At 38.9% G+C, this 123591-nt stretch overlaps 2 protein-coding genes across 3 annotated transcripts in view; both read right to left on the bottom strand.

Moving 5' to 3' along the window:
• Positions 1 to 1942: 1942 nt before the first annotated feature.
• Positions 1943 to 98050, bottom strand: sept12 (septin 12). 2 transcript variants are annotated; one of them, XM_041778624.1, is made up of 11 exons: positions 97862 to 98050; positions 71512 to 73056; positions 20740 to 21147; positions 13685 to 13813; positions 12159 to 12240; positions 11156 to 11293; positions 10142 to 10259; positions 9842 to 9937; positions 5725 to 5821; positions 4009 to 4060; positions 1943 to 2559 (listed from the first exon to the last, which is right to left on the bottom strand). In XM_041778624.1, exons 1-11 carry the CDS (start codon positions 97914 to 97916, stop codon positions 2394 to 2396), a joined length of 2886 nt encoding a protein of 961 aa, XP_041634558.1. In that variant the 5' UTR covers positions 97917 to 98050; the 3' UTR covers positions 1943 to 2393. The 2 variants fall into 2 exon arrangements, with proteins under 2 accessions (XP_041634558.1, XP_041634559.1); XM_041778625.1 differs by lacking the exons at positions 71512 to 73056; positions 97862 to 98050 and adding an exon at positions 61861 to 61891.
• Positions 98051 to 112045: 13995 nt separating this feature from the next.
• The window catches only part of LOC121503847 (all-trans-retinol 13,14-reductase-like), a 16328-nt gene continuing 4782 nt past the window's right edge, over positions 112046 to 123591 (bottom strand). Inside the window, exons 5-12 of the mRNA XM_041778414.1 lie at positions 120980 to 121175; positions 120701 to 120898; positions 120212 to 120331; positions 116556 to 116694; positions 114607 to 114716; positions 113110 to 113276; positions 112290 to 112449; positions 112046 to 112197 (exon numbers count right to left, since the gene is read on the bottom strand). Of these exons, the coding sequence (XP_041634348.1) occupies positions 112046 to 112197; positions 112290 to 112449; positions 113110 to 113276; positions 114607 to 114716; positions 116556 to 116694; positions 120212 to 120331; positions 120701 to 120898; positions 120980 to 121175 (1242 nt within the window). The remainder of the gene's footprint in view (positions 112198 to 112289; positions 112450 to 113109; positions 113277 to 114606; positions 114717 to 116555; positions 116695 to 120211; positions 120332 to 120700; positions 120899 to 120979; positions 121176 to 123591) is intronic.

Below are 123591 nucleotides of genomic sequence, written 5' to 3'. Positions count from 1 at the left end.
GACACTGTAATCCAAATCCAATAAAAAGTTATTTTATTTTCATTTCAAATTGTAGATAATTGATGTATTCCATTGACAAAATTTATGGATCAGGTAGTTGAGTGATGACTTGAAAGAGTGAAAAAATAAAAATTTCATTTCATTTCTTTAACTTCAAATTAAAAATTAAGTCAGGTGAAGTCTGGAAAGTCTGTTCAGTTATGCTCAGGATTAATTTTTCACAGTGTTTGAATTCTTACAGTAATTTATGAATAACATTTTTACACAGCGACACATGGTCTACTCCCAATTCTAAGCATTTGCCATCAAAAAGTTATCTTTTGTTTTAAAATTACAAACAGCCAATTGGAAAGGTAAATTCATACAGTTATAAACCTGCCACTAACATGCAATAACTTCACTACAGCTGAAGTAATCACTTCACCAGTATCTCAAATAGCTGTGTAATTTTGCCAGGCACCAGATGACTAATTGCTTGAGCCAATGTTTCATGACCTTTCAACCATTCCAAGCCAGGTGCAAGAACAAGCAATAAAGGTAATATTTGGTTTTAATATTTCTGTATCTAAGCTACCGTGGATGTATAAACCTGTCTGACTCTGTTGCACACTAAAATTGTTAATCAATGCTTTACACTTTCAATAAAGATAAAAACCAAATGCAATTGTCATTTAGTATGATTGCTGAACTAAGGCACAAATAGTCAAATTCTGTTATTGCTATTTGATTGTTTTTTGTTTGTTTGTTTTTTTTTTTTTTTACATGAACTCTATTTCCATCGTCTTTGTGTCCCCTGGGAATAACTGCTGTGGAGTACAATGTACAGCAGAAAACAGCCTATGTATACCTTGGTCAAATAAATGCTGTTTAAATTGTGTGATTTAAAATAAATAACTGGCAAATAAGGATTTCTAAGTAAATACACAGCAAACTTTACTGTATGTATAGAAAGGGACTTAATGTCAGTAGATACTACTCTGTAAAAGTGCCATCCAAAACACTTTGGTGCTTACATCAGAAAAAAGAGAGGAAAACAGCACAAGCCCAAAAACAAAGTACACTGAGCTGACTGAGCATTCTAGAGAGCAAAGGTGTAAGGATATCTTAAGTGTGAATTTATACTTTAAGAGATTTTCGCAGGAACTATTCCCAAGCTAAAAGTCTCAGTGGTACTGCTTCACGGCAGTTGCACCATGCTTTACACAGTACACTTCAACATCATACATAGATGGATCAAGGCACATTTTGTTGGTTGTCAGACATTTAACAAACAGCTTAAATGTATATGATTACCCCCATTGGATTAATTCTCAATATGTTGTTTGGGTGCAATGGTTTATTCCACCTTGACATCACTGTAAAGTTAGCGAGAGAAGAACCTGGGATGAGGAGGCAGGTACTTCAATTACTTAACCACTAAACTGCACTATTAGTTATTCTAAATGGCCAGAAAGCAATGTGATATCCCTTTCTCACCATGTATGAAAGCTTTGTAGCTTAACAAAAGGGATACATGTCTTATACACAAAAATTGAATGTAAACATTTGTTTATATAAAAAAAAGAAAAAAACAGCCCACTGTGAGATAACCAAAGCTACATCTGTGAAAAGGACAAATATCCCATAAAACTGAAACATTAGGAATGGAAAACAGTATCTGTCAAGGTTCTCCCTAATCTGGGTTACATAATTCCCACTTTAAGATAAAAGGTAGCTGGACTTGCTGATGTTCTTGGGAAGGCGCTAAACTGACTGGAAGATTGGCAGCTAACATCTATCAGTACATCAAAAAGCATTTCCATTTTATTTACCTAGGCGTGTAAATGGGAGATTTACTGCTGCTTGGTGTCCATTTCCTAATGTTCTATGATTTCAAAATTATCTTATAAGTAAAAGTAACATGAGACCCCCCCCCCCCCCCCCCAAAGTTAGTGGACTCCCATACAAAGTAAATTAAAAAGTTCAAAGATACCCATACACTCTATTTTATATTGCAGGTAATCTTGTGATGAGAGCACCATAGATTAAGTCAAACAGTTTCTGTTTTTCCATTGCTGATGTTTGATGATATGTCTGAACTGCCATATACTGTACTTTCAACCATTTATTTAGTGGATACTAAGAGGCCTGGATACTGCGGGCCAACAAATGATTTTGCATAATCTCTTTGTGTCAAATTGTGTTGCATGTTCTCTCCTGCCCTTCATATCTGTTTCATGCAGTTTCGTCCATTAAAAAAACAAGGAAAATAGATTATATTTTCTAAAAATCATTCCTTTTTCATACAAGTATAGGAGTAGTTTATTTCCACCCTCAACTGATTTTAAATGAATAAGAAGCATTTGCTATTATCCTTTAGGTGACATTTGACTGATAGCTGGTTAATGGAAGGATCAGAGATGGCTCTCTGATTCAAATTTTTCCCCAGTTCCATTTCCCAACAGCCAGGTGGACAGTCCCAGTTCACTGAAGGCCATGTTGCTCTGGTTCAGCCGTTGGACACGATAGGTCTCATAGTGAATATTGTGCGTCACATCTTTTAGGTCCTGCAGATGAGATCTTTGCAAAGAAAACAGAATTCATGCAAAGTTGATTGATGTCCCATGTCAGTATTCTTGGCTGCAAGTTTTAGAAACTGTTTGGATGTATTACAGAATGGACAATGCAGACTTCGCAAAACACTTGCAATAGAGTTAATAACAATAATAATAAGAAGAAGGATAAGAAAATCATGAGAATAAGAAAGTAAACAATGTTCATAAAGCACTTTTCAGCAACAAGCTACAAAATGTTTATGGTTAGAGCCCAGCTGAGCTAGAAAAGAAGTGGTTTAGAAATCAGAAGCGTTTTCTATCAAATAAGATTTGCCACTCTCAAAGAAAATGCCCTTACACCCCTTACAGATGCAAATTATATATTTAAGCAATGTTAAAATGGGTAAAAAGAGTATGATGAATATAACTATATAAATCGTACTCGTACTCATACTCTATTAAGCTTGATGAAAATAATCAGTTACCTAACCTAACTTTAAACAGTTTTAATGAGAAAAAAACTTAAAGGACTGAAGTGACTTGGAAACTGCTATAATAAGTGTTACTGATAAGGCACATTTTAAAGAAATTAACAAAAAATCAAGTCATTCTACATGTAACATCCTGCAGCCTAACAAGAGCAGCACACTCTTGTAGTTCAAAGAGTTTTTATATTGCGATGAGAGCAAGCACTATCAAGGTTCTCTCCTGAAAATCATGATCCTAGTCTATGTTTGAGGACTGACACACCTTTTCCACACCTATGGCTGCTATTGTCTTTGAAACCCAGAATCAGGATTTGCTCTTTGCCTTGAATCTACCTATAGTTATCCTGCTATGCACCTAAACTGCTTAAAGATTCTGTGTAAATCTTCTCTGTTCTTTCAAATATTTCAGATCTTCTTTCTTCTTTTGTGACTTTCTGTATGGTGTGTCTGTCCTTGATCCTTCTGTTGAGTGCTGCAGATACTGTATCTCTGACTCTGGAACGCGAATCTGCTCTCATAACACTAAAAGCTCCATGTAAAAAAAACTGCTTCTTAAATGAACATCTTTACCATTATCACAATTTTTTACTATTAAAGATAAAAAGGACATCCATGTTTTGTTTTGTTTTTACATGAATTTCTCAGCAGATAGCCATGCCTTTATGTTTTAATTACTTCAAGCTCAGAAACTCTGAATTTTCTTAAGAAATTTCAATCACTTGCCCTTAAATTGCATGGAAATACATGTTTTTACTCATAATGGCTTCATACTCCTCCTTTTGACACCACTGAATTTTAGCACCATGATTATAGTAAAACACTCTGGATTAGTTGAAATCTCAAAAATGTATCTGGTTATGTCTTAAACCACTGTTGCTGATCTTATACGACAAATCTGTCTAATGAATTTCAATGGCCTACTAAATTACTTAAAACTCAACCTTTTTAAAAATAAGAAATAACTGTAGCAGTACATTAAAACTTACCTGATAAGTAGATCTCTCAGGTTAGAAAACTCACAGTGTGCAACATTTTCAACTGTGGACAGAAGAAAAGATTGGTTCCATGAGTGCACACAAAATGGAAATCAATAAAAAGCGCAAATACATTGCTGGTAAGGCAGACATCATTCTGGGTGCACTCATTAGAGGATATTTTAAAAATTTACCACAGACTTGTTCTCTTTCAATGCAAATAAGCCGTGGCGCAAATAACATCTATTTCACACAGGTCAGCACTAATTGCCAAAAGGGATAAAAGAGTTGCAAGTGTATGCTGGTTTCTCCACTTGTAAATACAATGATTATCTATGAAAATAAAGTAGTAGTAGACATGACTTTTGAACTTTTGAGTAAAATACATGTTAAAACAAACAATGTTATTAGTCATATATATCATGTGCAATTGCCATGTGTACCTCCCATCTCCTGCAAAAAGCAATACAAACTTTTGTCTAAAAATACATTCCAACTGAATGTGACTAGCAGTATTTAAAATCTCATGTTTTATTTTAAGTATGCCCTAAAATCAGACATCATTAAAGCTGTAAATAATTCAGTTCATAAAAACAATTTGCAACTGTACTTACACCTTTTTTGGTGTACATGGAGGAAGTTCATTGATATGTGACAAGACATTTTGTCCTTGTACTGCAACTATTGACACATGATACAATTACTTAAATTTAATATTAATATAGATTAATTTTTCTCGCCTATGACTGACTTCCAAATATTTCACCTGTGTATTCTGACTGCATTTTCCTCTTTCTTTTCAGTCTCTGTGGAGTCCCACAGATAATTATGTTACGTGCAAAGAAGATGCTGATGTGTTAGCTCCAGCAAATGACAAGTGCAAATTATTTTGTGGACCTGGTGTTAAAATAGAGCAAATATAGGATAATAATTCTGCTCTAACCTTGGTGGGTGCAATGTATTCCTTGTGAATTTGACCCCATGTGTCCAAACGAGAGCAATACAAACAGAAAAAAAATATACAGTACACTTTGTATTTCCTCAGGCTTGTCCCTTTCTAACAGTTTGACTTATCTTTTTAAAATTAGTTATGTTTAATAGCTGTTCCAAACAAAATTACAAAAATGTCAGTTCAGAAAGACTGAATTCAGCCCATGTTAAAAAAGCAGGGATGCACAGATGCATCGGTTCAATGTCACTATTATTGATATTGGTTGGTTTACAACTTCAGCCACTGGCAAAATTATGTGGCATGAGAAGATGTCAGTTATTAATGCTTATCTGCTGTCTCCAGTCAATTTTAAGGTGGCATCTGGTACAGCTCGCTGGTAGTTGGTGACTAGTTTTAATTACCTCCGCCAAGGAGGTTATGTGATTGGCAGGGTTTGTTAGTTAGTTAGTTAGTTAGTTTGTTAGCAACATAACTCAAAAAGTACTGGACATATTCTGGTGAAATTTTCAGGAAATGGATCCAGGAATTTGTTACTATTGGGAGACAAGGCTAATGGCAGAGGTCTGCGCTCTCTGAGTGCTTTTCTAGTTATTCCTGTATTTCTTGTAATTATTTCTTTTCCAAAACAGATGTCATAATAATTCTGGTTCATGCTTCATTCTTTGTGTGAAACCAACTCAATTTTATCTGGATAGATCAGTATGATAACAGTGTTCTTTTAGGGGATTAAAAAAAATGTAAATTAACTGCTTCATACAGAGCACTTGATGCCTCACCTTCAATTATTCCCCACTTTGTTTTACGACCCAGCACCTTTTTTCCATTCACCTGGTGCTCCTTGTCTGTCCCCACCACAGCAAAAGGAATGCTATCCTGGATGTAGGAAACATGTCAGGTTAGATAGATTAATTTATCAGAAGCAGTGTTCTCTGTTGTATTAAGACTATCAGAGACAATCAGCTCTCCATTTGTACAAGAAATGCCCCACCCAACAGATAACACAACGGGAAACCAGGACAACACTGTCATATAATTAAACCAACAGCTTAGTTAGTTTGTTTGTAAGTTTGTTAGCAATATAGCTCAAAATGTACTGGATGTATTTTGGTGACATTTTCAGGAAATGTCAGCAAATGGAATATTACCCTGATACTATCCCTAACAGGATAGTATCAGGGTAATATTCTCAGTTCAGAAGGCCAGATCAAAGCTACAATAATTTTAGGATTAACTGTTTATATGCAAGTTTGATAACATTATGGGATAGTAAAGCATAAAAAATATGTTACTTTCTTAATAATAAATTGTTAATAATAAATTACGCTTGGGGATTTTTGTAACACACTCTGTCATAAACAGAACATATTCATACATTCTGGAAATGTATAATTCTTGCTGTATACCACTAGATGGCACAATTTTCCTGTTAAAGGCTATGCATGAAAGCATGTTTTTGTTGGTAAAACAACTATAAAAATGTTGTACTAATAGTTTTTTCAGTGTTTACATGAAATACTCTGTAAACCAGAATTAAATTTAAATTTTTGACATTGGTCAACAATCAAGTTACATAATGCAATAATTTAAGCAATTCTGAAGAGCAAAGACATTTAACAAAACACAAAAGCATTTAAATACATGAAAAAAAGTGAAGAATAACATGTGAAACACAAAAACATTTTTATGTTGTGCTCTGATTAGCCTGTAATGAATGTGTCAGACAGTGCCTTCATTAAACAGCCTCTGAGATTTTTTTGAAAGTTTCAGCCCTTACCAACACTGTGGGCCCAGTCAAATAGTTCTTTTTGTTCAGGAAGGTTCCAAAACAATAGAATCAAAGAAAGAATGGATGGGTAGAGGATAAAACAAAAGCAATAAGAACTTATCACATCATTCATCTAGTCATACTGACTATGAAGAGAGTTCAGATAAGGAGATATTAAACCTTTCAGCTGTTCTAGATGTTTAGTCACATCCTGAAGATATAGAAGTCTATAAAACCTTACTGTTTTCATGTTTATTGTGAAGGTTTTCATGTTTTATTCACTGCACTGAATGCAGAGAATGCCCTGAGTGACAGATTCACAATTTGTAGAATATCAACATTAAGTAGTAGTTTTTATACAGTTAACTTACGTTATACACTGCCTGGCCAAAAAAAAAGTTGCCACCAAAAAAAGGTCAAACCCACTAATATTTCATTGGACCACCTTTAGCTTTGATTACAGCACGCATTCGCTGTGGCATTGTTTCGACAAGCTTCTGCAATGTCACAAGATTTATTTCCATCCAGTGTTGCATAAATTTTTCACCAAGATCTTGTATTGATGATGGGAGAGTCTGACCACTGCGCAAAGCATTCTCCAGCACATCCCAAAGATTCTCAATAGGGTTAAGGTATGGACTCTGTGGTGGCCAATCCATGTGTGAAAATGATGTCTCATGCTCCCTGAACCACTCTTCACAATTTGAGCACGATGAATCCTTGCATTGTCATCTTGGAATATGCCCGTGCCATTAGGGAAGAAAAAATCCATTGATGGAATAATCTGGTCATTCAGTATGTTCAGGTAGTCAGCTGACCTCATTCTTTGGGCACATAATGTTGCTGAACCTAGACCTGACCAACTGCAGCAACCTCAGATCATAGCACTGCCCCCACAGGCTTGTACAGTAGGCACTAGGCATGATGGGTGCATCACTTCACCTGCCTCTCTTCTTACCCTGATGCGCCCATCACTCTAGAACAGGGTAAATCTGGACTCATCAGACCACATGACCTTTTTCCATTCCTCCAGAGTCCAATCTTTATGCTCCGTAGCAAACTGAAGCCTTTTTTTCCGGTTTTCCGGATGTTAGTCTTAAACAGACTAACATCTTTTCCACGACCACAGGATGTCTTTCGACATGGTTGTTTAAGAAATGAGAAGTTACTCAGTGCATCAGCTGGGGTTAAATAACTTGTTGCCAGCTAAAAGATAATCGCCCACGCAGTAATTATCCAATAGAAGGCTCGTACCTATTTGCTTAGTTAAATCCAAGTGGCGACTCTTTTTTTTTGGCCAGGCAGTGTATCTGTATCATCTGCCGAAGGACAGTGCAGCCAGATTCCCTTGTCACTACTGTTCTCCTTTCCTGTCCTCTTTCCTTGACCCTCGGGGTTAAGGAAAAGTGGAAAGGAAAGGACTTAAGGAGTACTTATTTGGACTCTTGGGAAGGATCCTGTCTATTGGCTGTTGCCCAGATGGATGATAAACAGATCCCATGCAATGGATATATGTGAAAGTCTATGTGGCATGTCAGGTTGGAGGTATTTTTATATGTCATGGACTGTTCTTTGTGTGTCATGAAATGTTTCTGTATTTCACAAAATATTTTTGTGTATATGTGTGTTTTGTATATATCTATCTGTTGTGTTTGATTGCATGCTTTCGTTCCTTGACTGGTTCTTCTGCTTTACAATTTTTTTTCATCAGATATTTTTGTATGTCATAAATTTTTTTTGTTTCATAAAATGAAGCATGAAGTATCAGAAATGATGAGATGGGATGAAAACTTTTGCTTGAGGTACAAAAGTATGATATCATTTATGACAATCTTTTGACACAGCAACAGGATTAGACGGGATCTATGTTTATCCTGTGAGCCAAGAAAGCAATTAACTTAAGCTGTAAGTATATTTACCTCCGCCAAGGAGGTTATGTGATTGGGTGGGTTTGTTCGTTTGTTAGTTTGTTCATTTGTTTGTTAGCAACATAACTCAAAAAGTCATGGACAGATTTTCATGAAATCCTCAGGAAATGTCAGAAATGGCATAAGGAGAAGCCAATGCATTTTGGGACTGATCCGGATCACCGTCTGGATCCAGGAATTTTTCAAAGGAATCTGTATTATTGGGAGATAGGGTGAATGGTGGAGGTCTGCGCTGTTACCACTTTACACCAGGAGATGGCGGATGAGTAACTTACTCAAAGTTTTGGAGTTTACAGAGTTTGAAAGATGCACACCCGGACAAGGAGACGAGTCAGAGCATAACAGAGAGAAAGACATCGAATTGTAGTGAGAATACTCACAATGCTGGGAGGAATAGAGGAATATTCACCCTCTGCCATGACTTCCACACATGGAGAAGCCAATGCTTTGCCTCACCGTGTCTCCACCCCACCGGGGAGGGAGTTATTGGCAAATTAGATTTTGGGAGTCCATCACTGTCTGGATCCAGGAATGTTTTGAAGGATTCATTACTATTGGGAGATAGGGCTGATGGCGGAGGTCTGCGCTCTCTAAGTGCTTTTCTAGTTACTAATGTTTTTTGACTGGAATTTCTGGCTGTATTCTGTAATTCATGTGTAAAAGGCACTGATTGAATAAATATCTATGGGCTATGCAGCTGATGGCACTCGTAAAGGCATTTATGTATAAGATTTAGAACAAATCCCAAACCCTGCTGCATAAAAGCATGTGAGTTTGTGATAGTCCGTGTGTGTAAGTGTTGTAGACAGAACACACGCTAAAATGAGTGGAGGAGAGATTGGAAACACACAGAAACAACCACAGCTTCAGCTCCCAAAACTAGGAACTATAAGGAGTGCCTGAACACTCCTTATAAAGTAAACACACCCCAGGGCACTAATGGGGATGCTAGTTAATTTGCTATTCAAACCTTACTAAGCAAAAAATAGACGACTGTGTAAGATGGAATACAGGACAGACCTTCGGCATCAAGGTACTTAAATAAGACCCTTTTGTAAAGTTTTGATAAAACTTTGTGTGACTGTTCACTATGTCAGCTGTTACTTTTACTTTTATTTAACTATAGCGTTTATGAAGACAAATATAGACAAAAAGAGTTCAGTTTCTGCTGTAACTTAATAGAAACACAAGAAATGTTACCCTGATCCTGTCATTGAGGATACGTTCCTCTGGATCTGCATCATACTCTTTCAGGGGGTAAACACAAATTCCATTGGTTGTCAAATCTTGCCTTATCTGTTGGATGATCAAAGGATAAAACACAGGTCAAACAAGTCAAAACTAAATGCTGAGGCGGAAATATGGGACCTGAAAATATGTATGATGTCAGGTACTAAAATGAGACTTACTCAAGTATATAGATTTTTCATAAGAATAACATGTGCAGGAGAGGTTAGGGTTTTAAAGATTCAAGTCGAGTATGTAAGTGTCCTCCATTACCCTCTCTTTGAAATCCAATCTCTCCTCAATGGTGAGTGTATCAGCTTTGGCAATGACAGGTACGATGCTCACTATGTTCCCCAATCTCTTCATGAATTCAACGTCGATTGGGCGTAACCTGGAAAAAAAGGCAGGCGTTTGGTCAGCGAAGTATTGTTAACCATGTTTGCTTTATATATATATATATATATATATATATATATATATATATATATATATATTTATATATAAAGAATCAAAGGAGTAACAGATCAGATACAAGTAAATAGATAATTCACTCTTAATAAGGTGAAGAGTAAAATATATAAGGCAATGTATTATACATACATAAAGGTATGTATGTACTCAATTACAAACAGGATTATACAGTAATTATACCTGTATTGCATTTCTACTCATATAATTGATATATGCATTATATACAGTGCTTAACAAATTTATTAGACCACCTGTCATATTTGTCTCAAAGACCATCCAGCAACATGAAGTGCTTTAATGCGGACTCTTTCATTTTCAGTGAGCTGTCCACGTTTTACCATTTTGAACAGGAATGAGGGATTTCAAACTGAATTCAGCCAAATTTGAGCTAGCTCACTGGGCTTCTCTGACAAGTCAGAAATTAATCAAGCATAACATTCAACCACTAAAACTATTTTTTTTCTGTTCAGGAATGCAAATAATTATAATTTGACAATCAAGAAATATTAATGTGCTTTACTATTTTTTCAGTTTTTTTGCAAATCAGTACATTTGAAAATTCATGGATAACAATAATCATTATATTTTAGCATTAAAAATATCATTTTGGTTAGAGAGCTTCTACATATTGGTGTATTAACCATTGCAGAAACATAAAAAATGATTTTGGTAATTACCAATGCGGTTAATTCAGGGCAGCTGTGGCATAAACTTTACTTTGGTTAGGGTTAGGGTGGTCTAATAAATTTGTTAAGCACTGTATATATTTTACATATCTGACAGACAGCACTAATGCAATACCTTCTTTGAACTGACCTGTGTCCAGTGGCAGGGAGAAAGTAGATACAGCAGTGGACTCTGCTGTCTGGTATTCTCCTTTTACGGTTGACATTCAGCTCCTCAATCAGGTATTTCTCATACTGCTCATTAACATACTTCACTATGGGCTCCCAACTGGAATTTGAAGCAGCAGAGAAGTGTCAGTAAAGGATAGAAGATTCTGTCTGTTTAGTTTTCATCTTGACATTTTTCTACAGTGTTTGAGACTTTGGTTTGTAATGTTTATTCTGTACAGCAATATGGTAAACACTCAGTGGTACACCAGATTGCAGTTATTCAGTGGTATAGATGTGAGTCTGTTGCTATACAAGTCCATTTACAGTTTATGACTGAATCAAGGTATACCACAATGGGCATTTGTATATTTTTTTTCAAACCAGAATTGATAAATGACCTTAAAAGTTAATGTGGAATCATAAGGGATTATTCATCAGTTCATTATTGTTTCAATCATGATCTTATTCCCCACAGGTTGAACATAGTTTCATCCAATACAGTTATATTGGAGTTGAAGTGTAACTTATGTATTTGATATTATTTCCACTGGTCAACCAGTCATAGTACAGGACAACATCTGTTCAGCTATAATGGTAATGTGCAGATGATGGTGAGAGTATATTGTTAGCTACAGAATCAAAGCACATCCTGGCATACAGACTATGTAACGACTATGTGTCTGTAACAAAGTACTGTAACGTTGGTACCAAGAGAGTCACAGAAACTGAGTGGTGACTATACTGGTTTTGACTTCAAAGTCTTCAACTTGACATCAAAAACATACTTTCAGATGTGAACAATTAGACCTGGACACAGATATGTAGGACACAGGCAACACCTGAAACCTCTCACTTATTACTCTCCTAATTGGAGAGACTGCTATTGGTAATTGCAAGTGAAGCATTGACATCAGTAGAAGTTGTGGTACAAAAACAACAAACAAGGAAAAGTCTTTTCCTGTATCTATTGCCCTTTTACTTACCAGTGATCATTGTTGATATAATCTCCAAATCCTGGAGTATCAATCACTGTCAATTTCATCTTCACACCCTTCTCCTCAATCACTAGAAAAAAAGGATAAAGTAGTTACAAAGGTGTCTTTGCAACAGCTGAACTACTTTACTGTTTCTGCACAATCAAGAAAGTCTTTTTAGTTTCTCATATCTTTAACCAGTATGAAGCATTGTGACATTATGACCACTGATTGAATTTTCCATTTCTATGTGAAATTTGTTTTGTATTTAGCTAATTTGGCTATGGTTCTTCATTATCAATTTTCATTGTAGCCCTTTTTCAAGTCGATTGATTACATTTTTAAAGTGAATAGTGTCAAATGCTGCTCTGAGATCTAAAAGAAGGAGGACTACAATATTTTTGTCATCTAAAAATCATTACAATTTCACATAACTTTTAGCAGGGCAGTCTCTGTGCTGTGGTTTCTCATAGCTGGATTGAAGTGGGTCTAAAATTCTGTTGTAGGTTAAAAGAGCAAGTAATTGAGTAAAAACAATTTTCTGTAAAATTTTACTCAGAAGGGTAGATTACAAATTGTTCTTTAATTATTTAACTCAAAGGAATCTAGATATTTTTAAGAGGTCCCCTGGTGGAAGTTTTAAAATGGAGGATGCCTGAACTAAGAGAGGGATCAATGATCCTTCAGATCTAACAGGGGAGGCTACTGCAGCAGGACTGAAACAGCACATTCTGGAACTATAAAGACGCCCCTTCACTTTTTTCAGTTATCTTATCAAATTTATTAATAAAAACAAACAAACAAACAAACTGAAATATCACATTGAGAAACCTATCTTGTTGATATGTCTACACCTTGACTGTCCACCTGTGGTAAATTAAATTGATTGGACAAACACCTCCCTATAGAATGTATGTCAATGCATATCAGAGGAAAAACCAAGTCATGAGGTCAAAGGTGCTGAATGCAGCGCTCAGAGCTTTGTTTGCAAGGCACAGATTTGGGGGAGGCTATAAAAAATTCTGTTTTTCTGAAGGTCTGCAAGAGTGCAGTGGCCTCCATAATCCTCAAATGGAACATCTTCCTGGTTGAACATCTGGCACAACCAGGACTCTCCCAAGAACCCGTCGCCGGCCAAACTGAGCAATCAGGGGAGAGGGGCTCTAGTTAGAGAGGAGACCAAGAGCTCTATGGTCACCTTGACTGAACTCCTGTGAAGAGCACTGTCAAAGTTCCAGAAGGACAACCATCACTGAAGCCCTCCACTGATCTGGGCTTATGTGCAACATAGCAAAATGTAGACGAGTGTTTTACATTTTTTGGGCAACCCTAAGAGCATAGGCACATCATATCGATATCCATACAAAATAGCCTTTTGAAAACATGTTACAGCAGCTTCAACTGTTGTATAATGGTATGTATGGGTGAACCAATCCCCACAGCACAACTAGACATGCGGTAAAGCACACCTGTGAAACCAACTTAATTATTACATAAACACAAACCTACACATACACACAAACATATGGACTCACCATGGCTGACTGAATGTAGTTTTACAGTTTTTGAGATCTGTTCCTCATAGTTGGGTGTGCAAGACTTCCGGCTGACTTTGGATTTGAACAAAGTGTTGACCAGTGTGGATTTTCCCAAACCACTTTGTCCTAAAGATAAATGAAACTTGCTTCAGCATTCAGAATTTAAAAGAGATCTTTTTTTTGCATTTTTTTCATGATCTAAAAGTTACCATTTTCAACATTTAAAGTATCAAATTTATTATAATACATCAAGATGGACACAATAATTTCTCCAAATAACCCTAGGTGAAGAGTAAAGATTTACAAATATCAGATTTAAGCAAACTGAACAAATTCAGCAACTGAAAGCTGCATGGAGAACATTTGTATTAATGGAAAAGACAAGTAACACAATCCAAACCATATTAGAATGTCTTTAAGTACACACTCAGACAAACTTGATGGTACCTTTCTGTCAAAGAAAGAAAAACTGAAATAACCTGAAACTGACAAAAGTCATAGTCAGTAAAAAGTTACTGAAAATTAATTAATGAAAATCAGACATTGCGTTTGAATTGTGGTTCAACAGAGTCATTTTTTTAAACACACTAATTAAAATTAGACAAAAATGACAGTACCCTCAACTCAATATTTTGTTGCATAGGAATTTTTCCCAATCCTCACAGGCAAACTGCTCCAACTCTCTCAGGTTTGAGGGGTGCTTTCTCCAGACTGCTTGTTTCAGCTCCTTCCACTGATGTTCAATGGCTTTAGATCAGGGCTCTTAGAAGACCACTTCAGTGTTTTGTTCTTAGCCATTCTTGGGGTTTTTAGTTTTATGTTTTGGATCATTATCCTGTTGAAGGACCCATGACCTGAAAATAAGACCATGCTCTCTGACACTGGGCAGCACACTCCTGAAATGTAGTTTTTGTTTTATTAAAAACTAAGGTCGGGAACCAAGACCACGCCTCTCATGTAATCCAATTTCCGTCCTACTCCTATTTAACCAACCGTCTTCCGTTCCCTCTCCCCTTTCTTCTGTGTTCACATCGACTACGGCAGAGACACGCTTACCTTCTCATGGCAGAATTGCAGATTTCGGCCTCAGACGACGACCTCTTCGGGGAACATCTGCACGGATCGGCGACCGAGCTCTCCCAAACTCCTGCTTCCCAACCCTTCAAGCAGCCTCGAGTGCGATCCACCATCCACATTCCCCAGGGTTTCAGAGCTTCCTCCACAGATGACTCCAACATCATCAGACCCTCTCCTCCCGTCAATACAAGGGGAAGACCCAGACAGTGTTAACGGGACGATGTCCGGGGTTCCAGACGCTCCCCTTCTCCAACGCCGAGAGCCGGGCGTACGAGCCGCAGACGCGAGTCGCCTCCCTCCTGCCGTCGTGCAGAGCGCACACGAACTCCAAACATCTCTGAGTGGACGGTCGCTCACCTCAGACACACCCTCAGCCAAAAGAACATCCCATTCCACCGCTCAGACAACAAAATAAAACTGTTCCAACTGCTCACCGCGTCTCAACAACAACCCACCTCTCCACCATGCTCTTCCAGAGCGCTTCCGGGTTCCAGGACGCAAGCCCGAGGCAGCCGCGATGACGTCACCACGCACACTACCAACGAGGACGCCAGGCGGGCTGCGCCCTCTGCTGGAGACCCAGAGCCTTCTTCTAACTTTCAAGCCGCTCAAACCTCTGAACCTCTTCCTTCCTTCACTCTTCCTCCCCAGCTACCTCAATCTACCCTTCCACAAACTTCCCTTCATCCCAACATCCTCCCTTGCCTTCTTCATCCTTTCTTGCCCCCCCTGGGCCTCTTACAACTTTAACTGGGCTTCCCAATGCCCAAACCTCCCTTGCCTTTGCAACAGGAGCTGCCTCCTCCAACCCCTCAGCTCCCCCTTTGCTTCCTTTTCCACCTTCCCTTCCCCCTCCCTCCTTTCTTGCTTACACTTTCAATGTTAATTATCCCGCCAATAACTCCTTTTCTCTCTCCACAGCATTTCAGCCCACTGGAGCAACCAATACTTCACACCCTCTTCCAATGAACAACTTCACCCTAGCCACTGCCCTTCCTCCAGTTTGTTCAGTCACTTCCTCTCGACCATCACCCGTTTCACTCACACTGAGGCAGCAGATTCTCACCGGTAACTATATCGACCTCGCACTTCTTCTTCACCCCTCCACCACTAACCCTCACATTAAGTGTTAACTCCATTTGGACCTCTCACCCTTAAAGACCCTCTTCCCTCCAAATCAAAAGCACTTACCGCAGTGGAGTTCGCCTATTCATTTGGTCTTTATAAGGATGTCATTTGTTCTGCCTTCCCAGATCGTAGATCCGAACTCGATGACAACATGTCCATCACTTCTGGACCTAGCATTACGTTTTGGGGGTAGCGCTTTTTACACTTATCACACACTTTTCGCCTCTCAGGCCGCCGGCCGCCTACAGCAGTACAACCAAAGCACTTACTGGGGAACCCTTGATCATGAGTTATACTGTCGTGTTTTTGCTGCCACATCATCCCTTAACTGCCACCTCTGTGGTGCCCCTTCACACCCGCCACTTGTTGAACAGTCATCTCTTCTCTTCCTTTAAATTCCCCTACCATCAACCAAGCACCTTCCTTCAATCCCAGACTTTCTTCCAAAGCTCCACCACCATCCATCATACCAAAACCCACCAACTCCAAGACTGCCTTCATCGGTCCTATCGAAAAAGGAGTGGACAAGAGAGGAAGACCACTTATTTTCCAAGGGGGAAGAATGATATGCAACAATTTCAATGAACTAGGCTGCAACTCATCCAGCTGCCGCCTCCTTCACACCTGTTCCTCCTGTGGCGGGGCCCATTCCAGACCAACATGCCCCCATAATCCTACAAAACTCAATCCATGTGAGTACATTAACACCCCCATTAATATCCACAATCTTGAACTAGCCTTACAAAACCACCCTGATCGTTCATTCGTCAAGTACCTCATGATTGGCCTCACACACGATTTCCATCCAGGACTCCACATAACTCCAGATTCCTCCTTCATCTGTGAAAATCTGCAATCGGCCATGGCTGAGTCTAACACAGTAGACGAACTACTTAAGAAGGAAGTCAAAGAAAAATTCATGATTAGCCCATTTTCCCATCCCCCCTTCCCCACCTTCAGAATAAGCCCCATCGGCGTAGCCACTCAAAAATATTCAGGAAAAAAGAGACTCATAATCAACCTTTCATCTTCTCACGGCTCCCCCATCCCCAGCATCAACAGTTTAATACCAAGTCTTGACTTCTTCATGCATTATTCCACCATTGATCATACCATCTCCCTCATCCGCCTTGCTGGTCTAGGAGCCTGGCTGTCTAAAGCAGACATTACCAGTGCCTTCAAAGTGCTTCCCATTCACCCTGACTTCTGGCACCTCTTTGGAGTGAGATGGAAGGGAGTTTACTAATTTGCCGTTCGTCTGACTTTTGGGTGCAAAAGCAGCCCAAAAATCTTTGATTCCCTTTCAGAAGCTCTGTGCTGGATTCTCATAAACAAGCACCAACTCCCCTACGTCATTCACCTCCTTGATGACTTTCTTACCGTTACACCACCTTCCTCTCCTCCTTTTCATGGCCTTAACGTGCTCTCCTCCTCCTTCAAAGAACTGGGAGTCCCACTTTCACCTGAGAAAACTCAAGGCCCCAGCACTTCCCTAGAGTTCCTAGGCATCACTCTTGACTCAGTCTCATTTCAGGCTTCTCTGCCCTTAGAGAAAATCCACAGAATTTCCTTACTGATCTCAAACTTCACCCTGGCTAACAGATGCACCAAACGCCAGCTCCTCTCTCTACTAGGCCATCTCAACTATGCCATTCACATCACTCCCCAAGGTCGATCTTTCTTATCGCATCTCCTTGCCATTGCAGCAACCATCCCATCCCTACATGGTCACATCTCACTTGACAAATCCTGCAAAATGGAACTTAAACTTTGGCAGCAGTTCCATTCATCTTGGAACGGAACCTCCCTTCTTCTATGACAACTACATCTCAAAGCCTGAGGACATTCAACTCTTCACTGATGCAGCTCCCTCCATCGGCTTTGGCAGCTACTTTAACGGCAAGTGGTTTTCCGCCGAATGGCCCCCAGAGTTCTCGGCCTTCACCTCATCTTCCACAATCCATGAAACGTACCCGGTCATCATCGCAGTCATCCTTTGGGGGCAACAGTGGTCAAAAAAGACCATAGCCATCTATTCAGATAACCAAGCAGTAGTTGACATCATCAACAAGGGAAGGTCTCACAGTCTTGAGATCATGCAGTTCATGCGAAAACTTACTCTGATTTCCATCCAACACCAATTCATCTTGAAAGCCTTCCACATTCCTGGCCACTGTAACGCCATTGCTGATTCTCTGTCTCGTTTCTCATTTCAGAAATTCAAGCTATTAGCTCCAGACTCGGATCCTTACCCCACGCCAATCCCTCTGTTTTCGGACACTATCTTCAACTGAACCCTCAAATGGAACATTTGGTTAACATGTCACAAGATGCTATTATCAACAGCATTGCCCCAAAATTGCTCTCATCCTACTTCACCGGATGGAACTGCTTCAAGACTCTTCGCTAAATCTTCCATTTCCTTCCCTAGACGTTCTGACATTCTCTGGCTTTATCTCTTATGCCCATTCCATCCGAAACATCAAAGCAACTACAATCAAAATCTATCTAAATGGCATCAACTTCTTCATCAAACTAGCCACAGGATCACCCTGCACAGCTCTGTCCCACACACACATCGGCATGCTTATCAAAGGCCTTCGCAAGACAGAGCCCCGTCCTGAAGCCAGAAGACTTCCTCTTACTTCCAATCTCCGATCATACTCTTAGATCTGGTTATACATCTCCTGCCATAGACAGAACTCTAGAAGCAATGCTCCTCCTAGCATTCTTCGGCTTCCTGCGCTGCTCAGAGTTCACTACCTCTTCCATAAACTTTAACTCTTCTCATCACTTGTCTTTCACCTCAAACACAGCAAGACAGACCAATCCGGACACCCTCAACCTATATACATCTTCCAACAAGATTCATACCTGAGCCCATTTGAACCCATCCGCGATTACATCAACTCAAGGCTAAACCCTCATACTTCACCCAGCGAACCCCTCTTCACATCCGAGACAGGTCAAGTAGCCACCTGTTTCTGGTTTCATCACCATCTAAGTCAAATCCTCTCCAAATCTGGAATACCCCCAAACCTGTACTCTGGTCACTCATTGCGAATCAGAGCCGCCTCTACAGCATCTAAACAAGGCATACCAGACCACATCATCAAAATACTGGGTCGCTGGTCCTCCTCAGCCTACCTCATCTACATCCGGAACAACCTAAGCGACTTAAGAAATGCACATGCACTCATGTCATCTCGGGGTCCTTCTTGGGGCTCTTATCCATAGAGCACGAAGAGACGGACCCCCACACCGAGTCTCCAACCTGCTGAAACCTGAAGACTCCATAAATCCCTCCATCAAACCATCCCTCTGTCCTTTCCCTCACTTTCCTTTCGCTGCCGCTCGGCCTCATCCCACGACCTTTTCCCCCTCTTTAAGCCCTCTATCCTCTTCCTTCACTTCCTTTTTGCTGCCGTTCGGCCTCAACCCACGACCTCCTCCCCACCTTTTTTCTTTTCCATCCATCAATTCATTCCTACAATTTGATTACTAAATAAACCTTTAAAATGCGTTCCTGCCTAAGTGGTCTTTGTTAGTGAATGCCTTAATAGTCTTGAGACCTGGGGCGGATTTAAGACACCCTGTTCCAGATGCAGCAAGGCAGCCCCAGAGCATAACCGAGCCTCCTCCATGTTTCAAAGTAGGTACAGTGTTCTTATCCTTGTATGCTTCATTTTTGCATCTGTGGACATATCACAATGTGGTTGTGATGTGAGCAAAATAAACTAGTGAAATGTTCTTGTTTTGTCCATATGCTGCCTTTCTGGAAACTTTTGAACAACATATAACTGATGTGACTTGCCAAAAAGCTCCAGTTTTGTCTCATCTGCCCAAAGGGCATTCCTGCAAAAGATTTGTGGATTGTCAATTTGCATTTTGGCAAATTCTAATCTGGCTTTTTTATGATTTGCTTTTGACAGTGGAGTCCTACTCGGTCGTCTTCCATTAAGTCCACTTTGGCTCAAACAGTGACGGATGTCCCATGGATCTTAAACTTCTTAATAATATATGCAGCTGTAGTCACAGGAACATCAGGCTGATTGGAGATGGCCTTATAGCCTTAACCTTTAACATGCTTGTCTATAATTTTCTTTATAATCTCCTCTCTCATTTGTTTTCCGTGGTCCATGTTCAGTGTGGTACACATCGTGATACCAAACAGTACAGGAAGACTGACTGATTACAAGTTTGAAGACACCTGTGATACTAATTACACAATACCCCCTAGTTGTCCCAATGGTCTCTGTAGCATCACTTCTGTGTGGCCACACATTATGTCCAGGTTCCCCTTGACTGGGACATAACAATAAGCAATGTCTGATTTTCATTAGTTAGTTTTCAGTATTTTTTTTATTTAATATAAATTTGATCAGTTTCAAGTTATCTCAGTTACCATCGTCTTTCTTTAACAGAGGGGTATCAACAATTTTGTCCAAGTGTGTGTCTGCATGTGTGTATGTACCTGCACACACCCACACATATGTGGTTGTGCTTCATATATGCATGTGTTGGTATGTGTGTGTGTGTTTGTGTCTTTTTTTTGGGGGGGGGGGGGGGGGTAGCTGAAGATAGTTTCAACTTTAATAACCTCTTCCGCCTTTAAAAACCATACTTCCTCTTTTATAATGAAAAGGAACTGTTGGGATCTATAGCTGATGGCTATCAGGAAAGCCTTTGTCACAGGTGAAACTGAAAACTTGATAACAAAAACACAGACATGCTGTGAGACTACTGCACCAATTTAGCTCAGACCTAGCATTAACAAATATAATTTAAAAAAGTTGGGATAAATTATTAGCTTGCCACTGTCCAGTGTTGATGTGTGTGAAACTCACCAACCACCATAATGTTGAACTCAAAGCCCGTTTTCATGGTCTTGTTCCTCATTTGGTCTAGTACTGCTTCGATTCCAATGTAGCCAAACAGGTCACTGCCACTGATAAAGCTCATCTGCAAGCTTTGTTCAGATTGACAGAGCTCCACCTGTACATCAGTTTTGGGCTCATTTTCTTTCTTCATCTGTCCTTCCTCCATTCCCTTCTCCCTCCTCTTCTCATCCATCTCTGTATGGAGCTCATTACAGATTTTTCCCCTTTCTGTCATGGAGTTCTCAGTATTCATGCTTCCTGCTTGTCCTTGAATCTTGCCTATACCTTCTTTTTCTTGTCCCATGATGCCTTCTTCCCTCTCATGGCTCTCCTCCATTGGGATGATCAAGTCTGTCTCTACCTCTCCTGATGCTTCTGTCAGTAAAAAAAAAGAAGAAAGATCATAGAAAGGTTTAGATATAAAGCCTCCTTTATATGGCAAATGAATGAGTTAATCAGCCATGAGCACTCATCTTCATTGGAACGTCATTTATGAGACAGCATCTGTCTGTTAACAATTGTTGTTTGGTGGTAGTTGCATTTATTAAAAGAAAAACACGAAAAACTTAATTGTTGACCTGTGTTACTTAAGGACGGATTATCAAAAAACATTTTGGCATCTTGTCCCTCAACTTCCAAATGTGCATGCTTCCTCACACTTGCTGGTTGGTACAACTTCCCTGTCTCCCCCCTCTCTCTCTTAGAAAATGTTTAAAAGATATCAAAGAAGCATTAAAATGTATTATTACACAGAGGACACAACAATATGGTGTGAAGCAATGTTCTGTACACTGAAATTTGGTCAACTGTAGGCAAAAGAAAATTGTTTTCTTTCATTATGTATCCTATTTTACATGTGTAATCCTATTCTACATGCACTATGGACACTGAGCGTTATGGATATTGACCAGTCTGCATTACTGTAATATCTGCCGGCTTGATGGTTGGTGGATTTGAAGACACCTGTGATGCTAAGTACATGACACACCTAAGTTGACCCTATAGTCAGATTATTTTCAGTTCTCTTCATTTTTTCTGACTTGCCACCCATGGGAGGCAGAACAAAATTTCCCCCATCACAATACCATCAAAACCAAACCCCGTTTTGTGATTCTGCCACTGAACTTCAATATAACATTGTGTGCTTATAATAAAACAAACAAAGATGGTAAAAATAGCATATATCATCACAAAAAACCCTTTCAGATTAACTTTATCAATCCATTTTTTTTGACATTTGTAACTAGAAAAACACTCAGAGATCGTAGACCTCCGCCATTAGCCCTATCTCCCAATAGTACAGAATCCTTTAAAAATTCCTGGATCCAGATGGTGATGCGGATCACTCCCAAAATCTAATCAGTTCTTCCTTTTGCCATTTTTGCCATTTCCTGAAAATTTCATCAAAATCCGTTAATAACTTTTTTAGTAATGTTGATAACAAACAAACCAACAAACAAACGAATAAACTCTTCCCATCACATAACCTCCTTGGCGGAGGTAACAGGACTGTGTCAAGGTTGTTTAGTAACTTACAGTTTTTAATTTCTGGTAGTTCCAAGTGTCTCCCATAATGTTTTGTCTTTTACTTTCCTTGTGTTTTTGCATTAATTATAGTGCATGTGCAAGTTCAGACTTTTGTGTTTCCTGCTTTTTTTGTTGTTTTCTTGTGTTTATGACTTTAACTTCCTTTGTATAGTTATTGATAATTATTTCCAAGTTTAGCCCTCAGCTAAACAAATAAAACCCTTCTGTTTCATTTGTGCTGTTACCTGCCTTGGGCCCCTTGTGGGTTCCTGTATAATTTTCCCTCAGTTCTAGTGTTTCCTGTTTGATATTGTCATTTCAATCTCCTTGTGTGAGAAGTTTATAGTAAAGTGCTAGTTTAAAGTATTCAACGGAGTATTTGTTCATTCTTCCCTCCCTGTTTTCTTGTGTGTTTCACTGTTGTTTTCTGGTTGAGTTTCCTGTTTGATTTTATAATCCTTGTCTCTTGTATTTCATTTCCTGTTCAATATCCTGGTGTTTATGGAGCCAGGATGATGAATTTAAAAATTGGCACTGAAAATAAAATTTGTCACCTAAAAAAAAAAAAAAATTGAAAAATGAAATAAGATGAATTGGCATTGAAACACTCATTGTGTGGAAAAGATTGGATGGCATCAAAACACTGAAAAAAATAAACAAAACATGGTATTTAAAAATCATATTCATTTGATTTTATTTTTTGAATATTATTTTTTCATTTTTTGATCTTTTTTAATTCTCAATGTGTCGCTCCCTTTTTCAATGACAGACTCCATTTTTCAAGGATTTTTTTTAGATGACGTTTCCTTTTTCGATGACGTTTCTTTTTTTGTTTGATTCCTGATTTACAGTTGCGTATCTCTGGCACTCTTTTGGCGTTGGGGAGGGGGGTCTAAAGGGGAGGGGACAAGGATGACCATATTTGCATCTCATTTGCATACTGAGGATACAGCGGCAATCGGCAGACACTGTTCAGCAGTAGTCCACCTTGACCATACGTGACAACAACAAGTTTACCTGGAGCTTATACACCAAAGTAAGTTGGGTTCTTTCTTCCATCATTTATTTAGAAAGTTGAATGTCTTAAATTTAACATTTAAATGATGTTAGGCTGGTTTTGCATCATTCAGGTGGCTCATCTGCATTAGTTAGCAAGCTAGTCTGTGGCTACTGGTGTGTCATATTAACTGGTGACAGTCGGAGCATCTTGGATGCTCGGGGGGCGCAGCTTCCAGTGATTCTTGTTTACCCTCTAAATGGCATTAAAATGCAATAACATCACTTCCTGCTCCATTGTAAGACTTTACTGTTGTCCGTAGATGCATTAAGGCAGTGAGGAAGGTGTTTGTGTACTTACAAACTAAGTTTTAAGCTGTAGAAATGGGAAAGAAAATACAGGTGACAGTGCAGGTGCCTGTTTAAAACAAAGCAAATGGAGGAGACATGCAGAGGAAAAACTTCTCATTCTAAGTGGACTGGCCATTGTCCAGTATAATTGTGGATAGGAATCTGATGGATATGGGAATGTTTATACTTGCACACAGTCTGTTAGGGCACATCCCGTCTGAGGGATGCGTTTAAATAAGACTAGTAAGTAAAGTAGACAGATGTGCTCACTGTGTTAACCTGTGACAGCCTTGTTAGCTCGTTTTAGTCTGTCCATTCTCTTAAAAACAAACAAACAAAAAAAAAACCCCATCAAATTAAACATGTTCAGTCTACATACTAGCACTTTGCGGGGGTTGAAGAGTTTGAGTAGTATAGGCTACAGGGAAATTAATAAAATATACGTAATCTATTTTGATGATGGCATGTTAAATATGCTATATCTGATTCCTCAATAAGAAAAAAAACACCTGAAAATGTTGCTTTTCCGTGCTATTAAAGTGTAGTTTATTGTAGCGACATTAGAAATATTGCAGCTGAAAAGAGCACTTTTCTCCAAGTCATCCTGATTACTTCCCGTAATGTTATTCACCCCCTAAAAATCAGTGGGCTATTAATCCCAAATGGCCTCATTCAGACCGCTGTCAGCTGTGGTGGTGGTCAGATTAACCCGTGACCTAATGTTTCAACCCTGTACCCCCCACCCAAACCAAAAGATTGCCAGAGAAACAAAACCATAAATCAGGAATCAAACAAAAGAAGAAACGTCATCGAACAAGAAATACATCATCAGAAAAAAGGAGCTACACATTTAGAATAAAAAAAGATTAGAAATGAAAATAATAAAAAAAAAAAAAATAAAATAAAATCAAAAGAAATAATATGATTTTTAAGTGCCATGTTTTGTTTATTTTTTCAGTGTTTTGATGCCATCAAATCTTTTTAACACAATGAGTGTTTCAGTGCCAATTCATCTTATTTCATTTTCAATTTTTTTTTTTTTTTTCAGTGACAAATTTAATTTTCAATGCCAATTTTTAAAGTCATCATCCTGGCTCCATAGGTGTTTGCCTCCACTGGGATTGTGCAATAAGGCTCTCACTCTGGCTTTTATATGGTTTGGGTCTCTGGCATGAGTCTTTTCCTTGACTCATAGTCCATCCCACCAGAGACTCATGGAGAGACCAGAGGAATCGAAGCAGAGGACTGAAGCCAAAAGACCGATGTTTAATGGCCCAAGAGACGTCCTTCCCTCTGCAGTGTCACGTGAATTGACGTCAGTTTATAATGACAGTGCCGGCTGATCATCAATCAACTGTCAGGAAGCATAAACGGCTGATTGTGTCTGCGTACTTTTATTTTAACCAAATATCCACATTTATTGTGTTTGGTCTCAGTGTGGGATCACAAACACCTGAACATGGAGAGAAACCTGCAATCTATCAAAAAACATGCAGACTCTTTCTACCAGCAAATGCTTTATTATAAATCATTTATTAGCCTAATTATTCAATGTGAAGACTAATCATCAAACCTGACGCTCACTAACGATCAGACTGATAGAAACTTCATTGACCCTGCGATGATGTAAAACGTGTTTCTTACTGACAGACAGACTGCTGCTGTCTGACTTTAATTCTCTTGATAATATAATAAACAGAAATAACTGACTACTAAAGGAATGATTTATCTCAGATTCTTTTGATTTTATAAGCTTTCAACATGTTTTCTGTTTGCTTGTGAATCAGAAAGCAAATCAAATATTAAACTCCATACAGATTCACTCTTTAATATTTTTTTTAATTAAATTTACTCTCAATATTTCACTATAAATACTTATTTCGAACACTTTTTAAATCCCAGCCAATCAGTTATTGAGTCTTTTACAACTGCTGGTTTCTGTTCTGTCAAGAGTTTGTTGAGTCTGTTTATTGTCTTTTATAAACTCGATTTCTCCTGTATTATTTATCTCTGCCGTTGCTATGAAGTTGCACTGACGTCCTCTGTGTGACAGTGATATCCAATAAGGGGCATGTCTTTGAACAAGAAGAGTTCCGGAAAGCCTGCTCTCATGTATTTCTGCTCATCGGTCTTCATATCTCAGTCCTCAGTCTTCAGACCAGCTAAAGGTCTTCGAGACAGTCCTTAAGATGGCGGTTCAGGAACTACTTCCAGTTTTACCGAAGACCGAGGACTGATAAATGAGTGACATGGGATCCGCTGTAAGTGTCCCTTGTGCTTGACTGTCCTATTCTCAGCTGCGTCTAATTATCCTTTTGTGTATTTAGTCTCTGTACATCTGCCCTCTCTGTGTCAGACCTTCAAATGTCTCTGTCTGTGTTTGATTAAGGTTTCCCTGCATTTTCCTGTAGTTTAGATTTCAATGTTTTCCTGTGGATTTAGCTTTTGATAGCTGAGGTAGGTATGTCTGGCAAAACTTCACCAACTTCCAAGGTGCATGGAGGATGAAGGAAACAGAGATCTCCAGCAACACTTGTAGTTGAAAACAATTTTATTAGAGTGATGCCTTTCAGTTTGTGGCCTTCATCAGGGTCATGAAGAAACACATGGCAAACAGCATTTAAATAGAGTAGGATGAGATGAAAACAAAAACTGAAAAAAATTCAAAAGTACATAAATGTAACAAATCACATACATCCACATGTATATATACCAGCCAATAGTGGCAACACCACATGAAACACAGTATAAAATTATTAATAGATTACATGTAACTCCTGAAATATGGAGTAAATGTGCCAATTCATGCTCTGCAATTTGTAGGAAATGTCAAAAAAGAAGTAGGTTCTTATTATCATCTAATATGGTCATGTCCAGTCATAACAACTTTCTGGTCCTCTGTTCATAAAAAGATTGAAAAATATCTTTACATCAGAATAGGAATGGATCCAAAACTGTACATCCTTGGTGTTAACTCCAGGTCTGATCAAAAAGGAAAATTGCTCAGTGTCATGTTGAATGCAGCACGCCTTTCAGTTCTTCGTCTGGCTTGATGTACACCCTCCATCATTACCAGTTTGCTATGATAAACTATTATCAGTGCTTCTGTATGAGAGGTCAAATGTACTACAAGGAAGCCTTGATGAATTTATAAAAGAGCGGTCCCCCTTAATGTGTTCTTTGATAATGAGTGGTCAGCAGTTACATGTATTGGAGTAGACTGAGCACAATATGCTCAATTATCATTTGTTTGTTATCTATTCCCTTTTGTATATTCACTCAATAACTTATTGTCCCCCATATTGTATGTTGTCACTTGTCTTCTGTGTTATGTGTTATTTGTCTTATGTTATTTTGAGTGTTAAAAACTTAAATAAAAAGTAACAAAAAAAGAGTGACAACACCAATGGGTAAGTTAAATGGTCAGGTGGCTTCTACCCAATAACTATTAATAGAGAGGCAAAGGGAGTTTCTAACATACATATTGAGCGCCACCAGACAGGTTAGTCACCTAGGGAGGAATAACCTCTGGGTGGAGTGAGAGGACATGTTGGAATGATTTAAAAATGCTATCTGTAGAGAAATTAAAAGATCATGGAAAGAGATTAACAAAAACACAAGCAAAAGATGTCATAAAAAGGTTAAAATACAGAAGGATAAACAGTCATTTACAAAGGTGACAAGATATAGAGATACTGTCAAAACAATTCATAATAAAATATGCAAGTAAGCTTTTAAGTAAAAAATCCAAAATGCCTCTCTCTTTTTTTTCTAATATAATTACCTCTGCCAAGGAGGTTATGTGATCGGGTGTGTTTGTTAGTTAGTTAGTTTGTTAGTTTGTTTGTTAGAAACATAACTCAAAAAGTTATGGACAGATTTTAATGACATTTTCAGGAAATGTCAGAAATGGCATAAGGAAGAACTGTAAAGAACTTTGGAGTGATACGGATCACCGTCTGGATCCAGGAATTTTTTAAAAGATTCTTTACTATTGGGAGATAGAGCTAATAGCAGAGGTCTGTGCTGTTACCACTTTACACCAGGAGATGGCAGACATAAGTAACTTCAATCCCAGCAGCATTTTGTGTGTGTTTCTATTCAAAGTTTTGGAGTGTATAGAGATTGAAAGACGCATGCCTGGTTAAGGAGACGAGTCGGAGCGTAACAGAGAGAAAGACAGCAAATTGTAGCGAGAATCCACTCTGAGTTCCTCCAACAGCTCCAAAATGGCAAGGCCGCATAGGCGATATGTTTTAATGACTGTTTCCTCATTCATTCCAAAAATGTTCACACAAGGATGAAAAATGCATTTTCTGCATTTTCTTTCATCATTTCAATGTCTCCTTCTTGCCACAATAACCACAGCCATGTGTTCGCAATTACGCATACAAACCATTTGCACCTCCTTTTCAGATGTGTTAAATATAGAAGCAGTTTCTATGAGCAAAATTGCTTTCAGGTTTAATAAATTGCTTTGCATGTGTTGAAATAATATAACCTGCCTGGCCAAAAAAAAGTCGCCACCAAAAAAAGGTCACATACTCTAATATTTTGTTGGACTGCCTTTAACTTTGATTACAGCACACATTTGCTGTGGTATTGTTTCGATAAGCTTCTGCAATATCACAAGATTTATTTCCAACCAGTGTTGCATTAATTTTTCACCAAGATCTTGTTTTGATGATGGGAGAGTCTGACCACTGCACAAAGCCTTCTCCAGCACATTGCGACACAGTGCGACTTATAGTCCAGAAAATATGGTACATGTTTTCTTTGCTTGATGCATGCCAATGATTTGACCCTTCTTAAACAGACTAACATCTTTTCCACGACCACAGGATGTGTCTTTCAACATGGTTGTTAAAGAAATGAGAAGTTATTCATTCCATCAGCTGGGGTTAAGTAACTTGTTGCTAGCTGAAAGATAATCGCCCATGCAGTAATTATCCAGTAGGAGGCTCGTACCTATTTGCTTAGTTAAATCCAGGTGCCGACTTTTTTTTTTGGCCAGGCAGTGCATTTACATTCTCTCCTCCCAGCACACGCACAATTGCGTGTAAACGCCCCATACTGTCTATTCATTGCGGCAAAAGTACTAACTGGATGCAGACGCGCTATTTTGCACCTTTGAAAGACGCAACCCTTAGTGCATGCTGTTTGTAAATCAGTTTGTACATTTTTTTGAGTGAGTTTGCACATGTTTTTATACACGTAAACCTTTAGTAGATCTGGCCCCTTGATCCAGCCCAAATAAGCAGTAGCTTGGCGTTGTGGCAGGGCTCCCTTACGGATGTTTTGCTCATGGTGTCTCTCTCGCTTTGACAAGTAAAGGTTGTCCCCCACCAGTGTATCGCTTGCGGTTTATGGGCAAACGCGCTAGCTGAAATGATAAGCATGGTTGGCAGAACAAAATGAAGAATGGAGAAAGGAGCGGTTCCCTTTCCGGCGAGTGCTTGCGGCTCAGCTAACATACTTAATGAAGTGCTACTATTCTGGGATGAAACTGCTCCAAACCTGATAGCCCATTTCCAGAGTCCATGTTGGGTGCAGACAATGTGAGATGAGACAGATGCCCCTCTCCCTCTTATGTTCAGTGATTTTAGGCGCCCTTACCAGCGTACTGCTCGTGGTAAGTGGGCTCACGCGCTCAGGGGCTCTTGCTGTTCCAGCCCGGCTGGCGTATTGCCCGCGGTTCATGGGCTAATGAGCTTGTTGTGGCTATCCAGTGTTGAACAGCGGAGAAGGAATAAAGATAACAGCAGATCCCCTACCTGCTTTTTGCTCACGGCCCTTGAGCAAACACATCGGCATAAAAAACAAACTGTTAAAGTCAATGTTGCCCGCAGACTGTGTCAGCTGCAGTGGGAGTCTCTGTTCCTTCTGATCACTGTAATTAAGTTCCTTCACCAGTGTATTATTCACATCAGTGAATTAACATTAATGTTAACTTTGTGGAATTCCTCTCATATGCAAATTGTCCAAAAGGTGACAGCAGGTACGCTGCTCCTGTCTAGCCAAGATAAGCTGTCTACAGCCAGTGGCTCTGTCCCGGAGTCCGTGCTGAGTGCAGATTGTGTTGGTATAAGCACGTAACCCTCTCACACACAAAATTCACCTTTTCACGAAGAAATAAGCATGAGAGTGAGACAATTCATGCAGTATGTAAAAACACCGCTTACACAGTACATCAGCTGGTAGCTGAAAGTGTTTTACTTCCTGACTGATTCTCAGCTGGAGAAGAGCCCCCCCCAACCTGTATGGAAAGCGCTATAATTCTGGTTTGGATCACAGCGTTTCTTTGCCTAGGAGGAGTGTTGTCACCTTTTTGCAGTAAAGGATGGAATTGGATATTGTTCTTCTCAGGATCTAGACCCACAGGATCTGAATTCAAAGTGGATGTGGTGGCACACCCTGTAGCAGCACATCCTAATTCAGGGACATGGTATGCCAGGCAGATTCTTCGCCATTGGCCACATGTAAGAGACAATGACATGTCCCATGGGTAGCAACTACTGGCCAGCTAGCACCTTCAAGTATGATCTAGCTTACAGTTCATAAAGGCCACTGGTAGGGCATCCAGGGCAAGATATTGCCTTCCCCAGGACCAAGGGTCCACAGGGTCTGGATTCAAGGTGGATGCAGTGGCAACCCCTGTAGCAGGACAGGTGCCCCTTCTACCCGATTCTAAAGACATATTATGCCAGAGTCTTCTTCAATGTCAACATGTAGACACAATCAAGCGTTCCGCGGGCAGCAACGAACTGGCTTGCAATGCTAAGTGTGAGGTCACTGGTAGGGCAACCAGGACTAGATATTGCTCTCTCCAGGGCTAGTGGCCCACAGGACCTAGTTTCAAGGTAGATGTGGCTATTTCCCGAGCAGCAGTGGAGGTACCCCTACTAACTGATTCAGATGCTTGGTTTGCTGGCAGTGGTCAAAGCACACAGTGGTCTACATCTCATCCTACTCTGGGGTCAGAGAAGAAGATGAAGAGGAGGAAGAGGATGTTGAGGTCAGAAATATCTTTCCTCTACAGATCATGGTGTGTACAGTGAGCAATGGCCGTTGGCTAGCACCTTATTGGTAGGCTAACAGTGGAATCTGTCAGTGGAATATGTTAGAGGGCCCCAGTATGCCCCAGTATGCCTGGGGCCCTCTGGGATGGAGACATCAAATGGCTATGTCTGCTGCAGGTCTGCCAGATGGGTTGGGTGTGGTCCTCTGACCTGCTCTGGTACTCCTACCCAGCTCCTCTCTGAATTCCCTCCATCCCAGTTGGTCAAGCTCCATCCTCCTCCAGTCCATAAAGCAAAAGTTCAGCTGGTGTTAAAATCAAACTAGATTAAGTCAGAAATCCTGGGTGTGCTGATCTCGTTTTAAAATAGGCTGCAGCCCAAAGTTTTACAAACATGTTCAACAACCACAGAGCGATGTAAGTTGTGTACTTAAAATCAGGTCCAGATAAAAGTTAGGAAACTTGATTTTTGGCCAGATATCAGTATCCACAGACTAGGAAACTGTCTGGATCTCTGTCCAGTCCAAATATCCCAGATTAATGCAGATATTAGTCTTTTTGCCTCCCGTTGTTGCTGCTCTTCACAGGGCAGACTTTCATGTTTTACAGCCTGCAGACGAGCGACTGTGTTGTGCTCTGATGTGATGTCAGTGCAGGCCCCTATTGTTGTGTGTGTAGCTCCACCTTTTTGGGATGGATAGGTAAGATTGGCACCCCTACGGAAGGGTGCTGAAAAGTGGGACAGTACGTGTCTGTTTTTTTGGGACTCTTTCCCCCTTAGCTCTATGGAAACGCAAAAAATGCGTGCCGTTCCACAACAAACTGAGCCGGGCTGCTTGGTGGAAATAACCTAATGGTGCTCTTGTCCACCCTCCACCCTCCTAACCATATTAAAGCAGCACTACGTAACTTTCACTTTTTGTGTAGTTTTGCGGCGCCGATGGACAAAAGCGGTAGTGCTTTACCAGAAGGAACACTCAATTACCCATGAGCACCAGCGCGTACTGCTGTAAAGATCCTGATCTCCCGGTCGGGTGCATTTGTTTTGGAAGTGAATGAAAGAAGACGGGACTTACTTTCAAAACTACTCGTCTGTGTTTAGCGGCTGTTTGCAGGATGGATAGTGAAGAGGTAATGTATTTATTTTTGGCTAAATGACGATGTTGAAAATCACTAAGTTCAACTTTGTTTTATAACCGTGAAGTCACCCCCGCCTCCCTTCCTTTTTCAGCGAGATAGTGAATAAACTGATGACAGGATGGCCCTTAGTAATACGAAAAGACACATTACAAACTCAAGAGTACCGTATATAGATGGTAAGCAATCAACATATACTCACAAGTCCAACAATAACAGGGCCAAATCAGCATCAACCGGACATCCTTCCTCGTCTTTCAGCTCACGCCAGCGAGTGAACACCGGGCCAATGTTTATTCTTGTCCGGGCATTTATCTTGTTACTCTCCCGCTTTCTTTTTTGGTCTCCTCTGATAAAACTTCTCTTTTCTTTGGGTTTTTCGCTGCTTTTGCCATGATAACAACTCTACGTTTAGCTTTTGCCTCGACTTCCGTCTTTTCAACGAATCGGGAAGGAGGGGAAGTGACGTATGCCGTAAAGCAGTCAAAGCAGTAGAAATTTATAGTTTTTTTAGTGTGGAAGGGTTCCTACCATCCACCTCGAAGTTACATTGTCCTATTGTGTACACCTGTCCTATTTGTCACAGAGACCATCCAGCATCATGAAATGCTTTAATGCGGACTCTTTCATTTTCAGTGAGCTCTCCACATTTTACCATTTTGAACAGGAATGAGGAATTTCAAATTGATTTCACCTTTTTATACCCAAATTTGAGCCAGCTCACTGGGCTTCTCTGAGAAGTCAGAAATTAATCAAGCATAACATTCAACCATTAAAACTAATTTTTCTGTTCAGGAATGCAAGTAAATAACTATGATGTGACATATTAATCAAGAAATAATAATGTGATTTACTATTTTTTTCCGTTTTTTTTTTTTTTTTTTTGTAAATTAGTATATTTGAAAATTCATGGATAACAATAATAATGATATTTTAGCATTAAAAATATCATTTCGGTTATAGAGCTTCTACATATTGGTGTATTAACCATTGCAGAAACATAAAAAATGATTTTGGTAATTACTAATGCTATTAATTTAGGGCAGCTGTGGCATAAACCTTACTTTGTGTGGTGGTCTAATAAATTTGTTAGGCACTGTATATAAAATAATTTTAAGGGAAAGTCATTAAGCAGAAAATTAGACTCCTTTTGTGTAATACTGCCATCAAGATGTCCCTCTTATAATAATATTCATATCTTAGATATTTCTTGGTTGGATCACATTTCAATTTGGTGTAAAAGATATATTTGAGAGCTGTTTATGAACTTCATTTTCATAATTAGAATTATTCATAATGACTATGGTGCCCCCTTTGTCTGCAGATTTGATATCTATAGATCTGTTGTTCTGAATCCCAGACAAATTTTTGTTGAGCTTTGGTTAAATTATATTGCGTGAAACTGTTCTTTTTTTAGATGGTTTGCAAATTCTTGTTCAAGAAGTCAATATGTTTCTACAGAATGATTTCAGTTCATAGCAGGATAAAAATTACTTTTGATTTTTTTTATATATCTGGATGTATCTAATCGGTTAAATTTATGTACTTTAGAATTTTTTTCACTTTTGTTACAATCTCCTCCTACTCTATTTACATGTTGCTTTCAATGTGTTTCTTGATTTATATTTTGATGAATTTTTCATTGGACTTTTTATGTTACCTAAGTTTTGTCCTTGTGTTTGTGTCTAAGTATAATAAATTGTGCGCATTTTCAAAACGGAACAGGGCTGGAACCAGAAGGAACTGTTACATTCTTACCTAGTCATACTGAGAACTTTCATGTGGGAAGTACTTTTTAGAGAATACATCAGCAATGACATGTACTGCTCAAGAAATGGAATCACAGAGGTGGCAGTCAGTTGATTCAGCAAATTCAGACTCTAAAATGACATAATTTGATTGGTTTATTTGCCTACTCCACATCTTGAGCTATAGAGTGAATGAGCTGAAGGTTGCAGAGGGTGCCTTTCTCTGTCTTGAAGGTGTAGATTTAATTCCTTCAGCTTTTCAAACAAAGAAAGGTATAAGAAAGAGACCAACAATGAGACCAACATGCTTTGTTAAGCGAAAACTATACATACATTACCACAAATACACCATCCTCGCTGTAAAGCATGGTGGTGGTAGCATCACGCTGTGGGGAGCAGCCAGACCTGAAAGTCTCGTATACATAGAGCCTAAAATAAAAGCAAGCATAGGAAAATCCTGGAGAGCTAATCTCATTCAATCTCCAAATAACTATAGCTTTGGGTATTTAGGCATTTAGAAAGTGAACAGCATGTTTAAAACACCGTTGTTCATGACAAATTTAACTTTGTTACATTATTAGTACCACAAACAGAGCAACAAGTACCAAGTGTTACAGAATATGTAATTTATAGCTCTCAGCTTCTGATGATATTTAGCTAGATGATTGATTTAACAAAAATGAAGCAGTATTTACTACAGTGAAGATTTATTCCTTTCAAAACAACCACTGTTGATGTTAAATCACTAAGTAAGACAATGGAAGAATTGCGTTTTTGCTATTACCATTACTGTACCGGAAGTTCCACATTCGTAGCTACAGTAGACCCCCCAGGAATAAGGTGGATAACTTATTTACAGCTTACAATACATCGAGTGTGAACATGTGATTACAAAAATATATCAATATTTACAAATTCAAGCTGAATTCGTATAAAAACAACTGTCGATCTTCGTTAGCCTTTATCATTAGCGGCTGCACTAGAATATGCAAATTTGATGTACATCCGCTTAAGTACCACAAGTTTCACCCACATTCAGATTTACAGGAGTGGCCCCAGGAATCAGGTGGATAAAATCTGACCATATTACTCGGCTTTCTGACATAGCCTTAAACAGAATTACATTACTCAGTCATGCTGACAAAGCATGCTAACCGTATGAAATGTACTGACCGAGGCTTCCCAGCAGTTACTAAGTATAGCAACTAAGTATAAAATGCTACTATATATTACCCATGCTTAACAGACTTGTGTGTGTTATTACTTGGTATGGTGTCCCTATACATGAGGACCAATCACGGCCCAACCAGCTGACTGGTTGGATTAATTTCTGGCATGTTTGGTTGTAGGACTGCCAACACTCACACAGTGAGACAGAAAAATCCCCAACTCACAGGCCTACCTGTGAACCCCTGAGCTGACATGGCTGGCTATGCTGTTTTCATTACATGCATGTGTATTACATGACTTCAACCTCAATATGTGAGATTTTTTTAAAGAAAAGTTCATTGAAATTTGTTGCAGTCCAACAATCACTTTTGCATCACCATTGGATTGTACAGAGCGAGCACATAAGTCATGCATCATAGTTGTGCATTGTAAACAATTCAGTACCACAGTGTGAGCTGAAATTCCACCATGACTGTTGTGAAGTTGGTCTGAATTCTCGCACTGTACACCCTGCTTAAACCATGACAAATCAGAGTTGAAACCAGGAGGCAAAGGTGCAGTACACACTCCTTTTTGCCCCCAAAATCTGACATTTACATAGGGTCTGTTAAATAATGGAATATTTGAACTCTTCCTATTTTTCTTTTCCATCTGTTATTGGCTTGATTTGCAGAATTTCATGACGTCTAAGGACTTAAGGCCACTGTAGAATCACTTAAAACAATAGGCCATTAACTTCCTTGAAGAGAAGTTCCTGGAACTAAAAGTTCCAGTTTTTGGGGTCCAAAAGCACCTTATGTCTAAGTATTTTATCTAAGTATACATTTCTCACATAGGTGTATAAAAATGTACATATTCTGTCTACCCAAAGTGTGTGCGGGTGTGTGGGTGGGGGTGGGTGTGTGTGTGTGTGGGTGTGTGTGTGGGGGGGTGTGTGTGTCTGTGTATGTGTGCATGTTTGTTAATATAGATTTAAATTAATGTTTACTTGTGCCATAATTTTTCAATAAGTGCGGGGCTTTGTTTGTATGCCCATTCTAAAATGTATGTATGTGTTTCCTCAAAAGAGAGAGAGAAAAATCAGCCTAGAATGTCAATGCAAACATCGTAACTATGAAGGCTGGATTTGATTTACCAATCATGTATACACACTCATCCACATGTGATGTATATATGGCTGGCAGAAACATGCATACATTCTCATTAACGGAGGGCCAATCCCTCTCTTGAGCAGAGCGTCTGAAGTCTGACCTGAGCTTTAATAGGATTTGAGGGCATTGAAATCCCTTTGGCATCTTGAACTTGTGTGTGCCTCTTTGAGTTACATGTTCTCACAGATAGTCTGAAATTACTGACACATTCATGACCAAACTAGCTGTACCGTATAGGAGTCCCGACTCTTAGAGGACACACACATGTAAATATAGAGACCGGTCGTTTGTAAGTCCACATTTAATCAGCTACAAATATTTACACACAACCTTTGAAGCAGAAATAGTCCAGTCAGCAATGAGAGGAGCAGGCACTGACAGGTCAATTTTTGTTAACATTATCATACTCTTAACTCCACTTATCCCTTATATAAATAGAATGCATTTGATTCAAAAGGAAAAAACATGCAATGGTATGAATAATTTACTTTTAACGTATTGAAATAAATATGGAAAAAATACAAGATATAAGCTATATAGTAATCCAATCATGTTCTGTTTTATAATTTACATGGATCCGTCTTTCAAAGTTTTTTTTTTTTTTTTTTTTTACTACTTTATCAAAAGAAAGCCTTGAACAAGGGTAAACATAGGGGAGCTGCCAAGAGCTGTAGTGTCCTTAGAAGCTAGACAGCAATGTTAACGTTCCTACTCACTCTTTTCTTTGTTTAAGAGGTAGCTCTTAAAATAACAGTTAAGATAACTTAATTGGCAAAAAAGTGTACTTATGAGATGTATTAAGAACAATGGCTGTGCATGAGGGTGACATTTTCAGTTGTTTACTATATACTGCACCACATATTGATTACATTTTCATTAAAAATTTAACTCCCACATTTTTACCTCCACCAAGGAGGTTATGTGATCGGATGGGTTTGTTAGTTTGTTAGTTAGTTTGTTTGTTAGTTTGTTAGCAACATAACTCAAAAAGTTGTGGACGGATTTTGATGAAATTTTCAGGAAATGTCAGAAATGGCATAAGGAAGAACTGATTGGATTTTGCTAGTGATACGGATCACCGTCTGGATCCAGGAATTTTTTTAAGGGATTCAGTATAATTGGGAGATAAGGCTAATGGCAGAGCTCTGTGCTGTTACCACTTTACACCAGGAGATGGCAGACATGAGTAACTTCAATCCCAGCAGCATTTTGGCTGTTTCCATTCAAAGTTTTGGAGTTTATAGAGTTTGAAATATGCACACCCGGCCAAGGAGACGAGTTGGAGCGTAACAGAGAGAAAGACAGCGAATTGTAGTGAGAATACTGACAATGCTGGGAGGAATAGAGGAACATTCACCCTCTGCCATGACTTCCAGTCTCCAGTGAGACCATGGGTGAGACTGTCAGTGCATCTGTTGGCATCAACAGGCAATGCTTCAACCACAACAGTCCACCCGTAGCGAAGCCAATGCTTTGCCTCACTGTGTTTCCACTCCAGCGGGGAGGGAGTAATCGGCGAATGCCGTGGTGGGGGGCACATGGGGACGGATCCAGGAATTTTTTTAAAGGATTTTTTACTATTGGGAGATAGGGCTAATGGCGGAGGTCTGTGCTCTCTGAGTGCTTTTCTAGTTTTAAATAATCACCACAAAATGTAAGAATTTATGACAAGATGGTGGAAGATTTTGTATACATTGTTTTCAGCACATTTTTTTTCTGATCGAATCTGTGGTTTTATGTTAGATTCTTTGGCTAAATATCCCCAAAAGTTAACTTTTCCTCATCAATGGCGCCATTGTAGCTCTCTGACCCACGGACCTCTCAGCGACCCTTTGCTCTCACTACAGTATGAGATGTAATGTTGATATAGTGATGATTTACTATCGAGAGCACATGCATTGTGTTGTATTTTGAAAGAACTGGATATCCTACGCTTGTGACTTCCTCTTCTGGAACTTTCTGATCGACGGGTATTGACGTAGTTTGGCAGTGGCAGGTGCTGAAAATAGACCTGCAGTGTATCTCAAATGAAGCAGAGCGAAGTGTCAGTCCAGGCATGTGCCGCTGCCGGTCTGGAGCTAGACTAGAGAGAGAGAGCAATGTGCTCAGCAGTACGATTCGCCTGCGTTTTGCAGCGCGTTCAATGTATGTGGAAATTGGAGGTTAGCGTCCCAGACCCTGACGATTCTAGGTCGTAGTGCCTCTGACAGAGTACCCACAACAACCCATGAGAGCGAGCAAATGGGGTAGTGTCACCAGCCAGATCATATGTACTTCCACCGCTCACAACCATAAACACATCTGTAGCTGTATTCCAGCCAGGATTTTATCCTGAGTCTTTCCCTTGTTTTATGATGTTTGCTGTACCTGTAGCATAGCCTATGCCAAGACAGCAAGAGGATATCGCAGACATCCAAATTTGTTTGTTTTTTCTGAAGTCAAGTGATCACCCGAGGTTGCTGGCAGGTGTGTGGTCTCCAGTGATCTGATAGTCTGGCTGAGTTATCTAGCGTAAGGGCTCAGAGGACGATTTTAAAATCTGTCACACACGCACTGGGCGAGCAGAAAAAGATAATCTCTTGTGCATGTGCTTAAACATTTGGTTATGGCTGTGTTTAAAAGACTTAGTTGGACATGAATCATGTAGAATAAATGATCTAAACAAGAGGTTGAACTTCAAATCATGATTTAGCCTGGATAGACTCTTTTCTAATGTTTCTACTGAAGTGCCAGCTGATTGTAGGCTGGAGTATTTTATGAGCTCTTCAACTCTTTTCAGATAGAAAACGCTACCTGATTCACGCTTTAAAATATTGGCAATTATGAAAGTCTTTAAGGATTTTGTTTCTAATTTATCTGGAATCTTGTCCAGATAAGGTATTAGATGGCTTTTAGACTCTATAAGATGGTTTGTTTTTGTTTAATGATTTAGTCTTTACCTTATTGATTCCAATCATGTGAAAATAGTTAACTTTAGACTTTTCCCTACACTCACAGCTAATTTAGCCACTTCATTTTTTGTAAAAAAAAAAAAATAGTACAAAACACATCACAATATAGGCAATAATGCTTTAAAAGCTTGAAGATTTCTGGGGGAGGACCCCCAGACCTCCCCACACATATCTGAAGTAAATCCCAATGTGGTTTGCTTTTTAGATGGTTTAAGTTAACAGAAGGATGAAAATAAATTAACATGCTGAGTTGTAAAGAAAAGATGAGGAAGGGACAGTAAAAATCCTCACAGCTGAAGAAGAAGAAGATTCTCCAGAAGAGGAGAGCTGATGAAGAGTGAGGAATGACAGACAAAAGGAAAAGAAAGGGGGGCGAAATGTGCAATGAGCCAAGAGAGTAGAAGAGGACAATTATTACTGACTGTACAGCTTTGAGGATTCATGAAACATGAAGTAAAAGAAAAAATTAAAAGAGACTACTGGTTTAAATTCAGGTGAAGACAAAGACAGGCAGAAGATGAAAGTATTGATCAGATAATAGAGCTTTGTTACAGAATAGAAAGCAGAGGTGTAAAGAATTGATGTGACTAATATACATATACAACTTGCTCTTTTAATGGTAATATCATGGTCATGAATCTAAAGTCTTCTTGTTTTTATATTTTTTTCTTTCAGTGGAGCAAACTTACATCCAGGAGTAAATGAGAGCAGCAGAGAGAGAAAGGGAGAGAATTAAAGATTAGGAAGAGATAGCAGAAAGAAGAGTGTGTCAGAAAGGAATGGATCACATAGTACCTATATATGACAGGTCAATTTTTAAATTCTGTAATGCTATTTGCCTTTGGGGAAAAACAAAACAAAACATGTAATTAGGTTACAGGTGTATACTCAACACCTAAGAGCTGATTATGAAAATAGGTACTCAACACTTAGGTAGGTACTCAACACTTTAAAATAATAAACATTGTTTTTAATAGGCACACCAAGTTTCCCAAATAAAATATGTGCATTCCGTGAATACAAATGGTTTAAAATCAATGAAAATAGCACCTGTAAAGCAGGAAAAATCTCTCAGGGAGAATGCCCCTGGACCCTATTAGCCGGGTGTTTTCAGACAGACACGGTTCTGGTTCTGGCTTTGGCTCTGGAGACTCAGAGCCTTGGTGCTTTCTGGTGAACCAGCCGGTTTTCAGAGTTTAAGCAGAACCAGAGTGGGAGGACATGATGGGCACGTATCACCAAGTCCTGCTCCACTTTTTCCCCTAGTCTTTCATGCTGCCCCAGTATTCCTTCTTCAGGTTCTTGAGTTAAATAATTATTTGGTCTTGTGTTCAGGTGAACCTAGCCTTTACCATCTCTTCTGCATGCGTGCCCTTCCTTTTTTTTACTCTCCAGCTTCACCTGGAATTCTGTCAATGCTCAGATCACAACCAAACATTTTGTCATCTTCACAATCTAGAATGTGATACGCCCACTGATGATGGCACAGTTCCCAAGAAAGAACCATTTTTTTGGTTCCAGCTGAGGACCAACTTTTCAGGTTCAGAACCAATTTTTCCCCGTTTGAATGCGCCTGCTGGTTCAAATTTGGATTCGCCCGCCAGTCTGAAAGGCCTTGTCTTGGGCAACACATAGCTCTGCCCCTGATGTTGTGTGCAGGCCTCTTGCCTCTAGGGCCTGCTATTGTGTTGTGTGTTCCCCTATATTGGTGTTTTGTCTGTCCCTGCAGGCTTGGTTGGAGGCGTTTTCCACATCTGGACGGATCCCCCAGGTGCATAAGAGCTGGCCATTCACCTCTCTTCTCTCTCTGCTCTACCCTGCACTGTTGCAGCTCTGCTCTGCAGCTCTGTGCCCCAGCACAGTGATTCGTAATGCACTATGTTTGTTGTAGTTATGTATTTTGTTAGTTTAGTTAATATTTCATTCAGTTGTTAATCCTTTAATTCATATTTTGTAATAAAACCATTTCATTATTTTAGTAAAACCCGTATGTCTTCTCGTTTTTGTTATGGTTTTGAGCTGGGCCATGACAGTTGACACCACACATTTGCAGATTATTTAGACAAATAATTGTTTACGACAAGGCTCAACTGGGGATACGCCCCCACAATTGTTGGGGGAGGCAAATCCTGCCTCAAATCTGGCTCAAAATCCTGTGGTGTGTGGCCAGCCATAGACAAGTCCTGCCCTTGGGCAGTAACCACCAACCACTCCAGTGCATGATGCACTGAACACGATGGAAGAGGACTTGGTACAGTTATTGTCACTAACTTAAATTAGCCTACCTGAAGTGTTGTGGATGTTCAAAATTAAAGTGTGAAAGAAATAAAAAGAAATTGCAGTGGATGAGGAAAATGGAGCTTTATGAAATGTACTTAAACATGTTATTCTGAGTTAGATTTAAACAGAATTTTTAAGTATGCAAAAGTTTCAACAGTGTAGTTTAACTTAAAATGTTAAGTTAACTTAACAAAAATGGACAAGTAAAATTAAGTTAACATAACTTAAAACTTCTAAGTACCTGCCACTAATCAAATATCATTTTTTTTCAGTATTACTTAAAATTTTATGTAATCAGTTGCCCCCAATGTTTTGAGTTCTATTAACTCATCAGAGATTACAGTGTTAATTATATTTTCTAACTTGAGTCTACCCAAAAAAATCTATTTCCACTACATAAAAACTTTTAAGTCCATGGATCTGCAAATACTGTAGTTGGATAATGCTGATGTTTAATGCATGCAATGTAAAACCAAAGAGTTTGAAACTGCTCAAAATATTTTTTTGAAACTGATTACATCAAAGTTTTTATGTACTGAAAACATATTTTTGAGTAATCATTACTTATATAATTATGTTATGTTAACTTGACTTTATAAGTTTAACTACACTGTGGAAACGTTCCACTTAGAAATGATTTTCGAATCTAATTTAAAACAACGTGGTGATTTTTTTTTTCATATAGCTACATGTTTATGATGCAATTTTCCCTTATTTCTACCACATTTTTGAATCTTTACTGTTTATGCAACTCAAGGTAGGCCAACTTTAGGGAAAACATGTAGAATTTGCACCCTAAATCATGCAGTCCTCTCCCACCATGTTTAGTGTATTATTGATTATGTATTGTGGTTGGACCCCACAGTCAGGACTTCTCTCATTGAGTCAGTTACTTCACTCATGGCGCATAAGTGTCTGATACCCAAAGGCACTCTGGGATAATTATGCAGTTATCAAATAATTTGAGGAGAATGAAAAAGAGTTAGAATGATAAAGTATTGTTTACTTACAACAAAAAATTTGCTCCGTCAACTCAAAAATACTGGTAAGGTAAACATATTAACAACCTTGAAGAGAAAACAGCAGCACTTGCTTGAGTACTTCATTGAAGCAAAAAATAGGTATGGAAAAATAACGGCCTTATAAAACACAAACTAAAATAAAAGAATGTAACATATAATGATGTTTGAGGAAATCAGTCACAAGAAGTAGTAAATAGAAATGTGAGAGAAACACATAATTAACTAGAAAAGCACTGAGAGAGTGCAGACCTATCTCCCAATAGTACAGAATCCTTTAAAAAATTTCTGGATCCAGACAGTGATCCGGATCACTCCCAAAATCTAATCAGTTCTTCCTTATGCCATTTCCTGAAAATTTCATCAAAATCTGTTCATAGTTTTTTGAGTTATGTTGCTAACAAAAAAACAAACAAACAAACAAACCCTCCTAATCACATAACCCCCTGGCAGAGGTAAAAATGCCATTCATACTGCATTGTTTGTTCTGTAAGAAGCCAGTAGTTGATGTCTCACCCTTTCCTCTAAACCCTGGTGAGAGGGTGTGAACCCTCTCACCCTCATGAACACATACACACAGCTTTCAACACAAGGCTAAGGCTGGGGATGACGGAAAATGAAAATAATCCTACCTTCTCTCATTCACAAACCAAGCTGGGACTCCCTCCTTTGAAGTAAAGAACTCTGGAAAGACTAAGTTAAAAAAATGTTGCTTTCTACTCTGCATTTCCTGCAAAGTTTGTTGTCTCCCTGACCATCTGCCTGTCTTTTTCTCTCACTCTGTTTTCCGAGGAGTGTTGGGAAGACCAAAGAAGTGAGAGACAAAAAGCGAGTCTGACAGAGAGACAGGTAGGGTAATGTTGGTGGCTAAAAGCAGCTCTTGGATCCATTCACATGTAAATGGACGAAGAAGCTTTCACTAATCCCCAAGAGTATAAAGACTGCACCTCCCCTGTCTTCCCTCCCCCATCAGAAGCATTTAATTAGGGCCCAAGCACCAAATCGGTGCAAGGACCTACTTGTACTTCGTAGGATTCTTGTTTGTTATAAGGGCCTGAGCACCGAGGGTGTGAAAGACCCTATTGTTTTCCTATATACAATAGGAACATATATATATAACATATATATATATATATATATATATATATATATATATATATATATGTATTTTTTTTTTTTTTTTTTTTTTTTTTTTTTTTTCCCAGTTGAAACCAGAAGTTTACATACACTATATAAAAAGGCACATAAACTTTTTTTTTCTCACCGTCTAACATTAAATCAGATTAAACTTTTCCTGTTTTTGGTCAATTAGGATTACCAAAATTATTTCTATTTGCTAAATGCCAGAGTCATGAGAGAGATCATTTTTTAGACATTTTTTTATTATTTTCGTGAGAGTCAGAAGTTTACATACATTTCATTAGTATTTGGTAGCATTGCCTTTAAACTGTATGACTTTGGTCAAACGTTTTGGATATGCTTCCACAAGCTTCTCACAATAGTTTGCAGGAATTTTGGCCCATTCCTCCAGGCAGAACTGGTGTAACTGAGCCAAGTTTGTAGGCCGCCTTGCTCGCACATGCCTTTTCAGCTCTTCCCATAAATTTTCAATGGGATTGAGATCAGGGCTTTGTGATGGCCACTCCAAAACACTGACTTTGTTATCCTTAAGCCACTTTGTAACCAGTTTGGCAGTATGCTTAGGGTCATTGTCCATTTTGAAAACCCATTTGCGTCCAAGCTTTAACTTCCTGGCTGATGTCTTGAGATGTTGCTTCAGTATTTTCACATAATGTTCTTTCCTCATGATGCCATCTATTTTGTGAAGTGCACCAGTCCCTCCTGCAGCAAAACAACCCCACAACATGATGCTGCCACCCCCATGTTTCACAGTTGGGATGGTGTTGTCAGGCTTGCAAGCTTCCCCCTTTTTTCTCCAAATGTAACGATGGTCATTATGGCCAAAAAGTTCAATTTTATATTCGTCAGACCACAGAACATGTCTCCAAAAATTAAGGTCTTTGTCCCCGTGTGCATTTACAGACTGTAATCCGACTTTTTTATGTTTCTTTTGGAGTAATGGCTTCTTCCTGGGAGAGTGGCCTTTCAGCCCAGGACTCGTTTGACTGTTGATAATGACACACTCTTACCAGCTTCAGCCAGCATCTTCACTAGGTCTTTTGCTTTTGTTCTTGGGTTGAGATGCACTTTTCGGACCAAAGCACGTTCATCTCTGGGACACAGAACCCGTCTCCTTCCTGAGCGGTATGATGGCTGGACATTCCCATGGTGTTTATACTTGCGTATAATTGTTTGAACAGATGAACGTGGCACCTTCAGGCATCTGGAAATTGCACCCAAGGATGAACCAGACTTATGCAAGTCCACAATTCTCTTCCTGATATCTTGGCTGATTTCTTTTGATTTTCCCATGATGTTACACAAAGAAGCAGTGTTTTTCAGGTGTGCTTTAAAATTCATCCACAGGTGTGCCTCTAATTAACTCAAATGTTGTCAATAAACCTATCAGAGGCTTCCAAAGACATGACACCATCATCTGGGCTTTCCCAAATTGTTTAAAGGCAGAGTAATCTTAGTGTATGTAAACTTCTGACTTTGAAGAAAGTAATAAAAATTGTCCGAAAAAAATCCTTTACTCATTATTCTGGCATTAAGCAAATAGAAATAATTTTGGTAATCCTAATTGACCAAAAACAGGAAAAGTTCATTCTGATTTAATGTTAGACAGTGATAAAAAAAAAGTTTATATGCCTTTTTATATAGTGTATGTAAACTTCTGGTTTCAACTATATATATATATATATATATATATATATATATATATATATATATATATATATCTCAAATTTGGTGGCCTTAACATATCCAAAAATCTTGAAACTTGGCACATGCATGGGGCCTGGCAAAAAAAATGATATTGTAATGTTGTTTTGACATGGATGATAGGAATTGACTCGCTAGTGCCACCTGCGCTAGGCTTGAAATTTAGCCCATCAAGACTGTTTTACCAAGAGAAGTGAAATTTTGTTGACATATTACCAAGACGCACAAGAAATTATCTTATCATCATGGTGAATTCTCAACAGGAAGTCTGCCGTTTTGAATCAAAGTTTAAAACTGAGTATTTTTGGCCATTTCCAAGCGTCCTTTAAGGAAAAGCTTGTCCGAGGGGGTTCATGGGATCATTTGCTCTCACACAAGAGGGCCACCGAACATTTCTCTTACTCAAAGGAAGAAAGTGAGAGCATTATAGTTTCAGACACCTTGCTTGACCAGAGCCCTCCACAAACTACAGATGCCAAGAAGCTTTATCTAGAACTAAAGAAGTGTTCAGAAAAAGAGCTAAAACTACAGCTACACATGATAACTTTGTCAGACTACTGGAGAGAGAAAATGATACCAAGAGGATTAAGAATACAGAAATTTCCATCTTTTGGTTTTGGAGATCCACAGTTCAAGCAGAAATGGGAAGCAATTTTGAATAAGTGTTCCCTTGACCTGATCTTACTGCTCATAGAAGAAGCTAAGAAGCAAAAAAGCCAGATTCAGGAGGAAATAGCCACACTGAAAGAAGAGGTATCCACACGCTTTCAAGAACAACACCTCCCATTTGAAAAGGAATTAAAAGAAGGATTGGAAAAACTACAGAATGACCTAAAACAAGTAAAACTAACAAAATTCAAAAGAGATCAATCTGACTACAAAGAAGACAAAGTTTACACATGGAAGCAAAGAACCAACCACAGAACCCAGCCACAAAGGAGGAGACCAGTATCCTTTCAACTACCAAGCAGCGATAAAGACCATTCAGAGATGGACGACTCCTCTGTAACCAATTTTTTAGGATCAAGACCAAAGAGAGACAACAGAACCAGACGACGACAAGGCGGAAGACCAGAAGAGGCAGAGGCAAGTCAACAAAAAGCCCAAAGTCAAGGCAGATACACCAGGAGCAAGACAAGAATGAACAAGTGATTAACATCTCAGGTGTTCCACTCACACACAATCATGTCTCCGTGCTGTCTAAAGGCCTAACTTTTGCCCCCACAAACACAACCAAAGAATTTCAAACCAAGGTAGATTTGTTCAAGTTTTATCGCAATCTTCAGCTGAAAGTTTGGTACAGCACTAATCCTAATCAAGCTGCCTCTCGCTCTCATTTTCAGACAGAACCTACACAAACATTTTTTAAGCCTAATTCCAGCTTTATCCCTATCACATTCCACCCTACTTTGAACATCTTTTACAAAAAAGTTACATATGAAGTGGACAAACTGTTTGCCTCAAAGACTAAAAGAGAAAGGAACCTGTCAAAAGAAGAAAATGAGGCACTAAAATGGCTTTCAACTAATGATGACATCATAATCAAGAGCGCAGACAAAGGAGGAGCTGTGGTGGTGTGGGGCAGAGACCAGTATGTCACAGAGGCCTTGAGACAGCTGAACAACAATGAGTACTACCAGCCTTTAATGTCTAATCCAACAGAACAAATAAAGACTGAACTTAAAGAAATGCTCTTACATGCAAAAGATCAAGGATGGATTTCTCAGAATGAACATGATTTTTTGCTGTGTGAAAACCCCAGAATCCCCTCTTTCTATATGCTTCCAAAAGTCCATAAGAATTTAGAAAACCCCCCTGGAAGACCGATAATAAGTGGGAACGAGTCTGTCACAGAACCAGCATCCAAATTTGTTGACTTTCACATTAAATCATTTGTGTTAAAGCTGCCCTCGTTTATTCAAGACAGTACACGTGTACTCAACAAAATTAAAGAAATTGAGAATATAGGGTCAGCACTTCTTGTGACCATGGATGTTGAATCCCTTTATACAAATATTGATCACAAAGAAGGATTGGAAGCTCTATCACATTACTTGGAAAAGAGTCAACCAGGACAGACGCCCCCTGCTGCATTCATCCTGCAACTCACTGAATGGACTTTAACTAACAATGTTTTTCTTTTTCAGAATCAATTCTATAAGCAGAAGAAAGGTACAGCCATGGGAGCATGCTTTGCACCAAACTATTCTAACCTGTTTATGGGACACTGGGAGGAGAAGTTTGTGTTTTCAAGCCAGAATGTCTACCTAGAAAAAAATCATATGGTGGGGTAGATACATAGATGACATTCTCTTACTTTGGTCAGGATCAGAGTCAGAACTTCAGGATTTTCATTCATATCTCAATAAAACAAACAACAATTTAAAGTTAAGTCTTGACTTTTCATCAGACAATATTCATTTTCTAGATCTAAAGATCTTTAAAGATGATGTTGGTGACTTACATACAACCATTTTTAGAAAACCAACTGACCGTAACACCATCCTGAGAGCAGATAGTTTCCACCCTCCCTGGCTGATTGAAAATATACCTTTTGGTCAGTTTCAGAGAGTAAAACAAATCTGCAATTCAGCAGATGATTTTTAGATAAATGCCCAAGATCCGAGTCACAGATTTGAGAAGCGAGGATATCCTGAAAAGACTATAGACACAGCTTACAACAAAGCAAAAGATCTCCCCAGAGAGCAGCTACTTGTTAAAAAACAAAGGCATCAACAGCCACCTAATCAAGTTTACTTTGTGACACAATACAGCTGCAAAGCAAACCAAATCAAACAAATAATCAAAAGAAATTGGGATATCTTGAAAAGTGACGCATCTCTTAGAGAAGCCCTTCCTGATGCTCCTACTATCAGCTTTAGACGAGCCCCTACCTTAAATGATAAACTGGTAAGAAGCTATCTCCCCCCCAAGACACAAAAGACCTGGTTAGACACCACAATAGGTAATCATAAATGTGGTAATTGTAATCATTGTGATAATATGACAAAAAACAGCTTTTTCACTGATGTCACAACGGGTCAGAGGTTTGAAATTAAGTCTTTTATCAACTGCAATACTAGCTTTGTAGTTTACAGACTTGAATGTCCTTGTGGGTGTTTCTACATTGGGAGAACTAAGTGGAAACTGAAGGCAAGATTGGCTGAACATAAACACGCCATTAAAACAGGAAACCCACAATATCCCATGGCTTTACATTATAAAGAGGCTAATCATGGTAGTCGCAACTCTGAAAATATCAGGCATTGAGCATATACAAAATTCAATCAGAGGAGGGGACAGACTAAAAAAGCTCTTACAAAGAGAGTCCTTCTGGATATATACATTAAAAGCTACAAAATTCCCTGGTCTAAATGGGGAACTGGACTTCTCTCCTTTTTATAGCTTTCTTATTGTCTTTCCTCGAATGTACTTTTTCTCAGTTAATTTGGTAACTGCTTAGAAAGAACTTTTGTGTGTGTGTGTGTGTGTCAATTCAGTAGAAAATGGTACAGATTCTTAATATAGATGTGTTTAATGCACTTAGACATCATTTAACTGATTGTTTTAACTGTGTAACCTTTGACTCTATCATGTGACTACTAGTAATCATGTGACCTGCTGAAAACCTTTAAAGGAAGCAGCTTGGCAGCCATTTTGTAACTGCCATGATGAAGGCCTGTTAGGCTGAAACATGTTGGCATGTTTTTTATGACTCTGTAGCCCTATGCAATAAAGGCTTTTTATCTACAGTCCTTCTGAGTGCCTCAGACCTCTTAAAAACTTTAAGTTGGATCCCCATATTGAAGAGCACCAGAGATACACTACATTTTTTCAAGCTTTTCTTTAAACTTTTCAAAACCCATGCAGCACTCCATGCAACCATTTTTTGACATAGTAAGAAGTTTATTGCATACACTTCACATACTTTTAGAGAGATGAAACTTGGCAGAAAATTCCCTGTGAAGTAAGATATGGCTTAAGATGGTGGGTGTGGCCTATTAGCTCAGTGGCACCCCTGGAAAATTTCAGTCCCTGCACCACTTTTATCAAAGGACTTTGAAATTTGAAATGCATATTTCTCATGCCAAGACCTTCAAAAAAGAAATTTGGACCCATATTATAAAATCTACACAGGGTCCGCCTTTTTATAACTTTTTGTACAGATATTAGCCAAACTAGTTATTTCCAGGGGTCATTCTAGCATCATCTCCTGTGAAAAATTCTTCCAGTCAACTTCATCTTCATCAGGATGAAAAGTTGTCAAAATGTTGTACCAAGCTCAAAGGATGTAGCCAAGGGAGTTCATCGTGTCATAAAATTGCTGGTCCTAGCAAAAAAAAAAAAAAAAATTCCATGTAATACAAGATTGGCATAATCCTGTTGAAATTATTCCAGTCATTTCCCAAGATGTTGACCTTACACATATCTGAACGCCAAAAGTCTATGTGAAAAGTCGTGGCCATGGTGATTTTTTGTTTGCCATGAAACATGAAGTAGTGGTTTATGCTTTACATACTCATACAGCCATGAAACTTTTATGGAAAAAAAAATCCCTGTGACAAGAAGGCAAGATTGATATGGCTTAAGATAGTGGGCTTGGCCTTTTAGCTTGGCGCTGCTCTCAAGAAAATTAGAAAAAAAAATCAGCCCCTGCGTCACTTTTATCCTAGGACTTTGAAATTTGGTATGCATATGTAACATGTCTGGACCTACAAGAAAGCCTCTGGGACCCAATTTGTAAAATCAAAAGGAAGTCCACCATTTTGAATTTTTTAAAGGTCAAATTACTCATTTCCAGGGGTCTTTCTAGCTTTACCTCTTTTGAGGAATTCATCAAATCAACTTCATCTTTGCTGAAAAATAAGAAGAGCCCTCCAGGATTAAAAGTAGCAAAATGTTGTATCAAACCCAAAGGGCATGGCCATGGTTGCTTATGAAATTTAATTGTTTCATCATGTCATAATCAGTTGGTCTTTACCATTTAGTACAAGGTTGGCCAAATCCTGCTGGAATTAGCCCAGGCAGTTCCCAATATGTTGACTTTACACATATTTGAAGGTCAAAAGTCTATGTTTAAATAATAATTCAAGGCAGATGCTAAAATGTAAAGGTCAAGAGTTTTTACTTAATAAGCTGTGACCATGAAAATGTTTCATTCCCTATAAAAAAAGGAAGTATAAATTACCTGGGACTTGAAAGTCTTTCAGAGCCATCAAACTTCGCACAAAAATACGCAAATGAAATTTGAGATTGATATGATTGTTGTTGATGGGTATGGCTAATTGGTCGCATCCTTGCAGCAGGTTGGTGTGGTGTCCTTTGGAATGATGTAATGACCTTTTTACTGAATATGGCAATATTAGACCCTTCTAAATGGTCATTGAATGAAATATAAGAAAACGTCTCCTTTCGGAGAGAAAAGAAAAGCCTATCTAGTCACATAAACGTTATTGTGAATTGTTTTGACCTGCTGTTTTGAGGATCAGATTTAAGAAAAAAAATGTGTAAGTTAAAACCATCAAGTTGTAAAATTCTCAATGCTTATAAAACAAAACTTCTATAGCTGTTTTTTTAAAATATTGTGTAAAGTTTATGTTTTAAATAGTTTGGCTGAAACTCAAAGGTTCCTGATTAAATTGATATAGTATGTCACTTGATGGTGACTGCTAAATGATTAAAAAAGAAAAGATATTGCAGCTGAGTTAGGTGCCAAGTCTAAGTCTTTCAGGGTTAAAACATACCTGTAAAATACACCAACCTAAGCTGTGCAGTTATATGCTTCTTAGACCCTTTAGCAACAGGCTAATAAACTTACTCTCACAAATTTGATCAGTGTCCCTCTTTGACCATATATTTATGCCAACAATGCATATTTGTTGTGGTGCCAACAATTGGTAGTAAACAACACTATGCATGATTTTCCTCAATCACCCAACTTTAAATTTTAACTCTGTGCAGTCACTTAATGTTGTCTCTTAAGGACACAAATTGATGACTGTTTCACAGTTCAGTTTCAGACAGACATCACTGCAGATGGCTATTGTTTCTGTCTAGGCCACAACCCAACATAAAGCAAGACTAGATGTGCACAAAGCTACGAGGGCCTATTCAGTGCTGCTTGCAGCCCTAGTTTTTATTTCATCTTATTAAAATTACTGGTGTTATTTTAATTAAGTGTTTGGTTATTCTTATCTACCAGTGCAATTATTTTAAGCCATTTCAAACCAAATCCTTCAGTAATTTACATCTATATGCACCTATATTAGAATTCAGTTCCAACATCAATCTATCTGTCCACTGCTAGACAATGTTTCCAAAATGAAATGGCTTGACAATGCCTGTTGTGTGACAGAGTATGTTTTCATCATCAAATTTGTCTATTTAATAGTTAGCAAAACTAGCTCACTAATATTAGATTGATAGAACTACTCTACTCTATGGATTGCACATGAGTGTGCATGTGTGTGTGTCTGTGCACACACATACACACACATGCGCACAGACACACAGTACATACAGTAATGCTAGCTAGCTAGTGTTAATTCGTTGATACATCATAATAACACATACTCTTTTACTCACTGGTCATAAGTGTCACGCAGCACACACATTTCTCATGTAAAAATTGAAGGCAATAGTTACATGTATCAGATCTTGCTGTTTAAAATAATCTTCTCTTTAAAGCACTTTTCTGTGCTCATGTTAAAATCATTCAATGAGGAATCACAGTTTCATTAATGTTATTCCGGTGCTGCGTTAAAATGTTATGCAGTTAAACAGGATATGTGTCTGTCTCCGCGCAGCCAAATGTTGAGGTGCTTTGATCAAGTTCCACAAAAAAGTGTGTGCACTGAAACTTTAAAAAAAGGTCAAAAGGCACAGCTTTAATGCTCACCTTGTTTTGTTGTTGGTCTATAACCGCACATACAGAGCATATGGCCAGCAGAGACACTGAGCTACAGTATTACCCACTATTTCCACATGCAACAGCTGCACCACATTCTACAGCACCATGGTTTTGCTCTGACCAAAGGTGAGCAACCTGCTCACTAGAGCGCTGTGCAATGAAGTGCAGCCATGATCAGAAGCAGATACCAAGGGAAAACTGTGGCTTCACGAATGAATAGTATGTCAACAGTAAATTATCTTACCTTTTTGGGGTCAATTTGTCATTCATTACCTCTGCCAGGGAGGTTATGTGATCAGCAGGGTTTGTTTGTTTGTTTGTTAGTTTGTTAGCAAAATAACTCAAAAATTTATGGACGGATTTTGATGAAATTTTCAGGAAATGTCAGAAATGGCATAAGGAAGCCACAGTAATACTTCTAATGATGACTGATGATTCAAAAACAGAGCCTGCTACTTCTTTCTTTCTTGATTGATCAACCCCTCCACTCTCTCTCCCTCTCTCCCACTGAAACCTCACTTAAACACAGTGATTTGCCTGTTTAATATGTGGATATTAACCATGGAAATATACCATATAAAGCACAAGTTTGTTCTCTCAGCCACCTAACAGAGACTCAGTCAAACTCAAATGTGTAAGGATTGCCCAGTGTGTGTCCTAAAAGTTGCTTGCCAACTCTCCAACTCAGCACAGCTGGTGCTGTATGAAGCTTTCTGTCTGGATGGATGGATCCAAAGAGAATTTTTTAGGAGCGACAGAGCCAAAGGCTCATCCTCACTGCTTATTTTTATCGCGGTGTGAAACAATTTGCCACATTTTACAAACTTTTTTGGTGGATACAAATAGAATGCAACAAACTCAGCGTGCAATGTTTGGGTGCACACTTTTACTTTTTTAAATTAAAGCTCAGTTGTGCTTTCTGTGTGGATGGCCACATGATTGATTGATCAGTGTAGGGCGTACTCCAGTGATGTTGTTAGGGAATTAACATTTTAGGGTGAATTCCCCCAACAATAATTAAAGTTACATTATTATTTGGATTTTTTTTTGTCTTTAAGCGCCGGCACATTTTAGGTGGTTTCCAAAATGTTTTGATTGATTTCTCCGTGATAACACATTATAGAAACATGATTTGAATGCCCTCTGAATCTGCAGACTCAAAGCTTTCCACTTCACCCTCTCCTGTGATCCTAAATCACTCAGCCGGAGCCAAGGAGCTCAGAACACAGCTTGACACCCGCCCTCTGAGTGTAATTGGTGGACTTTGTAGAAAAAGAAGATTGATTTGCTCAGACACTGCTTTTACCGTCAGTGATTGGTCAATTTGCACGTCAATCAGCCATTTATTACCTGTAATTGGTCAACTCACAACTCACAGTCTCTAAGCAGATTTTACAGATGCGACATGTGTCCACTGCATAAAAACTACAGTTTAACGTTGATGGACTACAAAACGTGCATCTATCTGTAGGCGCATTCTCTGTGTTGTTCAGTGCAGCGAATATAATAAGTGCACCTCTGTGAGATAAACAAGAGCTCATTCAGGTTTTTATAGTTTTAAATCTCTTCAGGATGAGGCACTGTGACTATAAACATCTAAAACTGCTGAAAGATTTAATGTCTCTGAATCTGAACTGTCTCCAGAGTCAGTAGGATTAGATGGATGATATTTAAGTCCTTATAGCTTATTTTGCAATGGTTTTAATTGAATAAATTTGTTTTATTCTCTTTAATTCTATAACGGCATCAAGCTGTTGATTATTAAAAACTTCTCTGGTTCTGTCTTTCTTCCTTTCACTACTCCACAGCTTTGATATTTATAATTTATAAATATCCAAACATAGCAAAACAAATACATTTTGAACTAGAAAAGCACTCAGAGAGCGCAGACCTCCACCATTAGCCCTATCTCCCAATAGTGAAGAACTCTTCAAAAAATTCCTGGATCTGTCCCCATGTGCCCCCCACCATAGCATTCGCTGATTACTCCCTACCCGGTTGGGTGGACACACGGTGAGGCAAGGCATTGGCTTCACTACGGGTGCCAACAGATGCACCTATGGTCTCACTGGACGACTGGGAGTCATGGCAGAGGGTGAATATTCCTCCAATTGTGAGTGTTCTCGCTACAATTCGCTGTCTTTCTCTCTGTTACGCTCTGACTCATCTCCTCAACCAGGATGGCATCTTTCAAACTCTATAAACACACCCAAAAACTGCTGCTGGGATTGAAGTTAATCATGTCCACCATCTCCTGGTGTAAAGTGGTAAGAGCGCAGACCTCCACCATTAGCCCTATCTTCCAATAGTGCAGAATCCTTAAAAAAATTCCTTTATCCAGACAGTTCCTTTATCTGGATCACTCCCAAAATCTAATCAGTTTTTCCTTACGCCATTTCTGACAATTCCTGAAAATTTCTTTAAAATCCATCCATAACTTTTTGAGTTATGTTGCTAACAAACGAACAAACAAACCCACCCGATCACATAACCTCCCTGGTGGAGGTAATTATAGACTGAATGGATGTTTGGATAAAAAGTGAAAGTGGGCGGTAAACCAGTAATAATACTGTCATCGGAAAAATTTCTGTCATGGAATGGATTTTTGCAACACAGTCATCACCGGTTTAAATGCCTTTGTTGTGCTGTGATGCTGACGAGGCATATCCGCTCCCACAGCTGGCAGAGTGAGTTATTTGTGACAGACAGCTCAGGCTGAGTCAAGTCCTTAGCACGTTTTGCCCTAGTATTATGTGTAGCCAGGTAACTAACCAAACGTCAAGGACTCTTACTGCTGTAACTTAGCACAGTTAACAGGCAAAATGCATGTTCTTATCTCTCAAAGTTTGATCTCTGTACTGCAACAGAGTCACTGTGCCGTCTCTGTCAATCTGCCTGGGGCTGCATGCTGCCTTGGCTGGTCTCAGTTTGCGTTAAAACCCAGCACTGCAGCTATTCATCTTACAATGGCTTAAACAACCATTTTAAGGTGTGTTTTAACTTGTGACTTTCTTTTCTAAGTCCACGGTGAGTCAAAGATCCAGGCTGCGATGTTGAATTTGGTCAGAAAAGCTGCTGTAAACTAGCTGCAAATCTGTGCGGCAGCTAAAGCTGAGCTAAATCAATGCTAAATGCACTACTTCTGCCAAACTCTTCAGAATAAAGTCTGTGGTTGTTATTTTTCTAAAATGCTTTTATTGCGAACGCCTTTACCAGGAAACATGCTCAAGTCATTATTAGCAGCTTAACACACATCAGCAGGATAGAGATGAAATGTGAAACTTGGAGTGCTCCTATGTTTAGACATAAATTGAGTATGCCACCAAAGGTTTTTTTTAAGGGGAGAAGGGGGTTCATAACACTTGAATTTGAATGAAAAGCATCATCTCTTTTTAATTTTGTAATACCGCGAAATAATACCAGTACCGTCAAAGGCAAGAAAAATACCATGACATGATTTTTAGGCCATATTGTTTAGGCCTAGATGTTCCCAGTTGTCATTGTTTGTAATATTCCTCTGCTCATCCTTACTTCCTCCTGTTCATCACATGAATCATCAGTTCGACAGTGAAACTTATTATTAATTCTATACAAATTACGTTAGAGAGTTGACGTGTCAGTGTTGTCGAAAAGGAACTGCATGAGGAAAGAAGATGCACAGTACATGTGGTCTATGTTGGAACAAGACTAGGTAAAAACCTAGTATTTGGCTGACTGCAGCTATCTGGGATGCTTGTTGAAAGGCCTGACTGAAATGTGTGTTCTGGCAGAATGATGTTGTCGTGATTGTTAGTAGTTTATTATTTTTAGCCAAAGGTATAGTAAGTGGTTACTGAAATGTAAAAAGCTACATGTTGCCCTGTCTCTCTCTGTCTGGCTCCTTCTGTGTGTATGGAGATGAAAACTGAGCAGCGACAACCCCCCTCTCCCCTCCTACTTTTGTTCTACCACATCTGATTGGTTAAACACAGACACACATCGGCTCAGCTGCAGGTAGAGAACAGAGGGGAAAATATGCTCTCTGTATTCTTCGCTGTTACTGCGCGACTGGAAGACAACACTACAGGAAAAGAGCAAAAAACCTTCCTCTGCACAAGACAAGCTGTCGGTGTGGTATTGTGCCCTGATTTTAACAAGAACAGCCCCTAGGTCAGAGCAAACAGCAACAGTCCTACTGTGACATCCAAGCTAACATGGAGTAAACTGGACAAGCTCACCGCCATGATCGGAAAAACATGCTGAAACAGACCAGGAGTAGAGCGAGAACATTTTTCTCTGTCACAGAGAGATTTCAGTGTTGCTCTCTGCGCTTGTTTGGATTTAGACATGTTAAGAGAGAACGCTGAGACAGAAGCTCTGCTGTGGCTCAGTCCCCGCTAATGACAGGCCTGCCAGTGCGGTCATTAGCTGGGACACAACAACTAATTAGCTGTATACAACAGCTAACCTTTTCCTCGTAGCTATCACATTGTCATGCCAAAGTGGGGGGCAGAAGAGCAGCATCTTTGTTTTCTTTCACACAAAGCTTTCCGTGTTACTCTCAGCGCTAGCTGTGATGAAGAAATTCTGGCTAAGGCCGAGCTAACGTTCGGCTAGCCCACAAGCATTTACACAACAAGTTCCCCTTTTCCCCCTCAACTATCACATAGTCATGCCAAAGCAGCTCAGTAGAGTAAAAACATCTTTCCCAACATGAAAAGCTTATAGGGTTGTTTTATTTTTTTGTCATACAGCAATGTGGCTGAGTTCTGGTGAAACAGAAACAGAGGCTAAAGCTATTTTGGAGTATGTATGAGCCATACATAATGTTAACTGGAGCCTAGTTAACACAGTGGAGGCAGCCATCACTGCCAGCATTCAGTCAGAGCAAACACAACTCTGTTATGTTAGGCCTTTTGGAAGTAGGCTTACTCACTCACTCACTCACTCACTCACTCACTCACTCACTCACTCACTCACTCGGGGAGTGAGTCAGTCAGTCAGTATACAAACAGTGCCATATGTAGGGCTGACCTCAGTGGTCAGCCAAAAAGTAGTTTGTTTACTTCCATTTGTAGTTTGTAATAATTTAATCTGTTAAATATTAGGGGTGTAAATCACCAGTTTCATCGCAATACAATACGATATCGATTCTCAGAACAATGATTCGATATTTGCTGATACCACAAAGTCTGCCATGATTCGATTTTGATTCGATTCAATTTGATTCAGAGGCCTGCGTTTGATATCAGACGATATTGTGAACCCATTCACCACAGTCTGTTACTTTTCACATAAAGGAAATAAACACAATATTGACACGTTTTGAGAATTTTATTTCCAAATGCTTAAAGGTAGAATATCCGACATTTTACACTTAAATGTAATAAAAATCAAACATTTGCTATGTAAATGTTTTTCTGAGTACAGTATCAACAAACTGAAATAAACTTCGGTACCCTGTAGTTTTGTTTATATGGGATGTTTATAACTCTGTCCAGACCGGATTGGGGCGGTAACCTTCTTCTCTAGCACACGCCCCTCTCCTCCTAGAAACGTCCCCAGGGGCAGCAGTGCTGCTGCAGGTAACTGTTTCACCCAAACAGCTGAGAGGAGTGTAAATGGCAGACTCCAGTCCGAAGCGGCCGATCGAAGGCCTGCCACCGGCTGCCCCTCCACCTAAAAGGCCTCAACATTTGTCTAGGAAACCCTCTGACAAAGTGAAAGGAAAAAGTAGAGTTAATATCGGACTTGCTTTGCCTCGGTGGCAAGCCCTACGCGATGCTAAAAAGCTCTCGCATGACTCAGAACTGGCTTTGCTTCTCGTGGATGCGTAAGTAGGCTACATCTTTTCATTCATTGTGCGCATTGTCTCAACATTTGTCCAGTGTTGATTTATTGATACAGCACTATTCTTATGGTTGGACATTTAAGTTGAGTGTGATAGCATGGCTGAAATAAATGTGGGGTAAAAACAAATGGAAGCTAGGCATGCTAATGTTAGCCTGCTGCTAATAAATGGAGGCTGCAGACAGAGGTAGCTCTACTCAAATCAGGTAGTGTCTCAAATTTTGTTTATCCCAAATCACCCAAGTCTTGTTTGAAGCTGATGTTTTCATGTTTAATTGATGCTATAACATAACCGGCCAGGATAAGAAGAGCTCGTGAAATGGTTTACTGCAGCTGAAAAAAGATATTAGCAGTAAAGGTTGCCTTGAATGTTACATATAAACTTGTATATGATCGATGTTTAGGATCAACAGAAGCTAAAGTGGCTAATGGGGGAGGCCTCAAAGTGGCGGAGGTGTGTCAAAAACTCCTCTTTGTTTACATTTTCAAGGCTTTGCTCTCCTATGACACCTAGTGGAAAAAAAATCGCACCTTTAAGGCATTTACATGAAAAACATTCTTTAACAAAGTGAACAAATGCTTGTGTTTCACTTTAAAGTGATGCAGTTTTCAGTTTTAAATGCACAGTATTTATTCAGCTTTGTGACTCGTGGCTGGGCGGAAACTGTCATAACCAAGCGCACGGGGGGAACTTCCAAAATTAAAGCATAAGGTAAAAATGGCGAATGATATCGTTTATTATACTTTCAATCGATTTGACTGAATCATTGCTCAAACAATCGAAATATCAATCCAGAACAATGAATCATTACACCCCTATTAAACATGATTCCTTTATATATTTATCTTTACTGTGTTGTTCATTTGTTTTAAAGTCATTCCCCATCCATGGACCCCAACACAATATTCCAAGGGGGAAAGGAGAGGAGTAGTTTTTTAACTTAAATTAAAATGTGTGCAATATATAGATAAAACACTGGGTTGTTATAGAAGTTTAGGTTTTTAATGTTGGATTCATTTGTAAAAACACTTGTGATGTTACATTACAAACAGTGTTTTATGTTGTTTTGATATATTTGATATTTGACAGTGTTTTAATGTTTATAAATAAATAAATAAAATTCAGAAGTTTTGAGATTTTTTTAAATAAATAAAATAACATTTATTATCACATACACATACACAAAAGTACCAAAAATGGGCACTGCTGTGTACCGGTACCGACTTGCAGGGACAGGCCATCAGTACCGTACCAGTTCAAATGTGATAGGTACCCATCCTTATATACCTGGGGTGCCAAAGAGTTGTGTATATATATATACATATATATATATATATATATATGTGTGTGTGTGTGTGTGTGTGTGTATATATATATATATATGTGTGTGTGTGTGTGTGTGTGTGTGTGTATATATATATATATGTATATATATATACATATACATATATATATATATATATATATATATATATACACTATATAGACTTAGTGTGTGTATATTTATATATATATACACACTATATAGACTTTATGCACATTATGTTCAGTGCTTTTGTGCCAAATTCTGTGAAACTGAAATTAAATTGCAACTTCAGAAATCCTGCATTTCACTTTTTAAAAACTAATTTGAATTCTCTAGTGAATTCCTTGTTCCCTCCCCTTTAGACCCTCGCCCCCATGCCAAAAGAGTGACAGAGAAACAACACTGTAAATTAGGAATCGAAAGAAGAAGAAACAACATCGAACAAGGAAATGTCATCGACAAAGAAAAAAACCTCCTTGAGAAATGGAGTCTGTCATTGACAGAGGGAGTGACTCATCGAGAATTAAAAAAGATAAGAAATGAAAAATAATATTCAAAACATTAAAATCAAATGGAATGAATATGATTTTTAATTATCATGTTTTGTTAAAAAAAAAATTAAATGCCAATTTGTGTTTTGATGCCATCAAATTCTTTTTCATATTATGAGTGTAACAATGCCAATCATCTTATTTCAGTTTCAATTTTTTTTCCAGTGACAAATTTAATTTTCAATGCTAATCTTTAAAGTCATCATCCTGGCTCCATAGGCCTGGGAGAAAATCCTTTGGAAGGCCATTTACTGGCTCATTGTGAGCATGCACAGATGTTGCCAGAGTGCAGGCTTGCAGGGGCAATACATACTACTGAGCTGTTTGATCAACTTGTGATTTAAATTTTTAATAGTGTGGTTTGGAACAAAGCCCTCATTAATTTGATTATTCTGATTCTATTTTAAGTTTTTTTTTTGTCAAAAAAAATACAATGTACCTCTGAAAAAAATCAGCTTGAGTTGTTTGTCTTTTGATACCTCTTTATAAAGTCAGCAATCAGAGTGGGAGTGAAAGTTACCTCAGTGACATCAGACAATGATTTGCAAACAGTTTGCAAGTCTCAAGTTTGCATATTGCTTCCACCATCTTTCTTTTTGAAAGCCAAAGCTGATTAAAACTAGATGAAAAGATCGACACATACTGCTACATCTCAGTCCTGATTGAGAGGTCAGCATGGTAAGGGCTTGTCAGTCAGGTTGAAGCACCCTAAAGCAACACATACTTCCATCATTTAGAAAATTAAGAACATTCTCTTAAAAGGCGTGAAGAAGTGACTGACAGCATGAACCCATTAGCTAAATGTTGTATAAGGTCCAATTAGAAATAGGGCAATTTTCTCTCTTCCTCTATACATTGACATTTTCTTTAAATTTTAACTAATGATGGCATCCCCCCTGTAATAATAATTCAGATTTTAGGAACTTTCACATTGACTCACTTTTGAAACCCAAAGGCCACATCCTCTTCTAAGTTACACTCTGGTTCAAACAGGAAGCAAGGGATTAACAATTGTGAAAAATTACATGTGAGGGAACAAAATTGGAGAAGTGAGGCTTCACTATGAAAATAACTTATCTTATTTTCTCAAGTGCTGCAAATTTATTACACCCCCATGTTTAAACTCTAAAACTGTTGGAAAAACAGGTCAACACTGACAGTTGTAAGATACAGAGACACATTATCTTGTATCTGCTCAATATGCTGAATGGAGAAAAACGAAACACTAGAAATTGTAGTAGGATAGAGGTGTCTGTAACTTCTCAACAACAGTGCAGTGATTTTCTACTTGACAGGCTCAAGCAATTTACAGATTGTGGGTCTGCAGCAGTGCACACACAAAGTCCTGACATCATTAAGCCCTTACACATTGCATCTGCAATGGTATATTGGTGTGCCACTGTGAGAAAAACACATTGCTGTGTACCTCTGAGAAGGCTGTTGGGTAAACAGACATGGAGCCTTCCACATACTTGCATTCAGACACATGATTTAGTGATGTTACCTTGAATGTTACACATTGCAAACCTATTAGATCTCTGTCACAATCTCTGAATGCTGAACAATTTCACCTCAGTCCTCCTTCATGTTTTACACATTACAGGCAAGAAATTAACTTGGGAATAAAGATTTCCAAATACACTGCAATCTGTAAACATCATTAGTCTACCACTTTCTGGTATAACACTGATGCATATGTACACATAACCACTTACCAACATCAAACTTAAATATCACTTAATCAAGCAACTAGTAAATGAGTAATGCTCACATCATATGTTCCTTAATCTTTTATTTTATTGTTTTCCTCTTATAGTTTTGCGTCATTACATTTTTTACTTGCCAATAAACCTTATGTCAACTTTACCTACTGAGCCACAGTAAATGCATTAACAGTCAACTTATTTAAACTCTGAGAGCCATTTAAATCAGAATGGAGTTAAAGTCACACTTTCAGGGTTAAAATTAACTCTGAAATGTTTAAGACTGAGATTTCAACACTCCAGATTTTGTTGTGTAGACTTTGCATGAGTAAGTTAAAATGATTCTAACCAAATAATCGTTAAAACGGTGATGGATAAAGAAAAGCAGACTCAGCTCCACGTGTGCAGCTCACATGAAGTTACCACTCCATAAATATATGGGTAGTGGTTAAATAGCAGTAAAGTGCTGTATTTTAAGACAAACATTAAAATTTTGTTTTACACTGGCTACATAAAAAGCACAAAAAACATCAGAATACAGAGAGCTGTTACAAGCTTTAAAGGGAAATGAAAGCAGGAAGAACAGAGCTCTTTACCTTATGTTGAGTAAAGCAGACTGCACTAACACACTCATTCAACTGGCCAGATGTCATTGCCGTTTCCACTGTATTTGGAGAGGTGTGGCCCAAAGTGTGCGTGGGCATGTGTCAAAAGATGGCAGATTTCCTGGCATGTGTAGGACTGTTTTCTTCACAGTTCCATTTTTTCAGTGGTAATGTCAAAATGTTGATTTCTTGTCTACCTGTGACTATCACATAAACAGATACAGACAGTGTTCTAACCTTAAAATGAATAAAATTTAAAAAGAACCTGATGAATGTCAGAATTCTCTGAAAAGCTGTTTAAGAGAAATGTAGGCATTATGTGAATGAGGCCCAATGAGTTCTTGAAACAGAATGGTTTAAGATAGATAGGTGTGTTCTTTGCAGAATGTATAAAAAAACCATGTCTGCGCGGACCAAACAGACAACACAACATGTGATCAGACATTTATAGGTTGACTGCATAACTTCAGATGACTCATGAAGCACATAAAAATGAATAATAATATTCAAATTAGGATGTGTTAATTTCTGTTTATCCACACTGACTACTGGTGAAGTCGACGAATTAATTCAGTGATCTGACCATAAATCACTCGTTACTAGGGGTGTGACAAGATCTCGTGCCACAAGATCTCGCAGACCAAAATGCCACGAGATTTCTCGCCGTGGAAAAATCAATCGAGCGAGATGAATATTGTGCAGTGGGAGCAGCAGCTGTCCCTACAGAAAATAATATCAAACCCGAAGTTATAAAAGATCACAAAGATGCCCTAGACTCTTTAAAACTGTTAAAAAACTGAGCTTATGAAGAAACGGAGCTGATCCGTGATCCATTAAGATGACGCTCCAACCCCCTCCTCCTCTACGTGGGGCCGCACATGATCCGCCTATGCATAATGAGTTCATCGTAATGGTCCGAAATGATGAGATTCTGCTGCTGGTAACTTGTGCAGTCTCCGTGAGGAGTATAAAGCATTTATTTAGCTTGTATATGTGCGCAGACTCGGTTTTAGTGCCGCTATCTGTGATTTTGTAACTTTGAGTCACTGCAATGTCATGTCTCCTTCTCGTCTCACCATCTGTCAGTCACACGTCCATTAGCTGTTGGCTGCGCGTGTCATCAATCAGAAGCTTAACATGAGTAGCTGCAGTAAACTTAGCAAAACAAACTCTGTTAGAGCGCCATAGAGTCCACTGTTAGCTCCAAAAAGCGAAGTTCTTGCTCCAGTTAAACATGCCCTGTTTGTCTGACCGCAGAGCAGAGACACACACTCACTCACCAATACACACACATCTGACACATCTGTGCGTCGTGTCTAACACTGTCAAAGCTGATATGAGAAAAAAAGCACACAAAACGACAAAATAATCTATTTCTATAAATTACAGCAAGCGTGTTATTGACAGAAATATTTCTTTTGAGTGTTTTAAATATGGATGTACCTAAAGAGGATGAGAAATAGTTTGATTTTACTGATGCAGCTCTTTATATTTCAGTCTGTAAACAGGGTTTAAGTACTTTCAAAAATCCTGCTGGATGCATATATTGACTAGATGGTATATCCCTCTAGCTGTAATAATAGTTATAATACATTTTACTTAAAAAAGTACTTTTCAAAGACTCAAAAACACTGTAAAAAAATTATAAAATGCATTACACACAAAAAAAAAGCCAAAACAAGACAATATCACAACCAAACAAACAAGCAAGCAATCAATGTGACAAGACAACAACAGAATCAAACATTAAAAAGCCAGTTCAAAAAGGAGAGTTTTGAGCAATGATTTAAATGTGGATGAGTCTGTACAATCTTTGATATGTTTAGGGAGTGGGTTCCAGAGGGAGGGGACGGCTATGGAGAAGGCTCTGTCCCCCCAGGTTCGGTGCCTGGTTTTTTGTGGTGGAAAGAGGACATTGAGGTTTGAAGAGCAGAGATTACGGGAGGGGGTGTAATGGTGTAGAAGGTCAGTAAAGTAAGGAGGGACCTGCTGGTTTAGGGCTTTGTGGGTGAGGAGGAGGATTTTTAAATTTGATGCAGTAGGGGACAGGAAGGTTTTGGAGAAGAAGGGCGATGTGGACATGAGAGTGGGTGTGGGTCAGGAGACGTGCTGCGGAGTTCTAGATGTATTGAAGTTTATTGAGGACTGTTGAGGATGTGCCATAAAGGATGTTATTGCAGTAATCAAGTCGGTATGTGATGAAAGCATGGATGAAAGTTTCAGCATCAGGGAAGGAGAGAAGTAGATGGATGCGGGCTTTGTTTTTTAATAATAATAATAATAATTAAAGCTGCAAGCAGCGATGACGGGCCCTCGCAACCCGTTGCACTACGGGATGTGCTGCGACCACGGGTGTATGGCAACCGTTGAGTGCCAACAACAGAGCGTGCTGCCCCATGGGGTTTGTGGGTTTGCAACACTCACAGTTTCACAGAAACAGAAGGTGATCCCCCTCATTAATTTCCAGAGCTTGCCATTACTTTGGCAGTAAAACCAAATGAGCGTGAGGCATGAGCCCTGAAAGTTTGGAAAGCAGCTCCAAAAAATGAAAAAATCACTGGATTGTCAGCTCACAGCTCCTCTTTCTGCTCTGCTTGGCTCAGTTGCTCTCTCTCTTTCTCTTCTGAATGCTTGCAGCCTCACTCCCTTTTCCTCTAGTTCACGCTCACTCCACAGGAGAAAAATGACTGAGTGGCTGAAAGCATTAACTGTGCTTAGATTGTTGCAATCATCAGTGTGGAAGATAGATATTATGACGTGTGCTGTTGACCTCTTGGCCAGGTTGACTTTGTAAAAGAGATCTCGATCTCAATGGGAATTATCTGGTTAAATAAAGGTTAAATAAATAAAGTAAAAAAAATTGAGGAGAAAATACAGAGATACAGATGTGTACAAGTTTGTTTCATTATTATCTTCAATGCTTTGATATCTCCTCTCAGATTTTTTTCTTTTACTATGTATTTATGGATAAACAGACAGATACAAACAGTACTTTACCGCAAATCAAGCACCCTCAGTATATTTCATGCCTGGGACACAAGCCAAGACTCCTCAGATTCCAACAGTATCCTTCTTGTCACTCTATGATCAAAACTCAAGGAGTATACAGCAGACAACCAGACCAAGCAAAAATCCCATTTGATAATCAGAACAATAAATTTCATCCTAAGTTTAAAGTTTTTTTTAATTAAAGGTTGTCCCAGTCAAATACATCCACCTGTAGCTGATACCCCAATGTCTTCGCATCACTTTGACCCTTCAGAGCCTCACAGCTACAAAACGTGGTCTTTGCTGCCATCTGGTGTGTCACTGAAGGTTTTGACCATTATATTATACAATCCTGTAGCTGTAAAAAGAGGGTTTGGATTGACATGATGACACAATTGAAACGCAGAATTCAGAATTGTCTATGCATACATGGAACTATTGATCACAGTCTAAAAGATCTTGACTACAGACACTTTATAATAAACCTAATTCTTTTATATCCAGACTGTTGCTCTTGCTAAATCATTCATTTTTGAAGATATTTTTCCAGTTCTTTTAGTTCCCCCCACCTTTTTTTCATGACTTTCAATGTTTTGCCACGGCGACAGATGTGTAAAATAAACAGATATAGATGCATAAAATACAGAGGAACAGATGCGTACGTGTTTGTTTCATTATCTTATTCAGTGCTTTTATATCTTATCTCATTTTGGCAATTTACCTTATATTCATGGATAGACAGAAGTATACTTTGTAATGTGTTGTTTGCTGTTTGGACCCTGTCCTTAAATATGGTGCAATGCTGTGTATCATCAAAAGATGGCAGCATAGCCTTAATTTCGGTAACATTAAGATAGGACAGAGTTTTGAACATTTCAAAATGGAAAATGACAAAAATAGACTTGCTTTTGTTTTACAATTTGGGTCCAGGAGATCCTGAGATGACAGATATACTGAAGCATTTTCAAACACTTAGTAATATGAACTTAGTAACATAGGTATTATGAACTGCAGGGGCTGATTTTTGAACTATTGTAGGGGGCGTCACTGAGCCAAATAGCCACGCCCACCAACAATCATCCTATCAATCTTCTCATTTCCTAATTTGGTATTTTTCTGCCAAGTTTCATGGCTTTGTAAGTTTTGTAAGCCTAGGATAATTCTACTTCCTTTTCATGGGGAAGAAAAATTCTCCACGGCCACACCCCTTTGAGAAATGAAAAATTTCTAATGAAAATTTCAACTTTGACATGTCTTCTTACAATATCCCTAACATGATGGTGTTTGGATGAATTCCCCATGAGGAATTTTGAAAATTGTGAAGTCTGCATTGTGCTGCTTTTTGACCAAAAAAAAATCAAAATGGCGGACTTCCTGTTTGTTTTGTGGCATGGGTCCAAGAGGCTTTTTTGTAGAACTTAAAATGATGCATAAGCTCAAGAGTTTTCAAAATCCTAGGTTAAACCTGGTGCAGGGGCTGAATTTTCAAAAAACTGCAGGGTGCGCCACTGAGCATAAAAGCCATGCCCATTTATATTATCAATCAACTCGTGTTGCTACTGAGTATTTTCCTGCCAAGTTTCATGGCTTTACAAGTTTTGTAAGCCCTTGATAATTCTACTTCCTGTTACATGGCGAAAGAAAAATTGTCACCGCCACACTATTTTAGGTAAGGAGTCTTGATCTTCAAATTTCAATAATACCAACCTTGAGGGATGTCCCTGGGCTAATTTCAGCAGGATTTGGCCAATCTTGTAATAAATGGAAATTTTTTAGTGAGCACCTGCCACTTTTATCACATGATGAGGCATTTAAATTTAAGGGGCCGCCATGGCCATGCCTTTCAACTAATGAGAAAACCCCAAATAACTTTTGACCTAAGACATCTCTTCTTGCTCTCCACCAAAGATGAAGTAGTTTGGATGAACGCCCTTTGACAAGTTCATTCAAATACAACCCCTAAAATATGCCTCGTTTTACCAAAAAATTCAAAATGGACAACTTCCTGTTTGACTTAAGACATGGCTCCCAGAGGTTTTTTTGTGCATCCTGACATGACGCATCTGCCCACACATGTTTTGAAATCCTAGGTCAAACCTGCTGGGGGGGCTGAATTTTTAAAATTTTCTAGGGGGTGCCATTGAGCCAATAGGCCACACCCACCTAAAATCATCACATCAATTATCTCAGCATGCTTATGAGAATGTTATTGCCTAGTTTTATTGCTCTACACATATCACAAGCCCCTGAGAATTCTACTTCCTGTTTCATCCAATGAGGCTAGTGGACTTCCTGTTGAGATTTCGGCATGGGTCCAAATAGCTTTTTTGTAGGACTGATGATGACATATATGCACACCAAAATTCAAAAGCCTGGGTTAAACCAGCTGGGGTGGCTGAATTTTTAAAAATTTGTTGGGGGTGCCATTGAGCCAATAGGCCATGCCCACCTACAAAATGAATATCGATCTTCTTAGCAATCTGATGAGATTTTTTTTGGCAAGTTTCATTGCTCTAGGTGTCTTATAACCATTTGAAAAATCTACTTCCTCTTTCATGGCAAACAAAAAATCGCCATGGCCCTGCCCTTTAACGTAGATGTTTGACCATTATATATGTGTAAGGCCAACTCCTTGGGAACAGCCTGAGTGAATTTTCAGAATGATCTGCCCAACCATGTAGGTTCTGCAATGTGAAATTCAGGAGTAGTGACTTTCTGTTGCCAGAGGGTGGCGCTGTACAATTTTTCAAAATTTCAAGTATGGATGTGTTCTGGCCTGGACTGTTATCAAGCACATGAAATCTGTCTCAAATATGATCATGTATAATAGAGTTATGACTGTTTAAATACTTTTGATGAGACAAAATGGCGACTCTTGACTTTGTCGCCCCGGCGAGGCCACGCCCTCTGACGAAAAGTCAATCTTATTTTTCATAAAGCTAAATGCACTTCTATAGTCCTCCCTGACACAAATTTAAAGTGGATATCTTCGATAGTTTTTAAACAGTAGCTTGCACCATAAACCTTGACATTTCCTGTCACCACTAGGTGGGGCTTTGATCTGTAAAAAATCTGACCATATAAATGCCAATACACCTGAGCAATATGAGTCCAATCGGACCATGCACAGCTGAGTTATAAACTACTTCCTGTTTACCAGAGACATATGCAAATTTGAGGGCTTGCCATGGCCACACCTTTCGACTAAGGAGAAAACCCCGAATAACTTTTCATCAGCCATGTCTCATGTAGCTCTCTGCCAAAGTACAAGTCGATCGGATGAAATCCCTCGGACAAGTTCGTTCAGTTATGACCCCTAGAAAAGGCCAAAAACAGCCCCTTTTTTGCATATTTATTCAAAATGGCAGATTTCCTGTTGGAGATAGAGTGTCGGCCCAAGAGGCTTTTTTGTAAATCTCCCCAAGCCGCACCTGCACACAAAATTTGATGAATCTACGACAGTCAAAGGAGGGGGCAATAACTTTAAAAACTGTTAGGGGGCGCTATTTTTGCAATTCTGAATTTTCATGTTGGAGACCCAAAAAATATCAAAATTGTCGCGAGACCGGATGTACGTGCAAAGTTCCCTGTGAATTCAGAAATGTTAAAGGCCTCAAAAGTCCATGCAATGACGGCAAATAAAAATAAAAAAATAATCCGAGCAATTACAATTAGGTCCTCGCACCACTCGGTGCTCGGGCCCTAATAATAATACATCAGACTTAATAGTGCTTTTCAAGGAGACTCAAAGACGCTTTACAGAACAAGAACAAAAACACAACACAAATGGGACAGGAGGAAAAACATGAATAGTTAGGAGTCATATGCATTGTTAAACAGGTAATTTTTGAGTGGTTGTTTGAAAGTCAGCAGTGAGTCAGAGTTTCTGATATGGAGGGGGATGGAGTTCCAGAGGGTGGGGGCGGCGATGGCAAAAGCTCAATCCCCCCAAAAAGGCTGGTGCTTGGATTTGGTGATGGGATTTAGGAGGCTGGAGTCAGTGGAGCAGAGGAGGCGGGAGGGGCGGTGGTGCTGAAGGACTGTGAGGTATGGAGGAGCCAGGTTATGAGGGGCTTTGTAGGTGATGAGCAAGACCTTGAAATGGATGCTTTTTAGGTGAAAGAAGGCGGTTTTTGTGAGCTGGGTGACATGTTGATCAAAGGAGAGGTGACTCTCAAAGGTGTTGCCAAGGTTGCAAGTGTGAGAGGAGGGGGAATAGGATGAAGGTGTCAATATGGAGGTTGAAGTTGTAGATGGATTTGGTGAGGGATTTTGGGCCAATGATCATGAGTTTGGATTTATTGTAGTTAAGAGAAAGAAAACTGTTGTTCATCCAGGTTTTTATTTCAGAGAGACAATTGGTTAATGTGGAGAGTGTGTCTGTGGTGATGGAGGTGGTGGAGATGTACAGTTGGATGTCATCAGCATAACAGTGACAATTAAGTCCATGGTGGCAAATGATATGACAAAGGGGGAGCAGGTAGATCATGAATAGGAGGGGACCAAGCACCGAACCTTGGGGGACGCCTTGTGTCAGGGGAGCAGTGGAGGAGGAGCAGTTGTTGATATGAATGCATTGTTGTCTGTCCGTGAGATATGATTTAATCCAGGAAAGTGCAATACCAGTGATGTTAAGTGAATGTTCCAGACGGTAGAGCAGGATGGAATTGTTGATGGTGTCGAATGCAACTGAGAGGTCCAGGAGGATGAGGATGTTGATATGGCCGGGGTCTCATGAGAGGAGGAGGTTGTTGTTGACTTACAGTAGCACTGTTTCGGTTCTGTGTTGGGGTCGGAAGCCGGATTGGAAAGGTTCATAAAGGGAGAGGTGGGACTTGAGTTGTGTGGCAATGACGCATTACAGAATTTTTGACAGAAAGGGGAGGTTGGAGATGGGCTAGAAGTTAGACATGTGATCAGGGTTGAGTCCAGGTTTTTGAGGATGGGGATAACAGCTGCAAGTTTTAGGGATTAGGGAACGGAACCAGTACGAAGAGAAGAGTTGATGATGAGGTAATGAGGGGAGAGATGGCTGGAGTACAATTTTTGAGGAAATTTGATGGGATGGGATCAAGGATGCTGGTGGAACTCTTCATGCCAGTAGTAATAGTGGCCAGGTCGGAGGAGGATACAGGAAGGAACTGACAGAGCGGTTGGAAGATGATGCATGGGGTTGTAGGCAGAGGTGAGAGTTGGAGGGGAAGGGGGGATGGTGAAGCTGCTGTAAATGTTGTCAATTATAGTCTGTAAATATGAAAGGAATGTATTGCATTTGTCAGTGGTGAAGATTGAGGAGGTACTGTCATAGGGTTTGAGGAGTTTATTGATAGTGGAAAAAAGAGCTTTAGGGTTGGAGGAGCTGGATAATTTGGGAATAGTAGGTGGAGTGGGCTGAGTTGAGGGCTTGCTTGTATTCTTGAATATAGTCGGTGTAGGCATGGAGGTGAACAGTTAAATCAGTTTTCCCATGGACTCTTTCCAGTTGGCGTTTGCGAGAGTTCATTGAACGGAGGGCGGGGGTATACCAGGGGGCAGAGTGAGTGAAAGTGACAGTTTTGGTTTTGAGAGGTGCCAACTGATTAAGACAGGAAGTGAGTGTGTTGTTGTAATAAAGGGGCAGTGGGGGAGACTGTATTGATGTTTCTAAAGGATATGTTACGTTTTTGTCTTTTGGTGGGGATGGGAAGGTCAATGTCTATTATTATTGCTAGGTAGTCAGAGATGTGGAGGTTGAGACTTGAGAGATTATGAATAGTGAGGCCAGTAGTGCAAACTAAGTCCAGTATGTGTCCATGACTGTGGGTGGAGAAGTTGATGTGTGAAATAGAGGCAGTGTAGTAAGTCAGTAATGGTGTATATGGAGTATGGCCTGAAGGTGATGCACGCCCAGGTCTATCACATACCAGGCACTAAGTAGTATATTCCTCTAGCTGTAATGGTGTAATGGTATGTGACAGAGATGGTGGGAGTTAGGACCAACAACATATAAAACAGCTGACCCATGCTTTTAATCAAGTAGCACAATAATGACCACAAAATCTGTCTTTTCTACTCCTAGATTAATTTTCTACTGTAATGATGGATTAGTGATTTAGGCTTAAAAAAATTGGGTAAAAATCCAGAAAAATTCAGTTTCAGTGATCTGATTTTTGGTGAGAAACATAAGCAGAACTATTGTACAGAGCAAGTCTCCAGGTCTCTGGATTAGAAAACTCGCAAAATGTGAAAAACAAGATTCAGAGTCCAATGCTTCCAGCATTATTGGCATTGTTAATCCAGATAACCACCCAAAAAATTGTTTAAAAGATCATATTTTGTTGATAATATCACAAACAGGAAAGTCCAAATAGCATTTGTTCCTAGCAAAATATATCCATATAAGCTATCCAACAAGGAGGTTGTTGGTATTTCAGTTGCAAGTTTTTGATTTTTTCTTCCAGCCAGAGGCTGAAAACTAAATACTGATAAATAATGATTAATGGATTGACAGAAGTGTGCATGACTCTGTAGATGACTGTAACAACTGATCCACAAATAACAAGCAAGTGTTTTCAGTGACCTGTGCCCTGCACAGACAAATAAGCAATCAGTCATTTCAACTATGGAAAAGGACTTGATATACAAGTCTTTAAAAAATATAAGAAAAATTCTTACCTTCCTGGCTTGTCTTGCCCCATTTACACACACGTATGGGAGTACTCTCAGCAGGACACCCAAATGAAGATGACAACCCACCACTGCTTTGGGTTGTAAGATGCTGGGACTCAGCTGCTGGGTCAATGACAACTGCAGCATGCTGAGAGAAGGAAGCAATCCTCTGCAAGATGGAGCCGACAGTATCTCTGGTACATGCTATGCCATCTTCTAAAGACTCAGTAGCTTTGGAGCTGAAAGGGCTGGATGAGATGTGAGGGGTACACAGGTCTGAAACAATCTGGACACTTTTTGGCTCTGAAACAATCTCCAGCTGGGGACCATGACTTGGGGAGAGGGGGGGCAGTGAGCAACTCAACTTGTGGGCAGGCATGGAGCTTTGTAATAGAGTAAGTGAAGATGGGTAAAGGGGCTCTAATAAATGGTTGACAGAAAGGGGAGGGGTGTCAGAAGAGCTGTCCAGGCTGCTCAGAGACTCTGAACAGCTAACTGAGGTGGATGTGGGACTTGTGGGGTGTTCGGTGCCTGCTATGCTCCTTTGACTAGGCTTTGGGGAATTAGGAGTTGTGTAGCCTCCTGTCACCTTGGTTGGAAAAGGTGAGGTGCTGGTTACAAAGCTGTCCAGATCCAAAGGAAACTTGTTAAGACGTGGAGTTCCCTTAGGCACAGGGGTCTTAAGAATCTGGAGCCCTTGCTGGTTGATGTTTTTGGAGTCCTGGTCCACAAAGAAGGTGGCATTATGACGACAACCATTCCAGCTGGCATTTGAATTAGCATGCCTCAATCCTGAGGACATCATATTACCATCTCCACCTCTCTGAATATTCAACTTTCCTCCCTCTCCATCACAACTTTGAAGGTCTAGGCTTGGCATTGATCCATGGTTAGCCCCCCAGGGCTCTGGAACACCCAGTAGAACCTCTGGCCCTGAGTCCATCTCAGAGTGGAATACATTACCATGGGAGGAGAACTTCTTCAGGTTGGGGTTGCTTCTCAAGCTGGAACTTTCCTCTAGGTGTTGTTGAAGTAGCTGTGGATGGGTTTGCTGGTACTCCCTCTGAGATGTAGGACTAGGATATGATCCAAGCTTAAAGGGTGGGAGGGTATTCCCACCCCCTCCAGTAAACTCCAGGCTGGATGTTGAGCTGTGAAGACTGTCATTGTCACTACCTGGCCCAGAGAAAAATGAGTAACCATTTGGGTTCAACCTGCTCTGGAAAGATGCAGCTCTGGCCACAAAGGAGCCATTTTTGTGGATGGGAGGCTGAAACATGGTCCCACGGTTGAAGGACAGGCTGCTGCCAATAGTACGTGACTTTAGTACTTGACTAGGTTTAGGACTCAGGTTGCTATGGGGGTGATTGCCTATAGACCCCTGGAAATTACTTGAAGGAGATGGATCTCCTCCTTGCTGTTCCTCATTGGACTTGTGGTGGTTGTGATAGAAATGGCTGGAAGAGGGAGGAACATTGGTGGAGACAGGGCAAGCAGTAGAGAAGGATGGGACAGCTTCCACATCTTCAACATCAAATGATCTCTTCAGTGCTGTCAGAGGGGAGAGAGAACATAAAAATATGTTAATAAAATGTTTCTTCTAACCAACAGCTACTGAAATTGTTTTGTAAAAATTAATTATATTAATTATATTATTCAATACCACATTCACATGCTCTCTACTTAACTACAAATGTTCTCTGACTGAATGTTTGGCAGACTGCAGAATTTACAATCCACAGGGCTTTCTTTTACAGCCTTTTAATCTGGGTTTGACAAAGACAACCATCAGATACACATAAAGGACATTATTATGCTTTGCCATTTGTTGGAAACAGGTAATCTGTTTTACCACTGTCACTTCCTCCATGAGACAGCACAACTGAGCTACAGGACCTCAGCAATTTGCCTGATTGTGTTACTGATGTGCTTTTTGACCTATAATTAGTGCTACAACTTTTAAAGACCTAAGTAATCATTTATATGGTTGTTGTTTCTTTAGACCAGTGGCTCTCAAATAGGTGTATGCATGCCCCTGGGAGTACATGGAGGCACTCTAGGATTTAAACATATAAATTTGAAAAATAGTATCCATGCAAAAATCAAATACTTCAAATAAAATATCAGTGCAAGTTCATAAACTAAATTTTATATTTAGCAGGCTATTAAATATTAATTATCCTGAAAACGTCTCCTCCATGGCAGGATGGTTTGAACTGTCACGTCACATGACATCAACTGTCAATTACTGATTCTCAGTCACTTTATTCATAAGTATGTTTATGATTTTTTTTGCGAAGAAAAATTTATCTAAAACGAAGTTATTGATTTCAGTTTGAGAAGAGATCTTTATTATGATTCTATGAGGACACTAAGCTGATAACTATTTTTGTGTGCAAAAATCTTTATTCATAATTTAGGTAATTATTTCTTTTTTGAACAAGTTTTTACTTCTATTTTTTTTCTTAATAGTTCAAGAGAGACCACTACAAATGAGCAGTGTTTTGCAAACTGATGGAATTTTAAATTGTTTTTTTTTTTTTTTTTTTTTTTTTTTTCCTGTCCAGTCACTGTTTTTTTACAAAATTAGTTTAAATACTCATAATGATAAGAAGATTGGGCGAGCAACAGTTTCATGATCACAGCACACACTTTGTCTGCAACAAAAACATCTTAAAATAACATTATCAATACAGTCACCTTCCACCAAGGGACCAGTTCATTTTTACAAATTTTTGCCCAGATCTTTGTGATTAATCTTACCCAGGAAAGACATGGACTGTGCTTACAGTTCACATTCTGAAATGCGTAACCATGCTTATGTTGCTTTTGTCATCTGGAAATGTGCAAATCCTAGGCCTGTCAGTGGAATAATGTGTCCTATTGTCATTCAAAATAGATCTGGGGTTGGTTTTATTTACATGGATGTGAGCTGTAAAGTGTCGATAGATGGTCAGAACATGGACAACACAACAAATACATATATATTTTATATTAGTTAAGTAAATCTAATTGTGAATTTGGGTTGATGTAACATCTTTTGCACAGATCACCAAAAGAGCAGCTGCTCTTACATCTAAGACTGTTCTGAAATAGCATAAGCAATTGTCTTACACCCTGAGTTCACAAAAGGATGTAATATGACATTTTTGGGATGTTACTGACCTCCCCTGCACCTAAGCAAATACTGCCCTCTTATAGTATTTTTGACTTTGTCTACTTAAGTTAGAATTAGTTTATTCTTTTGGGGGATTTAAAGTGCCACTGCACATCCCCTGTTGCTGTGTGGTTTTGTGACTCTGCAAAATCGACTAACATCATAGTCACTGACGAGACCAAATTTAAAACAGCCCAATTTTAAAGCTCCTGGTTCTATTTCAACAAATGCTCTTACCAAATATATAGCCCCAATCACTTAGTAATGGCACAAGCATCATAAGTCATATATATATTTTTTATATAAAAGACACCCTAAACATTTCTGCATCAAGCATTTTGTGCCCTGTCACAATCATTGCAGCGGGGTAACACACACAGAAGTATGCTCAATTTCAAACATCACCATTTCGCTTCTACCTGCTTGCTTTTTGAAAGTCAAACAAATCTACATAAAAGCCCCTCAAATGCTGGAGAATTGCTTCTTTTCAACTTAAGTTGTTATCTGATTCCAACTGATGTAAATCAAATGTGTGTTTCTGTGATTAGGGAATTATGGAACTAAGGTATCAGCTGGTCCTGATGGTCTAACTCCATACTGCATAAGTTCTATGATGATATAATTGCTAATTTTGAAACAATATTTATAATCTGACTTTTGAAAATGCTAAAATACTGGTGGTCTGGAAGGCAGTTTTTGTCACTTATTTATTAAAAGCTAAAGATCTGTCAAACCCAAACAACTATACACATACACACATGCCCTCACACTCAGGTAGCACTCAGTGTGGCTGGCTGCCAAGTCATTCTTCCCTAATGGTTCTGAGTTTGGCAAGACATCACTGTATTTAGCCCTGTGTTCAGACATGTCTTGAGTTGTCAGGCCCCTTAAGCAGATTAGATCAGTTTAAAAGAACCAATGAGAGAGCAAAGACAAAACCATTACTGTTTGCATGAAAAGTATAAGGATGTCAGTTTGAGGACTCTCAAATCTGTGAAGTCCAGATCATTTATTTCATTAGAATCTAATTACATGTGCAGATCATTATGATTTTAGTTATTCACCCAGTTTATACCAACTTGCTGAAACAAGATAATTGGACACTGTGACTTGCAAAGCTTCTGTGATTCTAAAAAGTAAAAAGGTGACATTAACTACTCAAATAGCTCTTTTCTGAAGTGGGCTTAAAAGGTGTTTCTTCCATTTTGTATGTGACTTGTTTTGATAGGTCTTAGTGGTTTTATGGACTAGATCCTTCTACAATCTAATAATAAAATTAATTAAAGCTGCAAGCAGCGATGACGGGCCCTCGCAACCCATGCACGTAGGGATGTGTCGCAACCACGGGTGTGTAGCAACTGTCGAGTGCCAGCAACAAGGCGCGCTGCTTCAACGGGGTTTGTGGGTTTTGCAACACTCACAGTTTCACAGAAACAGAAGGGGATCACCCTCATTAATTTCCAGAGCTTGCCATTACTTTGGTAGTAAAACCAAATGAGCATGAGGTATGAGCCCTGAAAATTTTGAATGCAGCTCCAAAAAATAAACAAATCACTGGATTGTCAGCTTCACAGCTACTCTTTCTGCTCTGCTTGGCTCAGCTGCTCTCTCTCTTCCTCTTTTCATGCTTGCAGCCTGACTCCCTCTTCCTCTTGTTCACTCTCACTCCACAGGAGAAAAATGACTGAGTGGCTGAAAGCATTAACTGTTTTCAGATTGTTGCAATCATCAGCGTGGAAGATAGAGGAGGAAATACAGACATACAGATGTGTGCAAGTTTGTTTCATTATTATCTTCAATGCTTTGTTAGCTCCTATCAGTTTGGGTTTTTTTTTACCATGTATTTGTGGATAAACAGACAGATACAATCAGTACTTTACTGCAGACCAAGCACCATCAGTGCTTTTTATTAAATGCCTGTGACACAAGCCGAGACTACTTAAATTCCAACAGTATCCTTCTTGTCACTCTAGGATCAAAACTCAAGGATTAAACAGCAGCAAAAGCAGTAAACAGCAAAATCCCATTCGCCAATCAGAGTACATTTCATTCTTAAGTTTAAAGTTTTTTTGTTTTTCTTTTTTTTTTGTTATTAAAGGTTGTCTCAGTCAAATAAATTCACTTGTAAGTGATACTCCAATGTCTTCCCATCATTTTGACCCTTCACAGCATGAGGCACAGCTACAAAAATGTGGTCTTCGCTGCAATCTAGTGGGTCACTGAGGGTTTTGACCTTTGTTTTAACAAGTCAGTAGCTCTAAATTATTCATTTTTTAAGATATTTTTCCATTCTTTTAGTTACCCCACATTATTTTTTTCAGGAATTTTAATGTTTGCCATGGCGACAGATGTGTTAAATAAACAGATATAGATACATAAAATACAGAGGTACAGATGTGTACAAGATTGTTTCATTATATTGCTTTTATATCTTATCTCAATTTGGCAATTTACCTTATACTCTTGGATAAAAAGAAAGAAGTCAACTTTGTAATGTGTTGTTTGCTGTGTGGATCCTGTTTTTGTGTTGCAATACTGTGTATCATGAAAAGATGGCAGCATAGCTTTCATTTTGGTTCCATTAAGAGAGGACAGAGGTTTTAAAATTTCAACATGGAAAATGATCAAAATGGACTTGCTTTTGTTATACAATTTGGGTCCAAGAGGCTTCTTAAAAGGTCCTGAGATGACACATATGCTTAAGCATTTTCAAATGCCAAGGTAATATGAATTGCAGGGGCTGATTTTTTGAAATACTGTAGGGGGCACCAATGAGCCTATATTCTATGCCCACCCAAAACACAAAGGGCAGTTATCTGAACTTTCCACTGTGAATTTTTGTTGACAGGTTTCAAGTCTCCACAAGTTTTCTAAGCCCAGGATAATTCTACTTCCTTTTCATGGAGAAGAAACATTCACCATGGCCACACACCTTTGAGTAATGAAAAAGTTCCAAGAAAAATATCAACTATGACATGTCTTCTTACAATCTCCCTAACATGAAGTTGTTTGGATTAATTCCTCAGGAGAAATTTTGAAAATTGTGACATCTGCCATATGCTGAATTTTGAGCACAAAAATCAAAATGGCAGATTTCCTGTTTGTTTAACAGCATGGGTCCAGAGGCTTTTTTGTAGAACTTAAAATGATGTATAAGCTCAAGAGTTTTTAAAATATTTGGTTAAACCTGCTGCAGGGGCTGAATTTTTCAAATACTGTAAGGGGCACCACTGAGACAATCAGCCACGCCCACCACCAGTCATCCTAACAATTATCTCATTTCACAATTTGTTTTTTTCTGCCAATTTTCATGGCTTTACACGGTTTCTAAGCCCAGGATAATTCTACTTCCTGTTCATGTCAATGAAAAAATCATTATGGCCACGCCCCTTTTATTAATGAAAAATTTCCACTGAAATTTTAAACTATGGGATGTCTTCTTACAATATCCTTAACATGAAGGTGTTTGGATGAATTCCTCAAGAGTATTTTGAAAATTGTGAAGTCTTCAATGTGCTGCTTTTTGACCACAATAATCAAAATGGTGGATTTCCTGTTTGTTTTGCGGCACGGGCCCAAGAGGCCTTTTTGTAGAACTTAAAATGATGGCTAAGCTCAAGAACTTTCAAAATTCTAGGTTAAACCTGCTGCGGGGGCTGAATTTTCAAAAAATTGCAGGGGGTGCCACTGAGCATAAAAGCCACGCCCACCTTTCACTCACCCTATTAATCATCTCGTTTTGCTACTGAGTATTTTCCTGCCAAGTTTCATGGCTCTACAAGTTTTGTAAGCCCTAGATAATTCTACTTCCTGTTACATGGCCAATGAAAAATTGTCATGGCCACACTATTTTAGGTAAAGACTCTTGACATTCAAATTTGAGTTATACCAACCTTGAGTGATGTGCCTGGGCTAATTTCAGCAGGATTTGGCCAATCTTGTAATAAATGGAAATTTTTTAGTGAGCACCAGCCACTTTTATCACATGATGAAGCACTTCAATTTAAGGGGCCGCCATGGCCATGCCTTTCAACTGATGAGAAATTCCCAAATAACTTTTGACCTAAGACATCTCTTCTTGCCCTACACCAAAAATTAAGTAGTTTGGATGAACGCCCTAGGACGAGTTCATTCAAATACGACCCCTAAAATATGCCCCGTTTTACCAAAAAATTCAAAATGGCCAACTTCCTGTTTGACTTACGATATGGGTCCAAGAGGATTTTTTGTGCATCTTGACATGACACATCTGCACACACATGTTACAAAATTCTACGTCAAACCTGCTGGGGGGGCTGAATTTTTGAAAGGTTGTAGAGGGCGCCATTGAGCCAATAGGCCACGCCCACCTACAAAATGAGTATCAATCATCTCAGAATGCCTATGAGATTTTTTTTGTCAAGTTTAATTGGTCTAGATGTCTTATAACCATTTGAAAAATCTACTTCCTGTTTCATGACAAACAAAAAATTGCCATGGCCATGCCTTTAAACGTAGATGTTTGACCATTATATATGTGCAAGACCAACTCCTTGAGAAGAGCCTGAGTGAATTTCAGAATGATCTGCCCAACCAAGTAGGTACCGCAATGTGAAATTCAGGAGTAGTGACTTTCTGTTGCCAGAGGGTGGCGCTGCACAGTTTTTCAAAATTTCAAGTATGGATGTGTTCTGGCCTGGACTGCTATCAACCACATTAAATCTGTCTCAGGTATGACCATGTATACTAAAGTTATGACTGTTTAAACATTTTTGGTGGGACAAAATGGCGACTCTTGACTTTGTCGCCCTGTAGAGGCTATGCCCTCTGACAAAAAGTCAATTTTATTTTTCACAAAGCTAAATCCACTTCTTTAGTCCTTCCTGACACAAGTTTGAAGTGGATATCTTGGATAGTTTTTAAACTGTAGCTTGCACCATAAACCTTGACATTTCCTGTCACCACTAGGTGGCGCTTTGATCTGTAAAAAATCTGACTGAATGAGTGCAGGCCATGACCGCCGATATTCCTGAGTAATATTAGTCCAATCGGACAATGCACGGCTGAGTTATAAACTACTTCTTGTTTACCAGAGACATATGCAAATTTGAGGGCTTGCCATGGCCACACCTTTTGACTAAGGAGAAAACCCTGAATAAATTTTCATCATCCATGTCTCATGTAGCTCTGTGCCGAAGTACAAGTCGATCAGATGAAATCCCTTAGAGGAGTTAATCCAGTTATGACCCCTGAAAAAGGCCAAAAACAGCCCCTTTTTTGCATATTTATTCAAAATGATGGATTTCCTGTTGGAGATAGAGTGTAGGCCCAGGGGGCTTTTTTGTAGATCTCTCCCACAATTATGTCCTCACACCACTCGGTGCTCAGGCCCTAATAATTCATCAGACTTACATAGCGCTTTTCTGGGAAACTCAAAGACGCTTCTAATCTAATCTTAACTGAGGCCACTGGTTACAAAGGTAAGGTAAAATCTACTTCAGGCTGCTATCTTTTGTCCACAGTTTCTCCCTTTATTAAGAATGACAACAGAATTTTAACAAGTTATTCATTTTCAAGTCTTTCCCTGTATGTTCACCACAAATGAAGCTAAGCACAAGTTCAAGTGGGAAAACGGTGCCATCCAACCATCCATCCATCCACACAGTTCCAATTTGAGAAATGGGGTTGGTCAGTGGGAAGTAGGCAGGGTAAACCCTGGACTAGCCTCTCATTTGAAGAGCTAACATGCACAGACAAGAGGTCACACATTTACACTCCAGCCTTTGGGAAATAATGCAGTTGTGAACTGATGTCAGTGCCAAATATGATCAGTTTTGTTGTATCAATTAATAATGAATTTTTTGTCCAAATTTTTCATACGTTCAAAAGAAAATCGAGCATATGTTGCTCTAATCATGTCTGCTCGTTGCCTCCAAAATTTCAGTGCATCATAATTTTTATTGGAACAGGTTCAATTCTATGTGAAATTTCACATCAGTACAAGTAATTAAATGGGTGATTGATGATTCAAAATTGTGCAGCAAGGCTCATATTCTCTGATATCTCTCCATTAGTGCATGTCAATGCATTTGCATATAATTCAGCCTATGTTCAACAAGACAATGTAAACTGTAAATTAAACTTGGGTATTCACAGAAACAACATAATTCTGATTTTAGATTATTAATTCTGCCCTCCTCCAGATATTCAAATTGAAACAATTTATATTTCAATTGTATAGATATTTCTTTTACTATCTGTGGATAAAGGACCTATGAATACAATGATAAAAATATATAATCAAGAAGAAAATGACTAAGACTCACAAAGAGTCTGGAACAATGTTTATGGGAGAAAAAGTGAGCAAAATAATTTGAATAATAAGTCTAAGAGTCTTATGATGTGATATGGCTTTTGTCATGCAGTAAAATGTGACAAATGCACCAAGCATAAATCAAGCTTTAGACCTCAGTTTCTGTTAGCCGGCATTTGCCAGTCATTGACCAGTTTCAAGATCAGATGTCCAGCAGATAAAAATCTAACCTGTCAAATTGTCCGGCATAAAACATGCCAATGACCAGATAAGTACATACTGAATACTTGCATATCATATTTTGTGTAACCTAAAAAAATACATTGCAAGAATCCTTTAATATAAACTCAAAGTAGCCTAATCTTACTACACCTACTGTCCTGTAGTGCTGGGGTTCTTTATCACCTCAGACAGCAAGCACATGGCTAATTAACCTGCGTATGTACACAAGATGACGCGAATGACGTCAAACCAAGCATATCTCTGAGCGTGCTCAGCACTGCTGGAGACTATGCAGGAAAGCTTGACCAGAACATTCTCGGAAAGCAAATTTTTAATCTTATTGAGGTTTTCCTGTTTAACCACAGGCTTAATATCATCAGCAGTATGGAAGGAATTAGTCATCGCTGCATTAAGAGACTGAAACAAAGGGAACTGTATAGCTGAGCGCCTTAACCCTTAGAGCTCACAGCTATTTTTTTCACTATCATGTCTCGTCTGGACTTTTGTCTTAAAAAGCTTGTAAAACATCAACCCTGTGGTGAACAGTCAAGCTCTATACATCTTTTTTTTTCAGGACAACCTGGGCTTTAAGAATTTATCTACTACAGCAATGTCACTTGAATTTTGAAAAAGTTATAGGTCTCTAAAGACAAAATAAAAAGAACAAATTGGAATTTGAAACCCAAAGATTTTCATGATAACACACAGTAAACAATAGTGACAAAGCATTTTCTTTGCACAGACTTGTTCTCCCATTTCTTGGGGACAAAACAGTGAAAAAATAAACATTCTGTGACAAACGGTTTTGAAAATATCCACATATATACGACAAAAGTCCATACGCTATTTTTGCAGTTAGATACATTTGTGCCGTTCCTTTAAGCAGTAGAGAAGCAACTAGTCGACTAAAACTCCCACAATGCTTTACTCTCAAGTATCTCAAGCATTGCCCTCAACAAATATGGCAGAATCCACCGAATAAAGCCAAGATATAATATCGAAAATGGATTAAAAATGGACAAAAAGACACTTATTACTGGAACTAACACAGTGGATTTAATCTAGAAAGACCCCGGAAATTTACCAAAGTTTCGGGTTCGCTAGAACAGCGTTCTTAAGGACTACAGAGACATCAAGGGCAGCAAACAAACGGCAAGAAAGTCGGCTTTCAGAAGAAAAAAAGAGTAACTCTCTACAATGTATGGTTCAAAAGTTATTAACGTTTTTCTAAACTGTGTCACTTCTTGCCGTATACAACAACTCTGTCTTCAGAGACCCCAGGAACTTAGCCAAGTTCTGGGCTCTCTAGAAAATGTTCTGTAAGAGCTACGAGTACATGAAGCACATATCTAAAAAGGTACAACACAGAGCTTTCACAGGGAAAAACAAGCTAGTGCCTATGACTTGCGGTTCCAAAGTTATTAAGCAATTTACAAAGGGGAGTGCCCCCGGCACGGCTCCGTGCCGCTAGAGTTCTAATGGTTAAACACTGATGCAGCAGCAGAGAGAAAAAGGCCTACGCCGAGCAAAGTTGTAGTTGACTTCGATAAATCGACATGTGACCGATCTTCAGATAGTTGGATTGTAGTCAACACAGAATCGCATAGTGCAGAGCAGCATGAACCGCTTGGAGCTGGTAGCGAGGGCTCCATCTCTCTTCCTTGTAGCTGGTTGTTAATGCTTGTCATGCTTCATCATGAGGACTGATGTTGGACAACTGACGTTAAGACTCATTTTTCATTTAAAATGTAGCGTTTTAATGCCATGTCCAGTTAACAGAGCACTTGGGAGTTATGTGTTTGGATGCTTCGTTGTTGTCAGTGTAGGATGGTATTTGGCTGTTGTAAGCTGCTAAGTCATGGTAGCGCCCAATGTACTAACAGGCTAACGGTGCTAATGTGAAGTTAACTGCTAACTTAGTGCAGCAAATTAGTGCTAAAGCAAATGTCCCGTAGTTGTTCTAAATGGCCGGAATTCTTGAGGAGTGCCCGTCATTTTGACCAGGGACAAAAAATTCTAGCGAAAACTCTGCTTTAGACACTATTAGAAAAGGCAATTGCTTCTTGAAAGCAGGTTTATCTCAGTTATTAGAAACTTAAATTCATCAACATCAAACATCATGCCTTTCATTACTGTGTTTCAGTGGCAATGTACTGATCTTACTTTCCGGAACGGGCGTGGAGCATAGACAGTTGCACTTTGCATCCATTGTCCCTTTAGTAGTCTTATGGTTTCAGGCATCAGTTGATGTGACTGAAATAGTAGGTAGACCTTGTGTGTGTGTTTTTGGGTCCCCAGGCACTGTGTTATTTTCAGAGTTACGACATTGGAAACGACTGCTAGGAATGTGTCTTCCAGATGTTCTTCAAGTAAGTGGAAGTTCCACTACATGTGTTTGTTTGTGTGTGTGTATGTGGCAGAGGGGAAAAAAGAAGGACTGCACTATTTTTTTCTTAGTCTGCAAAGTGTGAGGAAGTATATTTACACACGTGTGTTCACGCATGTCAATAGATATGTTCACTTGTCTGTCAGAGAGTTCCACCTATGGAATGTGCAGACAAGGCAGGGGGGTTAACATGGACATGCCCAGACAAAGAATCCCCTTATGAGTGTCCACATGACTGCATCCCACCTTTCCAGAGTTTACAGATTTCTATCTCACTTGCTGATGGCTAGGACTTGTGAGACGGGTTAAATTTGTTGATGACCAATATGCTTTCTTAGTATTGGAAACAGTATTACCACTTTTCCACAACTGTCTTATCTGTCTTTGCTTGAAAGTGCAAAGACAGGGTGCACCTCTGCTACCATAATAATTTTCTCATTGTTTTAAGGGGAAAAACAACTACACAATACCAGAACTCCTTATCTTTGTAAGAAAGGCAGGCTCACACTTGTAGCCTCAGCAAACTCAGATAAGACCAACACTGCCCCAAACCCACACACACACATAACTGCTTGCTTTGTTAACACTGGATTAACAGTCTACACTGACCAAGAAGATACTCCCATTTCTGGTCATTTAAAAAAGTAGGGTAGTTTTCTTTTAATGCATTTTACCACAATATTACTTCAAATGTGTTTTTAAAGTGCCTTTACATATACAGCAGCTGACCTTCAGTAAGTTTAAGGATGCCCTGATAACAAAACAAGTATCAGGTATTGGTGCCCACTCCAAGCCTGTCTTTTTTCAATTCAACCTAAAATAAGGACATATACTCTAGCAATCATTAAATGGTATATGGATGGATTTGGCAAAGACCAAAAACATGATGTTTTACACCACAATATCTGTCAAAATACAGGCCCATTAGCATCCAGTCCATATTTTCAGAGGAATTTTTAAAAAGTGACTGTTAATCAAAGTAGCAGTTATTTCTTGAATTCTGGAATTTGGGATTAATAAAGTATATAGCTTTCTATTTCAACATCAGCATATTTCCATTTCATTCAGTGCATTGGAATCAGAGCTAATCACACAACAGAAACAGCTGCATTCAATTATATAGAAAAAATCATAAATTAATGAATGAAGGCAGGGTTGTGTGCTGTTCCTTGATCTATGCAAAGCATGATCTTACTCTATTGACCATAACATCCCTCTGTAGGAAATACTCAATTTCAGTCACTCCACATAGCTCACCATTATTATTGAGTCATACCCTTCATACCTCTCATCATCTTGTAAAAAATTGTACTTACAAATCAGACCTCCTACACCTATCCACTGGTGTTCCATATGGCTCTGTGCTCAACCTGAATCTGTTGAGTATGTGTATTACATCAGGGATCTGCTGCCTATATGTGAACACTGTAAAATTTCACTGTATTCTTACAATTGAGTTGTGAAAGTGCAGAAGAGGTTGCACTCAAACTAACCAAGGAAATGAAAGCAACCACCTACTGGCTACATTGAAAGTGTTTATAGTTTAATGTCTCAAAAACAGTTTGCATGTTTTCCGCTAAAAGTTATGAATGTGTTTATCTCATGATAAAGTTTTAAAATTTTGCCAGAATACAAATACTTCTGAGCAGAATTTCCGCTAGACTTTTTTGTTCCCGGTCAAGAATTCCGGCCATTTAGAACAACTACGGGACATTTGCATTAACACTATTTTGCTGCATTAACAGCAGCAAAACGCATAAATCTGAAATTCTGTTATACAATAATACATACAAGTCTGCGCTAAACAAAACTGAGGACACATTTTTATTTCCAGACCTGACCCAAAACTGAGACAGTAGAAACCAACCCACCAGTAAACCTGAGTAATTATTACCCTGTTATTATAAACTGGTAGACTCATACACATGATTAGAACCCTGAAAATTACTGCACAAAGACTTTCTTTTGTTTTTCTTTGTGTAAGTGGTTTAAAGTATCAAAATGAAAACTGTGAGCTTTTCCATACACACACAGTCAGTTACACAACATACACCCGCGTTAAACTCCTAAACAACAACAGTTAGCTTCGCATTAGCACCATTAGCCTATCAGTATATTGGGTGCTACCAAGACCATGAGCAGCTTACAACAAGCCAAATACCATCCTTCACTGACAACAACGAAGCATCCGAACACATACTCGCCAGTGCTCTGTTAACTGGACATGGCATTAAAACGCTACATTTTAAATGAAAAATGAGTCTTAACGTCAGTTGTCTAACATCAATCCTCATGATGATATACAGTCACTAGAAAAAGTATGTGAACCCTTTGAGATTTCTTGGATTTCTGCATGAATTGGTCATCAAATGTGTTCCAATCTTCATCTAATTCACAACAATGGACAAACACAGTCTGCTTAAACTAATACTGCACATAAAAATTATATGTTTTCATGTTTTTATTGAACAAAACATGTAAACATTCACAGTGCAGGGTGGAAAAAGTATGTGAACCCCTAGGCTAATAACTGGTTAACCCTCCTTTGGCAGGAATAACCTCAACCAAACGTTTCCTGTGGTTGCAGATCAGATCTGCACAACAGTCAGGAGGAATTTTGGACCATTCCTCTTTACAAAACTGTTTCAGTTCAGCAATATTATTCGGATGTCTGGTGTGCATCGCTCTCTTGAGGTCATGCCACAGCATCTCAGTCGAGTTGAGGTTAGGACTCTGACTGGGCCACTCCAGAAGGTGTATTTTCTTCTGTTGAAGCCATTCTTTTGTTGATTTACTTCTATGCTTTGGGTCAATGTCCTGTTGCATCACCCAACCTCTGTTGAGCTTCAGTTGGCAGACAGATGGTCTTAAGTTCTCCTGTAAAATTTCTTGATAAAATTGGGAATTCCTTTTTTCGTCAATGACAGCAATCCATCCAGGCCCTGAGGCAGCAAAGCAGCCCCAAACCATATTTCACAGTTGGGATGAGGTTTTGATGTTGGTGTGCTGTGCCTTTTTTTCTCCACACATAGCATTGTGTGTTCCTTCCAAACAACTCAATTTTGGTTTCATCTATGGCCAGAATATTTTGCCAGTAGTGCTGTGGAACATCCAGGTGCTCTTTTGTAAACTTCAAACATGCAGCAATGTGTTTTTTGGACAGCAGTGGCTTCCTCCGTGGTGTCCTCCCATGAACTCCATTCTTGTTTAATGTTTTACTTATTGTAGATTTGTCAACACAAATGTTAGCATGTGCCAGAGATTTCTGTAAGTCTTTAGCTGACACTCTAGGATTCTTCTTCATCTCATTGAGCATTCTGCGCTGTGCTCTTGCAGTCATCTTTACAGAACGACCACGACTAGGGAGAGTACCCGATCACATAATCTCCTTGGCGGAGGTAATAAGTGTGGGTAGGTGTATTTGTTTGTGTGGTGTGTGTGCATGTAATAGGATTGGGTGGTATTCTGTTCTTAATACATTTTATCAGTGATGCACGATAACTTCTTTTTTGAACCGATACCGATAACCAATAATTTCCTACTCCTGATGACCGATAACCAATAATAACCGATATATTGTTTTCAATTGTTGATTTAACAAAAGAAGTTTATTTGATGTTTATCCACGTCTGGGGGTAAGAAGGGGTTAATATGTAGTGAGCAAAGATATTTATAACTAATTTTAACTAATATCACTTGTGTTTTTCAAAAAACAAAGAACTATTCTGACTTTTTAACTGTTATTATAGTTAACTTTTTTTTAGTTAAACATTTGTGTACCAAGTACAGCAGACACAAACAGCTGACAGATGGTTTTCCCCCATAAAACCAAATGATAACAGGCTGTTATGCTGAGATATTTAGGGGTCTGTTTTTTTTTTGTTTGTTTGTTTTTTTGCTTAAGCCAGAATTAAAGCAAGCTGATGTTTAACATAAAGATTAAAAATATGCACTGACATAAGTCATGTCAGAGATAGATTAAGAATGTCAAGTCCACCGTGGTCTGTGGCTAACTTCTGTTCATAACGTCGATCAGACTGAATGAAACCACGTCAAACAGAGCAGGCAGGTACACGTCTATGAAAGTAGCGATGGATCAGGAGACTGTCAGACTGATTTTGTTATAATGTTGTGCCTTTTGGCTCTGGCAAGCTTTCTGCAGTTTTCAATGCCTGCTAATACCCGCGGCTGAGGCTAGTGGCTGCTGCCACTTCGTTTTAACGTCGTTAGGATGATGACTCTTAAGTGACTTATAAGATCCGTCGAGGACTTCTTTCTACTCTTTGCGACCTTTGCAGGGCAAATTCTACACACAAGTTTGTGTTAACCTCCCCGTAAATACTGAAAAACACCACCGTGTTGTTAGCATTTTAGCACAGGGGCTGCTACTTTTTCTTCTTCTCTGGTGCTTTAATAGCAGGTCGTGTACTGCAGCGTCACCTGCTGTTTTGGAATGTGTAGTCTCGTGAGAAAGAAAACAAATGCCAGCAGTGCCGTGCTGACAAAAATCTATATGTTATCGGGGCTCGTCGTAATGATATCGGACCGATAAGAATGACGTAATAATTTCCTGTTATTTGCCCGATAACTATCGGCCCGATAGTTATCGTGCACCCCTACATTTTATCCATCAATCCATCCACTTTCTATTCCACTTTTCCAGTCGGAAGTCGCGGACTTAATACTGTTTATCCTTCCCAAAATTGTCATTTCCCTGGGTATACTGGGCTATAAAGCTGAACAATGTGGTTCTGGAAGTAAAATTCTAATTCATTTTTTTCCATAGCGGATTTGATAGCGGAGGTGGGCAGCTCACAGGCAATGCGTCTGTCTCACAACAGTCATCACAGGCTGAGAGCCTAGTTACTGTACTGCAGCTATTAGATGGGCAGCCTCCATATGGCAAAACCAGATGGCACTGAAAGAGTGGCACAGCTGCAAAGAAACAGTACCTTTTAAATCATCCCGCCTGAGGACAGTTTTTTCCTTTGGGAGTTAAAAGACTGACTCTTATATACCAAGACAACATGTATTCTGAATTTTATGGTACTTATTAAAGTCCTACTGAACAAGAACACCTGTAATGTGTTTAGCATTGTTCTGCATGTTGCCATTGATTGTGAGTTTTCATCTTTGACACAGTCATGTGACATACCCTTTGTGATTTATCTCTGAAGCAGAGTCAGAATAAGAATTTTGTCTGTCTTCTAAAAAAGAAGTTCTGACTGTTTTCTTTTCTTTAACCATATTCTAAAAACCTTGCAAACTCAATGGATTGGTTGGTTTCCTTGTCTTTAGGAAAGTCACTTCATTAGGCAAGTCAGTCTTGCATAGTTACATTCTGAAACACTTGTGCCTGGTCTGAGAACTGACCAGACCAATCAGTGTCACTTCAGGAGATTGAGCCAGGAACTATGGGCGGGGTGTTGTTGTGGACATAGCTCAAATTTAGCTTAAGTTTAGTGGTACTTTTTTCACAGCTGGACCATATGTCTTTATTTTAAAAGAGCACAGAACCACACTGAAAGCTATGCATTACAGAAAAGATGTTGTCGCTCTTCTCCTGACCTGATTCAGCATAAGTTCAGTCACAGGAAAGGTTTAATTGTATTGTGAGCCAGCAGCAGTTACTGTCATCCATGAAGCTTTTAGCTCAGATGTAGCTTTGGTCACAGTTTCTAATCAGATCTGGGAAGCATTTCTTTAGTGAAAGAGGGGCATGTTCTCTCCCTGCATGTGTGGGTTCTCTCTGGGTTTCCTCCCACTGCCTAAAAGACACTCTTTAGGTGACTCTAAATTGTCCGTAGGTGTGAATGTGAGCGTGCCTGGTTGTCTGTCTCTATACGTCTATATGTGATTGACTGGCGACCAGTCCAGAGTACCCCGCCTCTCGCCCAGTGACAGCTGGGATAGGCTCAAGCCCCCTGCGACCCCCAATGGGATAAGCGGTATAGAAAATGGATGGATGGATTTACAATACTGAGACAGCTTTTGTTTATATACCCATTGACACTTGCAAGTTAACTACACTGCTCTCATGGAGCAAAACATTGCATGCTATGGATGCATTCATCCATACATCCATCTGCAGAACACATTAATTTGACATAAGAAATGAAAAACCTACCTACTGGCTACATTGAAAGAGTTTCTAGTTTAATGTCTGCAAAACAGTTTGCACTTAAAGTTAAGGCATGGATGTGAACAAAACATTTTCATCTCATGATCAAGTTTGTCAAATTGTGCCAGAATACAAATACTTCTGTGTTTACTTTGACTCTAATCTTGGCTTCAAAAACCATATCTATGACTAAAATTGATTTAGATGAGCTCATTTCTGCTTTACCTGAATCTTCCTCTCAACTGCACAGCAGGCAGAAATACGCATGGTCCCTCACAGGAGTGTGGGGGCAGGTGTGCCATGAATATCAGAGGGGAACAGTTCCTATACAGACTACGACTGAGCTTCTCACCCGCGGGTCACTTGACGATCATTTTATCATTGTAGAATTCATTCATCCCAGAACAATAAACTGGTAGACAATCTCTTTTGTGTTTGTATTCCTCACATGCATGTTTCTCATAGTACCTGACACACTGCTCTACATCCTGTGATATTTATGACCATTGTATGCTCTAAAATAAGCCTCGTCCATGTGCAGATGTTGACAGAAACTCTTGAAATTTCATAATCATGAGAGTATTGACAAAAGATCACAAGCAAAGAGACAACAGGAGGAGACGGAGACATGCATAGTGTGTGGATAGTGAAGAGAAAGAAATTGAGTAGATAGTCATTTGATGAAAAACAAGTTTCATCATAAAGTACATTTACCAAAATACATAATCTTATCTATAATAAACATGTTACAATGGCCTGTGTCTTAAATAATTGTTCCAATTAAGCATTATTTTCTAAATCTTTCAGACTCATTTGTATATCGGGAGGCTTTTAGATAACAAAGGTAAACTTTAGACATAGTATTGATATGTGAAAAAGTCCTAAAGTTACTCCTGGTGCCTCCTCATGCTAGTCAGCCACTATAGCACTGATGAGGTGGAAGTTTCAGGCTGAACTGATCAGAAAGTACAATACTGCATAACAGTTTTGAAAATCTTGTGGTGATAATTTGCAGAGAAGAGAGAAATCATAATTTTAGATAAAATTTGACTGAGGACCGTTAAAGTAACAGTAAGAAACTTAAAGATTGTGCTATTTAGCACCCTGTAAAGAAAATGGTCCATCCACCCTGTCTGATCCTGACTGTACATTTCTAAGTAGGGCTGAATGATTTGTTTAAAAAAATCAAATGGGGATTTGTTTCCCCCCAACATTGCAATTATTTTTAGGTTCCTCATCTTATGTATTGTTCGCAAACACAAGCAATAAATCATTCTATATTATAACCAACACAATATAAGGTAAATAAAACTAGGAATGAAAGATTTGCCAAAAAGTGCGAATTCGGCTCATGTGGCATATTTGATTTCAATTGCTATACTGACAGATATGATAATCTTTTATGTTATTCTCGTTTTAGTTAAGAAAGTCATGTACATAAACAGGAAAAGTAGGATTTTTGTAAACTATTATGAAAAAGACACTTAAATGTATGTATAATGTTTAGAGCAAAAAAATGGATTAAAGTAGTACTTTGACACATTCAGGTTAAGGAAATAATTCACTGCGAAATTAAAAATTGCAGCAGGCCATATTGGGATTTAATCTAATTTGCAATTTATTACCCAGCCCTATTTATAAGTAGTTCTAGAATCATCCTGCTTTCTTTAAACATGAAACGTGGAAATAATATTATTTGTGATAACAAAACACACTTTCCAGCATAACCTTAATGACTGTGATAACTCACCAGCCTCAGAATGATGTGAACATGACAAAGAGCATGCCATTATTTTTTTTAAAGGTTGAAACGTTTTCCTTTATTAAATGGCCTTTAATTTAAATACTGTTGTTATTGTATTATACCTCATTACACGCTGCTCCTTAAGACAATGTGGCTGGTAAGATATGTGAGTGTCTAGTAGATTTTTGAATCCACTGTGGCAGGTAGGCAAAAAATTTAACTTCCAACCTACTGCAAGAAAGCAGCAGCATGTCTTATATATAATGTCCTGTTTTTTCTCATTTTACAAAAATATAACAGTCCTAGGATGATCAAGATGCTTTCTGTGCTCTGCTGCAGCACACAGCACGGGTCACTTATACTCAGTTATTCCCACTCTCCTGAGGTTGCAATGAACCCCAACATGCCCAAGTTCAAGGGCCCTCTAGTGCTGCTTACAGCCCGAGTTTTCATTTTATTATTCATAAGATAATCCCCTGTATTAAGGGGGGTGATGGTTGTGTGCTCACACACAAAGGATCGTCATTTATTTACCCTTACTGTCCCATCCAAACACATCTAATTAGAACAACAAACAATCTAAAATGCGGTGTAGTGCACTCTACCTTTTATTCTATAAATTAAATGTACTTGAAAATCGAAACAAAAAGGTTAGAAAAATCTGTTATGTTAAAGTTACCAGGCCACTATCCACAACAGGCAACCCTAGGGAAAACTGATTTGAAGAAAAAGAACACAGAGAGATGTTTCTCAGACTGTTGTGCTTCACTGCACATGCATTCGCAGGTTGGAATGTAAGCGGGCAATATATACCTTTCTTTTGATAAGAATACCACTTGTCGTGACCAAAAACATAAAGCTTTGTATGCGTGTGTGGTCACTGGGTCAAAATGTCATGGGACTTTAGCAGGGCTCCACCCTACTAAAGTGTGGTACCAGGACATGAGAGGAGTGGGAGGGGCGGCCCGTAGCCTCCCTGACCTCCTCTAATCTCCCTTGTCAGCTAAAGGCCCTGATGCCCCCTGTTTTTCCCTCACATTATATGGTTACTGAGGAAAAATTTCAAAAATGACTGAGTTATCTTTAGATCAACCCAATCAGTGAAATTGTCCTCATTGCACCTATCTGGTAGTCTAAATCTACTTGAAAATAAACAAAACATGATTTTTTTTTTAAAGTCATTATGTGACTTCAAGCTGAACAGTATGTACCTACCTACATATGATTTTCTTTATCACAGCACATGAACTATTTATAATTATATACTACAGGAGATAACTTCAGATAATGGTTACACTTGTTATACAGGCAGCAAAGGTATAGATAGAGATACATGTTCTTTAGAGACTAATTGCTGTGAAACAATGACAAAGTAACATCTTATACCTCTGTATCACTGTTTTTCTGTCTACCAGCACTCCATCGCTTTCCCTGGATCACATACTGCTGCATGCTCTCTCTCTCTCTCTCTCTCTCTCTCTCTCTCTCTCTGGCTGATATCACCTGAACAATGAGATTTTGGTTCAACACAGGTCAAATAACCAGCAGCTGAATAACCAGCAACTGAAGGTTGTCAACCCTAGAAAAAACACAGAGTATCAAAAATAAGCATTTTTTTATGTACATGCCCTGCATGACACAAGAAAATTGCACAATATGTGAAGATAACCTTGTACAAAATGTTGATAAAGTTTGATAAATAAGATGTTATGTGTCCTATAACTCAGTTTTTATGTCTATCTGATGTTTCACGTTTTACATACTTCTTCTGCCGGCAGCATGTCTTTGCAGAAATCATGGACATTTTTAACCACTATATTGGCAACTAATACCTCAAGGACAGCTGAAAGTTTGCCAGGATGAAATGCTCCAACTGCCTGTCATCTGACTGCATCAACATGGTGTTCAGGCATGGTCATTGCACCTAGGCGTCCATTGAATGTGCATTTAATATCTTTTTATAAATAAAGATGTTGTATATCATTTATTGAGATAAATTCTGACTTTTGCAATTGGCTTATTGTAAATGATCACAATGTTATACAGATGCCCTCACAATTTATACTGATAAATATAAAGATGATATGTTGATGGGATAAACAACTGGTAGTTTGTACCTGGTGTTTTATTTTGAGATTGACCAGATGTTCTGTGCAGTTCTGTGTGTCTTCCTGTTTGGGATGATTTGCTCTGTGCAAGATTGATGTGTGCTGGCAGTGGGAAAATAGACTGAATCTTGAGCAGAGCAGAGTGAAGTGGTACTTCTTTCACACATCAGAGACAGATGATGCCATCTCCTTTGGGCCCTTTATCAAATTCTCTGTGTCACAGTTAGAGAGTTAACAGGTACAATGGCATGCAAGACACAGCAGCATATCTTAATTCATAAATTTAATGTTCCATGAAGTGAAATCCAGTATTTGTGTCTTAATGCCCTAGATATGTTGGAATAAGGTTGCTGAAAACATGTGAAAACACTAGGTGTGACAAGACAAGATTTGGGCCCACAAGAGGAGATGAGATTTTACACTGTTTTTTTTTTTAATTTTGGAAAAAATACATGGTTGGATAATATGTCCTTTATACAATTGAAAGTCATAACTGCAATGCATTCAGGTCTATTCAAAAATGTTTGAATTAAGTACTGAATAGGCTATTAATGCTTCGAAAGAGTATGTTTTGTCTAACTTTGACTCAAACTGTATATTTAAATGCTCTTCAAATCAAACCTTTAATTTTAACAGTCTACAAAATCTTTAATTTACTACACTATGCACTCATCGCTACAATTACATTAACTTTTTTTAATATTATACTTATAATATAAAAAAATCATTTAGATTATTTTAAAAGTACTTTAAGCACTGTTTACAACAGACTGAAATATTAAGAGCTGCATCAGTAAAATCAAACTATTTTTCATCCTCTTTAAGGATATCCATATTTTAAACACTCAAAATAAATCATTAAGTCAATAACACATTGTAATTTAAAGAAATAGATTATGTTATCATTTTGTGGTCTTTTTTCTCATATAAGCTTTAACAGTGTTGGACACGATGCACAGATTAGCGTATGTGTTAATGTGTGTGCGTTGGTGAGTGAGAGTGTGTCTCTGTATGCTGTCATACAACAAACAGGGCGCATTTAACTGAAGCTCTTAACTTTGCTTTCAGGAGCTAACAGTGGACTCTATGGCGCTCAAACAGAGTTTGTTTTGCTAAGTTTACTGCTGCAGTATGCAGACCTGTAGTGCTACTCATGTTAAGCTTCTGACTGATCATACGCACAGCCAACAGCTGATGGATGTGTGACTGACAGACGGTGAGACAAGAAAGAGACATGACAAAGTAGCGACTCAAAGTTACAAAGTCACAAATAGTGGCACTACGAGTGAGTCTGCACGCATACACAAACTAAATAAACACTGTATTCTCCTCATGGAGACTGCACAGGCTTTCACCAGCAGCATTTCATCAATTCACACCATTATGATGATGCATAGGCGGATCATGTACGGCCCAAGTAGCGCACGCAAGGGGGTGGTTGGGGCGGTCATCTTAATGGATACCAGATCAGCTCCGTTTCCTCATTTGCTCTCTCACCAACAGTTTTATAGTGTCCAGGACATGTTTGTGATCTTTTATAACTTCCAGTTTGGTATTGTTTTCTGTAAGGAGAGCTGCTGCTCCAAGTGCCTGCACAATATTGATCTCATGAGATGGATTTTTCCGCGATGAGAAATCTTGTGATGTTTTGATCTCGTCACACCCCTAGAAAACACTGTGATCTATGTGTGAGTGAATTTAAGATTTAAACCATTAAAAAGTTGTTCACCTCTTTGGTTGTATTTGAACAGGGCAAATTAAGGGGCCCATGTCATCACTGGTCTTGATGGGGAATTACCTTGCCCCATTACTGCTACAACAATATAAAATCATGAGCAGTTAATATTAATACAGTCTGCTGCTGATGCCACTGATTTCATTGAAAGTTAACAGTAAGCTACATGCTGTTTTGGTTAACTGCAAGGTAAAGTTCCCAAATCTATCAACCACAGTGGCCTAGGGGTCATGAAAAGCATCATAACAAAGACATTTTCTACGAGAAAACAGTAAATTTAATTGTAAACATCTGTCTCTCTGCTCTGGCACAGGGCTAGGCAGCTGTGCTGTGATCAGAATCGCTTTTTAAAATCTGCTACGATCGTATTTCCCATGAGTGGGTGTGGCTTCAGCTCATTCAACAAAGCACACACTCCTACAGCAGATATTACAGCCTCATTTTTAAGTTAACCCCGGGCTCAGAGCTAACTCCGTCCACCTCCGTAATTCAAAAAAAGCACAGAAAGTGAACAGTTTGGTTTGGAGAGGAGGGAGGGGAAATGGACGGGGCTTTCCAGATGAGGCAGGAGTGACAGTGATGTCCCCTTGTCAGAGAGAGGCATAGACAAAGTCCCACAGCACTGCTGCCTCATAGCAGCCTTTAAAAGGGGAGGAGTTTTCCCCTCTAGAGTCCCCCTGACGCATGCTATAGTGTCGTGGTGGACCTTGGTGGTTCTGAGCACTATCTGTTCGGTTCATTGGCTCCAGCAGCGGCGTTACTATAGCCGGAGCTCGCAGAGCAGAGACAGTGCAGGTGCAGGCAGGAGAGGATGGGAGTGGTCTCTGAATAGTAAAGTCAGTTAGAGGCGGTAACGCTGTACCGTTTATATAGAGTTTGTGACGATGGTCGGTTTCTATGTCACATAAGCCCCACCTTTTTAGAAAAGATTTTTCAAGGCAGATGTCCATTTGAGCTAATTAAAAGCTGTAAAAATCCAGATTTTTTATCAGTTTGGTGCAAATTTCAGCTATAAAACCAGCACTGATGTGTTTTATCATAGTTCAGTCAGATACCTCAGTGTAGAGTTGAAAAAGAAAGTTAAAGTGTTCACTACCTCTAATGATTTTGAAGCTTAATTTTATAAACCTAGAGATGTGTCTTATGACTGAAATTTGGCCTGGTGTTCATAAAACTGTCCTGTCATACAAAAAAAAAAAAAAGCAAAGATTTTTTGTCACTTTACAGGGTCAAAGTGGGTTAGGATCTGATTTTTATCATCATCCTAAGGCTGGTAATATTTTTCTACTCATTTTAAGAAGGGTAAACACGTTTGTATTCTTTGCTGCATGGCAATGGACACTACACAGCACAGTTACGGCAATTATTTGCGGGCACTGGCATCTGACAAGCCAGGCAGTTATGTTAAAGGCCATTTTGCAAGTGAAAGTCTAAGTGTGTGCATATGTCAGAGGGTATAGAGTGTACATGAGAGATAGCTTTGTTTTGGAACTTTAGGCATCAAGCAGGATTTCCTGAGGTGAAGCAAGCACGGGAGGGGGGAGTAAAGAGTGTGTCCCCGACTTCTGGTATCAGCAGACCAGCAGCACAATGCTTTAACTGGTGATTGAAGGAAAGGAGGAATTAAAAGCTTTAATAGCCCTTTACCTACTTCACTGTATGTCAGTAAGTACACTACAGTAATGGGATAGGAACTCTCTGTTGCATGCCCATGTGTGTGCAACAGGCACAATGAGAGTGCCCCCCCCCCCAACTCATTTTTGTTGCTTAAGATCTTTTGGTTATTAGCAAAATTGCTTTCTGATGCCACGAGATTGCAAGCTACCTCCAATGCGCCTGTTCAGTGATCATACCTCAGAAGTCCAGCACGCCCATGGCCTGTGTGAAAATGCCAACTTTGTCAGTCAGAAAGCAATAAAGGTAGCTTATGTGTAGGCTTTGAAAGGACTGATTTCACAAACTCTGGTATGCCATGTCTCTCGCTCTCTCTTTTAAACACACGCACACACAGGAGGCACAATTTGTACACATAAAAGGCTTTTCAAGGCTTTGCGTAAACTGTATTATTACAGTGCAGCTCTCGTGCCTGTCCAGGCATTCTACATCTGACTTCCGTAGGCTAATTATTGTTTAAGTTCCACTCACTGGCACACAAAGAAATTTTACACTCCTAGCCATCATTTCGGATGTTGTGTCCTATATCCACAACAGTAAGCCAAGTATCCGTGTTGTAAATCTACGGGATATATGCAATAGTTGGTCTTCTTTGAGATAGGCCTACACTTCACTGTAAAAGAGTATAGGATAACAAAATAACATAAAAATGAAAAAGTCAAAAATATCTGACGGTTTTGTTATTAACTGTCTGTATGGCCAAAATGACAAGAGCCAGTTGCAAATGGTTGCGACTTTAAATACAAAGTAACTTAAGACGAAAGTGCCCGTTTAGACAGCAGCTTAGTCTACATTATAGAAAACTCGAATTTTCTTGGAAACACAAATGGGAAAAATCCCCCAACATTCGACTCAAGCTAGCCCACGTGAAAGGCAACAGAGAGGAGTGATATTATTTACGGTTACAGTCGACATACCTTCAAAATCTGATAAAATCCCTTCGAGATGGTCATTCACGGAAAATTCCGACATCCTGACACGAGCGCAAGGATTTTGCTCCAAGATAGACAAGCTGAATAGAGAACGTCCTTGTGAAGAATAAGTAGGTGTTGTGTCCAGGGGGAAATTCCAGTAGGTTGGGGTGTGATTTTGCCGTCCTATCGATGCTGCTGTCTGCGTCCTCTCTGTCCCACTGAAGTGTAGTTGAAGTGATTTTATTGGTCGGTAGCCCAGCCCCCCGGTCGCTCTCACACAGGACCTGGAGGGGACAGGTGGCTGTTGGGCGGGGACGTAAGCCTAACACCTGGAAAAAAACCTAACAAAAACTCTCTCTTGCTTCGTTTTCTGTCCTCTCCTGGTTGACTATTCTGTGGCCGAAGGTCCGATAGATAGACAATGCTCTGCAGCTTTAACAGTAAACCAGGAAAAAATGTCTAAATCTATAGCTCTTCTCATCCAATTCCCAACTCTGAACAAAAGTGGGTTAGATTCATTTGCAGATAACCAAGGGGGGTTGTGTGAGATCTGTATCTTCTCGTTCCCTGTCCCTGTTGTTTCTAGATTTTTTTTCCAACTTTAGCCTGATTCTTATCAACCAATCAGTGTTTTTTTCCCCCCCACATTTTAAATGTTTAACATCCTTTAAGTTTCTATTAATGATGGTCAACATAAAACAAGCAGGAATTCCGCAAAAATATCCTTTAGAGATGGGTCAATGGATGGATGGATGCCAATGGCCAATTAGCCTATACATTTAAACTGAATTGAGATAAAATCTCAATATATATATTTCTATATTTCAGAACAAAAAATGTCTCTAACAGGACATAAACTTGTGTTTTTTCTACACTTTTTAAATGCACCACACAGATCAATCATATCTCTCTGTCAAGCTTATACCAGTACAGGTCCTTTTTATTGACAGAGTGAATCATGAGACTTTTTTGTCTTTGTTTTAATCCATAGAATGTTTTTCGCCTACAAATTCAAGATTCAACAAACTGTATTTGAATAGAATGGAATTGTTAAGCAGACTTCATACATCACTTCACACTATACTATAGATTCTTGACCACTTTTGCATGCAAGGCAGAACTTTGTGGGACCTGGGTGTGCAAATGCCATTTTAAACACCAATGTGATGGTACAGATACGTAGAAGTTACAAATTGAAATTTGCACTGATGTGCAACAAAGGATGTCATTGTACCACAAAAGGATATTTTGGTATATGACAGGATTTTATGGTATGTATTAGTTTTGAATTTCTACATTTTTTAAACTAGAATTTTAAAGTTAAACACAGATTGTTGACAAATATACCAATTACGATACCTTTTGTATGTAATTGTAATGTATTTGTCCACTGCTTTTGCAAAAACTGGTTTCCCACGCAAATTAAGCTTGTAAATTGAAATTTAATTTTAGTTTGCGGTGTTGCTGCACACAGACTTTAACCTGCTTTTATTACGGAATTAAACAAAGACTCTCAGGGAAGCTTTACAATGCTTATTTGGGTGGGCAGAGCCCCCACTCCCCCCACCACCACACACACACACACACACACACACACACACATTCCATTCATGAAAAGCCACTCTGACATTAATCTTCCCTGGTTCAGAGCCACCGGGCTAATGAGATTCCCTTGGGGATCATTCCCAACAAGGGGGAGCATGTGGCTGCAAGTATGATGGGCAGAGACAGTAAAAAAAAACTTAAAAGAATAAGAACTGGTGAAAAAATGAATAGAGGAATTATGATCTACCATGATACTATGCAAACATAAATCTGGAATCATATTTAATTCGGGTAAGTTATATTCACAGGAAAGACGAACATGGATTTGTGTCCCAGGTTTGGTGTATAATTGGGGAGCACATTGTGGTAGCTGTGGGAATTTAGTCACATGCATTGGACTTGGACTCCTGTTGCCTCTCTTTCTCTCTCTCTCTCTCTCTCTCTCTCTCTCTCCTTGAGACTGCTTAATTGGCCTGTTTCCTGTGATATGCTTGATAGTTCCAGACAGTGAATCTGTGTGTATATATATATGTGAGTGTGACTACAAGAACAAGTGTGCATTTGTCTGTGTGTATTTTTTCTTTGTCAGTTTTGACGTGTGTGTGTGCAAGAGCGTGAGTGCTTGTGTGCGCGTTCTCTCGTGCTCCAACTTGCCCCAAGATAGGCATATCTTCTTGCACTGTGCTTGCTGTCTGTCCCGCATTCTTACTGTCCAAATATTCAGGCACCTTATACCAAAGCTTTTGAATAAAATGACATATACACAGGATGGAACATGACACATACATCATTTTCTTTTCTTACAACCCAGGTATTGGCTTAAACAGCTACTACCATAAGACTTCTCATATCAGCCTCATTACAGAGTTTAAATATATTAAAAACTATGTGCTGCATTATGCACAGCAGCAGGTCTGGGTCCAGTACTTGGATAAAAACAGTAGATTGCTGTCTTCAGGGTGTTGAGCTGAGGCTTGTGTTCACATGTCCATCAAAGTCACAAAATTTAGGTTATACTAGATCCTGTGTGCTCATTGAAAGTGACTAGTTGTCATTGACTTTTCGTTAAACTGTTTTAATCTAAAGTGTAGAGCACATGGTCCAAAGTGTATTGTGCCAGTAGATCTTTTCAACTCTAGTTTTTCAAGTATAAATCTCAAAACATTGGCTGCCTTGTACACACCATGTGTCTTCATCAGCAGCAGTATTTGTTTAATTCAGTGAATTTGCCTGTAGCCTGTGAGTCAGGGAGGTAGCCATGAACCAAAGTTAGCTCACTAGCATTAGCCAGGGTAACCTTTCATGTATATCAATAAAGCTTTTTTGCAGATTTGTTAACAACAAAGAGGGTGGGATTTCAGCATCATGTTGTCATCATGAGCAAATATGCTGTATACTATGCACCTTTTACAAAGTCCTAGAGTATTTATGTTGCCACTCCATTTGCTATTCTTAAAGCATCTCAGCCAGTTCGGTTAAGAGGATTGCTGCTTTCACCACTGTAGCCTACCAGTCCCACTCTAAGTAAGGCTAGGGTTAGGGTTACCCAGGCTGCCAATCAAATGTTATATCACTCAAGTACTAAATCACCAAATACTAGATGGGCAAGATTTTTCACCCAAGTAACAAAATTAGATGTCTGTCAGAAAACCACAATAATTACACAGTAGCTAATTTATAAAGCTTGCACAAACCTCTAAATACACTTCTAGTTGGCCTAAACATTTGAACATGGAAATCATCAATCTTTAACATGTTGTACTATGGTTTTAGAATGATGAAGACAGTGACAACAATCGGATATCAAATAATTATAGTTTAAAGGATCATTTATTCTATGTAGAAATGTTAATAGTTACCCAAATGATGCACACATTTTTAGCATTTTAAATCCACTGGCATTTGTGTGTGGAATTGTCAGACAATTGTGCATATAATGGGAATATAAATTTAAAGGGGAGCATTACCCTTGACCCTCTTAGGTTTTGGCTAAGCCTCTGAAATTTGTCCCTTCAAGCTCCACCCCTTCTGTCCAGTTATCAAGATCTGATTATCATAACGCGTTTTTTGCTGAAAATCTTCATTAACTTTGTATCTGTTACAGGCACAACAGTCATTGACAGTTGTCCCTATTACTCTTGGCCAATGTGAGGCCTTTGCCTGTGTATATTTGTCTTTTTGTGTGTATGAGAGTGCATTAGAGACATCTTGGTGTTCATTGTAGGTAAAAATATTGCAGACCTGGTCAAATTACAAGCTAGAGCTGGAGCTTTTGAGCTGTTCGGAGCTTCAGCTGAAATCCACTGAAAGTCTCAAAAAGCAGGGGTTGGAAGAAGCAGAAGTGAATGCTTTGTTTTCTCTGGCATTGCCATAATAACATCACAAAACAAAAATTTGCATTATTATAGATAGATAGATAGATAGATAGATAGTTTATTGTCATTGCATTGTAAAAATGCAACAAAATTACATTTGGCAGTCTCCTCTGTAGCAGCAAACACAGTGGTCCAAGCGGTGGTTAGAAATCCGCAGCCTTACGTCATCCATCCTGCTGGCGAGGGAGCGGGCACCTGAGAGGAAGATGCTCAGTACGGCAGGTTTGTGTGGGGCTGCTCTTAGCCTAGCAGCCTGGCTTGTTTGCCCCGCTTTCGCCTTCTCTCACAATGTCGTCGCTGCCTCCTCCCCACTGGCTGTAGGTGTTGTGCTGCTCCACGTCCTCCTCCTGTCAGTCTCCAGATAATCTTCATCAGGAAAGATATAAACTCCATGGGCATTCTGTCAGTTCTGGTATAGGTGTAGGGCTTTGTTTTGCTGCTGATGGAGGGCCTGGCCGCTGCATTCATACACGCTGCCCCATGCTACCTCAGTAGGTAGCATTCAGTAGTCTCCTGTTTGCAGTTACTGGCAGTTGTTATTGGCTTTTAAGCTACCCAGGAGTTGTAGTTGAGACTAAAGTCTTCTTTTTACCTTTTGTGGGTTTTTCTCGATAGAAATTTTTCATTCTTTCTCTCAAAGGTGTCCTGGACCATCCATTTTCTTTGTTTTCACAGGTTTCAACATATGTTGTCAGCTTAATTGTGAAATAACTCTACAAGTCAAATAACTCTACAATTATGTAAGATGTAACAATTATGTGATTACTCTCCATCTTCCAAAATGCATTAAAGTGAGAGGTAGTGATAAAGTTCCTCTATTTCTATGGTTAACCATTTGCATTTATGTTTGTATCACCTTAAATGTATATCCCATCTAAATAAAGTTTGTGCTGCACATGTCTAATCTTGTTGATAGAGCATAAGTGCTGCAAGGGGCAAAACCAGATACCAATTTTGTAATTTTCAATGCGAAAATATATCATCAGTATAACCCTTTTAATTAGAAAAGAAAAAAAGTTAAAAGACTAAAACAAAGCTGTTTCTTTTAGGAGACATTTCTTTGTGAAGGTTTATAAAACATTTCATCAAGATTTAAGTGTTAATTTAATCTGAAAAAAATGGATAAACAAATCTTTCAAGGCAAAAGATGAAAAACAGCTGATGCACCTGCAACACCTGCATCATAAGGTTACCTGCACAGCTAGGAAAGATGAAGCATGGGCGGGAGTTATAGTTACATCAGCAAGCTGGCTATAACTTTGCAAAGCAGATGGATTTGCCAGTCTGTCATCAGGCATATCCATCTTGAAAAGCTCCAATCGAAAAAGTTTGTGCTGAACCAAACACTGTTTTGACTAATCAGTGTAATTTGAGGAGAGCGAGGCAGTAGCTATGGGCGGGGTTTGATTTTACTGGCTGTTTGCAATGGTTGCCTTCCACAACTATGGCAGCCTATCAGCTCAGGAGAAGCGCATGCGTACAACCTTATTTTGTCTTGTCACTCGGATTGGTTCATGATGAATGTGACAGACAGATTGTTCCTCCAGTCACCTTCTGAGAATTTTTTAAAAAGTCCTGCCCTTCACAATGCACTCTATGGGAGCTTTCCCAGATGAATGTGTAATATATCCATGCAATTCATGTGCTGAATCTCTCAGTGTGCTCCCACTTTTGCTTTCTGAGTAGGCTTTGTCATAATCATCCATTTAAAGAAAACAGGGCAGGTATGAGGGATGTTTAGAGACCATGAGAGACATGCTAATAATTATCATATAACATAATGCAAGTTTAAAAGAGATTGGTTTTTTGGCTCTTTTTAGGGAACAGCTGGGAAGTGCTGCCCTCACTTCTTTGTGAATGTTCACTCAAACACACATGACGAGACCGGGTGTGCACTTGTTTTTAAAGGAGACATATTTTACCCTTTTAAGACAAGCTTAAATTGGTCTTAGAGGTCCCCAAAACATGCCTGTGAAGTTTGTTGCTGAAAAAAACACTCCAGTATGGATTTTTGTATGTCTAAAACCCCCTCTATTTCAGCCCTTCTCTGAATGAGCCGTTTCTGTGTATGTGACTTTAAATGGTAATTAGCTGTCTGACTCCGCCCCTGACCACACCCCTCTCAGGAAATGGATGCAGTACTCCTGGTACTACAGACATTTTTATCCAAAGTTTAGAACATGACTAGGATTTGAACCATCAACCTCCCAGACTGTAGTCAGCAGGATAACCCACAGAGCTATCCAGCATCTCAGCTGGTAGTTGAGAGGATCAGTAGAGGAGGGCGGAACTTTCCTCCAAGTGGGGGAGGGCCAAGTAAACCTGAGGGCGGATGCTTACACTCCTGGTGAGGTCACCAGGAGCAAAATCTGAGAATGGCTTGTTTTCTGAAAAGTGGAGAAAGAGATGGAGAAAGGGAATGGATTTTTCTGGTACTTGAGGGGATTGTGGACAGGCCAGGGGCAGATTTTTGCACAATATGTCTCCTTTAAGACATGTAGGATTGCTGGTCAGACATTAGTCTTCCCAAATTACAACCCCACCCTGTCTTCATTTTTCTGAGACTCCCCCGTTGTCTCTGGATAAGAATATGTTTTTCCCCCAACATGGAATCATTTTTAACCAGTCAGATGTCTTTCTTCTTCATCAATCAGATGTGCGCACTTCCTCTTTTGAATTCAATTTCTTTTTAGCTTTAGCTCTCCTACCTGACAAAGAAACCTATATAACAGTCACATGAAACCTTGGATAGCTGTCTTTTATGGAGTAAGCTGTTTTGGCTTAGCTAATTGCCAGCTAACAATTTTCCAGGCATGTCCCCCTCTGGGCCCACAGTGCTGTAGAAGAGTCAAACTTTTCAGAATGTCCCCTAACCAGAGCCAGCCTGAGGCATAAGGGACATAAGCGGCTGCTTAGGGCCCCATTGCAACCAGGGCCCACAAGAGCGAGGAAGTGAATGTTCACAAGCAGTTCAGAAGCAAACTATAGGGAGATCAGCCAGGCTATTACAGGGAATGAGGTGCATGGAGTAAAAGTCAGGAAGAAACAGAGCCCCACCTCAGATATAGTAGTTTAAGTTGATGTTTCACATCAGGGGGTTTGTATAACACTGTTTTAAGCTGTTTCTCAAGTCTGTTCATCAAAACGAATGCAACGTAGTGTTCTTGAATGCACCACACAACAGTCAAACAGCATCTCTGCACCTGAGCAGTGTTACAGGCATGCTGAACACTAACTAGATTCCCGTAATTGTTTTTGTTCGAACTGGGAGAAAGGACATAAAGTGGATAAAAGTTAGCAGGCTCGTTGTCATGCCCCCATGCACAAAGACAGCATCTGTAGACCACAGGGGTTCATAAATACAATCACAGGTAAGACACGGTTTAATGAGTTTATCCAGTTTATGATTAACATAATTATAGAGTAATGACATGACTTTATAGATCTGTAGCCTATTATTTTTACGTTAAATGAAGAAATCAAAGCTTGCATCAAATCGGTAGTCTTTGTATAATATCTGACTATAGGACGGGATTTCCTGTGAATATTGATCATTAAAGAAGTGTGAAGTAAATGCTTATTATATTAAACCAGCTGACTGTTACTGTAATAAAAATATGTTTAAAGCATGTAAAATAAACGAACTACTAGCCTTTCTTATTTTGTTTAATGGCTGTAAATCCTTCTAAAATGTTTCAGAAGGGGAGGGTGTGTTTTAAAAGGGAGGGTGTTGGACATCAGCAGGGTCATTTCTGACTGAGGTGGAAAAGGTACTAGACTATTTTACTGAAGTAAAAGTAAAGGTACTTTGGATAAAATATTCTTAAGTACAAGTAAAACAAGTAATCTGTAAATCTACTCAAGTAAAAGGAAAAAGTAAGTCATTTAAAACTTACCCAAAGTACTGAGTAGCTATTTTTGATACCTGATGTGGTTATAAAGTAAAATATGATATTTGAAGTAACTAAAAGAGAATATGAATCTAAAACCAGGTTGTTTTTATAAACTGACACTTAACTTAAAGTCAAATGCAACAACTGTTTTAGGATGAAATGTGAAATCATTCTCTCTCTGCTGAATGTCATGTACTGTGGAAGCCAAACTTCTGGCCATTTTCTTTGTTGGCTGAAAGCTAGAATTGCCTCATTTTGTGTAGTTTTTTACTCAGTACTCAATGCTTTTTAAAATGTAGTGAAGTACAAGACTTCCTCAAAATGTACTTAAGTAAAAGTAAAAGAAGTGATTTTAAAAAGCACTCAAGAAAGTAAAAGCTACTCAAATACAATAACTTGAGTAAATGTAATTAGTTACGTTCCATCCCTGATTTCTTTGTTTTGTACATAAATATGTTATTAACACATTAAAAAGATTGATTTTATTTATTTTTTTTTTTTAGTTTGGATGCATGCTGATGAGGTGGGTCTCCAAAAGAATGACTGACTGATGACAAAATGAGGAAGACGTCTATCTTCTTCACAAGGGTCTAGTCTTACAGACTTCAGAACCTTAAGGGGCTCCAACACAGCCATCTCCTAACAGACAGTCCAGATAAAATAAGAGAGATAGGAAACTTTCTTCATCTGTGTGCATAAAGGTAAAATCCAGAACCCAGAAACTGTTCCAAATAAATGCTGGGTGTAATTTATTTACAGCTCCGATATGTGACTGAGATGAGAACCGTATAGAATCAACTCACAACTCCCCCCTTCCCTTCCTGTTCTCCCTGTTTGAGCTCCGTAGCTCCGCCCCTCTCTTTACGTGCCTCCTCTTGGGTGAGAATGAGAGAATGCTTTCTGCTTTTCCACTGAAATCAATGGCCGAATCACAGGCAAGAAAACACTTCATCTCATCATGAACAAATTCTACACAGGACCGAACACAGCCGTAATTCCGCCATTGAATCAACTTCTCACTGAGCTGAGATACGGAAGCTACAGCGGCCAATAGGAACGCTCCCTCTGACCTGAGCCTGATTGGCTGCGAGTTCTAGCCTCCACATTGGCTGGGGCACCCCCGTCCCTTGCTCGTTTTATCAAGTGAGATAACAGCACCATGCCCTGGTGCAGCCAAAAAATAAAAAGTACAATATTAACTTCAAATTGTCGTCAAATTTGACTTTGTTTCATTCCTTACCAGTATTTAAAGTGTTTAGAGAGTGTTGAGTTAACAGAAGAAGACAAAAGTATAACTATGGTACTGTAATCTTGTCTTAAAAATGTAAAAGTGATATTCATACTGGTGTAAATAAATAGTTTGATTAAATTTACCATATTTTTCCAGTTTTTGCTAAGCAAGATTTTTGTAAGAAATTAAACGTCTGTTCCAAATAGCCACCTGGTCCTAAATAAACGCCTGGTCTGCTCAGTGATTGAGACAAATAAACGTACGGGCTATTATTTGGTATTTTATGGTAAAAAGGATTTCTCTGTGGCTGAAAAGCATCAAAAAGTGCAATGCCTTGGACAAGAAATGAAAACATCAGATATTTCATGAAAACTTGAGCATGATCATTGTACTGTGAAGAAATTTGTGTCTGATTCAGAGCACAGATGGATTCATGCAGATTAAGGCATGATGAGGAAGGTTTCTGCCAGACAAATTCATCAGATTAAGAGAGCAGATGCTAAAATGCCATTACAAAGCAGCAAACAGGTACTTGAAGCTGCTGGTGCCTCTGGAGTCCCACAAACCTCAAGTTATATGATCCTCCAGAGGGTTGCAGTCGTGTATAAATCTACTATTCCACTGCCCTAACCAATGCTCACAAGCAGAAACAGTTGCAGTGGGCCCAGATATACATGAAGACTCATTTTCAAACAGTCTTGTTGACTGATGAGTGCTGTGCAACCCTGGATGGTTCAGATGGAGGAGTAGTGGATAGTTGGTGGATGGCCACCATGTCCCAACAAAGCTGTGACATCAGCAAGGAGGTGGTGAAGTCATGTTCTGGGCTGGATTCATGAGGAGAGAGCTGGTAGGCCCCTGAGGTGTGAACATGACCTTGGCAAAGCATATAGAGTTTCTGACTGACCAATTCCTTCCATGATACAAAAAGAAGAACCATGCCTTCTGTAGCAAAATTATCTTCATGCATGACAATGCACCATCTCATGCTGCAAAGAATACCTCTATGTCATTGGCTGCTATGGTCATAAAAGGAGAGAAACTCATGGTGTGGGCCCCATTCTCCCCTGACCTCAACCCTGTTGAGAACCTTTGGAGTTTCAAGCTAAAGATCTATGAGGGTGGGAGGCAGTTCACATCAAAACAGCAGCTCTGGGAGGCTATTCTAGCATCTTGCAGAGAAATTCAAGCAGAAACTCTCTCTCAAAAAAAGAAAAAAAAGTTCAATGGATGCAAGAATAGTGGAGGTGATATCAAGGAAGGGGTCCTATGTTAACATGTAACTTTGCCTGTTAAGATGTTTTTGATTGAAATAGCTTTTGATTTCAGTAAATATGACCTCCTAATGCTGCAAATTCAACACATGAGCATTTTCAGTTCTTCACAACCTATAAAATGTTTTAAAACTGTTGTGCATAATAATGTGGAACATGCATTTTGAGGTTTTTACTTTTTAAAAAACAATTATCATTATAAAGTTGTTAAAAAACAGTTGAATTATGCTCTAACGGCTGATGACTTGAAAAATACTCTGTCATTTGAATTAATATTTAGGAAAATAAAAGAAAAATATCATTTGCATAATAATTTAGAATGCGGTGTAATATTTTCCGATTTAATTCCAGGATCTCAGTTAAGGATCAGCTGTAGTGAATTTATCAGTCAAAATCAATGAGTGTTATGATGCAAATCATATCGTGGCCTAGTGTGATACATATGTATTGTCCAGCTGTGGGAAAGACCCATCCTTACCCCTTACCATGCTGCAACATGCATAGTCCCCCACTGGTCCACTGGGGCTTGAACTGTGAATGTTCAAGAGCCAAAGCCTACCTCTTTCATCCATGCCAGGGCCAAGGAAGTGTACCATTCCTTAGCACGGTACAGAGCACTCACACTGATTAAACAAACAAGATTGTGGCTTGGTACGGACTGCACCCAAGATGAAAGGCTTTTGTTTTTGTCTCTTTCTAATGCACACATGCACCAGTAATAACTTTGTGCTGGGATTTCCTAGGTGTTTAAAGGTGCCAATGTCACTTCATCACTGAAAACCAGACACTTCTGCTCACTGACAGATATACCTGAGCATTAGCTCAGATAATACTGAGTGATAACAGTGTCCTAAAACACACTCAAAATTAGTATGCCATAACTATGTTTATGACTGGGAAGGTTACTAGGTGTAGGTGTGTTTTGCTGTCCTTTTAGGTGGCATTTGCCTTATTCACTGGGGTCGGGGTCGGTACACTACAAACCTGTCTTCAGAGACCCTCCAGGCTGAACCCACAGGTATCTAAGGTCAAAGGTGAACTATTGTGCAATTTAAAATGAGCCAGAAATTGAGTGCAATGTGCAATCCATAAATGCTTAAGGACCCTTATAAAAGGGCACATTACAGTCTCCATGCTCTGCGTTTTACAGAGCCTACCCTGAGTTGAAACCACAGTGTTGCTGACCTGATGATCTTTACTGGGAGCTAGTTTCTTTTATGGGGCTATGGTTCAGTAGGTAGAGTTGGTTGTCTTGCAATCAGAAGGTTGTGAGTTCAATCCACAGCTCTTACAGTCACACATGTCAATGTCTCCTTGACCTTGACTTAACCCCAAATTGACTGGGATGTAAAAGTGCTTTGAGTAGTCTGATGACTATAAGGGCTTTATACAAGCGCAAGTGCATTTACCATTTGTTTATTCCATCCAGGGGACCAATATATGAACGGTTTTGCCTGCAGAGCTTAAACTGGATCCAGAATGGAGTCATTTTATACTTTGAAACAGTTTCTAAACAAGCTCTTGCAGTTCCTGTTTTAATTTGTTATTCTTTTATATTATGTATTCTGTATTGTTTAGGTATTTTAATTGTTAAGCTTGTTTGGTGATGTTTTTTTCAGTATCTGTTGATTTTTATGTATTTAATGGCTCATATGGGGATTGGCATTGCGAATTAGCTCAGGCTATAAAAGTTGTAGTGTGTGTCAATGGTTTACTTTTGTCATACTTGTCAAGCAATCCCATATAAATAAACATTGAATAAGAATTACAATGAAACATAATGAACAATCAACTCTAAAAAATGTTCCCATTCATGACTTTAACTGTCCTGCTTATATGACAGACTGTCTTTTGTCTTTATTTTAAAAGACAGCCTGACAATCTTAAAATCTCATGAACCACTTTTAATTTTGACTGATTTTATGGACTGTGTTGAGTTCATTTCACTAGATGATAAAACAGAGTTCTCACTTTAGCCCGACACACTTTTCCATGAAGACAGCCCTTTTTAACAAATACCCACAACTTTAATTTAATACTTCCAGGCAAATTTGCTGACTGAAGTAGTTATTTTTTCAGTATGATACAAAAATAAATAAATGGATAAAAAAATGTGAGTATCAGTTTTTCATATTCTCTCTTGTTCTTGGTTCCATATAACCCTTGGTACTGGGTGGTACACTGGCTAAACATGTGTTTTTTAAGTTTATGGTTCAAAACAGAAGTTATCAGCAGCTAAACACAAAAATTTAATGTTGGCAGAAACAGCTTAATAGTGTGTTACTAATTGGAACATCAACCTTAAATGTATAAACTAAAGGTTCATTAATGCACTACACATGCATGAAAATAGATCCATGCATTTTTAACTTCACAGCCGTCACTGTGTGTCTATTACATTGGAATTAACATTGAAAAAAAAGATCCACTAGATGCCGTAGACACTCACCAAACTACTTTGTTGCTGCTCTGTCCATCCCATAGAGAATGTCAAGGCACACCATGTTAAATTCCTCCAAAATTGCCTCTTTAACATGTCATCTTTACTTGATGTTCAGTTGTTGTAATAATGCATGGTTGATCTGCTGTGGCAAATTAAAAACTTTTGTACCTGTTGTCATTTTAACACTAAAATATCCAAAATATGTACTTATGAAACAAAAGCACAGTTTGAAAATATCAGAAATTGAGCAGGAAAAATGTCTTCACAGTGGTTGTTCAAGTTTTCCATACTGACATTATTTGATATTGCAAGTTTTAAAAAAATATTATAGTATCATGAAAACAAAGGCAAAAGTATCTTTAGTTTTTGTATTATTGTAGTAATCAAGCATGGTTGTACATATTCCCAAGGCTGCCACATCATATTAGAACCACTGCCATAGAGTGACGAATATGGGGCTATCCCCTGCTTAGTTGTGCTCCTGTAGCTATCTGTCTTTGTGCCCAGGTAAGCTAACATCATTATGTTTGTATTTTCTAATAACTCCCTCATTAAATCTATACATCCTCAGAAAACTTGATTAAGTTCTTTTACATGTGACTTCTTTGCTGTGTTTTCTACTCTGGGTTAAAGTGTTGGCCACATTGCTCAGCAGTGCCCCATGACTGATGGCAGTATTGCAACTTTTGATCCATATCCATAAGCTTTGAGAGAACAGATGCAGAGTATGGATGGAGAGGTCTGTCCGTATCCGCAATATGCAGTTCAAACCTAGAGTATAAATGAGCCTCGAGACTTATTTGTTAATATTTGCTCTAGCTAAAATTGTGTACGATCCCTCATTCAAATTGTTTAGCCCCCTGCTTTGCTTTCTTACAGTACCTGGGACTTAATCTTTCTAATATTATACTTTTTTTGACCAGGTTGGTCAAGATCAGGCCAAGGTTTTATTTAAAAGGTCAATACTATGATCATTTTCCAGCAAATTTATATACCACATGAATATCATAAGTAAATCACGCACATTATTCATCTACATCCATGCAGAGCTAACGGATGTATACATAGTGCTCATTATGAAAAACTTTCCAGCAACATGATTATTTATTTATTTATTTATTAAAAACATGTTTCTCCATCACCAGACTCTGGGTGAGTCACAACAACATTTTCTTTCTCTCTTTTTCCACCTCCTTTAAAAAGTCGCATCTTTCTTCTCTATGCTTTACTGCTTCCAGTTCCTCCTTTCTCCTTATGGCCTAATGCCTTCCTCTTCTATTATTTTTAACATTATATGAAAAAGCACTTTAAATTTTTTAATAATTATGGATTACAAAAAAGTTATAATTGAATAAAGTGATGATACATAAGGTAAATGAAGTTTAAAGGGAGCATACAAACTGGGTGCTCTACCAGTGCCAAGATGCTACCAGATCAACTTAGAATTGGTCTGTTTGTGTTTGAGGCGCATTTTAAGGGCAAGGAGGTCAATATAGAGGATCTGATTGAGAACCGCAGAGGCACAAAGCAGCCCACCATGCAGGGCTCCAGCCATACCGTTACAGAATACGTCCTGACCTGTACACAAAACACATACACAAATACATTAAGCAGATATGTCTGCATCAGTCTCTGTGAAATCCACATACTGTACATGTTAGTAAGGTCACCTGTTAAGTAAAGTCCATCAACGGGTGTCTGTGGTCGTGTCCTAGCAATTGTTTCAGGGGTGAAACGCTCCAAATTGTGTTCAGCACCATACATTTCTCCTCGAGGAGCACCCAAATAATGGACATTAGTTAGAGGAGTGGCTGCGTCAATCATCACCACCTGAAAAACACATTTATACAAGTTCTGTTGACAGCATATATAGACAAGCGACACCTTTAGCAAGTTTATTTATCTATTTTCTTTTTTAAGGAGGGTGTGGCATATGTCTACTGATAACAGTACTGGCAAATTTAGATTCATAGCATAGTCAGTTGATAATTCTCATTTTACATTTATTGGAATCCATGATAGAAGAAAATGTTGAGATAAAAAGGGAATCAAGCCAGTTTAATACAGAAACCAGTTAATGTTATTTTTGAGACTAACCACTGAAATATGCAACAAATTTAATTAAAAAATCATAGCTAGCTATCCTGGAGCTGATGATACTCATTGAGCTGCAGTTTATACTATGTTTTTATTCAGGTTAAGTGTCACTTCAGCCTCCTCATCCACAAGGGCTGCATAACTTATCGTTTAACTCAGCTAGGTTGCTCTAGATTGAGAAATCACTGAAGTGCTAAATGTGACTACAGGCACAAGTAAATGGTATGGTAATTGGACTGAGCTTGTATAGTGCTTTACTAGCCATCCAACAACTCTAAACACTTTTACACTCCAGGTCACACCTACCCATTTACTTATTCATCCACGGATGGCAGAGGTTGCTATGGCCATCAGTTATCACACATTTATCCAAACACCAAAATTGACAAACACCTTGTCTCGCAGTTGAGGGAAAATTGTAAGTGCCCAGTCCAGCAGCTCCTGGGCCATGCTGTTCTTCAGACTCATGTAGTCCTCTCCCCTTTTGCCGAGCTTTGTCCCCTCCCATTCTTCAAACCACTCATAGCGTGCCATGGTTAGCAAAGTCATACAAGACTTGCCTGCAAAAAGGTGCAAAGGGAAATGCTGAAAGAGCAATGCGATTGGTTATAACTTGTTTAAGTTTTTATTGTCCTGAATAAACAACTGTTTTTCAGTTTGAAAATAAGTTGAGAATAAGAAAAGACCAGAAATTGAACAGGAAAAAAATGTCTTCAAAGTGGTTGTTCAACTTTCCATATTTGAATATTATTTTATATTGCAAGTTTTATAGTATAGTATCATGAAAACAAATGCAAAAGTATCTTTAGTTTTTGTATTATTGTAGTAATCAAGCATGGTTGTACACATTCCCAAGGCTGCCACATCATATTAGAACCACTGCCATAGAGTGACGAATATGGGGCTATCCCCTGCTCAATTGTGCTCCTGTAGCTATCTGTCTTTGTGCCCAGGTAAGCTAACATCATTATGTTTGTATTTTCTAATAACTCCCTCATTATATCTATATCTCCTCGAAACCTTGATTAAGTTCTTTTACATGTGACTTCTTTGCTGTGTTTTCTACTCTGGGTTAAAGTGTTGGCCACATTGCTCAGCAGTGCCCCATGACTGATGGCAGTATTGCAACTTTTGATCCATATCCATAAGCTTTGAGAGAACAGATGCAGAGTATGGATGAAGAGGTCTGTCCGTATCCGCAATATGCAGTTCAAACCTAGAGTATAAATGAGCCTCGAGACTTATTTGTTAATATTTGCTCTAGCTAAAATTGTGGGCGATCCCTCATTCAAATTGTTTAGCCTCCTGCTTTGCTTTCTAACTACTTGGGACTTAAGAAATGGACTTAGAAATGGGATTCACCCTTAATATTTTTAAGATATCGTGCTCTTTTATAGAGCTTTGTCCCCTCCCATTCTTCAAACCACTCATAGAGTGCCATGGCTAGCAAAGTCATACAAGTCTTGCCTGCAAAACGGTGCAAAGGGAAATGCTGAAAGGGCAATGCGATTGGTTATAACTTGTTTAAGTTGTTATTGTCCTAAATAAACAACTGTTTTTCAGTTTGAAAATAAGTTGAGAATGAGTCATCTTCCTTTACCTAGTATGGGTGACCCCTCACCCAAAAAGCTTGATTTTTGTGCAGTATGTACTGATGTATGTAAAGCCTTTTCATTTGCTGATCCTAACACTTATCTCAGAAAAGGGAACATGGGAAATTTTTGATTGGATAGCTAATGATAATTACTTGTTAAATTCAAATAACTTTGAAGGCATCCCTAACAGCGTAAAAGGCACCCAGGTTGAGAAGGGCTGCCCCACAACTACATTCTTGCCTCTTGCCCAGATGGATTACATGGCCAAAACTAGCCTTTGTATGATGTGAGTCACCTGGATGCCTGATGTTGGATGTAGGATCTTTAGCAGATGGGAAGGTGATGAACATCATGGGAATGTTGCCCAATACTTCCTCTCTGCTCAGGGAAGAGTACTGCTTCATACTTTAATTGTGATGAAACAAACAAAAAACTCAAAGTTAACAAGTGGAACAGAAGCTAAAATATTATGTGATACAAAAAACAATAAAATGAAAAAAAATGATGTATTTGTTTAACACAGAAAGTGTATTTTAGCTCCATGTAACTTGCACAAAAATTAAAGTTGTTCTCAAGATTGGTTGAAGCGAAATATGACACCAAAACTCAATGAAAGTTAATGATACATAGAGTATAGGGCTGTACATTAACTTTTTTTGCCCATAGCACTGGTGCTACCGAGGTTGACAATGTCTTGTTACCTATCAGCCTAAATTACAGCTCTCACTTAATGTCTAACAAAGCATCAGCCAATCATTGTTAAGAATTTTAGGGTGCAGCAGAGAAGAGAGATGCTGACGGTTCATCTCTACATTCAGACACAAAACAAGCAAACTGCTGGAAGCTGACAAACTTTAAAGAAATGTTGGTGCTTGAGGATGATTAGAGCAACATGATTTGTTAATCAGACCTTGAGATAGATCAGACAGAGAAGCAAATGAGCTAGTGGGCCTTTTAATGGATTTCTTGCAGGCCAATTCAAAAGGACCAAGGGCCACAGTTGGCCCACAGCCCATAGTCTGGACACCCCTCATATATTTACTGATACTCAGAGTAATAGGAAAATATGTCTGACATTGTTAGACCTTCATTAAACACTGTTAGAGTTTGGTCCATATTGTACAATCACACTGGGTTCTGATGTTTATAGAGCTAATGCAAATGAACAGATGCCTCTTTTCTCTCTAACACAGTGTAATGATAACAGCAGTACTACTGGAGTTAAATGGAACTTAAAACAAAAAATAAAATCTATCAGCAAAACGTGGTCGTTACGTTTCAGAGGAGCGCTGCTTTAATCCCAAGGTTTTTATTATGGCACGTATAGGCTAGACGATGTTACAAACAGGTATCTGCTAGCTTATTTCTTTGTTCTCCTTGTCCTCTCCAGTTAGTCACAGAGTTGACTGTTAGTGAGAGCTCTCAGTCTGCGCTAACTTCTAACCAAAGGTTAATGTATAAAATGATGCATTTTTTCCTTCACTAATATTGTAGCTGCTGTTGTTTGGTTAACAAGCTAATACATGTCTGGATTTCGCATGAAAGTCCGGGCAGACAGACAGCAGCGGATGGCGGAGACATGAGGGAGAGTGACAGGAGCACGGAGGAGTAGATCAATACTGCCACACACGGCATAAACTTTATGTGCATTGTTAGGGTAAAGACACAGCCCTGAGCCTGCCCCGTCCATATGAGTTGCTGCCGGTCACTTTCTCACCATCAACTTCAGCTGTTGAGCGTGGCTGCTCGCTCTCCAGATGCACAGGATTACACATGATGAGAGGAAATAACATTCTGCTTGAATTTAAAATGTGCCAGAAATGTAAAATAAATGGACTGGGCATGGATTTAAAATCTCAAATCAAAGTGGGATGGAGTTTTTGTGGCAACAAGTAAAACCTAAAGTCTTATCTGTGTACTTGGCATGCATGCACCTCTCTCACGTTGTCATAGCACCTGTGCGATAAGGAGTGACAACCTCTTAGCACAGACCATTTTTCTTGTAGCATTTGTGACATATATGTCGCACTGTACAGCCCTGGAATAGAATAAATAGAGTAAAATATGAGGCAGGGATAAAAAAATAATGATGAGGAATAACATTTTTTCTGTCTTAATTCATTGTTGGGATTTTGTGGTTATTTGAGGTTTTTGGCTGTTTCAGCCTTGCATGAAGTCATTTTTTTCCAATACTGAGAAATAATAATAGAAAATTACAAAACAGTAGGAAATAAAAAAACTCACAGTACATCCAAGTCATTGTCTTTATACATCCAGAAGTTGGTGGAAACAATCCCTAGTTCCTCTTTGGTTCCATCTAGACCAACAAAGACCAGGAAAGAACCCATACCATGACGCACCATACCCAGCAGAGACCGAATCTCTGTAGAAGGAAATATGCAGGAGAGAAAACAGAAAATTTGAAAAAAGAAAAAAGAAAAAAAAAAAAACCCTGAATGAAAATTTAGTGGTCAAAGTCCACATATGCATGTCTGTATGTATTGTTTTGTAGAAAAGATAGAGCTCAATGGACTTGGGCTTTTTGGGCTAACATTTTTTTAATTGTTAACACGTAGTTGTGACAAAGAGAAATGAAAATGAAACTTGAGTATTTGGAAATATATATAATAATGTTCCTGTTGGCGTTTGAAAAACAATCAAGATATTTGAGATGCATCTGATTCATAGTTAATTAAGAGAAGTTAAAAAAAAAGTTGCATGGACCATTTGGTGGTCAAAGCCTTGCTCACTTCTGATCTTATGGTAGGAACGGATCTTTGCAAACTCTTCAATTATGATGATACCAATCCTTTTTATACCAGTTTAGAGCAGCAGAAGCCTTTTGATGAGAGGCTACACATCTTAAAAAAGTTGAACCAAGTTTAGCTTCCGTTACGATAAAGCTTTAAAATATCACGGTATGGATGACTGAGAATCTTCATGGACACTGTGACCAATTATTATTATTTTTTACTGTTAATAAAACCATTCTTTCATAGTATTTTTAAAATGCCCTTAAGGTATTTAAGGTGGGAAAATTTCCCCTTTTAATCTTCTTCTGTTTGAAGTTCTATTATTATTTATTTTAAGCAGGATTTTACTGTGTGTTGGAGGAAACATACTTTGAACTATTTCATACAGCACGCAACTACAGATTTATCAAATAATAATTGCATATTTTATCTTCTTTATAAGCAAATAGATATTTTATTTCTTTTGAAAATCTGAAAACATGTTCCAACCATAATTAAATGGCTTCTGATAAAAAAAAACCCTGAATTAAAAGAGAACAGTAATTCAAGCTATAAAAACTGTGTATTAGAGTAAAAGTGGCAAAACCATTTCCTTCTGTCTTTAAAGTAATAAGAATACAAAATTTAATGACAAGGACTCTGGTAAATTTTGAGTAAGTGGTTTGTTATAAAATCTTTTTTCACTGCAGTTGCTTAATGTGAATACTTACTTTAATGGTAAGCACTCCTCCTTTCTGCAAACTACTGCAATTTAATTTTTGTAGACCTGAGGTGGTACAACAGATTGCATGCAACATCTTGTTAATTTTATCCTGCCAGTATGTGAAAGAGTCATTTTTATCTGTGTCTGAGTGCTGCTACTAATTTTTGTCTGTAATTTGTCCAAAGTTATATGTAAAGAATTGAGTGAGAAATTGGGGAGATAGAGGACATAGAGGAGAGGAGCCACTGGTCTGATTTGAACGCAGGTCACCTGCATCTCAAGGACAACATCCTCTGTATACAGAGGTGCAATGCATGCACCCCATGTGCCTTGTATTTTAGAAGTATAGTTTATTAATTATGTGTAGGAATTGATTTCAAAAAGAAAAGCTTGAAAATATTCAAGTATCAATTTGACTGTCTCAATCTGCCCATCTGTACTGAACACATGAAACTACAGATTTCCATATAACGTTAGCACTGCAGTGCTTAAAATGAACTAGCAAAATGTCCATTTTGTTCACACTAATATTATATACAAATGAATGTTCATAGTTCACATGTCAAATTTTGAAGTTCATAGACCAAAGCTGAAGCCTCTGTCATATGTGGTGTCCCTCAAGGCTCTGTCCTAGGATCCCTACTATTCATCTTCTACATGCTGCTACTGGGTCGTGTCATTAGCCGGCATGGAATATCATTCCATTGCTATGCTGATGACACTCAGCTATACCTGAGGACTGACACTAACCCCTCCTCTACTCCAGCCTCTCCATCACCACCTACATCCTCCTCACCCCCTCTCCCCTCCTTCTCCAACTGCCTGGAGGAAATAAAGACATGGATGAGTCGAAACTTCCTCCAGCTTAACAGCTCAAAAACTGAAGCCATTCTCATCTGCACCCCTCATCAGGTCCAATCTTCCACCATAACCACCATCTCCTTTTCCGGTCAAGATATCCCCCTCTCAAACACAGTAACCAACCTCGGTGTAAAGCTCAACCCACATCTCACTTTTGGAAATCACATCAAACATCTGTACAAAACCTGCTTCCTCCATCTTAAGAACATTTCCAAGCTCCGCCCTTCCCTGACTTTTGCTGATGCTGAGAAACTCATTCACGCCTTTGTTTCCTCCAGGCTTGACTACTGCAATAGCCTGCTCATTGGAATACCCCAAAAAAACCTTCAAAAACTTCAGTTCATCCAGAACAGTGCTGCCTGTATTCTCATGAAAATCCGCAAACATGAACACATCACCCCCATTCTTCAGAACCTCCACTGGCTCCCCATAACCTCCAGAATCCACTTTCAGATTGCTCTCCTCACCCACCTCTGCATCCATGGCAACACCCCAGTCTACCTCAAAGACCTCTGCACCCCGCACACATCCTCTCGACACCTCCGGTCCCACAGCTCCAACTGGCTTTTTCAGCCCCAAACAAATCTCCAGACCATGGGAGACCGGGCCTTTTTCTCCGCGGCCCCCCGCATCTGGAACACCCTCCCTGACCATCTGAGGAATCCTCAGCCTCTGGACTCTTTCAAAAAAGGCCTTAAGACTTTTCTGTTCACACAGGCCTTTCCAAACTGCTTTTGATGCTGTTTTTACTCTTTCTGATCTTACTGATTTGGTGTTTTTATGTCCTTTTGATTTTTAGCATACTCTGTAGCACTTTGAGATTTTCCTTAATGAAAAGTGCATTATAAATAAAATGTATTGTTATTTCACTCCCAAGTTTTACACAAATTAACGCCATAAACTATAAACAGGTTATACAAAGCTGATCATAATTTTGTAAACTTGTTACCAGGTAGAATTGTAAGGAGAAGGGCTCTATCCTACACCCAAATTAAGTTTTGACCTGGAATTTACTGACTTACACAATTTAAGTAGAGTTCCTGGTGCTGTATAAGGGGCCAAAGTGACTTAAACTTACAGTTTGAATTAACATTTTCATTTGCCAGCAGTTGTCAGGTAGTTTAAACACTGTAAAAAGGACATGGAGGAAATGCCAAGTGCTGCGTCTTATGTAGTTGTCAGTGACAGCAGCCACTCTTTTGCCATCCAGTCTTCCAGGCTGACTGAAAGCTATTACTTTGCTTTTACCTGATAATGGAATTCCAAGCATAGCATATACAAATGGCCTGTGTGATTCATGACTTGTTTTGTTTTTGTTTTTCATGAACCTAGACAACTTATAGCAAGTCACTTCATTGGCAAATACTTTATAACTGTCCCAGCAACAAATTCTGCATAAAAGCATTGTACAATAATGTGGCTAGTATCACAATAGAAAACTTTCTTTGACAAGTATTTTAGCTGAACTGCTTTTCACTGTCTTTAAAATGAACTAAAATAATGAATTCATTTGTGTCTTGAAAACTGAACTGTTGAGGTATGAGACCCTTCAATGAACACATTGTATGAACATCCATTATTACCTGGTTTGTCCTGTATGTGTTGAGGCAGAAATTTTTGGAACGTGTTGAAGATTCCAGCATTGGAAATGACAACAGGGGCGCAGACCTCAAACTCTTCTTGTCCTTTACGCACTGTCACACCTTACACATAAAAGCATAAATTGAGTATTGCAAAGGAATCACAAATTGATATCACAACAGGTATATTATTTTATGATGGTCCATGTCTGTAACATGTTTTCAGAGAACTGTAGAGTGATTCATTATACAGGATTACTATATGGTGCTGCTGACAAAATTTTACACATGCTTGAACACAAAAAGACCATCACACTTATACTATCAAAAGGCCATTAACCTTACTTGTATTTATTTGAAAACAAAAAAGAATTTTCTCTGCTCTAATGAAAAGAGAATCAAATGAACCAAAAAAAAAAAAAAAAAATGTAGACCATCTGCATTCAAATTTCTACTACAAAAAAAGTTTCTGTGTAATCCTCCTTTTCTCACCTTGGACCTTCCCATGCTGGTTAAGCAGGATGCGCTGTACAGGTGCCCTGACAAGCACAGCTCCCCCTGCCTGCTGAATGACAGGGATGATGTGAAATGCAAATTCGCTGGCGCCCCCTCGAGGGTAGTATGCACCACGCTTGTAGTGGTGAAGAAGGAGTGCATTTATGAGAAAGCTGGATTCTTTAGGTGGGACACCTAAAGTGACATGATAAAGAGTGTTAAGAGGAAATACAGCTTGTGTGCCAGAGGAGAAGCATGAATGCGTATTTCCATTACCATAGAAGAGGTAGGCAGACAGAGCCTTCAAGTCCTTGTTCTGTGTGAGGTGGGACATTATTTCTGAATGGTTGGTTTCTGCCAGGCGGAACACTGATGATATGCGATGTAATAAGCCTGTCTGGACCAGAAAGTTCACCAGCCAATACGGTATCATTTTTAAGATGGCAAGGAGGGGTGTCCGTCTTGAGGCTAGCTGCAAGAGGAGTTGAATCATTAGTATCAGCAATACGCTCCAATAATCAAACACCTTGGTGATGAAGATGCATTTTAGGTGTTCTGCATCTTAAGTACTTTCAGGCCACTCCAGCCTCCCTCTTTAAAGTGACTGACCTATTTGAATAGAGGTCCAGTAAATTGGTGCTAGTATTCTTGCATTTAGTGAAATAGGATTGCCTGAGTGCAGTGAATGTGTCTCCAGTGACCGTAGTATAAAGATACCTATGTCTGCAAGAACCAGTCACTGGTTAATAAGTATTAATGGATACCATTATACTATAAAGACCAAAAAACACTCCAAGAAACTCAGGGAAAAGGATATTGAAAAGTTTAAGTCAGGGAATGGATACAAAAACTGCAAGGCACTGAATTGAACTGAACTGAACTGAATCTGCCTAGATCAGGCTGTCCTCACAAACTGAGTGACCTTGCAAGAAGGAGACTAGTGGAGGTCAACAAGACACACTGAAGGAGTTACATGCTTCAGCAGCTGAGATGGAAGAGACTCTGCATACACCAACTGTTACCCAAGTTCATTACCAGTCAAAGCTTTATGGGACAGTGGTAAAGAGGAAGCCACTGTTGAAGTATACTCATTAAACCTAGACTAGAGTTCACCAAAAGGCATGTGGGAGACTCCATGGTCAAGCGGAAGAAAATTCTTTGGTCTGTTATTTTTTGGCAGACAACAAACACCTGCACTTCACCACAAACACACCATCCTCAGTGTAAAGCACACTGGTGGCAACATCATTTATCATTTATTATTTAATGTTTATTTGTATAGGGGGATGCTTCTTTGGAGCCAGCCCTGGAAGGCTCGTAAAGGTAAAGGGTTTAATGAATTTTGCAAAATATAGGAAAATCCTGGAGGACAATCTTATTTAGTCTGTAATAAAACTACAGCTTGGAAGAAGATTTGTTTCCAGCAAGAAAATATACAACATACCTGAAGCATACAGCAAGAGCTACCCAGAAAAGGTTCTAAGACAACAAGGCGAATGTTCTAGAAAGGCTGAGTCAAGATCCCACTACTACTCACTTTCTACTTTGTAGAAATCTACCATTAAGAGTTTTTTGTCTTTTTTTGTCAAAAAAGCCAAATTATCTTGACCATGATTGATTTATAAAATCAATAACAGGTAAGAACATTTTTATAGGTGCTGTATTCTATCTAGTGATGATCAATGCAGCTTTGTTAAAATCTGCTAAAAGTACAATACCTGGGATTTGGATATATCATAATCAAACTAGGATGGCTGTCTGAGGCGGCAGACCCACGCCTAAGCAGCGCCACCGAGGAACTTACGCTCCATTGATTACTATGGTGTTCAAAATTTCAAAGTCTGAGAAAAACTGAATGGGTGCGTGGATCATCACCAAAATCTAATCAATTCTTCCCTGTCATTATCCCAATATTCCCTGAAAGTTTAATGAAAAAAATCCGACTTTCCGTTCTCGAGTTATCCTGTACACATACAAACAAACAAACAAATAAACAAACAAACAAACAAACAAACAAACAAATAAAGATACGAAACCCTTTTACATATTTATTACCCTACATATTATTTATTTATTAAACACCATTACATACATACACATAAAGTGAAGTTGTTGTCACAGTCTACCCCATGTACCTGTTCTGTGTACCTGCTCAATAGCATCACTGTCACAATGAACTCTCATTGAGCTGCAATGTACAGTGCTTAACAATTTTATTTGACCACCATCCAGAGTAAGGTTTATGCCACAGCTGCCCTAAATTAACAGCATTGGTAATTACCAAAATCATTTTTTATGTTTCTGCAATGGTTAATACACTGATATGTACAAGCTCTTTAACTGAAATGACATTTTTAATGCTAAAATATAATTATTATTTCTATCCATGAATTTTCAAATTTACTGCTTAACAAAAAAAAAAAAAAAAACTAAAAAAAATAGTACAGCACATTATTTTTCTTGATTAATATGCCAAATTATAGTTATTTACATGCATTCCTGAACAAAAAAAAAATAGTTTTAGTGGTTGAATGTTATGCTTGATTGATTTCTGACTTCTCAGAGAAGCCCAATGAGCCAGCTCAAATTTGGTTATAAAAAGGTGAATTCAGTTTGAAATTCCTCATTCCTGTTCAAAATGGTAAAACGTGGAGAGCTCACTGAAAAAGAAAGAGTCCGCATCAAAGCACTTCATGATGCTGGATGATCTCTGAGACAAATATGACAGGTGGTCTAATAAACTTTTTAAGCACTGTATGTGCAAAGCAGTCAAGTTTATGCAGTACTTTGTTACCTTTGCCAAGGAGAATATGTAATCAGATGGGTTTGTTTGTTTGTTTGTTTGTTTGTCAGCAACATAACTCAAAAAGGCATGGATGGATTTCGTG

Source organism: Cheilinus undulatus, linkage group 21, assembly GCF_018320785.1.
Source record: "Cheilinus undulatus linkage group 21, ASM1832078v1, whole genome shotgun sequence".
Classification (NCBI taxonomy): Eukaryota; Metazoa; Chordata; class Actinopteri; order Labriformes; family Labridae; genus Cheilinus; species Cheilinus undulatus.
The sequence above is the reverse complement of the archived record's forward strand: the minus strand, read 5'-3'. Positions and strand labels throughout refer to the sequence as shown.

What these genes read in the sequence shown, in the direction of transcription:
- sept12 (XM_041778624.1), bottom strand. Translation starts at nt 97,916, where the DNA reads ATGTCGGAATTTTCCGTGAATGACCATCTCGAAGGGATTTTATCAGAT. An exon ending in CTCCCTGCCACTGGACACAG is followed by an intron (nt 10,260 to 11,155) that starts GTCAGTTCAAAG and finishes CTTTTTTTCCAG; the next exon opens with GTTACGCCCAATCGACGTTG. An exon ending in CTGAGAGATCTACTTATCAG is followed by an intron (nt 2,560 to 4,008) that starts GTAAGTTTTAAT and finishes TTCTTTGCAAAG; the next exon opens with ATCTCATCTGCAGGACCTAA.